The sequence below is a fragment of the Lampetra fluviatilis genome, chromosome 35 (genome assembly GCF_964198595.1).
Source record: "Lampetra fluviatilis chromosome 35, kcLamFluv1.1, whole genome shotgun sequence".
Lineage (NCBI taxonomy): Eukaryota > Metazoa > Chordata > Hyperoartia > Petromyzontiformes > Petromyzontidae > Lampetra > Lampetra fluviatilis.
In genome coordinates this window covers 8,502,743-8,632,561 of record NC_136309.1, presented here as the reverse complement: position 1 = coordinate 8,632,561, position 129,819 = coordinate 8,502,743, and the positions used below count along the sequence as shown (strand labels likewise).

Genomic DNA, 129,819 nt, shown 5'->3' with positions numbered 1-129,819 from the left:
TTCACCAAACCACATTGGCCAGCGTGGGTGAAGTATGGTCAAATGTATTCCTTAACGGCCACGCAAGGCGCGTGGGAGGCTCTCGTCTGGCAGTGGAAAGTGGATTGGACAAATTTGGCTGTGTCCAGTGAGTTATAAAGGGACTGCATGAATGTAAATGGTTATAATGACTTAAACCAGGGGTCCTCAAACTTTTTAAACAGGGGGCCAGTTCACTGTCCCTCAGACCGTTGGAGGGCCGGACTATAGTTAAAAAAACTATGAACAAATTCCTATGCACACTGCATATATCTTATTTTGAAGTGAAGAAACAAAACGGGAACAAATACAATATTTTAAATGAAGAACAAGTAAAGTTAAATCAACAAACTTGCCAGTATTTCAATGGGAACTATGGGCCTGCTTTTGGCTAATGAGATGGTCAATGTCCGGTTCCATATTTGTCACTGCTAGTCGTAACAAGTGATGCAAGTGTGCATCCGTTAGTCTAGATCTGGTTGGAGATTTCAAATGTTTCATTCTGGAAAAAGTCTGTTCACAGACATAAGTGCTGCCAAAGATGGTTGCCATTTTGAGTGCATGGTTCCTGAGATGAGGATATGTCTCAGAGGGGAGAGATGCATAGAAATTATGAAGGCTGCTTGACTTGAATGCGTCTTTCAGAGAGTCACAATTATGCAGTTCAGCCAGTTCCATTTGGTAAATTGTATCCACATTTTCAATGTCAATAGAAAATGGGTTACGGAAAAGCTGTATGTCCTGTTCATGGAGATGAAGCTCTATAAATCTAAATTGGAACTCCTTTTGCAATTTTTCCAGTGAATCCACACATGTTTTGTTTGGGAATTGCAACCAATGGTTTTTCCGCTAACAGATTTTGAGTTGTGGGGAGATGGCAGAAGTTTTCCTCCTTAACTTGTTTGATGAGGAGGCCTAATTTTACTTCAAATGCTTTGACATGTGATTGCATATCACAGAGGAGCTTCCCCTTTCCTTGAAGTTGCACATTGAAACTGTTGAGTAGCTCTGTTACATCTGTCAGAAAGGCAAGGTGCCATTTCCATTCTGCATCATTGAGCTCTGGTACTTCTTTGTTTTTTGAAAGCAGAAAAGCTGTAATCTGTGGAAGTAAGTCATAGAAACGTTTCAAAACTCTCCCTCGACTCAGCCAACTGACTTCTGTGTGGTACAGAACATCTTCATAGTCAACATTTAGTTCAGACAAATTCCTGAAATTGTCTGTGGTTTAGTGCATGAGCTATAATGAAGTTAACACAAGATACCACAATTTTCATAACAGAGTTCCACTTCAGTGATTTACTACACAGCGCTTGTTGGTGGATGAGGCAGTGTATGGCTATTGGATGAGAATGGTTATGTTTGTCCATCTCTTGGTTAATGCGAGCAATTACTCCTTTCTTAGACCCCACCATGCTAGGGGCACCATCAGTTGTCACACTGGCTAGTTTAGCCCAATTCAGCTCCAAACCATTCACAGTTTGGCAAACCTTTTCATAGATATCCTCTCCTGTAGTTGTTCCTTTGATGCTTTGCAGTGCAGCAAGCTCTTCTGTGACTTCGAAATAGTCATTCATCCCACGAATAAAAATTAGAAGTTGTGCAGAATCACGAACATCATTGCTTTCGTCGAGTGCCAAGGAAAAATAGGAAAGTTTTTTTGTGGAGTTTTGCAAATGCTGATGCAAATTGTCTCCCATTTCTTCAATCCTCCGTGTAATTGTAGGTCCTGAAAGACTCACTGTACTAAATAAATCGGCCTTCTCTGGACACATATCTTTGGCAACAGAAAGAAGGTATTCTTTAACAAATTCTCCCTCCACGAATGGTCTGCCAGTGCACGCTATTAGCTTGGCAACTTGAAAACTTGCTCGCAGTGATGACATATTTAGCTGCTTCTGCTTCACAAAAGTATTTTGCTGAGTTGTTAATGTATTTTTCAGTTTTTATATTTTATCTATTCTCATTTCTCCGACCAAACAATCATATTTATCTTTATGTTGAGTTTCATAGTGTCGACGTAAATTGTATTCTTTGAACACAGACACTATATTCTGGCATATCAGACACACAGCTCTTTCCTTGTACTGCATGAAAAAGTAATCATAAGTTCACTGTTCTTTGAATATCCTACACTCCGAGTCAATTTTTCTCTTTCTTGACATCAGTTTCCTAGGGAGTCAAAATTGCTATTAGTAAGATACCAATATATATATACAGCGCTACAAAACAATATAGCAGCAATAACTTTGCCCACACAGAGACATACAGACTGCACTGCCCATCAATGCAGTCTGATTGGGGGAACTCCGCTTTTACCCCAGGCTCACACTGGTGCGGGTGCCATTAAAAAGTTAATTACACCTGCAGTTTTGTTCACAGATCGCAGTACATCCCCAGCACACAGGAATATCACTGGGAGTGGAGCCGAGGGGCAAGTGAGGGAGCTGAGGGAGGGAGAGCCAGTCAAGCGCAGCCAGGGGAGGGCTGGCAGCCTTAGGCCTGGGGGGCAAGTCCAGTCAATTGGCCCATTGAACCATTCACCAGCGCAGCCCAATGAGTGCCCACGGCCGCAGCTCAATCAGTGCCCACCGCCGCAGCTCAATCAGTGCTCGCCACCGCAGCCCAATCAGTGTCCACCACCGCAGCCCAATGAGTGCTCACCAGCGCAGCCCAATTAGTGCTCACCAGCGCAGCCCAATTAGTGCTCAAGCGTAGCCCAATTAGTGACCATGGGCCGGATAAATGTCCTCGGCGGGCCGCATGTGGCCCGCGGGCCGTAGTTTGAGGACCCCTGACTTAAACCTATCGTGACTGCAGGAATTCATATTCTTGGTTCTTTCGGTAAAGTCACGTAGATAGAAAACAGAAATCAAAAGTGGACCAGCCTACAATAGATTATATCGTCCGTCCGTTTGTCCGTCCGTCCGTCCGTCCGTCCGTGTAGCAACATCGCCCCCTACTGCAAACGCTTGGCATGACCCTACAAAAAACCTTTAGACTCTGTGAGGATTTATTGGCTAAACAAGTGTAACATTCCCTTATAATTCCCTCAGATAGCTTTTAATTAAAACATTTAAATTAATTAGGCTTTCCTGGCTAAACACGTGTAACATTCCCTTATAATTCCCTGTGATAGCTTTTAATTAAAACTTTGAAATTAAATAAAAAACTCACAGCGCCCTAAAGCCTACAGCTAGGCCTCAAGCCTCGAACAACGCCTCAAACTCTCCTTTCGTATCGTTCCCCCGCGTGTGTGCAAGGGAGTTAATGTTTAACAATGTTACATTCCCTGATGTTTTTTTAATAGAAACATTTACATTTAAAGATTTTACATTCAAAACAACTCCCTACCCCCTCCTCTTCGGCGGCTTTCCAGCCTAGAGCCAGGCCTGGGAATCTCACCCCCGCTAGGGGTGTATTGGGCGGGGCTACAGCGGCAGGGGGCGGGGCTACGCGGGGCTGGGCGGGGCAACGGCGGCAAGGGGCGTGGGCACGAGGTGGAGGGCGGGGCTACGCGGGGTTGGGGCGGGTTACGGCGGTAAGGGGCGGGGCAACGAGCTGGGGCCGGGGACACCGAGATGGGGCGGGGCCACGGGTGGCCGGGGCGGGGTTACGCGGGTGGAGGGCGGGGCCACGGGGCATCCACTTATTGGCGGCCATTTTTTGCCATTTCATTTTATTATAGCCATTCAATTGTTCGTTCCTACCAGCCCACCCCGCAGGGTCCTGTTTATTCTTAATGTGATCTCAAGACGCCGTAAAACCGAGAGAACGCGCGCGCACGCGTTGAAAGTTTGAAAAGTAAAGCGTGAACGGTTTATTTTAACGACCTGTTGGGGAAAGGGGGTCGTTAGAATAATTGAATGCCGAGTCGAGGCCCTTCAGACAATTGTTTTGTAGAATATCTTGATTTGAAGCTTTCGTGACTGCAGGAATCCATACTCTTTGGTTCTTTCAGTAAAGTCACGTAGGTATAGAATAAAATCAATCACGACGTTTCGATCGCAACACAAGCGGTCGTCCTCAGGCGGAAAAAAATATAATCCAACAGTGGAACTGCTGAACCAGCGAGAGAGCTGTTACACCAAGATTATATTTGTAGGAACCACCTGGTTACACCAGCCCACATGGGATTATTGTGTCCGTCCGTCCGTCGTGCATCCAAAAATGGGAGGGGTGGGGCTGGGTGGAGAGGGGAGGGTGGGGAGGGGCTGGGTGGGGAGGGTGGGGAGGGGCTAGGTGGGGAGGGTGGGGAGGGGCTGGGTGGAGAGGTTGGGGCTGGGTGGGGGGTGAGAGGAGTGGGGCTGGGTGGGGAGGGGCTGGTCACCCCGTGGTGCCCTCATAAAACTCAACGTTTAACCTACTCACGCCGGCTTGTGCCCGTCCTCACAGTCGGCCATATTTGCGGAATACACCACGCCGCCGTTGACCCTGGCCATTGACCGAGCAACCCAACGTTCCTACCAGCTCCCTCCGCAGCAATGTATTATATGTAGCGATGGTAATGGAATTCTTTTCCAGCTCAGATCCCGCTTGCTTGCCCATCGCCACATATATAACCTCTTGTTGTAACAGCTCTCTCGCTGGTTCAGTAGTTCCACTGCTGGATGATATTCTTTCCACCTGAGGACGACGACCGCTCGTGTTGCGATCGAAACGTTGTGATTTATTTTATTTTATACATACGCGACTTTACCGAAGGAACCAAAGAGTTTGTAGCATATGTTGCAGAAGTAATAACAAACTTCCAATTCAAGCTGCGGGGGTGGGGGGGGGGGCGCATTTCACCAGCCGCCAGGATATGCGTGTGTAGGCCACACACAAGTGATCGTATGAGCACAGAATGAAACGTTCACCATCAAAAACGTTACCATGATTTCCCAGACATCATTGCATGTCAAAATGACACCACGTGTTCTTGCACAAATTATAATAATACTACATAGAAAACCCGTATCTCTCTCGATGTTCTTTTTCAAACACTTCGGCGACCCATGAATGTCCTTCCATTTAGTTCTGTGCATGATATTGCTCGAGAACATTGCATTATATACCCCTCCCAATTGCATCCAATTGTTCAAATTGCTTAGGTACGTAATTTGCTGTTTTACCAGCTTTTTTTGTGGTACGTATATTTCTCAGTAAAAAAACATTATATACAGTCTCTTGTTTTCCCATTACATGTCCAGACCAAAAAAAACTAACTTGTCTCTCTCTAACTCTTCTTCTTCCACGCGTTTGTCCCACTCATGTGGGGTGTCCGCTGTCCTTGCCAACCTTCTCCACGCTGCCCTGTCCTGCGCCATCTCTCTATTCCTATCCTCGGGCCACTGTGGTCGGACCGCACCGCATCGCCTCCCCCCACCTCTTTTTCTGCCTTCCTCTTCATCTCTTTCCTTCCACTTGCATCACTTGCACCTTCTGACCCACATAATGTTCCTATTGTCTCTCCACATGACCGAACCACACGCAGAGTCTTTTCTCTCTCTCATCTTCTCAGTGAATTCTACCACCATGAGTCGTCCTCTCACTTCTTCATTTCTCACCCTGCCCTTCCTTGTTAAACCAAACATCCACCGCAAAATCATCATCTCTGTGACTGCCATAGCTTGGTCCTCCCTCTTTCTTGTGCCCCAGCACTCGGCCCCATACAACAGCACCGGACTCACCACCGTCTTGTACGATACACTACACTATACACTACACTATACACTACTTTACACTACTTTACACTACACTATATACTACACTATACACTACACACACTACACTATATACTACACTATGCACTACACTATACACTACACTATATACTACACTATACACTACACTATACACTACACTATACACTACACACTTTTCCCTTCAACCAAACTGGGACCCTCTTATCGCACACCACACCAGTCATCTCTCGCCATTTCAGCCATCCAGCCCTTTCTCTGACTATTCTTATTAATGTTCTTGTTGTGTACCTTGCTGCTATCCGCAACAGAGTTGTCACTCATCTTGTGTGTCCGTGACATTTTTAAACATAATAATTGCCACAAAATACATACGCCACAAAGCAATGTACAATCAAAAACAATATCAATGACACAATTCTGCACACACCACTCATATTTACACGTGTATATCATCCAGACCAATGCGCATATTCGACCATCGTTTAGCGCTGTGCATATTACATCCTCTGAGAGGGGTCAGATAGCCACCACTCAGCGGTTTGACCCCATTAGCCACTGGGTAATTTTTATGGGGAGTGGTGATGAACGCCACTGGGTTTTTGGCGGCTGCACTGTGCAGCTCTCCGACATGTTGTCGAGTTGTTAGCCAGCGTATCGTTTGGCGTTGTACGTCATACCGAAACGTCGAACGTCAATACCCGAACGAATACGCGGTGGGTGCAACCCAAGAACACACATCAGAGCGCTGTTACAGTTTGAATTCCATGAGCTACCGGGCAATTCCTGCGGTGATTTCAGCCACAGAAAATAGCAAGTGACGAGCACGCCAAAGACTTCTGGAAATGTGCTCACAATTGTTTTCGTGGAGTCAGGTCGAGTTCGTAAAATCTGTGTTGTGCACCCTCCTCCACCCGACACAGCCAAATAAATAAAGTTGTCACGTGATGAATAAGCGCATCGATGTATGACTGCTTCAGCACAGCAGTGTGTTGGAGACCAAATCCACACCACATTTAACAATTGGGTAACGACGTTTCGCTGGTAATTACAATCAGCATCACATCAGGCAGTTGCCAGAATTGTGATCTGACCGAAATATTAACTTATGACACCATAATATCAGTTGCGAAAGCCTACGAGTTCAATTAACTTTTTTATTTCACTCAGTTAATGTTCCTAGAGTGCATGCTCTACAATTGTATTTAGGGGGGGTGTGGGGGAGTTACCTAAACTATGAAACAACAACCGTTTATTCATAATAAAGGTTTTTAGGTTAGATCACGAAAGTATAGATGTATCGTAACCCTCCACCACCCGACACATCCGATTAGTAAGGGATTTGTCACGTAAACAAAACGCCAATTATTTACTACTGCAGCCCACCAAAGGTGCATGGTTTAGAAAACATGCGGTACTGAGTTCACGGAGATGGGCGACGCATTTGCAGTCAACTGCGCATTATTTGCAGTGCCAAACACATCGACAGGCGCCCGCTGTCCTTGGAGCCACGTGCTTGCATTGCTACGGCTGAACGTAGAAAGCAGCGTGATCACTCCAACATCTCGCTGTGTTGTGCGATGGAAAAGTATTGGGCAAATATTGTGCAACCGCACGTGATTTGTTCAGATTGTGCAATGAAAGGAAATCAATGAAATTGTCAGCGTCGTCTGTCCAGTGTGCCGAGCGTGCCTACTGGGTAGACATGTGTTGCACCCGCATGTATTGTTTAATATGGCCTTACGACGCGGTTAAAATTGGGCACTTATGTAAAACTTTTGTGGGCTTCTTTTTTTGGTATGCAAATAGTTTAATGCAATTTCCGCGGTTGCGTTCCTAGAGATCACATTTGCATAATCTGCAGATGTTGGAGACCCAGCAGGAATATTCAAATGCAGTACATTTTATTTTCCCCGAGCGAGGAAGTCAACGTCTCGCCACCGTGGCACCCCTTTTTAAAAATCTTATTTTATTCTATGGTTCTTTCGGTAAAGTCACGTATAAAGATAAAATAATAAATTAAATAATAGCATACTACGACGTTTCGATTGCAAAACAAGCAATCATCAGGTATAACAAAAATAGCAACAAAAATCTAACCAGAAAACTATAGACAGACATATAAGAAGGCAGATATCACAAAGATACATAGAGAGAGAACACACATCGGCACACAGAGAGAGAACGTCTCTGTGCCGAGGCCTTAAATAGAGAGAGGGGGCGGGGGCGGAGAGAGGGAGGGGTTAGAGAAAAATTAGCGTGTCAATGAGTAGGACGACGCGTGGTAAGGTACGCAAGCTTGAAAATTAGGAGAACGGGAGAGATACACACTAAATTAAATAACCTAGCAAAATATCGAAATGTAATGTTTTGCAACACAGAGAGTCGGTCAACACACAATTAACGCATAGCCTGGTTGATTACGTATTTCAAAGATCTGCTCTGTCTGTGTGTCTCCGTTCCTCGTGTTTGTGTTTTGCCTCTCTTTGGAATTTTCACACTTAAATTCTAACTTAGCAATCTTTGAAATACGTAATCAACCAGGCTATGCGTTAATTGTGTGTTGACCGACTCTCTGTGTTGCATTACATTACATTTCGATATTTTGCTAGGTTATTTAATTTAGTGTGTATCTCTCCCGTTCTCCTAATTTTCAAGCTTGCGTACCTTACCACGCGTCGTCCTACTCATTGACATGCTAATTTTTCTCTAACCCCTCCCTCTCTCCGCCCCCGCCCCCTCTCTATTTAAGGCCTCGTCACAGAGACGTTCTCTATCTGTGTGCCGATGTGTGTTCTCTATGTATCTTTGTGATATCTGCCTGCTTATATGTCTGTCTATAGTTTTCTGGTTAGATTTTTGTTGCTATTTCTTTTATATCTGATGATTGTATGTGTTGCAATCGAAACGTCGTAGTATGCTATTATTTAATTTATTATTTTATCTTTATACGTGACTTTACCGAAAGAACCAAAGAGTAATTCCTGCAGTCACGAAAGCTCCAAATTAAGATCTTATTTTATATTTATTGTGCCTTAGCTCAGGGCGCATTAGATGTTTTTAAAGCGGTACAAAATAGAGTGATGTAGATGGCAGGGGTGTGTATGGGCTGAGGGATGAATGACTCTAACAGCAGAGGACACGTGGGGAGGTTACGAAATGGCTATTTGGGAAGTACGGGATGGAGTGGAGGGGCGAGGGGAAGAAAGAGGAAGGGAATGGGCGATGGAGAAGAGGCGAGTTGGAGGAACGAAGGGAGGATAAGAAGAGGGACTGCTTAATGTACAGGGGGAAGTTTATGTCAGTGATCTGGCGCAAGGAGGGAGGAAGATCGAAAACGAGATTGGGCACAGGGAGGAGAGACAGAGAGAGAGACAGAGAATCCGACACACTCCGCCACTCCTGATGCAATGAAGAACCTGGGTTCAACCGCGCCGATGTAAAACTATAGTTGCTACCCGGCTTAGTCATCAACCGTACGGAGAGGAGTTAATTTGTTACCCGAGTCTTGTGTCTCGATGAGCGCATTTTAAGATTATCTAGAAATTGTAATATCATGTTGCAATATCATAGGGACACGTGTTTATTCTATCTTTATTTGTTTTTTTGAGCCAGCTGGCCAGGATCGGGCAAGGGGCATCGTCCACTTTGGACCGAGGCAACTGGAGATCCGAGAAAGTTCTTAACCCATCGCGATAACAACAACAACAGCAATAAACGAGCACATATATTGAAGAACGCACAATTAAAATAAAATAAGAAATACATAAATATACAACTAAGAAGATTTTTTTCAAATGTAAAAAATCTTAACGACGATTCTCACCCTTGTCTGGGAATCACTGAGAATGATCGAGCTATAATTACAGTGCTAAGAGCGCAACGATTGCGATCACGTGATTTTTATTCGTTCACGAGCGAATAATCTCGCTGTCCGATTTGTTTCCAGGAGGTAGGGTGGGGTAAGAGGCCCTGCGGTGGGGTAAAAACGGCATTGTCCTGGTGCTGACATAAGTGATGCCATCATCCACGATCAGGAGGAGGGTGTAAATTGGCACCCTCCTCTAACTGGTATCCATAATAAAGGGTATTTTGGGGGTGGGGGGGTTGGGGGGTTAGGGTTAGATCGCGTGAATATAAATGTGTCGTTAAACCCGCCACCACCCGACACAGCCAATGAGTAAGGGTTAATTCTAGATTTGAAGTTTTCGTGACTGCAAGGCTCCTTACTCTTTGGTTCTTTCGGTAAAGTCACGTAGGTGTAAGGGTTAGTAAGGGTTGTCGCGTAAACAAGGTGTGCCAATTAGTGACTACTTCAGCACACCGGTGTGTTGGAGAGTAAACCCACAACATCTTACAATTCGAGTAATGTATGCACGTGTGTTGGACTTCGTTCGCACCATACGCAACCCGACCGTGTTAAATCGGAGGTGCGGACAAACCACGCAGCTCAACAGACCAAACCACGTGTGAGCACCCTTCACCCTTTGACATTGCGTGCTGGGTTTTTTTTTTGCTTCATGTGCTCGGAGCTTTTTGCGGGGAACTAAATTCCTGGAACTATGCACCTGTACTCAATTTCGGGGCAAATATCACCCAGCAATAACCGCAAAAAAGGCTATGCGGTCGTACACGAGAAAAGTCGTTAATTCTGCAAAATAATGCGATGAATTAACGTGTATTCGATTGCAATTGTGTCTATCCTGTACGTGATTATGTGCTCGATTTCATATTAATAGCGTCCAGCACTCTCCACACATACGTGTTTAAACTTGCAATGATCTACATCGCAAAACTATGAATCGTTATTTTGAACAAGTTTTCAAAAGGACAAAGAGTATCATTGCATTCCTGAAGTCATTTTAACGACGGCTGATGTGCAGACCTGGAGGGTGAGTTGTAATTGCGAGAGTAACGCTGACTGAAATTGCAATTGCGTTGTGATTGCAATGAATCTGCCTCCTGCACAATTGCAATTGCGACTCTCTGCTCTGGCGTAGAACGTCGCCACCACGCGAACGCAAAGCGATCCACCACGCACGTGGCGGCGATTTCGTTTGCTCGATGTGCAACTGTAAAATGTCTCTGGCAAGGGGTGATCTTAAAAAAAAGAATTTCATTTAATCATAAATGAAATGCGAGTGAAGTGGCGGGGGGGGGGGGTTAAAGGGTGCAGTTTAGAGTAGCGAATGCCACTGCTTGTGTGCGCATGATAGTTGGCAAGTCAGGTTTGCGAACCAAACGTCTCCGGTTCGATGCGATCCCGCTCCGCGTTGTTTGACGCAACGGTGCAAGGTTTATTAAATTCCCTCAAACCGCTTTACACCCATATACATACACAGTGGATAGATTTGACCACTTCCCATAGGCGGCTTGAGTGTGGTGCGGCGAAGTGTGGGTATTCCCACCTCTTTCTAAATAAATCCTCACCAGGATAGGAAGAGTAGGCCAAACCTACCAGCAGTGGCATGAGCAAGCAATTGCGGGGTTGGACCTTTACATGTTTTTGATATATTCAGAGCCGAAGTCAACCGAGTTCGCCGGTGTCTATTCCTTAGAGCCTATGATGAAGTGCTTAGTCTTAACAACAAGTGTTATAAAAAAAAAATGTTTATAACACCTGCCATATGCTGCACAGAATTGTGATGTGTTTAGAGACGCACAGAGGTCGTGATTATAAAAGCGCCACTAATTGTTGACTCTGATACGGTTTTCCACAGATAATACCCGCTTTTAGAGATAATAGCCGCAAGTCAAAGGAAAATAAAAGGTTTGTGCAAAATAGAGGTACCCAGATGCCAGCAGCAATTATCCACATTGCGTATGCACTTTCGTTACCAGAATTGCACGGTGTTTTTTCCCTCTTCCGACATAAACATGAAAAAGGCAAACGTTGAAAATACACGAACCGTTTTCATGGTGACACTTTTATTCAACAGCTCTCTATTGATACAGCACGATAACTTACGATTCACTTACAAAGGCAAACGCAGTACTTTTATATTTACCATAATTGCCCAGCAGTCGAGCGAGCGGGCTCACTGTTGGAAGGTTTTTGCGAGTTCAAAATCCTGGTTGGGGGGCTTGAGTCGGCCCATCATCCCTCTCTCTCCGGGGGTTGACAAAATTGGTACCACTATGTGGGAAAGTCACCTCTGTTGAATTAAACACGACCGGCTCAGGACTGCTTCACAGAAATTTGTTTTTTTTTCTTCCTCCAAAAGTATTTTACTAACAAAACGATATCAGGTACAAACACAGAGGATATAAAAGGGGGTTGACACCAGCACAACCACACATTACGGATTACAGTACAATGGATACATTCCACAACCCCATGATAAATAAAAGGGAGAGGGGGGACGAAGTTGGGGGGGGGGTGCCTCAATGCCCTCACGAATGCTCTAAAGAATCAATGTCCACTGGAGAAGAGATCGTGAAGGGGCTCCATTTTTGGTGGTAAGCTTCATCCTTGCCTCTTAGTTTTGCACTCAGAGGAGATATTTATTTGAGCAGGAATTGAAATCACTTCGACTTTTGTTATCGGGCCAAATGAATCAGCTTCCTGTCACGTTACTCAAAAACACACCATTTGTTTATATATTTATTCGTATTATAGACTGACTTATCTTGTTCGCCCAGCAAAGCTTAATTGAACCTCGTGACTTTTTTTCAGGAGGGCCCTGTGAACTCTTCGCTGTCGGCGGACGATGCTTGCTCTATATATTCCCACTCGAGTAATCGCCGGTCAATTTTTTTTATTCTTCAAATTTAGAACCTTCACGCCAGCACTCGATGGGACCGTTGTGTGGATTTGGGGGGGTGCTGCCACGAATTCCTCGAGGTAAACCCGAGTGACGCGTTGGAACCGGTCCCGGGTACAATTACTCAGCACGAATAGATAACGTGCAACTGATAACTTGGTGGAGGCCTTCGCCCAGCAGTGGAGTGATCATGGCTGCTGCTGCTGATGATAATGGTGATAGTCACAACACCATGGCAATTGTAGGACACAGATTAACTTTTAGCGCATTGGGATCTGCGGATGAAATGCGCCTTACAAATGTAAATCGTCAAAATTATCTTAGGGGGCCACCAGCAGATGCAATAGATACGACGGTAGGGGGGAAAGTGTCATATTCACACCCGAAATGTTACTCGATGAGGCCAACACTCCTGTTGGGGCAGTAATAAACACAAGGTCAGCGTTAGTGATAAAGTAACTAGGACAATAATATTCAGGCCTTACGTAAAGTGAGGTGCAAGGACAGGATGCAATGCATTTCGATAGGGAAAGCGACATTATTGCAGATGTGATGCGGAAAGAGGAAATTGTACAGTACAAAAAAAACTATTTAATTCATTTTACCAGCTAATGCCCACTGCGCTATATAGCTCTTTTTCCAGAAGCGACCTGGCCGCAAATGATATCTCAACGAAGTGGCTTTTCACGTCGAAATTTGCATCAGTCAAATACTCTAAACGCATGCTTATTTTAAATGTAGAGGGGGACACCCGGAGGACGCGGAGAAAATCCACGCAACCAAGGGGAGAGAGGGAGAGATAGAAATTCAAACTCCAAACATACAGCAGACTTCAGGGTCGGGAAGGAACCCACGACCTCGTGCATACCAGGCGAGGTAGTTAACATCTCGCCACCGTGGTGGGTGCCGAGACGTGCGTGCAAGAACGCAGAAGGACGGAGGAGGGCAGTTAACCGAGACGGGCGTTTGGGTGTCAGCCAGAGTTTGGCGACCAAGGGCAAGAGGCCCGAAGCCAGATTGTGACAATCTGCACCGCGTTGTGTAGGAGCAGATCCTAGAGTTCGGCTGTCAACTTTAAACAGCTGAGGAGGAATCGTCAAGCAGAAGAAAGTGACGGTGAGGCGCTGCAACAACGCCTAGAACTTGAACGAGAGTCGCTCCCCAAACTCACTGGGGATACGCGTTGTCTCTTAAAAAGGGGGGGGGGCATGGACCGCCAGCATTGACACACCGTACATTATTCGCCCCTGTGGGAACACAGAAGTGGGAGGGGGGGGGATAGGCCTCGTGCTGCCAACGCAATGAGGCGCGCCCTTCGCCGTACGGGAAACTCGTAGGCAGAAATAAACGCACGATCTAGGCGATAGCTCAAGCTGACTCACCGCGTTAGGCTGCTGCTGTACTCGACAGCAGTGCGGCTACCGTGTCGTGTCCTCGTTTTAATAATGATACATTTTAGCCAGAGTCGACCAGAAGGCCCAGTGGCGGATTATCGTAGGAGCAAAAGTATCTACATATGCTGCGGGCCCCGCACTTTCAAGTGCCCCGCGCTAAATGCGTTCAAGCTATTAATTCCGTTTCAGTGATTATGCACTTGCTCGATTACTATAGCACGATACCGCCTTCAACTTTTATGAGCGACTGGGTGTTTAAGGTTAGCGATTTGTCATATTATCTGGCTGTATAGCAAATGAAAAAATACAATTACTGTACTTGTCTATGCAAGTCAAAAATGTGTGTTTTAATATTTGTGATTTTTTTAGGGCCCCTTTATAACAATGCTACAGGCCCCGCACTAGCTTAATCCGGCCCTGGCAGGGCCGAGCTCCATTCCAGAGGGTTTGGTGGAGCTCTAGAAAATGTTCCACGAGAAATGAAGTCTTCGTCATGCCCATTAGCTCTCGTCTCTTTTGATGGGACGGCGGCGAGGGGAGCAGTACAAGTTCAAATATCACTTCACCGCTGATGTTGACCGTGACCGGCATTGGAACCAAGGTCACCACCGTGTTCGTAGCGCGAATCGTTCTGCTATCGCTCCACGATTGCATTTACGCTCACGATACCCACGCATCTATTTTGACGTGCAATGTTTGGATCATCATCCATCATCCATGACAATCAGCAACCCATGGTTTATCCACTGCTGCATGAAGGCCTCTGTATGCTGTCACCACACCTCACGATCCTTGTCTTAGAGTTGCATGCGTTTATAAAAAAAAAGAGTATGGTTCCTGCAGTCACGAAAGCTTCAAATCAAGATTGTGTGGAATGTCTACGCATTGGTTATACACTTTGCTGCATTGAGGCGCTTCTTAGGTAAATTGCATCACAATATATTAAAGTGTTGTCCTATTGATTGTCAATACCGATCCAGCTTTTGCGCTTACTCTTTTTCAATTAGACCTACGTCTCTGCTCCACGTGCCTTTTGTCAAGGTCTACAATTCCTATTGGGAGGTCATAGCTCTCGGATTGTTATTTGTGCATTCAGAGTCCCTGACTCTCTCTGCTCGCGATCAAGGACCGTCACAAGTGACGGCAGGCCCCAGGTAAATCGGCAAGGACAGGATTAAGATGCATGCCCTGTTCACCTTGGGGTCTGACACAAATATCCTCTGGCTCCTAGGCTATTTAATAGGGATGTGCGGTTCAGGGTAATTTTTTGCAAATACATTGATGTCTCAGAGTACGTGGCGGGGGTTAGGTTCTGTGTACCCCCGCGTAAGCGCGATTTCGTGTAAGTTGGGGTTCGCCTGTACGAGTCTATACACTATATACACACTACTACATACGACTATCTTACTATATACTGCTATACACTACTAGATACTACTATATTACTATGCACTACTATATACTACTATACACTACACTATATAATATTATATTACTATACGAGTGTAGATATTAAATGTAAGTGTATATACAATGTATATGAATGTACATAAATGTTTAATACAGTACGGTACTGCACGGCAAATGATTCACTAATCATCAGCAGCATACAGGTCAGGTGGAACACCATTTTAATATTAACACTATATATTATTAACGCTAGATTAGAACACGATCGTTTTTTGGAATCGTTTCTTGTGTGTCAGGATGAATTGGGGTCGGTCGGTGGCGTATGAGCGGTTCAGCGTAATCTGAGCCTGCGTACCGTGCGATCACTTTGTCCGTGTCGTTTTTAAAAATCCCATTCAGAATCGGTCGAACAATTCTTGAACTAGAATCAGCTCATCAGACTTTTGGTTGTGGGAATTAAATGACAGTATTTCAGTAACTTAGCAAACTACGTGTAAATGTTACGTGATGGACAATTACAATGAGAAGCAAATTGACATAAACAAATCAGATGGCGAAAACCAAACCAAACAGAACCCAATTCCCGAGTCCAGTCACGTGATGCTGAATATATGAAAAGTCAAAATCATCGTTGAGGAAGACACAACCATTAGATGTTGCAATGACACTCAAGTATCACACAAATAATAATTTATTGATGAGAATATCCCTCGACATAATAGATTATTCATTTTGTGGACGATTACTGAGGAGACAAACATTAATCAACAAGCGTGACAACTGCTGCCCCCCCCCTCCCCAAAATACCAATTGCGTCACTGACTGTGACAAGACGATGCTATTTATAGTCTTGCGAATGATGGCAATATGTTCTGGATCTAAATGTCAATGTCGATGTCTGCTAGCCATGACGAGAGGGCTTCAGGAGAGAGTTCGTGTAGATTTGCTGTTCCTCCTCTGTTGAAGGGACGGCGGTGGTTTACTCTGTGGTCCATAGTTTGGGTTGCATGGCCGCAATCATACTGCTGTGGCTCGTCTTCAATGTATCCCTATGGGTCTCTATGGGTCTCTATGTATCCCTATGTATCTCAATGCATTTAAATGGGTCCATAGCGACAGTTGCACTTCTTTGGCTTGTGGTTTTAATTTTGCATTTATCAGAATCACAATATGTATTTATACTGGAGGAATCCGATGAGCTATAAAGCTATTTTTTCACAGATGTCCAGGAAGAGCAGGTTAGAACGTTACAACAACAAACAGTACAAAAACACGATATGAGTGCAAAGTACAATAAAGGTAAACAGATCACCCAAACACATACAAATACAGATAGTCCCCGACTTACGACGGTCCGACTTACGATATTTCGATCTTAGGATGGCGATAGCGATATGACAAAATTGTAAAATATTTAACATTTCGCGCGGCAGGCAAACGCAGCAGCGTACGAGGTAGGATACTGTACGTTGGGACGCTGCCAGGATGTACTGTACGCATATAGTTTATACAGTACGGTACTGTAAATTGCTCTGTTTTGCTAAATTATCACCATTCTTTAAGACTCCTGGGTAGGCTAGGCCATTTTCGACTTAAGATATTTTCAACTTACGATGGGGTCGTCGTAACGCATCTCCATCGTAAGTCGGGGACTACCTGTACAACACTAAACCATCCCCATCCTAACAGGCAAAGCCCACTGGGTATTAACTTATTTTCAAAAGCGAACCTGGCCACAAATGATAGCTCAACAGAGTGGCTTATCATTTGGACATTTTCTAGCAGCAAAATAATCTGAAGTTTAAATGTATGTTTCTAAATGTGGAGGGGAAACCCGTAGGACCCGGAGAAAAAATCCACACAACCACAGGGACATGCAAACCCCAAATATACAGCAGGCATCAGGGTCGGGATCGAACCCCCATCATCCCCGAAGCCCCCTGCATATCAGGTTTCGGGGAGGTAATATCCAACCAAATCTTGAAAAAGGCAGTAAAATAATATCAAAAACAGTCCCAGACCACACCAAGACAACACATAGTCCCTCAATAAAAGTTATACATTAAATCTTGACTTAAAGCTTTTGTGACTGCAGGAATTAATATTCTTTGGGTCTTTTGGTAAAGCCACGTAGATAGAAAAATAATAAAGATATACGTTTCGATCGCAACACAAGCAATCGTCATCAGGTGAAAAAAAAATAGCGGGAGAGCTACTGAGGCAGGATGTTATAAAGGTTTGAGATGGGTGTAGCCCAAGGGTCATAAGCAAAGTGGGCGGGGCTAGAGATGAAATTTGCATGTAAATGTAAGATCGAAGAGATGAGCTACCTCCACGACGACGAAGCTGTGGAGGTGGCCATTGTATTGTGAGAGATTAGCATGTCAACAATGTAAGGAAAACGAAAACCACCATCGAGGAAAACGAGCAACGGTGGCTGTGTTAGTTAGACATTTAGCCTGTTAAGGTAAGATTAGCATCTCAAACCTTTATAACATCCTGCCTCAGCAGCTCTCCCGCTATGTTTTCACCTGATGACAATTGCTTTTGTTACGATCGAAACGTCGTGATATTTTTTCTATTTTTCTATCTACGTGGCTTTACCGAACGACCCAACGAATATTATACATTAAAGTTGAACTACATTTACGAATCACATTGGCAAATGTGGCTGTATCCAACAACAAGTGTTCCGCTTGAGAATATTTTTGAAGTAAGATGTATGCTGCGAAGCGAGGAAACAAAGGCTGTTTCGTTTATGAATGAGACGTGCACATCGGGGCCTGTGGATGTTCTGATGCGGCTGATGGTTGGTGACACAGGCGGTGTCTTCGCAGCGGGAATGTGAAACGCCAGGAGGTGCAATGTTTGGGCCTCAAATGAGGTGTTCGTTCTGGACATCGAGATGAGACTCAGGAGGCTGAATGAAGACGCATGGCGAGAGTACGTCCGTGGCATTTCTAGAGACTGCGGTGCCCTGAGGAAGTCCATATAGGGTTTAATCGGCAATGCTGCATATGCAGATAAACATTTTTTACTCACCTCATCGGTGGGCCGTACCGATAATGTTAAAGGGTGGAAACATTTCGTGCAACTCATACGGGCATCTAATACTGTAGCTAAGAGCACACTACATGTGACTGATTTCCTGTACAGTGCTCGACAAAGACTAAAATAACGAGCCAAATGTCCTCGAGGATACCTCGCCAAGGACTGTGTACAGCCGAGCTTTTGAAAAAAACAATATATGCTTACATATGTAAAAAGAGCCAAAGGAAATCCACAGGTTAGGACACTTAACGGACATAGTACGGGTTGTCATCAATTAAAGCGGGGGCGGGACTCGAAATGTAATAAATCTATGAGCAAACTTGGAAAAGCAGTTGCGAGTAGCAACATCATCAATACCAGTTAACATCACACGCCTCAACAAAGGGAAGCAGTTCCAGCCATCACATTAGGGGTGAGTTAATTAAATGTTTGACCAAATATAATAACAGGCAATTTTTTTAAGTTGATAATTTGTATGGCCCGCGAATGATGTTATAAATAGCCAAATGGCCCTTGGCAGAAAAAAGGTTCCCCACCCCTGTACTACACGTACATCAGCCATACGAAGAAGATGAGTGGGCTTGCATGCATGTGTTCGTGTGCTGTTTTGTGCTTTTGTGTGTGCACTTGCCGTTATGTGTGCACTTACGTGCGGTCTTTTAAGGCTATACGAAGATATATTTTGTCTTTGTTACGCGTGCGTCTGCATTCATGCATGCGTTCATTTGTGTTTGCCTTTGTGCATATGCATTGCATATGTATGTCTGTTTTTATCAGTTTGTTTTGCTCCAGCATTAAGCAAGCAAAATATTTGCTTCCGTTGTAGCAGACAAAAATCCTGCCTCAGTGCAACAACGCTTTTATGATCAATGTTTATTGTCCTTTAAAAGGTGTTTCAAGACGTATAATAAGAATACACAATTTCTAACAACATGCTGTTATGGTATTGGAAACACGCACATAATTGCCTGGCTTGCATTAGTGCGAAAAGGTGGCAATTCGGGGGAAGTCATTAAGGTTTACAACAATATACTTTATATAGTGCTCCATGTCTTAAAACGTTATCTCAGTGCTTGAGCATGTGTGTTTTGACGTTCTTCAAATATAGATATTAAAACGCAACTTTCAATTAGCAAGCTAATTTGAACAACAATGTCGAATCAATGTCAATTTACGCAAAAAAAAATAACAACATCTCCAGCATACCTAAAAATGAAGAAAAGATACCTTGTTTTTAGTCTTCGTTCATTCAGAATAAGTTCCACGGATGTCCTCTGCTTGTCGTATATGTTGAACTTCTTTCGCACCGTATGTAGCCAACCGTGCTAATCGAAGGTGCGGGCTAAGGACAATAAACTAAACACAAAAAGCAGTTATAAAGAACTGCTGTTGTCGGTGACAATTGGCTTCTCTGTTCCTAACAGTAGCACGTTGTCTCGGAAAGTGTAGAATATATGCCAGGCGTCTGACAATTCAAAAACTAAAATGAACAAAAACTTAACGGGGGAACAATTTGAGTTTAAACCAGATCACGTTTGCCTCTGCAGCACACGTACGCAGGTCATAGCCGCTTATTCTGGACGCTGTGCAGAACACGTGTGGTGGTTGGCGGTAGTGTTGTTTTGTGAAGGCTCATGTGGCGTTTCCTCTTCAGCGCTCGCAACTATTGGCCAAACTCGAGAGCGCGTGCAACCCCAGTTTCCTCTTAGCACATCGACGTGAACGCTCGCTGCGCATACTCCATGCATGCACTGGACGAATGTTCTGTTCGAAGCGACGGCAATAATAACTGCGTCATGAAGAAGGCTGTTGTTCCCGTTGTCTTATGGGCCGGTTTCATCATCGGAATTGTCGTAAATTTCAACGCCCATTTGGTGTCAAGCCACTGCTGGAAGAATTCCCCCCTTTGTGCCATGTCAATCTTTAGGGGGTTTGGATATCTTGAACTTCACCACAGTGGCCGTTGTGTATTGGTGATTGTGTGGGGAGTAAGGACCGATTCAGATAACACTCGCCACTGATGCTAGCCGTGGATAGCAATTTAACTCGGGTATCTTGAGCGCAGAGTGCAGTGTGTGTGAATAAACGCCCCTTTCCACTTCTCCACTCCTGGCAAGGTGTTATATAACAAACACTTCTTCTCAATCCTATAGCTGACAATCTTGAAAAAATAGAAGACAATATTAAATTGTTAGCAACATGATTGGAGAAACAGATGCGTTTCACGCTCATAAGGGCCCATCAGCAAGCCACACCCCAGCTACTAATGTCAGTGCCTGGTGGCAACTTAGATGATGCGACCCCACACATAACCCGAGGATGAGTTGTGAAGCAACATTGCTTCAGCTCTTTCATCAAGGAAGCGAATCCAACCGTACATGTACAACAATAATACCATAAGTGCTGTGTGACAATTTACCTGCTGGCTAGAGAAGTTCACTGAGCTTTCAAGTTTATTTTTCAAAAGTAATTTGTAGTTTGTGAAAGTTACGTTGGGAGCAGACATCACAGTGCCCAGAGATTAAAAAAACCCTCATAACAACAGCCGGTGAGCATTCAGACGATGCAGATATAGGCCACGTGCTTAATTTATTTATTACCGTGAATAGGCGAGGCACTCGGAGCCAGAAAGAGGAGCATACGGATTGGAGAACATACCCAAGTTGGAGACGTATTGACAACTGCTTGATGATGTTGGTTGTAACAATTGTCAAACATTTCGTACCCAATTGTTAAATGTGGCTTTGGGTTGCTCTCCAACACACTGGGTGGTGCTGAAGCAGGAATAAACTGGCACATTTGTTCATCACGAGACAATGTCATTAATTGGCTGTGTTGGGTGGCGGATGGAAAACGACACACATTTTGCTTACGCGATCGCACCCACAACTCAATAATGAATCAAGACGGATTCTTTGTTTCTTGTACAATAGCCTGCAAACTTAGCAGATGATGGCCATACCCTTCCCTGCTCCCCTCTGCCGTTGGACAGAGAAACAGCAGTGCATGAGGCAGGGCCCCATTTGCATTATCATACCAACAAGCATGCAAAGGGGGAACTCATGCGATAACAAACAAGAGTTGGAAACTCCAACTTCTCTCCCATGAGCCAGAAAGACACAGTTTAGAAATCTTGCCTTGTCTTCCCTGCACGGTAACACCGCCCAATCAGATCACACCATCCAAGCATTTTTGACGGCGACAACAAAGACCAATTTTCCACAAAAGCCACCCTCTCTCTGTATTGCGCAGGGACACCACAACTGGGCACTTTAACTCGAGGAGACGCAGCTCTCGCGCCTTCGTCATAGCCGACGCACAATTCAGATAAGTTAAAATAATTCAAACCGTCCACTACAACGTCGCATGGTACACACACAATCCACGGGGAGGGTGGTGAATGCTGGAGGGTTAGTGCAGAATGACAATGGATTTCGCTGCACTGCCCTCTACTGCCCACGACACCTATTGCAACCGTCTCTTGCCACGTGGTTTGTGACCCAAACACAAGTGCTGCGCTAACCAGGCTCAAATTTTACTCAGCTTCTGAAAATCTGACGATAGAGGAGGAGCATTCCAAAGGGATCAGGGTCAGACGTCGCGGGGCTCCGGTTACAGTTGGGAGATTGGCAGATGCCACGGTGACGGATTTGTTGAACATAATAAAGCAAAATCCTATCTTGGAGACGTGTTCAAGCGAGTGGCTCGTCACCAAGCCTAACCAGTAATAGTCACGATCCAGATGATATGTGGCTATCCAGATGACACGTCAGTGTGTGTGGCGTCAATCCGGTGTCTGTCAAAAGTGAGGCTAGACGAGGATTACACATATTTCAATAATTTAAAAGCCACTAATATGCAACGAGCAACAAACCATATTTTTTGCTCTTTAATTATGTATTGTTTACTCATTAATTAGTATGAGCAAGAGTGTAAAATGGGGAACTCGTGTTGGAAATTCCACCCCTTCCCATGAGCAGGCAAAACGCAATTTACAAATCTTGCCTTGTCTTCCCTGGCACACTACCCTTGTCCAACTCTTGCCTCACCCTCCAGAGAATGACTTCATATTTACATATGTTAAATACTTGAAAATGTATATTAAACAGCATTCAACAGCTTTAAAGCTTATTAAAACTATTGAAAAACTTGAAACTATTTTTATTATTTATTTTACCAGGTAAAGCCCACTGAGCTATGTAGCTCTTTTTTTATAAGCGACCTGGCCACAAATGATAGCTCAACGAAGTCGCTTATATAGCTGACAAATACTCTAAACGTGTGTTGATTCTAAATGTGGAGGGAAAAACCGGAGGACCCGGAGCAAAATCCACGCGACCACGGGGAGAGACACAGACACTCCAAATATATAGGCATCAGGGTCGGGATCGAATCCACAACCTCTTGTATACTAGGCAAGGTAGTTAAAATCTCGCCACTGTGGCCTTAAAAGTAAAAAAAATACAAAATAAACGACGTTTTAGGCAATGGCCCTTCTTCATAGCACAAATTCTGTTTCGTTGTTGTTGCTTTCTCTTTGCTTCATTGCCTTACTGTATTTGATTCCTTTCGTCATTTTTGGTGACCCAGGTAACTCTAGAAATGAGACTATCCGCGTCTCTTGAATTCTCCCGTTTATACAAATGCAATTGAATCTTAATCGAATTGATTTTTGCATATTATGTTCTGCCCTTTTGCGTCTGTAATGCCGGAGCATATTTCACACCGGTGTTAGTGACATCCAAAAAATAGACGTGTGGTGGTGTATTTCATCAAGTGAACATCTTAAATGGCTTCTTTGCAATGGTGTTCTCAATAAATATTGAGTATAGTAACAAATAGTAACAAATACAACCTGCTCATTACTTCGTAATTCTAGCAATGGGCTGACTTGCTGGCATCACATATCAAAATTGCTTGCGAGGTCATGCCCAAGTTTCACTCGTGAGCGAATCACCAAATCCCACTTCCGATTAGAAAACTTGTGTGGGTACTCTCCATCATTGATGGAATGTGTAAATTATGCAATGATTGGGTTTCAATCGGATACAAATCACATTGCGATGAAGGATAACCTTGGTTCACATGCGCGCACACCATAGCCCCACAGACGATGCATCATGCACCTCAATGTATTTGCTCTTTGAGTCAGTGGATGGCACATTGGTGTGCAAGTAGAGGTAATAGGTGAAACTAATGTTATTTGACCGTAGATTTGCAACACAAATTACGTGTAAACTTCCACATGGAAATACCCTTTGCACATTAATTTGCCATTGATTGGGTGACATTAGACCATTGAGAAACAAAATGTTTGCAAATGCTCATAGTTAACACATCGTTCAAACAAAATCTCTTGGGCTCCTTACATTGTAATTAAAGTCGATCAGCATTCTTACATACTTTTATGGACTTTTTTTCACTATCCTGGGACAGCATCCTTACTCAATTTTGTTATGGAACATGCAAAGGAAATAGTTTATAACTAAAACTTGACTTTGCAAGTGCTCAGTTGTAGCCAGTAGTATATCAATAACAATGATACAAACAGATGACATTAATCAACATGTTCCTTTATGATTTGTTTAGTGTTTGAATGGGCACTTTAAAATATATATATAAATATATAACTGCCTCCCTTAAACCTGTTGAGGTCATTGTTTTTTTTACATCCTTCACATTGCTCAGTGCGGATTAGTGAAGGGGGTGGGGTAGAGGGGGCGCAATGTGTGTGGGGGGGGGTTATGACAGCACCAATTCTGCTATCACTCATCACTGATGTTAGCCCTGGCCGGAAATCAAACTTGAGTCACTGGGTTCAGAGCACAGCACGCTAACCACTGTGTCACTGTCCACTCCCCCACCCCTAAAGGGTGTCTATACTGACACTGGAATCACGGAGCACAGTGGAGAATCAAAACACAAGCTTTTAGACAATGGTGTGGACGTTGAACTTCTTTTGCACCGTACGTAGGCAACCGTGCGAATCGGAGGTGCGGGGGAAGGGCAACACACCGATCACTCACTCACCCACTCCCATTCTCACTCACCCACTCACCTCCTCACACACTTACCCACTCAACCACCCATCCACTTACCCACCCAATGTATGTATGTACGTTGAACTTCTTTTGTATCGTATGTACCCAACCGTGCTAATCGGAAGTGGACAATAAGTGCGTCGACTGGGCGAGCGCCGTTACTTTGTTGCAGGTGTCCCTACGCTTTCCTACTGGAGAAGACACCAGAGCGATGGAATTTTTAGTTGTCCATCTGAGCAGGAAGTGACATGCCTGCGTTTCACAAACAGCAGTGTAAATGCAGAAGTACGTGTGGGTGGAAGTGGTCGCTGTGGCTTGTGATGCCAATTCTGAGAAATGCAAGACAGGGCTTCCAACAGTTATAGGAAAATTCAGGGTCGCTTTTTTTTACCAAGAGCGGAAACTTCTGGTTTGTAAGTGGATTTTTTTTTCTATAAAGGAAATAAAAATAAAATCGAACTACGAGTAAGTGTAAAAACATAACTAGATATGTGCTGGAACTAGATTGCATGGGGTAGAAATCATTGCTTTTAGCGTCAGCATTGATTTTTGGATGAAAATGCAATGAGATGTTTTAAAACATGCTCCGTGATTGCACATAGTGTGTCTTTGTGCTTGTGAAATGCTAGTAAAAACAACGGAGAGCCAGTATAGTATTGGCAGGATTTTGCACGGGTTTCAAACCAACACAATAAAAAAAACACATTGTAATCTCATTTTCAAAGTATGGTGCAAAATTTTCACGTAAAAATAAACCTTTTCAGGAGTTGTCCTCAACTCTGCTTCTCATGGAAGGCCTCCCCAATTAGAGCAGGCATCAAAGAAGAGAATGCTTGATTAATGGTTAGCCGAACCACAGAGGCCTCAATTACTCAATATGAAAGCCATTGCCATGGCTCACAAGTCCATGTGTGATAATGGACAATGCAAGTTGTGCCGTCATTGATCTAAAGGCGCCATCCACATCAGGTGCGCAACTACATCCCTCCCGAAAATGCGCAACTTCATCATTGCCAGCTGATATAGCCAGGTGGTGGTGGCTATGCACGTGGCCTGTAATCCAGCACTGTGGAGACTAGGGTTGGTGGATAGCACAAATGCAAACTTCCTTCCCGTCGGCGTCAATGTGTCATATACCCTTTTACACCATTGGAACCTCATTTGCCAGTAAAAATATGATAATTGGTTTTTTACCCTTCTATCTGGCAACAAAACTGACACCTTTTTTACAAGGAGTCATGTTTACATAGACCACAATACCTGCAGTCATAATGCAAACAAAAACATAACTCATTATCAGAGTTATGTTTTTGTTTGCATTATGACTGCAGGTATTATCAGAGTTATGTTTTTGTTTGCATTATGACTGCAGGTATTGTGGTCTATGTAACCATGATTCCTTGTAAAAAAGGTGTCAGTTTTGTTGCCAGATGGAAGGGTAAAAAAAACAATTATCGTGTCATACCCTGTTAGAGGTTTTTTGGATTAAATTGCATAAGTATCAATGTGTCATTAAACCCGCCACCACCCGACACATCCAATTAGCAATGTTGTGGGTTTGCTCTCCCAACACACCGGTGTGCTGAACTAGTAACTAGTAACTAATGGGCATGTTTTGTTTAGGTGTCAAACCTTGCTAATTGGCCGTTACGGTTAATGACCCATCATATTTATGTTATGTAAACCAAAAAACCTCTATTATAGATATTAGTCGCAAAAGCCTACGTGTTAAGCCACACCCTGGCATTCGAGAATTCAGGACAGCAAACATGTGGACTCCACCTGTTTCCGTCTGTATGGGATAGAGTGTTTCCCCCTCACACACGTGGATTTTCTCTGGGTGCTCCGGTTTCCACCCACATGTAAGCACTCATTAATTGGGCAATAACACCTTAATACGTAGAGGACCACAGAGCTTGGGCAATTGTTGGCGCCGGCTCACCGCGTGGCTGTCTCGTTGTTTGGCTGCGGCTTCTAGCAGCCCTGAGTTGTTGTCTTTTTGTGAGAGCGATTCGTCCCAGAACTATTTATCCCAGTTGCATGTAATCAAATTGTGCAACTGATCGCTCAGGTGGGGGCCGACCTTCAGACAAAAAAAAACAATACACACGAGGGGTGTAACGAATGCACCAATTAATATCTATTCTTAAGCTTACGATGCATGCTTCGAATCGTGATTATGTGAATTAAATTAATCTTTGTTGTCAATGGGTTCACATACACCCACAGGGGAGATAATATTCACCACAAAGTAAAAATATAATAGATTCCTGGATTTAATTGTGATGCCAAGTCACAAAATTCACTAATTTGCCATGGGATGAATTAGTTACATCACTATTACAAACACGTGTATGTGCACAAAGGAACATATCCCCCATGTAGCATTAACAGACTGTTGGGGCAAGTGCTGATAGCGAGCACCTACAAAGGACAGAAGGGCACACGATGGGGTGGTGTCGTTAGAACCATGCCCAACTGCCTTTGTCCCCCGCATGCTGATGTTTACACATCACAACAAGTATTCATTTGAGGCTGAGCCGACCTAGGTGAGGCCCGGCGACCGGCTCAGATATTCATCACTGTTGTTAGTCGAGAGCGGGAATCGAATTCGGGCCGCCGTGTTCATAGTGCATTGCGCCAACCAGTGCACAGAAAACACACATCCACAAAAGACGGCACAATAATTGTGCATTGTAGGCCGTAGAGTGTGCATATCAATCGAGCTGCGTGTAGCTCCATGTGAGACACCTGCCCGAAAAAAAGGGAATAAATCTATGAATGTAACAAATGAAGGAACTTAAATGGACTGATTTGCCCAGTTAATCATATTAAACGTTTCCATAGGTATTTTTTTTTACCACTCGTAATTTAGATTTATGTCAAGCACTGTCAAGTGGGATATTAACATTTATATAGATTCTTCACTTTCAATGTGGCGGAGTGATGTCTAACGAAAGCGTAGACGGGAACAGGATATATGCAAATACACGAAGGGAAAGAAGTTTGTAGGTACACGGAAACACTGTCCCTTTCTGTGGGTTTTCCAAGAATACTTTATTGAATCTAACAATTTACTCTGCACTACACACTCCACAAGTACTGTATAGCGCCTTTAAAATTTGCACTTTTTCACGGATTAGTTGCTTAAAAGCATATTTTCAAATGTCAACTTAAAATTCTATGTGTTGGGTTATCATTGTTTATACATTCACGTATCTTCCCTTTTGAATCATAAAGGTTAAATATGCAATACTTTTAACCAAATGCCATTGATTAAAAAGGCAATTTTTAAATGTTTAAAGTATTTGTAAATTTCACTTGTACGTGTGCAATTCCCTTTTCGATGTTATTTTGCATATTCGAATAACAAACACGTCCTGAATGCAACTCACAACCCGCGAACCAAATAAAAGATAATTGAAAACTTGTTAGCTGTTAGGGACGTATATACCACAGTTAAATATGTGCGTTATTCTTTATTCCTATTGGTATTTTACTACAAGCAAGTGTGGAAATGAGGTTGTACTTTGCATCATCACAAATCCAACAGGAGGTGTGGTACAGTGGTGTCACGGTAAAGTGAACCTCGAAGGCAAGTAACTTGTGAACGGTTAAACTGTGTTACGGCGGGACTTGCAAAACATCGTACATTCTGAGTGAATGTGCATTCTGCTGCTATGCACTAAGACTGTGGAATGCAATCCCTACCTATATCAAGAAATTGTGAAGATTATTACTTTTAAATCTATCTTGAAAACCTTTGTTTTACTGATAGGCTCTTCCTGTAGCTTGATTTTAACTTGGACTACGATAGTGTAATTATTATTATTGGCTTAATCACAGTTTCTTCTTTAACGTATCTTTATTATTATTATAATATTTTAAAAATTATTTCCATTGGATTGTATCTGCTTGTGAGTGTATTTTTTTACGTACAGTGCTTTGAGATATTCCGATATGAAAGGTGCTTTATAAAATAAAGACTGCAATTATAAAGACAACCCTCGTGTTAGTGTGAAGCAATACTCCAACAAATATGTTGCTTATAACTTAAGGAGTACTTCACGGATGGGATCAAAGTCACAGGGCAGGCATTGGCTTATTTTTTGTGGAGAAATTATCAAACGACCGAATTTCACTGACTTATCAGCTGGAAAATATGGCGTTTCTCTGAATTTTGGGCCACTATTCCACCTTAACTTCATACAACTTTTTTACACTGAGTGGAAGATTATTTTGTACATATGTACGTACAACATATGTATGTACAACACAGAGAACTGCAAAATAAAACAACTTAATTAAAACCTGGAAATATGGGTCATTTAACTTTTTCCCATGACCACCATTATTTGCAGTTAGACCTTATGGATGATTACACTTTTCTGAGCCAAGTATATAATTTCATGAATCTTGTGTAGGAGTCAAAATGTTAAAGCCAATTGTCAATCGCGTGCTGGATGAAAGACTCCACATGCCAGGCCAGTCATAAAGGGCTCTTTGACTACACTTCAGTGCGGGTTGGTGAAATGCTGTTAGTCATGGCCGAGGATTGAGCTCAAGTCTCTGGGTACATTAGGTCAGGGCGAAAACCAAAGAACCACCGCTTCACCCACAATCTTACGTAATATATTTTTTGAGCTGATATTTAACAAAATGAATTATAATGAAAAACGCGTCCAGGAATATCACTATTTTGATCGAACCCAAATGTAAACTATGTGTAAATGATCTTGTACGTTTTTTGAGCATGTAAACTGTCCTGCTTCAAATTATGCACTCACAATAACCCGTTGTTATGCCTACAATGGTCTTGCCATATCTTCTTGGTTTTTTCGGTAAAGTCACGTAGAAGGGAAATAATAAAATAATAAAAATAAAACATAATAAAATAATTCTCACGACGTTTCGGCCACAACTGTTCTTCACCTGAGGACGGCTGCTTGCGTTGTGGCCGAAACGTCGTGACAATTATTTTATTATGTTTTATTTTTATTATTTTATTTTTTCCCTTCTACGTGACTTTACCGAAAGAACCAAGAAGATGAATCCCTGCAGTCACGAAAGCTTTAAATCGGTCTTGCCATAGCTAATGTAGAGGACTCTTCATACATGGTTGGGGACACTTTAAAAAAACGTATCAAAGGGACAGGGGCGAGGAGAGTGGTGACTTCCTAGAAGTTAGTCGATTAACTCTATTAATATAACTAAGCTGTTACGGGGAGGATAAAGTGTTTCAGGCCATATGGAGCAATCAGTAATTACTATCCAGGGTTATCCTTTGTATAGGAGCCTCACTGATTTCTGACCCTCTTACTTCATTTTCAATAGGTGATTGAAATTTTGTGAGCAACCGCTCTGTATTGGTGGGAAATATGCAGAGGATTTGAAATAAAAAGTTGCTATAATTCCTCCTCATTATTTTAGTGGCCTATTTATGGCTATACCTCTTGGGTCAGACCAAATGAACGTGATCAGCATTCGTGTGGCCCCTAACACAGGGGTTCTCAACCGGGAGTTTCTGTTGGAAGTCCCAGAGATACATATATTTTTGTAGTGCCAAATGCTCCCAAATGTTCCTGGACAGGTGGACAACATGTATACAGGTGTCAATAGAGAGGCATTCCACACTGGCCATGCGTCGTTAACGTCTCTGAACAGGTCAAGGGACAGTGTCCCCAACAGCCCTTAATTCAACAGGAAAAATCTTGTGTTCCATTGTTCACTGCAACTAAATGAGAGACTAAACATGTTCTTGGTATACTGAGATATATATAGATTATTGCCAAACATTTTCCAACACTATCACAATCAATGAATGATGTGCATTTCTACTAGCAGAAATTACGTTTTTATTCCTGAATTTTTGGTGGCCACTGCAGAGTGCAGACTTCTTACCAAGTGTGAATCACCACACGGGCTGCTTATACCACTGACAATGGAGGGATGAGCTACATTAACGTGAACCAGAACTTGAATTCCTGCCCACGTGGAAAAAATTATTCTGCTATGATATGAGACATCAAATCCATCTTATATGAATAGGTTATGCTAGAATGGCAAATATTTGTTTTATTTTTGTTACAACTCTTCCATTCTGCCATTCCAAGTGTGTTGTATGGCTTCTTCATTAACACAGTAAATACCTCAAGAGAATCATCAGCACTTAATTTACGTAACGGAGTACTTGACTCGCCTTCATTTGTAAGTGTGTGAAGTTGGCTGCTCAGTGTGTTCATGTGCGGAGGATGGGAGCGCATCAGGCGGACGAGTGTGGGTAGCGCCAGCGCAGGATGGCGCCATCGGTACTGACACTCAAGATGTGCCAGCGGTTGGGGCAGATGCACAGACGAGTCACGTTGCCGCTATGCCCCTTGCCAACGAACGTCACGTCCCCATCGTTGTAGCTCCACACTTTGATGAGCTTGTCATCACCACCTTTGGGTACAAAATCGTCGTGTTAAGATGAGTTGACACTTATTTACATATTCAGCCCTACGGCCAATAAATGTTATTTTGCTCTGACCAATTGTCGCACATTTTTTGCTTTTGGCATCTGGACAGTTATTTTTTTGCCCATTCGAGACTAAAAAGCGACGTGTCTTGTTCCGTTAATGATCTATCAGTGATGCGAATATACTAAGAAAAAAACTTTACAAAATTCCGAGCAGGACATGTATGATAGTTTCAGATAATATTGAGGTTTTTCTAGGTAAATAGAGCATTTAAAACAGTCTGCATCAGCAGCAGGCCATGCTTTCCCACCTGATGACGGACGCTTGTGTTGCGCCCGAAACGTCGTGATTTTTTTTATTTTTTATACCTACGTGAGTTTATCAAAAGAACCAAAGGGTAAGCATTATTATAATAATTATTACTTAATCTGGCCAGGTGGCACAGTGACTATAATGCATGGCTCAAAATGGGAAATCCTAATTAGGCTCTCATACATCTTGACTTAAAGCTTTCGTGACTGCAGGAATTCATATTCTTTGGGTCTTTCGGTAAAGTCACGTAGGTCAAAAAATAATGAAATAAACGAAAAACCTACGACGTTTCGATCACAACACAAGCGATCGTCATCAGGTGGAAAAAAAACTAAGCTGTGTCTGCGGCAGTAGTTACATTAGGGAAACTAAGCGACATGTTTCGGACCGTGTTCGTGAGCAAAAGGCTATCACCAAAGATTCGTTCATGAAGCCATCCATATATACAGACACAAACACAATTTCAACCGAGAGCATGGGTACAAACTCAGAAATCATTGGAAGGACGTCATCAACCAGTTTAAATCATAACTGGCTGTGATGGTTCCATCTTGTCACATTCCGATGTTAGTTTTATCTTACCAAGATGGGACAAGCAATCCCAGTTCCTGCCGTGTCGCCCCTGCATACAACAAGTGGTTAATTTCTCCACGTCTCATGTGACGCCCCCTCTCCTGTTTCCGATTTCACATTAACATAACCATTGCGGTTGCGCAGGCTCCAGGGCACTTGTGCCCCACCCACTTCGTTCTGATACCAGAACGCCGGGGATACGCCCTTTTTAAACCTTTAAAACAGCTTGTTTTTTAGTGTTTCCCCCCCATTTTTTCGACCTGATGACGATTGCTTGTGTTGCGATCGAAACGTCGTTGTTTTTTTCTCATACCTTTTGGGGTCAATAAAATGAGCACCATTTTGTGGGAAGTAAACAATGTTTGTCCTTTGCATGAGATCTACCTCCCACAACGGAGATGTGGAATTCCATCTGCTGGCTCAGAGATGTAAACAAGAGATGAGTACCACCCCAATTTCTCTTTTTTAAATCCTTTATTAAATCCTTTATATTAAGTTCGCTTGCGTGCTTGCGTGCTTGCTTGCTTGTTTACGACCGTGCAAATCTTTCAGTCGTTTTTTAACCCACTTCCCGTGATCCAATCGAGTTGACATTTTGCACACAGACTCGTTGTGCGTGACAATTAATTTTCGTAAAAAAATTTTCCCAAAATTTTACACTGTTTAGGGCATTTTTTTAAAATATTTAATTACCAATTGCTTAATGCTGCCAGACAATCATCTGCCCCATAGGTGGCAGCCATCTCAAGCCAGAGGACGAGAGGACTCTAGCCGCCACGCATATAAAGGATTTATAGTGAAAAACTATGTTTTTACGGGTTAATTTTTATTAAGTTCACTTGCGCGCTTGCTTGCTTGCTTACGACCGTGCAAATCTTTCGGTCGTTTTTTAACCCACTTCCCGTGATCCAATCGAGCTGACATTTTCCACACAGACTCGTTGTGCGTGACAATTAATGTTCGTGAACATTTTTTTCCAAAATTTTACACTTTTTAGGACAAAAATATTATATTTAATTACCAATTGCTTAATGGTGCCATGCAATCATCTGACCCATAGGTGGCAGCCATCTCAAGCCAGAGGACGAGAGGACTCTAGCCGCCACGCATATAAAGGATTTATAGTGAAAAACTTTGTTTTTACGGGTTATACTTGTTTCTGCTGTCCTCACACTCTGGAACCTTCTTCCCTGGACCATCTGTGCTCTTGACTTCCTCTTTTGCTCTGCCTATGACTCATTCTCTGTGCAAAGTAAGTAAATAAATAGGCCTCGTATCTGCAGGGTGCCCATCTACCACTGTTCCGAACAGCACCTCATGGGATGGTCACATTTAGTTGCTATATACATCCAAATGTTATCTTATTGGATTGTATGTTTTGTATATGTTGAACTTCTTTTGCATCATACTAACCACTTTGCTTCATCACGATCTTTGGTCTCTGTTACACAATTTCCAGAATGTACTCTTGTCAACTTCCACAGCAATTGTTAACCCTGCACATAACTAATTACATAAGCTCCCAGTGCTGGGCAAGAGAGACTAGTGGTTGTGTTGTTGCACTTCTTGGTTGCTGGAGTAACATCACCACATTGCTACAGGAAATTACGTATTTAGTTCACAAGAATTCACAAGATTGAAACCTATGACTCCGTACTTTGTTACACAAATGACATCAATGACCTGGCTAAGTCAGTTACTTTAATAATTTAGTTTGTAAATTGCATATTGGAGAAAAATAATAAAGTCTGTGCCGAGAGTCATTCCACCAAAGTTATCATAACCTCAGTGCATGAAAAGTTTGCAGTAATCTACAAAATATGATTTTATGAAGGCCACATGACCTTGTTTATTTTTGTGAGGGTTTGTTAAAAAGCCATTTTAAATTAATCACAACCTATTTGTCCATTTTAGATTTGAAGCTGCAAGGATCCATACTCTTTAGTTTTTTCGGTAAAGTCACGTAAGTTAAAAAAGGAAAACGAAAACAAATCAATTAAATCACGACGTCTCGGAGGCAACACAAGCCCCCGTCTTCAGGTGGAACAGACACAGCAAAATTACTGTATCAAGTGAAGTGAAGATACACGACCTTATATACTGGTTAAGGGGAGGGGGGAGGAGCCAGGATGGGCTCCCCTTAACCAGTATATAAGGTCGTGTATCTTAGAGTTCACTTCACTTGATACAGTAATTTTGCTGTAACTGTTCCACCTGAAGACGGGGGGAATGAAAAGTGTTTATTGGATTTATGATGGCGGTCGTGGTCATAGCCAAACATGTAGTGGAAATAGAGTTGGTATGTGTAAATATTATAGCCGTAACAGCATTAGTTGATATAAATTATTGTTACTATTTATATTTTTTTACAAGGCACACAGACCCAAAAAAGGGCTTCAATAAATAAGCATTGTTTTCCTAATATTCCCCTATAATCAATATTTTGTAGCTTATATAAATATATAAACATGTACAATATAACCAGTGGCATGCGCAATGGTCTACGTTTAAGCATGTGTCTGCTGCTCCAGAGAGTGGATGCGATGTAGTGCTTGTAGTACTAGAGCAGGACACATTCTACCTGTTACAAAGTACTCTCCGTCAGGTGACACATCCATGCCGTTGATGGATCCAGACTGCGAGGCCTCCAGCTCGCGGATGGGGGATCCATCAAACACCTCCCAGAACCCGATCTATGAAGCGCGCACACCAGACACAAAGGGCGACGCATTACAGACCAAAAACTTTCCCCGAGGCACTTGCAAACCCATTTCACGCCCCCCTATATTCCCTCCATGAGAGCGGAGTTGTTATCATTGGATGGAGATGTTCTGAATAGTTTACGTGATCATAGTAGACATGTTGTGCAGTAAAGGTTTAATGAACACCTACTGATGGAAATTAAGAGATGAAAAGCAATATCAATCTCGAGGTGCCCCACATTTCCTTGCTCAAGCAACCGCTGGCAGTCTAGACCCTATTCTTAGGTTTTTTGGTAAAGTTACGTAGGTAAAAAATTAAAATTAATGAAATAAAAATAAAATAAAAAATCACGACGTTTCGGAGGCAACACAAGCCTCCGTCTTCAGGTGGAACCGTCACAGCACGATAGCTGTATCAAGTAAGAGAAATTCCAAGAAAACAGTCTTTGTATATATACTGGTTGAGGGTGGATGGAGCCAAGGTAGGCCCTGGATATTATTATTGTGAGGCTGAAGCACGCTGTTAGGAATGAGCCTTTGTTGTGTAGACTGGTTGAAAAGAGTTGTTAAGGTGAGGCTGATGTAAAGGTGTGTGTAAATGGGACTGAGCCTTTTGTTATGTAGAGGTGGTGAGGCTGAAACCGCTGCCAGGAATGAGTCTTTGTTGTGTAGACTGGTTGAACTGGGAGGTTCTAAGAGTTGTTAAGGTGCGGCTGATGTAAAGGTGCGGCTGCTGTGAATGGGACTGAGCCTTTGTTATGTAGATGAAAAAGCACTTTTGCAACGTTGCTGGGATTAATTCTAGATTTGCCAAATATGTGTGGTAAAACTTAAAGTAGGAAAACCAGTGTGTGAAAAAAGAAGAAGAAACTATACGGTAACTGAAGAATAGTGCCTGTCAAATAAGATGGTCCAAATATGTGTAGTTAAATATTTTTTGCATGGTTAATATCCCCTCCCTTTGATGCTGCTAATCCTGCATAATGCACGGGCATAAGTAGTACTAATCACATACCTGCATTTCCCATAAATATGCTAAATTCCTCTTGATATGCATATTCTTTTGTCAAGGCGCCCTTTTCCCCCCTTCCAAACCAGCTTATATATATGCTCCAAGCACGTGTGCTGTTTCATTCAGACGCTGTCGCCTCGACAGACCTGGTTTTCACCTGAGGACGGCTGCTTGGGTTGTGGCCGAAACGTCGTGAGAATAATTTTATTATGTTTTATTTTTATTATTTTATTACTTCCCTTCTACGTGACTTTACCGAAAGAACCAAGAAGATAATAACATCTTTCCAATGATTACTAAGTTTGTACCCATCATCACGGTTGAAATTATGTCTGTGTTTGTATATTTGGATGGCTTCGTGTACCAAGGTGTGTACCAAGGTGCTCTGCAAACCAGGAGGTTTGCAGAGCACCTTGGTCTCGGAAAAGACAATTTCATGAGAGCCCACAGCGTTGTAGCAATAATCGGCAACGGCGGAAGAATCAGTTTTGCCGTGTTTCAGATCTGACTTGTGCTCGCGGACACGATCAGAGATATGTCGTGATTTTTTATTTATTTTTTTATTTTACTTTTATTAATTAAATTTTTTTTACATACGTGACTTTACCGAAAAAACCTAAGAATATGAATCCTTGCAGTCACGAAAGCTTCAAATCTAGTCTAGACCCTACTAGAGTGAGCTCTCGAGCGCCTCTCTGCGACATCAATAAAATATTACAGCATTTTAGTTATTTGCAAAATGTAATGGTAATAATAATAGGTAGTAAATAAGTAATTTGTTAAATAATATGAGACTGAATAGCCTCGTGATCCAGTGGTAAGCATGCTTGTCATTGCAGTTTTCATTCATATGTTGTTCAATTCTTACGGATGCCCATACATTTCTATGAGGAATTACCAAAGTACAAAACCTGACGTTACATATATTTCACGAGTGAGTGAGTGTGATAAAATTCAATTCCAAATCCCAAATCTTTACATTGGTGTTATTTTTCGTTGAGTTTACAGGCCATTTAAATGGCTTGCCTACATCACTAAGCTGATCCAACAGTTACGGTTAGGACACGTGTGGGTTTGTGTGTGTGCTCTTTAACCTATTGGCCATGTGCCGTGTCGGCCTTCATAGGTTCTCGCTAACAGCATTTGCTCCAACAGTCTGTTAAGGCTAAGGGAATCTTTGCCTTTAATCTATGCATGGCTGGAGTTTGACACGTGACGGTGTGGTAATTCTATACGGTACTTCCTAATTTGTCTCACCAAGGAAGTTGGTGTCATCTTGGTCTATAGCCCACAATAAAGGCTGATGTCTGTACGTATACCCCCTACTATGGGTGTCCACTCATGGTTTGTTGGTGGCCCCCTACAGCAACACATCACCACCCACCTCCAGCGTGAAACGTGTCCTGGCTGTATGACACATAGTGGTGCATCGCCATAACTATTGCCACACTGTCTAACAGACATACGTGTGTGCAAGTGCACAATTAGTTACTCCTCTAATGCACATGAAGCACATTCACAGGTATATGTTTTCAATTGAACCAGGATGCCCCTCATGTGGAACAAGATTACTCTTGGCTTACATGTTATAACTATCCCTCCCCAGTTAATATACCAACGAATTAATTAACATGTTTTTGGGTAACACGTCATTTTCCAAATGATCAATTTGTAGCCTGATAGCGCCCGATTAACAGAGTTTATTATTCAGGCGTTTATAGAATTCTGTAAATAACTGGGAATACCGCAAATCACAAATATGAAAACAAATGCCATTTGGCTTTTTTTCAAGAACAATTATAGACTCAATTGGTCACGTTGTACATGGACATTTTAAGTCTTTAAAATTTCTGGGAAATATGACGAGGAGCTAAGAGGGTCACATGTTAAAAGCCAATCAGCTTACTGTGGTGAATTCCTTCCCTTGTGTTCAACACCCATCAAATTCAATGACACATTCCAGGATGTGCTCGTTTCACTGTAATGTTAAATGCTGCACAAGCGTGTTGCCACTTTTCGTTATAAGTTTAGTTTTTGCGGCATTCCAGGTTCATTGTTATCTTCACATCTGTATTGTTCACATTGTGATTACTACCATGGTTTAGCCATGAAGCCTCAATTAGTCTTGTTCGTTCGTTTCTCAATCCGCTTGTCCTGGTGAGGGTCCCAGCAGCAGCATGTTGAGTAGGGCGATCCAGACCTCCCTTTCCCTGGCGTTCCCAGGCCAGCCAAGCGATATTGTCCTGCCAGCGTATCCTGGGCCAGCCCCGGGGTCTTTGCCCAGTGGGACATGCCCGGGAGAGTTCCAGGGGGAGTCTATCGGGGGGCATCCTTACAAGGCACCTGAATCACCTCAACTGGCTCTTCTCGATCTGGAGGAGCAGCGGCTCGACTCTGAGACTTGTCCTGGATTACCGAGCTCCTCACTCGATCATGGAGAGGGAGCCCGGCAACTCTGCGGAGGAACCTCATTTCGGCCCCTTGTATCCGCGATCTCATCCTTTCAGCCATTACCCAAAGCTCATGACCATAGGCGAGGGTGTCTCAAGACTCTTTATCAGGAGGCTCCTGTCACGTTTTCACAGTTGGAAGCAATGGTCCCCATATATAAAATTGAGTAATTTCTGCATTGGGATGTTTGGGCAATACCAGTTGCATTGGATTTTTTTTGTCACCTATGGAAGTATTTTATCTCCCATTCCTGTGCTATCTTGTTTCTCAATTTGTCGTGTTGTTTTCCGACTGCGGTATTGGAACTAAAGCAGCGAGAAAAGCAATCGGACAACAGATCAATGTGTGGAATGCTGAAGGAATTGCCCCAATAATATGTTGTGTTCCATATGTTCAAGTGGCTCTGAATGCTCTGAAGGCAAGATGTTTATATAATCTTTCATGTTTAATCAACGGTTTGTTCTGTAATTATCAACTGATATAAAGCTGAGAGACAGAGTGCACTTAAAGTTGTTCTAAGCAAAAAACTAAGTTATTGTTGTGTTTGGCTTAGACCACTGGCTGGCCACCAGAGACTCAAACCCACAATGCCATTGGTGCTGACTCATAATTTTCTCACACATCTGTCCCTTGAGCCACCCAGTCACCATTTTCATTTACAGTTTCGATTTGGAACTGTATTATTGGTATTGGAGTTTCGTGGATAATATATATCGCCTTTTTAGAATGCGTGTTGTGCAAGTTTTGTGATGCTTTTGGAATAGAATGGAAATGCGAGGCTCTGTCCAGAGGGTTGGCAGTGTGTAGCTCCTCCCTCCACTTATCACTGTCCTCCAATAGTGTCACTGCATTGTGAATCTGCATTTTAATAATGATGATGATGTGGAATGATGATGGTGAAGAAGATGATGACATTTTGTCAAGTTTTTTTTGTAACGACGACCTTTTGTCAACTTTGTGTGAACACGAGCGATGTGCACACACCTTTCGGTCCGTGCCGCTGGTAATGATCTGGAATTCCTCTGGATGGTAGCATGCACACTTAAACAAAGTGTTGGCCATCACGATTTGCTTCCTTACAAATCGCCTGCAATACACACAGACAAATAATACATTTATGAAACATACCACCAATGTTGTCAGTTCTGAGAAATACCACAAAAAATGCCTCTAGTTGAAGTTACTTAAAACGTTTTAGATATCCACTTGTAGGAATGTCCTGAATTCCATGCACTTGTCAGGTGGCAAAAACCCATAGGCGGAGTTTCACTTATATATTTGGGGTGGGGGGGGATTCGCTTTGTCCCTCACATTAGGAATCGTGGGTGGATATAATTAATAAATTTGAGTTTTTTCTTCATTGTAAACTACCGAAAATAAATTATTAAAGGTGTCCCGTTTGGGTGGGGCGTCACCCCCCCGTGCCCCCTCACAAACTCCACCCAATATGACAATGCCATGCCAGATACAAGCCGGCGAACAAAGGATGCCAGTGCACAGCGTCGATGCACTGTGTTGCCTTTTGAGGGATTACCTCGGTGGGAATTTCTTTTGCAAATTAACAAAAAATGCGCACAGAATTTATGCAGCTAATAAATTATTATGGGCCCGCTTATTGAATCCCTTAACCATGATAGAATGCTGGCCCTCGTTCCACGTGGCAGCAGGTGTATTGAAAATAAGTGAAAATGAAAAATATCCCCAATGTACGTGACATTCTCATGAATATCAAACATTTTGTATCAGTGCACTAAAAAGTTACTGAGATGAAAACAAAATACAATGCATCATTTTGGAATTTTATATTCAAAGGTACAGTTTCAATTTATATCACTGTGTTCGCTCATCCATGTTCCCATCATACTGCCTGCAGCAGCTAAACACAACGTGACTTGTGCAACAACAACAAATTGACAATTTTCTAAAATAGCCAAAAAAGAAATACAAATTCAAAGAGTTCCCAAAAGAAATACAAATTCAAAGAGTTCCCAAAATAAATCTCTGAAATATTAATATTCATTTAATCATACCTTTGTTCATGAAAAATCGCAATTTCACATGAAAGTTTGAATTTAAATGTAAAAAAAATTACGTATTGCATTCATTGTAACTTTCTGTATCATATTATAATGCTGTAAAATGCTTGGGTGGGAGACCACCATAAACAGCAGGTCGTTATAGGTTGTGGGATTAGATGGTGAGTAGCAGAGGGCAGTGGAACAAATACATTGATGCACTTTCTTCGAAGCTGCCATGCTGTCTCCTTTACCAACTTGCACTCACCAGCATGGTAGTATGGCACATTAGGAATGGACCACTCTTTTAATAAGTCCGTATGTGCAATGCACGTGTGTACACCAGCATGTGATGACTGAGTTGGGCCTGTGGGGGGGAGGGGGGTCTGGCAGGGTTGATGATTAACCGGACGTGTACACCAGTCACGTGGTTAATGGTGACTCGGTGAAGATTACTGTGTGTGACACACGTGCTGTTGCATTCTACAGATTAACCACAATAAATGTATTTGCCCTCGATTTGGAGCACCTGCCCAACGTCCTTCATTTCGAGTGTGCAACAGTAAAGTAGGGTCACATAACCTCCACAACCTGCATGGCGTGGCGAGGCCCTCACCCATAAGCTGATTGACATGTGCATGATTGCCAAGTGGATTTACATCTAATAAACAACCCAGAGCTCTAGTCGTATACATTAAGGGAGCATAGGCTCCTATTGGGGTTTTTTCAGGCTATGCCGTTTATATATTAAGCTACATTCACACAATTGAGGGGCATAGGGCATTATTCAAAAATTATAAGTGTGTGCTAAATACTTAAATATGCCCTGCATATGCCCTTACTTACAATCCTAACAATACATGATGTATGTTGACTTCATGCATTTCCTGTGTTTTTTCTCTTGAAAATCATATTTACCAATGGACCTTTGACTCTGATTAATATATATGTCCTAAGTGTGTGCGCTTTCCTTAGAATGTATGTAAATGAAACATATGCACATACATTTGTAAAATATCTTTGCTCTAAGCATTTCTGAATCTTGTTATCTTTGAATTATTGTATAGACTAGAGCATATAAAAATGCTTGCTCGCACAAACATACATCGGCATGTCCATATCTGGAATGAAAGCTCAGCTATGAGAATTTCAGTGAAAACAGTCAAGTCAAAGTGAGTTCTTGATTAAATGAGAATTGAGCGACTGCTAATTTGTCATTTACAGCCCTGAGCCAATGGTGAACACTCCACTTTCCTTTGGCCGGGAGTGGGTCTGTACGTAGGACAGCCATTGTTGATATTCCCACACAAAGCGGCTGAGCCAACCCCCCAGCCCAATCGGGATTTCTACTGATTGTGAGCTGTTCGCTCTGCTGCTGAGCCACCAGGCCAGCGAGTGAAACCGTAAACAATAAAATTACGTAATTCTGATGTCCTTGGTTTATTTTGGCAAAAGGTTTGATTTAGAATTACAGTTTTTTCTAAAGAAACAAAAACATATAAATGTACAGTGAGCTAATGAGCTGAAGATACAATCTTCAATCATATCTAGCTAAATTCGTGTTTGTTGTTACATCAGGATATTTAAATAACACTACGTAAATCATTCATATAATTATGAATGTATATTGCTTTTGTTCATAAGAACAATTTTGTGTCTGGCAGTTGTGTTTCACAAGAACAACAAGGACTGAATCTGGATGTACCAAGTTTGAAAAGGCACTGCCTTACCAATACTTACTTCACCTGGAATGGTACATTCTACAAACAAAATGAAGGTACCCCAATGGGTTCTCCCTTATTGCCAGTGGTAGCAAATGTTTTCATGGATAAATTTGAGACAGATGCCATCCAGACATCCACCCTCCGTCCTTCCTTGAGGAAAAGATACGTAGATGACACGTTCGTCATCTGGCTACATGGCCAGACAGCACTGGACCAATGTTTTAACCACATCAATTCCATACACCCATCCATCAAATTCACCATGGAAGTAGAAAATTATGGCAAGCTACCATTCCTGGATGTTTTTATCGAGAAGAGACCTGATGACTCGTTGGGACATTCTGTCTACAGGACAGCCACCCACACATATTCCTATCTAAAGCCTGATTCCCACCACCATCCAGCCCAGAAGAACTCCCTCATCAAAACACTACACCATAGGGCACGTTGTATCACTAACATAGCCACTGCTGCTCCCTTTTGCCTCGATGGAATGGTAGCTCTCGCTGTTTAATAGGCTGTATGTCTCACTGGCACGGCCACCGTTACGGTGGTTCTCTTGCGTCGATACGCTGGCCTCTCACTGTGCAGCAGCCAATGCCGCAGCTTGTGTTGCCCATGAGGTGGCGCTATGCCCTGTCTCCTGACACACATGCTATCTTCCCATTAAACTCGTTTACATTGACATGCCAATCTCTTCCATTAACGCAGCTGCTGTGCGTGAGTGCGGTGACGGTGCTCATGTGCGACGGCGGGGCTCATTTTCCATTAAACTCGTTATACATTAACATGTCTCTGGTGTGGACCAATCAGCTTCAAAGACAATGCATATATTATCAGAGTATGAATCTTGACAAAGCTTTCGTGACTGCAGGAATTCATACTCTTTGGGTCTTTCGGTGAAGTCACGTAGATAGAAAAATAATCAAAAATCACGACGTTTCGATCGTAATATGAGCAATTGTCTTCAGGTGAAAAAATACAGCAGGCGGACTGCTGAGGCAGGAAGAAATATAGCGAGAGAGCGACTGCAGCCATAGGTTATAAAGGTTTGAGATGGGTACAACCCAAGGGTAAGTGGGCGGGGCTAGAGATGGAATTTGCAAGTAAATGTAAGATCGCAGAGCTAGGTATATCTCGGCCATTGTATTGTTAGAGATTAGCATGTCAATCTGTTAATGTAACCCCACGGTTACGGTGCTGAATAAGCCATTGTATTGCTCGAGATTAGAGATGAACATGTCAATGTGAGACGGCTCCCGCAGCAGCGGCTGTGTTGATGAGAAACATTCAGCCTATTAAATAACGAGAGCCACCGCCACATCGAGGAAAAGGGAGCAGCAGTTATGTTAGTGAGACATATTGTCTGTTAATGTAAATACATTTAACAAGGTAATGTAACTCAGAGAGTCGGAAATAACTGCGAACATAGGCAGGTAGGATGGAAGCATCACAGCCAGTTATGACTTTACCTGGCTAATAACATCCTTCCAACGATTGCTCAGTTTGTACCCATCTTCTCGGTTGAAATTGTGTCTGTGTTTATATATCTGGATGGCTTCATGAACAAATCTTTGCTGATAGCCAGTGAGTTTGCAGAGTACCTTCGTCTTGGAAAAATCTATTTCGTGTGCCCACAGCATTAAAACAATGATCAGCCACGGCCGAGGTATTGGTCTTCCCGTGTTTCAGATCTGCCTTATGTTCACGAACACGGTCCGAGACATGTCGCTTAGTTTCCCCAATGTAACTACTGCCGCAGACACAGCTTAGTTTGTAGACGCCGGGGTATTGCATGTCAGGGATCACATCCTTCACAGATGGGATCAGATCACGAATTTTACGTACGGTGATGAATCGGACCTGATTTTGGAAATCTTTGTGGTGACCCCTGCTATGTATGGCAAGGTGATGGTTTTGATTGGGTCCTCAGGTGGTTTTCTCCCAACGGATGGGTTGACAGCTTTACGGATTGTGCGATCCGAATATCCATTCATCTTGAGGGCTTGATGTACGTGCTCCAGTTCACTGGCTAGGTGGTGATGGTTGGAAATGCAACGAGCCCTATGGCGTAGAGTTTTGATGAGGGATTTTTTCTGGGCTGGCTGGTGGTAGGAGTCTGGTTTAGATAGGCATCCGTGTGGGTGGCTTTCCTGTAGACAGAGTGTCCCAATTAGCCATCTGGTCTCTTTTCGATAAAAACATTCAAGAATGGTAACTTGCCATCTTCTTGCACCTCCAAGGAGAAAACCTATTCTCGTCTCGTCTACTGTTCCTGGGAGGTTTAATAACTGGTTTCCCTGCATGCCTGTTCTAATGATGTTCTGGTATCTACTTAAGGACCTGCTTCAGGAAGCTCTCTCATGGAGAGCTAAGATTTTGTTAATACCTGGTGACATTGGGTGTAATCTCCAGCGAAATGGCATTAAAACTTGTGATCATTTTGCTTGATTTTCAACATTCCTCCGGTTTGCTGATAAACCAAAACAATCGGCATATTTGCCCACGTGACAACATGATTTGATTTTCTTTGTCAGATGGTGGAGGGATATAGTTAAAAAGAGTTACATTACACCGACGCAATATAACCAAAAATAACTCAATTATGATTGAAACAATATCTCATTGATATATCTGCCCCATCAAAGCTAGTATTTGTTCGGTGTGAGTTTGTCAAGTGACATTTTCTAACAAAGTACAGTCATACCTCGGTATACGACCGCTTTGGAATACGTCGAATTTGTTATACGTCCTGTTTTGACGAGAAAAAATGTCTTGGGATACGACGTCTTGCTTGGGATACGACGCACTTGCTAGAAGTTATATGGGTCGGGATGAGTCACCGCGTACAGTACCCATGTACACAATACTGTTACGGCTCTAACAAGCCATAACAGTATTGTGTGGAATGACCAGACAATGTCATACTTCAGTAACATTCTTAGAAGGCAAAAACAAACTTCAATGGACAGGTTTTTATCAAAACTCAAACCTGGTGAGCCTCAACCAGGTCCAAGTCAAGAAAAAAGACAGAAAAGAGAAAGAGAAAAAACCCCATAATTTCAGCTTCCTGAAGTTTTAATGGAAGGGGACTCTCCTTCCAAAAAATAACATCTCCTTCTCCCCTTCCTCACCACCATCCTCGTAGGCTATCAACTCCTCTCAGCAAGGTAAAGTGATGTCAAATTTTATTTTTATTTCCATTTATTTTAATGTATGCATTTATTTTAATTTATGTATGCATTTTAGTAATAAGTAGTTTCTAAATTATTTTATACAACCCCATTAATGTATAATATGCCATAAAAATATAATTTCTTATACTCTGGAACGGATTATTTCCTTTCCCTTTATTTCTTATGGGAAAAATTTGTATGGTATACGTCATTTTCGGTATAAGTCCTACCTTCTGGAACGAATTAACGACATATACCGAGGTACCACTGTATTGCAAGGCCTCTTAATTTGCTTTGCGTGAATGTTCAATTAAAAAAAGACTCCAACTAAATGGACATGACTCACATTTGTGTTAGAAACATCAGACACCCTTAGCCATCCTTCCTGGCTACCGCAAAACATCAGATTCAGATGTGCAAAATGCAGTGGGTGGTAATGAAATCTAAATAAAGTCGTACATTTAGTATTTTGCACCATTCTTTAAGCACGGGGCCATCAGGAAGGTTCTACGTTTCACAGAGGATGCAGTTGTCTCACAGTCGAGGACGATGATGCTATGTGGCCTACAGCAATTAGGTAATTTGCGAGTAATTAAAACAAATGCCCGTGATGCCATCATCCATGCGTCGTGAGGCCTTTAACGTCCACTGTGAAGCAGGAAAGTATATTTTTGGTGAATTCACCCACAACATTTACCAAGGTGGTCACTGGCCTTGAACGACAAACCTCTTGCAACAAGCTGTAAATATGCTACACCCGTTCAGCCATGTGCCCCGCCAAATTATTTGCATGGTTCCTTAAAATACCTGCCAGTCAATCACACACATGGGAGGAAATTGCCAGGTTCAACCACACTATGTATGTTAGTGTGTGATTCACCATGGCTGCAAAGCCCTTCCTGGTGGCACTCATCCCATTGATTGCAACGGTCACAGAGATAAGTGTGGGAATTGACCATTCAATCATCTATAACAACTGGCATTTCCTAACAATTCTGCCTGTTGAGTGCCTTAAATATTGAAGCAAAGAGGATTTTCATTTGTGACACCTTAGATGTTTTCTGTATGTTTTTGTGTGACCCGAGTTTCTCGACCGAAAGAGACTTTCAGTGTCAATGTGCACTCGCAATTCAATGATATTAAAAATGGTCAGGAGGTACGTAATAACTGCAATAGAATGACAGCCAGAAGAGAATGACAGGACAGGAGGTGGGCAATTGTTCAGAAAATGTAGAATAATCACTTGAACAAGGATATGAATTTGCACAGTGAATCAATATATCTTACTCTCATAATGTCGAGACTCTCTAAAAAAAGTAAAGAATCGTTTATGGAAGCATAAATTATAAAGCTATTAGCTTATATGGTGATAGTCAGAGTTTCAATCTAAATGGAGCTGTCCAGGGCTAAGTTCCTGATATATCGCCCCCCTGCCCCCCACCCTTGCACCTGGCACTGATGGATAAAGCGGGCTGGTATCTAGGGGGTTAGAGGGCCCCAGAAAATAGTCTGTGAGAAATTAAGTCCTGGAGATACGCCTGTAGCATATTTATTCATTTGGAGACACTTTAATGTTTTTTCTTATAATTCCCAGAAGAGAGCAGTTTGGCATTCAATAACGTTTCAGAGGATCTAGAAGCCTGAAACGGAATATATGCATGCTGGCACATGTGTGTTTGCATCCAGAGAGGGGAACGGTGGCCCAGTGGTTAGCGCTCTGCGCTACAAGCCTGCCAATCCGAGTTCGATTCCCGCTTACAGCTAAAACCAGTGAAGATTACCTGGGCCTCCCCTAGGTCGACTCAACCTCAAGTGAGTACAAAGGCAGCAGGGAGTAATGCTGGCCACCCACCGCGTGTGCTGTGCCAGCCTCCATAGGAGCTCCCTAACAAAACTTGCCCCAACATGCTGTTCAGGTCTTTGTCTTTGCATCCAGAGGCTACGAATCACAAAGGAACTAATTTTATTCGAGATTTCTTTCATATGGTTATAAACCATTAGGAATAATTATATTTTTAAGAAGAACATGGTAATAGTTTGCCTGCAAAATGGGTATTTATTTATTGATAATCCACAAATTTGTTGCTTTGAATTCTAACCAATTCGATCTACCATTCAATTTTCCCCCATATTATCAACAGTATCCACACAGCATTCATTACAGGAAAACAAGTTAGAAAATCATAGTGGTGATGTCATCAATTTGTAATAATGATAACTGGTTGGTTGTGGGTGTCCATGTGTGTCCATTTTCATGACTCACTCGAGATCCCATATGATGCAAGTGCCATCAGTACTGGCACTCACACACTCCTTGTCATTGTGCTTCAGGCGGATGCAGCTGATGGACGACTTGTGTTCCTTCATCGCCTCCACAAGCCGCTGACTCTGGGTCCCAAGCTCCCAAACACGAACCTAGGAGCATGAACCATCATGCAAACTCTGGTCATTCTCACAGCAGCGTGTGGCTAACCATCGAACAAAGATGGTTACGGCATCGTGCGCTTCCAGATGTGCTTCTGTGGCCGTCTGGAATGCTTGTCCTTCCAATATTAAGAAACCACTGCAGCTATGCACTTTTAAACCTAGATTGAAAACTGATTTCGTTAAAACTGTTGTCCCTCACCTGCACATTTGATTAACACGGTTGGCTAGTCTGAAATAAGTTCAACTTACATACATAACATTAATAGTTTATCCATAAAAGCTTCAATTGAATCACATTATCCTTATGGAGGGTCTCACATGGCACGTGATTAGTTCCTCTTTTCAGTGTTGCCACATATGGGAAGAAACAAGAGAGACCAGACCCACAAACCATCATCAGCCATGATCAAGCGACTGCTGGATGAAGGCATCCATAAGCTGATGCCATCTCTCACGGTCTTGCGATGAAACTATCCATCTAGCACCTGCGAATGATATTTTTTTCATCACTGATGTCCACTCATCTTCTTGGTTCTTTCGGTAAAGTCACGTGGACGGGAAGTAATGAAATAATAAAAATAAAACATAATAAAATAATTCTCATGACGTTTCGGCCACAATGCAAGCAGCCGTCCTCAGGTGAAAACCAGGTCTGTCGAGGCGACAGCGTCTGAATGAAACAGCACACGTGCTTGGAGCATATATATAAGCTTGGTTGGAAGGGGGGGAAAGGGCGCCTTGACAAAATAATTTGCATATCAAGAGGAATTTAGCATATTTATGGGAAATGCAGGTATGTGATTAGTACTACTTATGCCCGTGCATTAAGCAGGATTAACAGCATCAAAGGGAGGGGATATGGGAAATGCAGGTATGTGATTAGTACTACTTATGCCCGTGCATTATGCAGGATTAGCAGCATCAAAGGGAGGGGATATGGGAAATGCAGGTATGTGAATAGTACTACTTATGCCCGTGCATTATGCAGGATTAGCAGCATCAAAGGGAGGGGATAGGGGTAGCATTAATAAAGGGAAGGAGTGTTAATAGTATGTAGCTGCAGTAACTAAAACCACCACGTAAACAACTAAAGTATAAACTACATAGTATCATCAGTATACTAAATATACTCTACAATAAGCTGAGTTACTAACAGTAAGTAATACATTACAATTCTACGTCGTAAAAAAAAACATATATATATAATATGCTTCCATCTAAACTTTATTCTCTTACACGAGTCGACACCGTACTATATACTGCCATAGACAAAGCCAACATTTAATTATATACTGTATTGCTATAAACCACCTTATACATTGTAATATTACACTATGTATTATTCTACCCACCCTAATGTATATCACACTGCTGTATATTCACTATAATTACATTTGCACGACATGGAATAAAAAGAAGAATTAACTTTCGAAGCGTATATGCTGAAATGCCTAAAGTAGCCTTGTTTATCAACAACCAAGCAAACACATACCCTTCAAGGGATGACAGAAAAATTATAGATGGTGCCAAGTGCCTAATAATTTTAGGGAAAAAAAAGTGTTGCTGTGCCACTCATAGCTGTGATGATATGGTAGGTAAGAAACAGTATGTATTTTACAGTTTCAGTTCATACTATACATCTTCTATGTTCCTACAGGTTAAACCACACTCAGTTTAACACGTAGGCTTTCGCGACCAATATTATTCATAATCAACGTCCGCAGGAAAAAAACACTTTATTTCCCAACCTTTAGTGCATGATTGTTATTAACATCAGTATCATAATGAACAAAATACTATATATCACAATTGCACTATTAAAAGCTATTCTTGCATGTGGCTTTTTGCATAGCAACGCATACATTCACGTTCATGTCTGGTGGCCAAAAGCAAAGCCTTGCCAGAAGCTGAACGGATGTCTTCAATGCCTTTGCTGAATTTCAGGGATTCACAATGGTCCATGATACGGTCCAATGTGCCATTAAATTAATAAGCAAAGGATTCTTTCTAGAATTACATGCAGACACAGACGCTCACAGCACAACGGAGAAGGGCCAAGCAATGTTAGTCCTGCCTTTACAGGCTTCTCTTGTCAGGTATCACGATGTTGCGTGTCATCGTGTTTTATACTGTATGTATGTATGTAGGACTCAATTGATTACAATGAAAACTTTTTGGTGACCTGGTGGAAACCACCATATTTGCTACAAATGATAATCTTCATCCTTGGTTGATGCCCAAGAAAATAACTCGGTGGTGTTGACATAATGCTCTGCAGGCATGAAGTCAGTTCATGAAACAGATATTCTCATGTTTGTATCTAAAATCCACTCCAATGGTCAGCTTAATAAGAGGGACCTTTTCAGGTCCTTCAGACGTAAAGTGTCATTTGTGGGCTAGAAACAATTTGGAGAGAGGCTTTTGCCACTGCTTGTTGATGACAGAAAATGATCAGAGACGAAATAGCACAAAGAGGTCAATTAGAGCAACGGTCCTGACCTGGCCCTCTCCTCCACCGCTGATGATCCGTTTGCAGTCACCGGTCAGGGACACTGTGGTCACTCCCATCCCATGCGCGTTGTCGATGATGTACATCAACCGCCCACTTTCTGGTGTGAACGCTCGGATCTTACCATCGTTCCAGCCTGCAAGCACAAAGCATCCTTCGTGTGATTCGCTCAAAGCAGCTAATATAAATATACACGTGTTTTTGCCCTTCTGGGTCGTATCAGCATGGAGCGGCTGTACTTTGTGCCAACGTCAGGGCTTAATTTATCACTCGATATTTTCGGAAACACTGCTGCGCTGGCTAGAAGTGAAGATTTACGTGCGTAGGGCACTATCACTGGAGTACAATGTACGCCTATCCATAATAATCCTATATTATTGTAACCTGCATTCTGATAATCTTACGTACAAGTTTGGGACTAAATAAGGTGAGATGAAAATGGTGTCAATTTAATTCTATGAACAATATCCAGACTGGTCCAGATGGCATTAAGAACAGGCTAACATGAAAATCCTTGAGATATACAAGTACATGTAGTAAAACATTGTGTTGGTTTTAGAGGTCAGTATCGAAAAAATTAAGCATGACCACAAAGGTACACATCCTTTGCTCTTCGTTCGGTTAATGTGCAGTCACTTGTTTTTCTTAAGGATAGCAGAGACTATAAAATGGGTCAACGATACTCCTGGCAGCATCTGTTAACCCATCACTGGTGGTTGTTGGCACACGGTGATAATTTTAATCCAGAGTGGACCTAGGTAAATACCACAGCTGGTTCAATTACATCACTGAGCATTGCTTGTCGCGCACATTGTAAGATATTGCTGCAACGAGACTGTTGGCCACAGTAGCAGGCAAAACATAAAATGCTTGAATTCAGTTGAAATTGACAATTATGTTGAAATGTTCCCAAAATTCTACTTTCACGATAGTAAGTGCAGGAGCCATGGTAAATGTCTTGTTCAGTGGTCGAAATTCAAGAAGTATCAATCAGTCCAAAATCACGCCAATTTTTTTTTAATTGCTCTGTCACATGGACCACTATAATAGCCATTGCGTTATATGACCGCAAATTATAAATGAGTAAGATGTTCAGTTGTTATAAATAAATACTCTGAGAAAGGAGAAAGGGGAGCTGTTTTGATCAAACTAATTCAAGTCGAGAAGTCCGTGCTATGTAATTGTGTCCCTGCAAAGCCCTTTCCTCATTTTCCAAAAGGAGGCATGTCAACATTTTCCAAGAGAAGTCCAAAACCTGGTATGGGGCTTTAGTGCTCCCTATTCTAAGTTGCTTTGAATAGCATTACAAGTACAAGCCATGATGTAAACATTTATGGGTATCCCCATATGGCCCTTTAATATGATCTGGGATCCCATAAAAGGGCCATATGAAGTGGACTTCAGATGGAAAAACAGCCAGAAGTCGAACTGAATGTGGGTGGTGATGGCTTTACAATGGCAGAATACTTCCAGAAGCATACATTTTATGAAGGTAACCATTTTGTGTTTTATCCGCATATACTATCACTTTCACAAGGCTGCAACTAGGTCGTGTTGTTGAGTAATTTTATGGGAAAATGTCAAAACTGGGTGGTTTTTAACTTTTGCCGACAAAACTGGATCCCAAATGTCAAAACTGGGTGCACCCTGGGTGGCCAAAAACTTGAGTTTTGGACACTCAGGGTGCACCCAGTTTTGACATTTGTCAAATACACTTGATACAGTTTTGTCGGCAAAAGTTAAAAACCACCCAGTTTTGACATTTTCCCTTATATATATGTAACAAACATGTTTTGTTTTAAGTGTGCAGCACCATACTTCTCGACGCAAACACTATCTACCGTTGTTCTACTGTAGTAGGTGTAGCATGCAAGCTGGCACACTGTACCAGTATACAAATGGCAAGTTCGTGTATGTTCGCGAGCTGAAAGTGTTACTGTAGTTGCAAGCTGGCACACTGTGCCAGTATACATATGGCAAGTAAGTGTTACTGTAGTAGCGAGCTGGCACACTGTGCCAGTATACAAACGGCAAGTAAGCGAGCTGGCACACTGTGCCAGTATACATATGGCAAGTAAGTGTTACTGTAGTAGCGAGCTGGCACACTGTGCCAGTATGCAAACGGCAAGTAAGCGAGCTGGCACACTGTGCCAGTATACAAATGGCAAGTTAGGGTATGTTCGCGAGCTGTAAGTGTTACTGTAGTTGCAAGCTGGCACACTGTGCCAGTATACATATGGCAAGTAAGTGTTACTGTAGTAGCGAGCTGGCACACTGTGCCAGTATGCAAACGGGAAGTTTGTGGTGCAAGGTATGGAACATGAGCCACGAGAAACATCATTTGGAACGCTCTAAATCTGTGGCGACATATGGATGAATAACGCAAGGACCTAAACGTGTACAAAATGATACATTAAATCGTACACCTTCTTCACCCAGTTTTGACATTTGTCCACATTGAACATCACCCAGTTTTGTCATATCAAAAAGCACCACCCTGTTTTGCCTGTCGTTTTCCAAGACCACCCAGTTTTGACATTTGGGATCCAGTTTTGTCGGCAAAAGTTAAAAACCACCCAGTTTTGACATTTTCCCGTAATTTTATTGTGAATTTTTTGTCATGTTTAATTCTATTGTTACAGCAATACTGTGCAAAGTTGTATACATTTGCATTGCTAAAACTTTAAATAACAGCTGATTATACCAAATATATTTTGGGCAAGAACCATCTGAGGACCCAATCAAAACCATCACCTTGCCATACATAGCAGGGGTCACCACAAAGATTTCCAAAAACAGGTCCGATTCATCACCGTACGTAAAATTCGTGATCTGATCCCATCTGTGAAGGATGTGATCCCTGACATGCAATACCCCGGTGTCTACAAACTAAGCTTTGCCTGCGGTAGTAATAACATTGGGGAAACTAAGCGACATGTCTCAGACCGTGTTTGTGAACACAAGGCGGATCTGAAACATGTGTAGTAACGCTTATGACTCGTTCACACCGGAGTTGGAGGCACACTTGTTTATTTAACACCACACGTTGTGACATACACACTGAGGGGGTATCGGCCCCCTCACCCGTCTATCTGAGGACACACCTCTAGGCTAACCCTAGCCTGCCTCTGAGTCCTCCTCTAATGGGCTAGGGGAGGCTATCTTGGCCCGACACTGGTCAGTCGGGCCCGGTACCCAGAGTCCAGACCAGCACTGGCTCTGGCTCTGGTACCACGCCACTGGCTCGAGCCTGCGCGGTCCTGATAAGGACGGCGTGCCAGGGGGAGACCAGGGCTCTATCTAGGACGTCTTCCGTCTCCCTTCTTAGCTAACACCACACTCCCGAGCCCTTCGATACATTCCCCTTTAATACCCAACCCCTCCCTGAGGGGTGGGGCCCCGGGGGATCATAATGACCAAATCGACCCCCCAGGGTGTCTGGCGCGGACGTCGCAGAGGGCACCTGCTCGTGCACACATGTAGCCCCGCCTACTGTGTTTGTTTACCATAGGCTGCCATGCATAACGGGCTCTCTCTCTAACACCCCTACATCACTCCCCCCCGCATAGCATGCAGCCGTCCCGGCTGCCAACATACAAAAATTTGACAATAAAGGTGCCTTCACCCCCTGACCGCGCGTGTGCCTCACTATTTTTGAACAATAACAGGAACCAGAACAAGAACGCAACAGCAAGATGAGAAAACAACCCGTCGCACCCCCCCCGAATAAATACGAATTCCGTAAAAAAAAACAGCCTATATACAATCAGCAGGGAACCCACCACGCACACACAACACACGGTGAAGCCAACATATGTACATCCGAGGAGTGGGGAACACACCACCCACACAACATCCAATGAACACAACAGCTATGTACACATTTTCCGGCCTCACAACAGTTTGCGCATTTTAGCGCGCGTCCTTGCAGCGGGCCCCTCACACGGGGTAACCGCGTGTGGCGGACCATCAGGTGGCAATTGTCCGTCTTGGGGTGAGCATTCATCCGACTCCGCGTGACCCTCGGTATCCACAGGAGGGGTGATTGGGCGTGAGCCCGTCACTCCTGATGCACCTGAAGGTGGCACAGCCGGCAAGGCATTAGGTGAGAGCGACGGAGACGGACCCAGCGAGTCGGCCGACCCCCCACATGCTTGGCCACGCGCGTGTGAAGTGTGATTGTGTACCGCAGAGAAGGGTTTTAACCTAGAGGGGTGCACGAACCATCGCCGCTTCCCCCACTTGATGCGCACGCACTGCGGTCGTAACACCTCCACCACTTCCACAGGGCCCCGCCACGGCCGCACCAGTTTAGAGGAGGTTGCCAGTGGCACCTGGGGGCAGTGCAGCCATGCCTTGTCCCCCGGCTTCCACTGCAGCATGTGCGCTCGACTCAATCTGAGGCGCTCATTTGCCTTCTGACGGAGGTCAGAGTTTTGCATTGCAGCATCCCGTGCCTCTGTCAATTTGTCCAGATTAAATTTAACGTGGTCAGCCAGATTAGTTTTTCCCTGCGGCACGGGGATCTGCAACTGGGCACGAACAGGCGGGTCTGGTTCTCGGCCGTACATGAGGTAAAAGGGAGAAAACCCCGTAGCTGCATGGGGTGCCATCCGGTACGCCGCCAAGACCCCCTGAATTTGTAGGTCCCAATCCGTTTGCGAGTCCGAAACTTGTTGTGATAACATGGACGTGATGGTGCGATGCAACCGTTCGACCATCCCGTCAGTTTGTGGGTGATATGGGGAGGTCCGAATTTTCTTTGTGCCCAGGAGATCACAGACTTGTCTGAGTAGTTTACCGGAAAAATTTCTGCCCTGGTCGGTCAGCAGCCTCTCCGGAGCACCTTTGTCCAGGACATAACCCTGAACAAAGGCCTCCACGATGGCTGCTGCCGACTGGTTGGCCAGAGGCCAGGCCATAGGCCAGCGTGTAAAATACTCGACACCAGTCAACAAATATCTATTCCCCCTGGGGGTGGCGGGGAATGGTCCCAAAATGTCCAGAGCGACCAGCTCGTTTATCCTGGACACTTTGATCGATTGCAAGGGCGGGTTAGACTCCCGTGCCGGCGGTTTGCGTTGTGCACATCGAGGGCATGATCCCAACAAATCCCCAACATCCCTCGTCATGCCAGGCCAATAAAAATCAAGTTGCAGCAAGGCGAGAGTCTTTTGGGTCCCCAGGTGTAGGAGGCGCTCATGAGCGGCCCATACCACCCTGCCCCGCAACCCAGTAGGGACCACCAGCCGATGTCGACGCGACTTCCCGTCCCAATGCATCAGCAGGCCTTGGCACATTTCCCATGCGTCGGAACCACCTCTTTTTCCCCCCGCCGCACCGCCAACGCGACGTCGCCACCCGAGGAGGGACACATCCTCCATCTGGAGGCGCCCCCAGTCAATGACGGGCAACCCCAACAGGGAATCTTTGCCCTGTTGTTCGATCGAATTAGTAACTACTGTATCGTCGTCGTTGGCGGCCGCCAAGACAGGAACCGATGTGTCCCCTGGAGGTCTGCAACGTCCAGACCCCAGGAGGCATGCACACTCGGAGGTGGTTGGCAAGCGCGACAGAGCGTCCGCGTTGGTGTGGCGAACGCCCTTACGGTATGTGGTTTGGAAATCGTAATCCTGGAGGACCTCCAACCATCGGGACAATTGTCCCGATGGCTGTTGAACCCTCAGGGCGTACTGCAGTGCCGCATGATCTGTGCGGACGGTGAAATGCCGACCGTACAGATATGGGCGATACTGTTGGATGAAATGGACAATTGCCAACAGTTCCCTACGGGTGACACAATATCGTTGCTCCGCTGGAGACAACACCCGACTGCCGTACGCAACCACACGTTCCACGCCGTCAACCACCTGGGAGAGCACGCCCCCAATACCCGTGTTGCTCGCATCGGTGTCGAGCAAGAATGGTTTTGAAAAATCAGGGTAAATCAGGGGAGGAGCGTTTACCAAAGCGTCCCGAAGGGAGCAAAAAGCAGCTTCCTCCTCCTGACCCCAGCAGAACCGAACCCCTTTTGATGTTAAAGCGTGTAGGGGTTTTGCTATAGTCGCAAAATTAGCGACGAAGCGTCTATAATACGACGCAAACCCAATAAAACTCCTAACCTCTCCCACTGAGGTGGGAGTCGGCCAGGAGCTTACACACTGCGTTTTGGCGGGATCGGTAGAAATACCTGAGCGTCCCACGATGTGCCCCAAATAACGCACCGACTCGCGTAACAAATGGCATTTTTGGGGCTTAAATTTCAAATTAGCAGCCCGCATCTTTAGGAAAACCGCCCGCAACCTCTGGAGATGTTCATCAAAAGTTTTGCCAAAGACAATAACGTCATCCAAATAAATCAGGCACGACTCCCATTGCAATCCAGCCAAAACCAATTCCATCAACCGCTGGAAAGTTGCCGGCGCTGAGTGTAAGCCCATCGGCAACCGGTTGAATTGAAACAGGCCGTGCGGAGTACGGAAAGCAGTTTTAGGCTTTGAATCATCGTCCAGAGGAAGCTGCCAGAATCCCGAAAGTAAGTCCAATGTGGAGAAGAATCGCGCTCCCGCCAAGGCGTCAAGCGATTCGTCCATCCGTGGGAGCGGGTATGCGTCGGCAACCGTAATTTTGTTAAGGCGCCGAAAGTCAACGCAAAACCGCAACGAACCGTCCTGCTTCTTAACCAGGACGATCGGCGCTCCCCAAGGGCTGTTGGAGGGAGAAATGATGTCGGCGGCTAGCATGTCATCAACAGCCGATTTGACATGGTCCTTTTCGGCGGGACTCAACCGAAAAGGATTCTGGCGTATTGGCGCGCTGTCACCCGTATCAATATGGTGACGCAGCAGATTAGTGCAGCCCAAATCGTATTTATCCCGACTGAAAACGTCGGAAAATTCCCTTAGTAGTGTCTTAAGACGTTGACGCTCTAAATTTGACAGGTCCGTCGATCCCGCACAAAGCGCCTCGAGCCACCCTTCATCGCTGTCCGAATGAGGTCGCGGTGCAGGGACAGCGCCGACATGACTCGCGACGGGTTCCTCACAGGGCACCGGCGTTGCGTGAGCAAGCACGGTCCCCTGTGGGACCACCACCGTCTGCGAGCCCACATTGAGGACCGCGATGAAGGGTTCTCCTTCCCCTCTCACTATGGTCTGGGCCGGGAGTAAATCAGGTCCACTGACCCCGGCCCTAGACGGTCCCAACAGAACCCCTTGAGCCCCAATGCCCTTAGCGAAGGGCCGCCGAAGTTTCAAAGGAATCAACATTTGCGCCCCCGGAGGAACGCGCACCGTTCTATCTACGAACGCCGGCACCGTCGCGAACGCCGTCCGGCTCGTAGCGGGGGATGGCAGAAACGCCATGCGTCGGCCCGATGGGAGCTCAATGCATCCCTGGTCGATTAATATCCTAATCGGCATTTTGGCCAGGAAGTCCGTCCCCAGCAGGCACGGAACCGCCAGCGAGGAGGAAACAAAAATCGGCCCAGACAATTTAATATCCCCGACACAAATTTGGGCACGAATTTGTCCGATGATGCCAAGTGAACCCCCGTTAGCAGCAAAGAATGGCACGTTAACAGGCATCAAAGGACGGCTTTGGGCAGGGAGAATGTTATAAATCAACTCCGAAATAATGGTCGCCGATGCTCCTGTATCGACCAGGATGCGCACCTCGACCCCATCGATGTGGCCCACAACGGCCGACGACCCTGACGACGCGGCTACAACCCGATGGGCCAACACGGACCACTGGCTGGGTTCAATCTGAGTACCCAGAGCGGTGCGTGTTGGTGCCATGGTACGCGATATTGGCCCCCCCTTCGCTGCGGTGTTTGAGTGTGTGACGGGCGTGTGCGTGGGCCAAGCATGAGGGGTGCCGCGACTCGCCGGATTATGATGGTGGAGCTTGTGACGAGGGCCGGCGTCCCGTTGAGGTGTCGTCCTGCGCTGCCCAGGAGAGCGGCACCCCGAGGCGACGTGGCCCCGGATGCCGCAGTTGTAACAGCGTGGAAGCGCTGGTGACGACGATGGATGTTGTAGACGGCTTGAACCGGCCCGGTCCTCCCGTACTCCCGCTCCATGCTGCCGTTGATGGTCGATGGCGCAAACCTCTTCCGCCGGGAGGGTGGCTGCAGCGACGGCACGCCCGCTCGCCGCCTTGCTGGCCTTCCGTCGTTGAGAGGACAGGTTTGCGTGGAGAAGACGGGCCGCTTGGAGGGAGCACATCTCTGCATCGTCCTGTGCGACAATGACGATGTCTAAGTCGTCCGCCAGCAAAAGTATCTTCTCTGTCACCATGGCGTCGACACCCTCGTCATCCATTCGTGGAAAGGCCTCCTTCGCCAGTGCCAGGAGGCTTGTGCGGTACGCCAGGGGCGACTCCTTCGTCCCCCGCTGGCGATCGTAAAAGAGTTGGCGACAGTCCGATGGTGGACCATATACCGCCGACAGCACCTGCATCGCCTTCCGCAGCGTGGAGCGCCTCTCCTTCGAAGCCGATGTTAGAGTGGCGAGGGCGTCGCTGTCGAGAAGTGCTGGCAGCGCGCGGAGAGCCTCGGCGTCTGTCCACTGTGCCATCTCCTGGTGAGCGAGGAAGCGCCGCTGGAAGCCGCCCCAGTCGCCATCCTCGCCCACAAATTCCTTGAGTGGAGGTAGCCGCTGATGTAAGGCAGCGGCTGCAGAGGAAGAACGCACTCCCTCGTCCGCCTCACTCAAGTCAGCGTCGGCACGAACCAGCGATGGCATCGCCGGTCGCACCCGTGGTGACGTTCCGCCCGTTGGTGGTGACGCGGCAGGTACTGTACTCCCGCCGTTGGACGCGATGCTTAGAGCGGCCACGCCCTCAACAGCAGCTGCGGCGATGGCGGGAGTTTCAAAATGTTGCTCCGTGGAAATGGCGGGAAGGCGCTGTGATCGTCGGCTGCCGTTGCCCCGTGGCGGTCCCGCAGCCCCCAGCTGCGTGATGGTGTCGAGCATGGCGGCTGCGGCGTACAGCAGCTCGGTCAGCTTCGCGTGCGCCTCCCTCAGCCCCTCCATCGACGGCTCCCCTTCCTCCAGCTGCTGTGGCGTGGATGCGCCCAGCCCCGGCTGGTCGATGGCATCTTCAGCCGTCTCGGGCCCTCCGACTGCAGTGGTGTCTTCTGCCTCTGGTACCCCGACTCGAGTCGTCCGGCGTGTATCCATGTTCGTATTTTGTTTCACTTCTGACGCCAGATGTAGTAACGCTTATGACTCGTTCACACCGGAGTTGGAGGCACACTTGTTTATTTAACACCACACGTTGTGACATACACACTGAGGGGGTATCGGCCCCCTCACCCGTCTATCTGAGGACACACCTCTAGGCTAACCCTAGCCTGCCTCTGAGTCCTCCTCTAATGGGCTAGGGGAGGCTATCTTGGCCCGACACTGGTCAGTCGGGCCCGGTACCCAGAGTCCAGACCAGCACTGGCTCTGGCTCTGGTACCACGCCACTGGCTCGAGCCTGCGCGGTCCTGATAAGGACGGCGTGCCAGGGGGAGACCAGGGCTCTATCTAGGACGTCTTCCGTCTCCCTTCTTAGCTAACACCACACTCCCGAGCCCTTCGATACATTCCCCTTTAATACCCAACCCCTCCCTGAGGGGTGGGGCCCCGGGGGATCATAATGACCAAATCGACCCCCCAGGGTGTCTGGCGCGGACGTCGCAGAGGGCACCTGCTCGTGCACACATGTAGCCCCGCCTACTGTGTTTGTTTACCATAGGCTGCCATGCATAACGGGCTCTCTCTCTAACACCCCTACACATGGTAGGATCAATACCTCAGCCGTGGCTGATCATTGTTTTAATGCTGTGGGCACACACGAAATAGATTTTTCCAAGACGAATGTACTCTGCAAACCCACTGGCTATCAGCAAAGATTAATTCATGAAGCAATCCAGATATATAAACACAGACACAATTTCAACCGAGAAGATGGGTACAAACTGAGCAATCATTGGAAGGACGTTACTAACCAGTTTAAGTCATAACTGGCTGTGATGTTTCCATCCTACCTGCCGATGTTAGTAGTTATTTTCGACTCTTTGGTGTTACATTACCAGGTTAAATGTCTCACTAACACAGCCACTGTTGCTCGTTTTGCTCGATGTGGTGGTGGCTTTACGATCTTACATTGACATGCTAATCTCTCACAATACAATGGCCACCTCCGCAGCTTCGTCGTCAAGGAGGTGACTCTCCGATTTACCCGATCTTACATTTACATGCAAATTTCATCACTAGCCCCGCCCACTTCGCTTACGACCCTTGGGTTACACCCATCTCAAACCTTTAGAACATCCTGCCTCAACAGCTCTCCCGCTATTTATTCACCTGATGACGATTGCTTGTGTTGCGATCGAAATGCCGTGATATTTTTATTATATTAAAATGTTTTCTATCTACGTGGCTTTTCCGAAAGACCCAAAGAATATGCATAGCACATAGATAGGTTCAAAGAAAATGTAAAAAATAACCTAAAACTATGACGTTTTGATCGCAACACAAGCGGTAGACCGTAATTTTTTTTTTTTTACAATCTACGTGACTTTACCGAAAGACCCAAATAATATGAATTCCTGCAGTCACGAAAGCTTTAAGTCCACATTGTACGTGTTTCAAAAACAAAGCAATGAAACAATGGACAACAACACCACTCTTCTATGTTAAGAGCAAGACTGTGTTTCGCATTATACCTCTCGTATAAGTGTCATGGTATTTTCGTTGGTATATATTTTCCAATTTACTCCCATTGTGCTACTGAATTTTTTTCTTCCAATCAGCCATAACCTATCCCCTGCCGGATGAAGGCCTCCCTAAGTAATGACAATTTCTTATGATCTTGAGATAGAAAAATCCACCTCGCCTCCTGCATATTAGCTGACCTCGTTGTTCCACCTCCACGGTGGACGAGCTCTCAGGTGTGTTCGCTCCTTTTGCTCTGCCACTCCATCATCAGTATTGATCACCAGCCATTATCCGTCCTCGGGACATATCAGGTCAAAGCCCACACGTTTTTTGTAAAGGTCAGTATGTTGTCTCCAACTGCCTTGTCCTCTCTGATCCACGTCTCTCCGTGGAGTTCCAAGCATGTCGCCATGTAGACTATAGATAATCTCGCAGTCTGTGGAATGGTATTACTCCACACGCCACTCTCACTCTAATGCTGCACTTACGACCTCACATCGTAGACATGTGTGCACCTCCCCACCCAAAACATGTTTTGTCCCGTTGCCCCTCGGACGCATTGCACTACTGATATTCGATAAGGCTCCATTTAAAATGTGAAATTGCTGATCTTAACTCGCGTGTGTTAAGGTAGATGTGTCTCTGTGTGTATAGACGTTCACATATCCCAAGATAACAAAAAAAGCCTTTAATAAGAGAGTGCTGCAAATTCTATTCAAGAATCGTGTACAAAAACATTCACAATTGCGGTTGGGATAGATACTTATATATCAACAAATGTAAACAAAGATCCTTACCTATAATTGGTTAGATATTAAGCTAAGAGTTATAGTACAGATTAAATGGTAGGCATGATTTAAATATTCATTTCAAAATTTATTTTCGAATTTCCACCGTGAATTGCTGTCCTGCATGCACACTTCTAGCTCTACTGATGTGCTCTACTGATGTGCCGCCAAAGTTAAGTGCCTGTCGCATACATTGCACGTTGCTTCTCCGATTTTCCATTACCAGGTATTACAGTTATTCGTGGTACAAAATCTAACGGTAAAGAATGAACATGTGTGACCTAGAAAGCAGTAAGCTTGTTTCAAAACACATGCTTAACTTGTACGCATGTCGCTACTCTGGATGTAAAGGAGGGCTTGGAATGCCCAACACATTCCCAATATTTGCACACTAATATCTGCTCAGCTCTTGATCTGTTTTGTTTATGATACATATGTCACTGCAGATAATACATGGTGATCAACACGTATTTTTGTTCAGGTACATTGGTACGCCCTTTTCATTCAGTTTAGTTCCGTTTCTCAGAATAACTCCGGCCTGCTCTTGCCAGCCTCTACAGTTCATAATTTTGACCCCGGTCAACCTTGAATAATAACTGCCCTAGGTACCTACAATCTGATATATTCCGTGTCTTGAATGGTTTAGTGAAGCTTGTTGTGCATGATGCCAAATATCGCATGGTTCAGTAATCTGCAAGCTCGCTGCTAATGCAAATTTAATTTGAAAAATATGATTGTAAACACCAGTTTTAGGAGTGGTGGACTGAAAAGTATCGGGAAGTAACTCCCAGCAACCTCTAAATCTGTCCATCTGTATGTTTTATTAATTATTTCTAACAATGCCTTTATGGTTATATTCATTGTTATAACATATTGCTTTTCTAATTTTACATGTGTGAACTGCTGCAAACAATTTGAAAGGTTTTTTTTTCCACCAGCAAATCCATTGTAATAATATTCAGCACTGCTCCCACCTTTTTTCCAATTCGGCACAATACGGATTAATGCTTTGACATGTTATGAAGGCCTCTGATTATAGCACTCCCTTGCCTGTGCTTTTTCCACTATAAAATAAAAAATCTACACTTTTCATACAATACCAATATATATATGAACACTTTGCCTGCTTTGAGCTTCTTCAACATCCCTATCCTTTTTTAGCAACCTAAGTTAATGCACACAGCCAAAACGCATTTGCCCAAAATGCACTTTATAGTCTGTTTATGCAAAGTATATTTAATGTTTAGTTGCGTGAATGAACTCACACCGATTGCACATTACTGCAAACAAAGAACATTGTATACTGTATTTAGCATACATTTCCTATACATGTGTAGTGACATCGCGGATGTTGTTGTGTGGTGCCGGCCCTAGAGAGGCACGGCGTGCGATGCACTTACATCGCGGACACCCCGTACATGTGGGTGTAGTACCAGCCCTAGAGGGGCTCGGTGAGCGATGATAGAGAGCGCTGAGTGGCACCACGCTCGGCGTGCAGTGCTGTCCACTTTCGGAGGGGGTGTGAGGGTGCCGGCCATGAATGGGGTTAATAAAGGCCATGGAACTCTGGTTGACTCTGGAAGGCACGTGACGGGTAAGATCTACACAGGGGCCCCAAGTGGGGGGCTAGTGGTGGTCACGTGTCGGGGCGAGATCCTGCTAGAGGGTTCGAGGTGGTCGTGGCCAAGGGTGGAGCCAGCCACGACCAGCGAGGATATAAACCGGGTCCCCAGAGGGACCGGGGTTCAGCGTTGCTGTTGTTAACCTGAAGATCTACGTTCGATGTTCTACGTCCGAGAAGAGTCACCAACACATGGATGTGGACCCAAGCTGGGGTCCTGTCCATTGTAGCTACTCCCAGTGTAATTAGTGTAGTTAGCCTGGTGGTCCACCACCATAGGTTGTTATCTGGTAAAGGGGCAGCTACCCCTTTGTGTTGGTATCAATAACTGTGTTGCCTCCAAAGAGTGCGTCTGCGACTCAGTTGAATCCACTACACATGTATGAGGGTCTATCTATTATTCCTTTGCAGAAAAATCAAGCGTGTCGTGGGGAACATGATTAACAAAAAAGATAATTATCTCAATTGGGGTGTGTCATTATAATCATACAATATTTGCTTTCTATATGGGATGTTGGCTATCAACATCAAGGCAACTCCTATGACTAATTGGGAATGGGACGCAAGCGTAGGATTGATCACCCTGTCGCTGGCCGCCTTTGGGGAGGGTGTATAGTGTAAAAGGCCGAAACACCCTAGGAACCAAAGGTACACTACTGACGATGCGCTCCCCAAATTTCACCAGGCTCACTGTTCATGAACTCTTGGAAGTGCTTGCACAAAGGATAGTAACATCTCATCCTGTGTTCTTGGAATCCATATACAATAATTAAAGTTTTTTTTTTGTACACGGCATTCTGGGAGTTAATAATTTCAGCAGCATTGATTCAGTGCAAGCAAACTCTAGACTGGTTTTAACATATATTGTTGCTGATATTATGCCTCTCAGAATACTGTGGGGGCAGATGGGTTGTGTAATCATACTTTTTACGCAGAAACATGAAGGAGACATTCTCTGATTGTCTATTTTGTATATTTGTAAGTATGCTTTTGTACATTCAGATACCTACGTGTTTGCACTTTAGAATACATACAAATACATACATTTACATACATACACGGCATTTTATTTAACAGATAATAGTTTTAGATGACACATGTGTAAATATAACCAATGTCCTGCACAATATGAATACAAGAGGAAGCTCCAGAACTAGATGGAATAGCTATGGACATCATTAAACAATCAGGACCAGCTGTTGTAACAAAATTAGCGTACCTATTTACTAAACGTTTCTACAGTCTGCCACTGCTGCCTGAGCCACTGCTGTCATTCAATAACTCACCTGAATCCCACCCCTTCAGGAGCCACGAGTGACACCACATTGATTTATCGCTGCAGTGGGCTCATGACAAATGTTTAATGGTTTTTTCAGTATTCCTGTAATAGCTTGCCATGCTACAGTGCTATAGATTTCGTCATTATTATCATCATAAAAAAACTATTTAGAAGTATAGAATAAGATTTCCGTGAACCTACGGATAATAGTAGATAAATGTAAGACAATTTCAATGAGTCGAACTAGCCTTCGTCAATGTTTGTGTAAAATCTTGAATTGAAGCTTTCGTGACTGCAGCAATCCATACTCTTTGGTTCTTTCGGTAAAGTCACGTAGGTAGAAAAAATAATAGATCACGACGTTTTGATCGCAACAACAAGTGACCATCTTCAGGTGAAAGAACCAAAGAGTATGTTTGTGTAAAGATAACACTGTGTGTGTGTTGAGCAAGGCACACTCTTTTAAATCACTAATCAATTGGAATGTGTAGAGCACTATCTTTCACCTTCAAAGTCCTTAACAAAATAAACAATAATGCTTTTATTGCTGTTTAAATGAAATACTGTCATGATTAAACAACAGAGATTAAATAACACGTTTCTTGGAGCTACTACACCAGCAATACACACTAACCATATAACTCAGTTGTCTTATCCAATATCCGCTGTCCACTTAATGTTGTCAGAATAAAAGGCTTCTTGTTGGAAATGCAACCGTGAAATGTTTCAGACTGAAAGACAGCCTTTCGTGTTGCTCAGAATTACACTTTTGACAATAGTCTCTTGCCTCATGACATAAATTAAATCTGTATTTTGAAGCTCACAGCATGTGGTAGTGTGTTATGTTTTATTCAGAGGACTGATGTGCAACCAGCCCAGTAATCAATTATTTGGGGTACGATGCAGTCAATGTGAATACAAAATGTCAAAGAAAACTTAAAAATGTATTACACGATAAACAGAATGAGTTATAATATAATCGTTATTCACGAACTTGCTATCCGTGACTTTGGCTATCAGCGAATGGCATCTGAAACTCTACGCGACTGCATCGAGAGAGAGAAAGTGATGAGAGAGAATGTGACGAGAAAGTGATGAGATAAAGTGATGATGTTGCGCGCAGCATCATCATAATTTAAGGTGAGTTAATTCATAAACTATTATAAAATATTGACTTAAAACTTTCGTAACTGCAGGCATTCATATTTTATGGTTCTTTCGGTAAAGTCACGTAGATAGGACCAATACTTCTGCCGTGGCTGATCATTATTTTAATGCAGCTGGCTCACACGAAATTGATTTCTCTAAGACGATGGTACTTTGCAAGCCTACTGGCTATCAACAAAGATTCGTTCATGAAGCCATTCGTATTTATAGACACAGACATAATTTCAACCGAGAGGATGGTTATAAGCTCAGAAATCATTGGAAAGATGTCATCAACCACTTTGGGTCATGACTTGATTCGTGTTTTCTTATCAACCTCCACCGTCAGCAGTGTGAGTGTGTAGCGAGATGCAATGCTTTGATTGGTGTAGACCTACTGCCCGTGTCGGAGCCCTCTCCCACATTAACATTAGCTGCCCCGCCCATCTCTAAACCTTTATTAAACAGCTTGCCCTCAGAGGTTAACCTCCCTTGTGTTGCGATCGAAACGTCGTGATATTTTTAATTACTTTAATTTTTCATTTTTGTTATATTTTTTTTGTTATTATCTATCTACGTGACTTTACCGAAAGAACCATAGAATATTATTAAATATATTTTTAACTTTGTATATCATCACCAATTTCTCGTGTTATTATGATACATTTGTATGTATTTAATAACTTACGTATGTGTAAAGGTGTAATTGGGCAAAGACACGCCCTTCCCATGCAGTTAGCCGGTAGTGACGGCCACATGCCGACAGGGGGCAGAAGAGGGGCTGAGCCCCAGTGCTAAGAGACTATGGCCCATGAGGGCCCAACGTTTACCCTATGGAACGGTATGTTGAAAGGGACAGACCCCAGACCCCAGGAGGGGGGCTGGGGGATGACATCACCCCCAGATCCTTCTGGAAGGTTCGGGAGGGAAGGTGTGGCCGGGGCGGGGCGAGCCACGGCACTGCATAAAAGCGGGATCCCTGAACGGTCCCGGCAGTTGTCGTCCAGCTGAAGACAAGAAGCCTCCTGAAGAGAAGAGCCCCAAGGGCAGAGCCGTACCCCTGGCTAGGGTCGGCTCAAGCTAACCAGTGAAGACTGAAGAGAAGAGCCCAAGGGCAGAGTCATACCCCTGGCTAGGGTTGAATCTAGCTATAACCAGTGAAGACCCAAGCTTCACTCAAGGAGGACTTGTAGATTAGCCAGTGAGAGGCTTATTAGTCCGGAGGGGCTACCTCCTTAGGGTATCGGGTGTGAGGGGCCGCTACCCTTCTGTGTTAGGGATTGCTGTTAAATAAAAACCGTGTTGCCTCAGATAAACTCTCTTCTAGTTATTCAATCCACTACATATTTATAATTTAAGGTAACTCATTCCAAAGTTATGTTTCTGTAGGCCAATATCATTAACCGCAAAATTTCTATTCACAAGCATCTCCGGAATGGATCCCTCGCGAATAACAAGGGAATATCGTATGTGAAGGCTGAATAAACACAGCAAATGCAGTTTGTTGTGTTTATATTGCACCACCAGCCTTGCTAGCTCAGTGTTTTAACTCCTAAACCACCGAGCCATTTTCATGTAACTGGTGCTTTACACCTTAATTGCCAAGCCATCCATCTGGGGATTGGTTTGGAAAAATATACAGAGCTACCTACTCTTTCAGTGCTTGTGTTATAATATGTGCTTTAAATATACCTATAAGAGATCTTCGTTCAGAATATATTACTGTAAATATATGGTTGCTCCATCCTTAGCTGTATAGCTTAATTGTCTGTCCGTAGCTTCAAATGATAAAAAATTAACCCGTAAAAACAAAGTTTTTCACTATAAATCCTTTATATGCGTGGCATCGGTTTTATTTTATTATTCATTTCTGTTTTTCTTGAGAAAGAGTTTCATTTTTATCACATTGGTATTTTAAATTAAATATGACATTTTTTTTCCTAAAAATTGGAAAATTTAGGAAAAATTTTTTCACGAAAATAAATTGTCACGCACAACGAGTCTGTGTGCAAAATGTCAGCTCGATTGGATCACGGGAAGTGGGTTAAAAAACGACCGAAAGATTTGCACGGTCGTAAGCGCGCAAGCAAGCAAGCAAGTGAACTTAATATAAAGGATTTAAAAAGACACCTTTGCTCTAACCCTTGGTGCTTGTCGCTTAATATAAATATAACGGGCAAAAATATTCAAAAACTAATTCGTAAAAAATTAACCCGTAAAAACAAAGTTTTTCACTATAAATCCTTTATATGCGTGGCGGCTAGAGTCCTCTCGTCCTCTGGCTTGAGATGGCTGCCACCTATGGGTCAGATGATTGCCTGCCACCAATAAGCAATTGGTAATTAAATATAATTTATTTTTTCCTAAAAAGTGTAAAATTTTGGGGAAAAAATTTCACGAAAATAAATTGTCACGCACAACGAGTCTGTGTGCAAAATGTCAGCTCGATTGGATCACGGGAAGTGGGTTAAAAAACGACCGAAAGATTTTCACGGTCGTAAGCGCGCAAGCAAGCAAGTGAACTTAATATAAAGGATTTAAAAATGTCAACTCAGATGAACTATTTAGGAATGCAGTAAGCAGAGAGGTGGTAGAATATGCATCATGCTGTTGCTTTTGAATGCAATTGCACAGCTATGTCTAAATAACACGACATCGCGTGTATGTGAGCTTATGCACGTAAGTATTGCCGTAAGTATGCTCACCGCTCACGATGCTCTTTCCATTGCGCGCAAACTGGATGGAGTGGCAGGTCATGTTGGGCACAGTGATCCGCAGCAGCTCTTTGCCCGACTGTGTGTGCCACACACGTATGTCCTGACTTGAGCAGGTGGCGAACAGCTCCGATGTGCCACTGGTTATACAACAAGAAAGAATCAGTCAACTTTTTTTTATACTACCGTAATATTCAAATTATAAGACGCAGTTATATCCGCTGTGGTGTACTAGTTATGAATACTGGACTTACAATCCAGAGGTCACTGATACGATGATCTCCCAGTACGGCAGTTAAATCATTGGCGCAAGTTTCTGAAATCTTCAGCCTCTGACCATTCCACGAGTATAAATAGGCATGCCACAGTAAGTTGATCGGCAGGTAATATGGTGTAGCACAGTATGTATACTCCCACCTCTTCCAAATGTATGGCCAGCATGGAAGCGTAAACCAAAATACCCTCTCTCAAACTCTCTCTAGTGGAGGGACTTCTGCCAGGAGTGGCGTGAGCAAGTATTTGCAAGGCCGCACCTATCCCATGATGTAATTGAAAGCAAAAGTTGGGGGTGCACCTGTAATCCACTAGTTGCTTGTACGTAACCAGATTAGTACAACGTTATTCAGATTCAGAACATTTATTTAGACTGGAGGAATCCTATAAGCTACAAAGCTCCTTTTCACAGATGTGCAGGAGGGGGCGGGCCAGAGAGTTACAACAACAAACAATACAAAAAACAATTTGAGTGCAAAGTATAGGAAGGCTCAGCAAGTCACTAAATATAAATGGAAACTTTAAACGCGCATGCCCCCTGCATCAGTCAGTTTGTGGAACTTTTGTACCAAACTGAAACAAGATATGGAGACCTCGTCTTGTACACTGAAGTGTGCAGGCTTCGCGGTAGTAAAATACTGGACCACTTCTTGGCACTACTACTGACAATCAAGTAGTTCCTTGCTCAGAAATCATTGATACTGGGAACAAGAGTGCACCTTACTGGAGAATACGTTTTTATCTTAAATCCCAGGACAAAACGAAACGTAGGCTGGATACATAATATTCTGGTTACTCACGTTTCCCTATAAAAGAGAGACAGCTACAATATGCCTTCTTATGGTAAATTGAATTAAGGTATCATTCATTTTCTTGATTATTCATTTAAAATCTTTAGACATCGCATCCCAACTGACGTATTGACATCGGAGCTCAGAACATAGGATTTCTTCACCGAGCTCTTTCCAGGGACGAGCACGACACACCATGCTGTGAAATGACCCACAAGAGAGATGCACAATCTCTTAAGGGTCATTTCAACAGGTCTCTCGTACTGCAACCACAAGAGCATTATGTAGACAAATGCTTCCGCTCTGTGAGAGTCTATTGACACATTAAGTCATTAAAACTGTAAAAAAAAAGGATGCGAGAATATTACTTTCACGATATCCAGGGATCAGTTTTAGCACAAATTAGGCTCAAGCCCATGATCTCAGCAGTTCTCACTCAGTGCTCCAATAAAGATCGCAGCCTTCCTAGCACCATGGTGGCGAGATGTTAACTACCTCGTCTGGTATACAAAAGGTCGTGGGTTCGATTCAGACTCTGACACATGTAAAGTATATTTGGAATTTGCATATTCTCCCTGTGGTCGCGTGGGCTTTTCTCCGGGTCCTCCAGTTTTTCCCTCCAGATTTATAATCAACGTGCGTTTAGAGTATTGGCTGCTAGAAATGTCCACGTGATAAGCCACTTCGTTGAGCTTTCATTTGTGATCAGGTCGTATCTGAAAAAAAACTGAAAAAGCTCAGTGGGCCTTACCTGGTAAAATAAAAAAAATGTTTGTAGTTTTTATAGAAACATCAAAACCTATATTATAATCTATAACGTTATGCCTAACATATCTTACAGGCCACAAGCTTCCATTAATAATTTGTACAATCTTGCCACGTTTTGTGTCATCCATGTGTAATGAGATGAAAGCATTTTCTTGGTTGGTATTCAGTATTTAAATAGATAGGCATTATTTTCCTGTAATAGGCTTCCTGTTTGCTTGCAAACAGACTGTAAACAATGCGGTCTGGCAGCCCAGGTCAAAACGTGTTTAGAATGTTGATATAATTTAGGTGACCGATGAATATGCCACAATGCCATCCATTAAATTTGGTTTTACACCAGTCACTTTATTCCCACGGAGAGATGATTTACATATACGTGGATAGACATGGGAATTACCCACTGATCTACACAAAAAAGTGCAGTAAGTAGCAAACTGAAAACATTGCAAGAGTAGTTAAAGATATTTTTCATCGTTTGAATGCTCCCTGATGGACACTACTTCAATCTGTTTTGACATAACTGGTGAAAAAACAGAACATGTACAGATTACACTGCTAGTAGTTTGTGGCTCGAGTTTGGAAAAAAGCAAACGCTGCCTTGAAATTCACAGTTTCCAATCAATTAGGCCCTAGAGCTCCTTCACCTCACTCACGTGAGCAAGTGCTCTAAAGCACGTGCTCCATATTTTCTGCTGTTCTGCCCACACTGAACCAAAACGGCACGAAATGTACCATCATCGCCCAGTTTCTAACGAGAACAAAAATTCCAGTGGATCATTGCAGATCACCTGCAGGTGTCCCACGATAAACATGACTCGATCCACACTTGAACCGCAAGCCGTAAAAACGTCTTCGGACCGACCTGACACCACCCTGCTTTACAGGTCAGCTGCAGGTAGCCGTATTGCTGGCCTATTGTTAAAAGGTGAAGCCGTGCAATTACTTGAAGCTCTATAGAGCTCTTCTAGGGTAGTTTGACCCACTCTTTCAAACTGGTCAGACTTTATCACACAGGATACAACATGTTGATCTACTGACTATGGTGTACCCATTTATACTGCAGGGTGGACAGAGGTGTGGTAAATTTTAATAAACTAGCAGCATTATTTCAGCTGCCGTGCCGGGAGATGAATTGAACTGCTGACTACGTGACTGCAAGGAACCATACTCTTTGTTTGTTTCGGTAAAGTCACGTAGGTTTCTAACGATCAATTAAATCACGACGTTTCGGAGGCAACACAAGCCTCTGTCTTCAGGTGGAACCGTCACAGCAAAAATTACTCTAACAGGAGAAGGGAGCTCCAAGAGACACGACCTTAAATACTGGTTAAGGAAAAGGGAGGAGGAGCCAGGATGGGCACAGCCCAGTATTTAAGGTCGTGTCTCTTGGAACTCCCTTCTCCTGTTACAGTAATTTTTGCTGTGACGGTTCCACCTGAAGACGGAGGCTTGTGTTGCCTCCGAAACGTCGTGATTTAATTTGTTTTCCTTTTTTAACCTACGTGACTTTACCGAAAAAACCAAAGAGTATGAACTGCTGACCTCTGGATTACAAGTCATGTGTGCTACCCATTACACTATGACAGCATCCCGTTATATTAGTATTGTAAAACAAAAAAACACACGATTGAAAGCAGCCTTACAATGGAAAGGCAACGTCGTTGACGGGCTCGCTGTGGCACGTGGCGATCATCTCATGAGTGAACTCGGGCAGGTTGAACTGATAGATCTGAGCCACTGCTGTTCCAGCAAAGAACTGGTGACCTTGACCACGCAGGGAAATGGATGTCACTGCACCCTCCAGTGCCACCTTTCTGAACACGAGAAGATAACATGCATCAGTGGGGAGCCAGAACAAAAAAATGAAAGGCACAGGTGCATTCTAAAATTATTACACTCAACTGCATTCAACAAATGTTTTGTATTAGCTTGCTTGGAATATATATGTATATAATTATGAATGCACCTGCACACGACTTCACACTGTGATACAATACAATTCTCAAGTGGATTCTACCCGCACAATAGATGCACATTTGTAGGTCCACTTAAAATACAAAAATACAAGGGATAATACATCAATTGTCAAATTATTTTGTTCACATGTTATATATTTTTGGCAAATGCATGTGACTGCCGTGATTTCTGCTCATTGATAAAACATTTATAGAACTGATACTGTCTACTTAATTGCTCATAACTAGAAAAACGAATAATAATACATAATATTAATTTAAAGCCTTTGTGACTGCACTCTTGGATGCAGGCCTCCCCATACAGTGTCAGCCATGAGGGGATTGTTTGACCACACTTCACTATTCTGGGCAAAAAAAAGGGGTTATTGTGAAAGACAGAAGTACAGAATTGATTAGACATCACTCACGAATGATGCCAGCTGTGGCTGGGTATCGAAGTCAGGTTACCTGATTTGTAGCGTAGTGTGCTAACCACTGTACCAGAACTTAATCCGTTAAAGTATAACAATTAGAATAATTTCATAAACTGTATGCTATCATTGCATTAAGAATCACAGTAACAATAAGTATTCATTCATAGTGGATTGTTGATTTAGGCCACAGAATAATCTGGCCAAATGTCTGTCATAAGGCCTACAATCACCTGACATTGCCAAACTATTTAAACTGCCATGTGTACAAGCATTTAATCGCCAACTATATCTTTTTTCAACTCGCCGGTAAGTTGAAGAACAATTTTCACAACCATATGTATACATATGATACTACATCTCAGTTATTGACATATGCCAATGGTGATTTGTCAATTAACCATTGTAAATGTTAACACGTCGCGTAATCTTAAGGTAACATGATACTGCTATCCCACTACAGGTGAGTAGATTCATAGGTAGCATATAATGCTCATCATTGGCGTGGGTAAATTACAATACTGCACAATTTGAATATATTAATTTGTAAATGTTGTTCCTCTGATGTCGTAAAGAAGTCAGATCAGGTGACACGGTTATTCTGACTTCCTGGATTTACTCTCGACTTCCTGGATTTTATCCTGAAGATGCCTGGTTGACATTTCAATTAAACTTTGTATCTAAATGCTAAGTTTGAGTGTGAAAATTGTTCTTCAATTCACAGGTCAGCTGAAACAAGAATAATTGGAAAAGTTAACACTTGTACAACAAGTTATAAAGTATTTTGTTTGGCTATATCAGGTGGTGAAATGTCTTACAGCAGAAATGTAGCCAGATCATTACGTAGCCTAGCCCAACAATCAATTATGAATCATATTGGCTGAGAAAACCTATGTGTCGGGTGTTAATTGTATAAATGTTAATATTTAGCTAATATTTAAAAATAAGTTCACAACATTCTATATCATTAAATAATACAACATTTAATGTTAAAATTGTATACCTACACACCAAAACAATGATAAAACATTATGACATCTACATAAAAGAGTGGTACTTGAACAGTGAACATGATAACAAATATTGGCAGCAATTTTAGTTTGATTCTGAATTCAGAAGATGATCCAGATGCATGTCACCAACATGTGAAACTCACTGCACTCTTAATGTAGTTATACACAAATTGAGCCTTGTGCTGCTTTGTTGTAAAGCTCAAGAAAAACAGTCCAATTATCCTGAACTGTTGCACAAAATAATATTGTTGTCCATGTTGCTCTTGATTAAGCATTGGCTTTCATATGGAGCAACTTTGAAAGCCGAATAATGTCAGACCTGCATCACGCACCTTTTTTTAAATGCCTTTCAAATGTTTTTGTTGGACAAGCAACAAGTGGTCTGATTGGCTGGCTGAGGTAAGGTGATCATCATGGCAATATGACACAACACATTAACAACATCTTGCGGACTCAATGAGTCGTTCTCAGTAACCTCGTTAACGTAAATCAGGCAAATATTGACAAGTATATTAAATTTCGATTTAAAGCTTTCGTGACTGCAGGGATTCATCTTCTTGGTTCTTTCGGTAAATATAGTATAGTAAAGGTGCACTTGACAAATGTCGTGCGTAATACTTGGCCGTTTCACTAATGCTGCTGAGAATGTGACTGAGTTGCTATGGCTTTTTCTGAAAAAATAACATTTTGTACAGGGGACAGCGATTCCGCTATAGACAATGTATAATGATGATAAATCACATGAGTGACACTTACTGCATTGTCTTGAAGTTGGCTTCCTTGCAAAGTGCAACCACACCATCTCCTGTACCAACCAAAAGCTCTCCAGACTTGAGGAGACTCAAGGCTGTTACTCCCTACCAGGGACAAACAGGAATTGGATTGTTTGTTAATGGAAATGCCCGTTAGATTTTTGCTTGAATCAAATACAGCTCTTTGGAACCATTCAGAACTACAATGACAATTAAGCACACGATGCAACATATAATTGGAGATGTAATGCTCACTAACAAGAACACTCTTTTATCAGGATACATTGCAGGATGATGAGCGATGAATAAAACTGGTGACAATGGCAGCCAAATAATGTGAATCTAATCTCTCTCTGTGTGTCCTCGTGTTGTTGCTCTATTATTTCCTGCAGTCACGAAATCTCCAAATCCCTCATTGACATGCTAATTTCTATACCCCCCCCCCTCTCTCTCTGCCCCCCTCTCTCTATTTAAGGCCTCGACACAGAGGCGTTGTTTCTCTGTGTGCCTATGTGTGTGTGTCTCTCTCTGTGTGTCTGTGTTATCTCTCTCTGCTTATGTGTCTGTCTATGTGTCTCCGTGTCTGTGTTTTGTCTCTCTCTCAAATTTAGCAATCTTTGGAAGAACGTAATCACCAAGTAGGGTGTTGACTGTTGTGTTAGCCGACTCACTGTGTTGTATTGCATTATATTTCTAAGTTTACTAGGTTTGTTTTCTCTTTCATTTGTACCTGATGATGGTTGCTTGTGTTGCAATCGAAACGTCGCATGCTATCATTTATTTCTTTTTTATTTCTCAAAATCAAGTTTGAACCACCTCTACGGGGAGGTTTTAAGTTTGTGTTCTCTCTCTCTGTGTCTCTGTGTTGTCTCTCTCTGCTTGTGTGTCTGTCTTTGTGTCTCCGTGTCTGGGTCTTGTCTCTCTCTCAAATTCCACACTTAACTTCTAATTTAGCAATCTTTGGAAGAATGTAATCAACTGTGTTGCATTGCATTACATTTCCAAATTTTATTAAGTTTATTTTTATTAAGTGTGTTTTCTCTCTCTGTGTGTCTTTGTGTTGTCTCTCTAGTATTTCCTGCAGTTTGGTTTCTCTCTCTCTGTGTGTCTCTGTTGTCTCTCTCTGCTTGTGTGTCGGTATTTGTGTCTGTGTTTTGTCTCTCTCTCACATTTAGAAATCTTTGGAAGAACGTAATCAACCAGGTAGAGTGTTGACTGTTATGTTAGCCGAATCTCTGTGTTGTATTGCATTATCTTTCTAAGTTTACTAGGGTTGTTTTAACTTTCATTTGTACCTGATGACGATCGCTTGTGTTGCAATCGAAACGTCGTATGCTATTATTTAATTTAAAAATATTTCTACGTGACTTTACCGAAAGAACCAAAGAGTAACCAAAAGGAAAGTGGAGTGATTCCATAACAGCCTGAATGTAAGAAATACATTGTATTCCAGTATATCAGCTGACATAAATGTGTACGACCTTATGTGGAAAAGCCACCAAATTGAGGCATTCTTAATGAAACACTGATATGATAATTTGCAATAGTGGAAACTGAATATTTCAATGTTATTTCTTAAATGACATTCAGTAGCTGTTACAAAGCCAAGTGAATAACAACCTCTTCAAGCAGAAACACACCTAGAACAATTGCCTTTGTTCAAGAGCCTCAACATTGTTTGGAAAGATCTTGCATTAGAATGCATGGGCAATTTATTTTAGTTAATCTAAATATGTTAACCAGATATAAACGTCTGTGATGTCTCACGAGAGAAATATATCATTTTTGGATAAACATTAAATTTTTAGCTAATACATTCTAAGTTTATTATATTTTTGTCATATATCTCTAAATTAGGTTGCAATGACAGAGCGTTTGACTCACACTTGGCCATCAAATCTCCAAAGCCTCTAAAATAAAATAAAAACACTTTGTTGGATGTCAACAGTAGTTGTCATGTGGAAATACTGGCCCCATCATGTTAATATGGAATTAATATTATTGACTCCGGTACATTAATGAAGATGAGAATTGCCCTATACTTGTATGGCACCTTGTTATTTATCCGAGTTATGCAGGCCTGCCGCCAATGATCGGAAACAACAACACTTTAGATCTGCTGCTCTTGGTAATCTTGTTGTTGTTAAACAAACCCCGCCTAAAGACGACTCATGAATGCGTTTCAGAAGGTGGGCCCTTTCACGTGGATTTTACTACCCGACAAACTCAAGAACACAAAACCTTGAGTTCAACCGCTTCAAGAGAGACCTTAAAATTAATTTTAAAAACACAGTGTGACGAGTCAGAAATGCGCATTAGAGATTCTATTAGCATGATTTTGCATTTGTTAAATGACTATTTACATTACGTTACATGAGCAGGGGAATGTATTTTCACGATCTAAATACAAAATCCAACAACAGATTATTAAAAAGTAACATTATACGAACCGAGTTAAATAAAAATAAATGTTAAGTGGTGTAATGTTCTGAAAAGAATATACACAATGCCATTGAGAATATTTGAACGGTCCCCGTCACACTGCTGAATTGGTTAAAAGAACTGCAGGAAATGTGGATGAATTATTCACCGTGAAGAGGATTATTGATGAGCGTGTCAAATCATGAGGAAAGAACTTCAACATTTGTAGCATGCCACATGATCGAATCCCAGGGGTCACAACACCAAACGGTGACATGAGGGCAGTCGGGAGCCCAACAATTTTACAATACCTATGGCTTGGAATAGATGCATTACCAAGGCGATGACATTTAAAAAAAAAAAATTTCGAACACGTGGATTGGAAAGTATTTTTTTCAAGTTTTAGAATATCAAATCGTTGTTTTTGCTATTACCTTCATTAAAAGTATATACATTTGCAACTTAATAACATGAACATGGAGTGGGATTGAGCATCATTGGCAGTCATGGTTAACATCAATTCAGCGTGATATCCAAACCAATCCTGGGCCCCTCATCTCACTGCACCTGCCCTACGAGCGTTACACAACCTCCATTACCAAGGGCGAGTAAACAGACTGTTATCAAACTGTGGCTTCAAAAAGAGCTGTAAAAAGATTTGTTTTAATCCATGTTGTTATTAATCATAACAATAAAAACAAGTAAAGCAAAGAATATAGTCAGTATACTATGTATTTTTGTGATTTTCAGGCGGTCTAAGGTTTTTGGTCATAAATATTACATTCAAGATGAAAAGGTCATCACAGCAAGTGCTGCGAATGGCACTGCACCTTGTCATCACTTTCTTCCTTTTGCAAGATCCGACAATTAATGTAGAGTTGACCCCCAACTTTTGAATTCAGCTCACACAATATCCCACCACCTTCCCTTTGTCACCAACTTATGTGTCCATGTATCACTGTAATGTCTCATTCTTATTTGTGGATCGAGCATTGCGTCAACACATAACGACGCAATGCCCGATCCACAAAAACGAAGGAGACATTACAGCAGTGGCGGCTCCTGCAAAATCTCTCAGGGGGGGCAAATGTCTGGATGATTGATAAGGATAAGGTCCACCCATGCAATGGATAAATTAACAGCTTAAGCATGTAAAGGCAACTTCACTTCTTTAATATTAATGAAAAATAAAGTGACTCTTACAATACATCTTGTTTGTTTCTATACTCACTATTAAAACAAATCACTCAAGTTTCTTTTATTAAAGATTCCACTAGGTGGCGACAAATTATATTGTTGGATGAAACGTGCTTACGTATGATGACGTAAGCACGTATGATGACGTAAGCACGTTAGGGCGAGCCCTCCCGGAAGCCATAGAGAATGCATTGCAGCGCCCCCGTTCGAAAAAAAACATCTTTGAATGTAAGTCTATGGGACCACTCGGGACGATTCTCAGCTGGAGGGAAATCGCCCAAAAAGAGGCGGTACTCCACAGAACGTAGCATGACGCTGATTGGACTATATCCAGAGGCACAGTGACGGCTAGTGTGACTCTGTGGTTGAATGACATTGGTGGTGCGTCGCCCAATCGCCCTAATGAAGAAACCGCCCCTGCATTACAGCGATACACTCCGCTGCTTCTAACGCGGTTATCTGGCTTGACCACTTCAATGTGAAATTGTAGTTGTTGCTCTGCATCTCCGTCAGCCATACGAAAGAAGATGTGTCCACTCCAATGTAAGTACATTCATAATCGCATAACAATTATAACCTAACTCAAACAAAGGTTTTCATAGCCAACACATTGATGCGTATATTCTATGGGTCTTTCGGTAAAGCCACGTAGATATAAAAATAATAAAAAATATCATGACGTTTCGATCGCAAAACAAGCAATCGTCTTCAGGTGAGAATACGATTGCTTAAAAAAAGCTTTAAGTCAATGATACGTATGTTTTTGGCTTTCACCACATTGTAGTTTTATGCTATTTTTTGTCAATAGCACCCATAAAATCGTCATATTTACAGATATCACTTATGCTTGCCAATGTATTGATCAAAATCTGACCAATATCAAGCAGTGTGCTTAAGCAGTGTGCTGCTTCAGATGAAACAGCACTCATAATATGCCCTGTTCCATGCTGCACACGTATCTCACCCACCGTGACATCTTTCCGATTAAATCTACAATGCCTTCCTATCATATTTTGTTGTGAACTTCACCATTGAATTACAAGGTGTAGGATTAGATTTACGAGTGTGGAATTTTCCTGTCAACATTTGTCTCCAAATAGAAATGTACGTATTAATTACAGCATGAAAAACATGTTGAATTAACTGTAAAGCAATAAAGCATCATCAGCTAAATCAAGATTTGAATTTGTAAACTGGTAACTTAATAGGGTCACCATCAGTCTCTGAGCACCCTGAGTAATATCATTTATGCATTTTTTTGCCTGAATTTTTTGGTTATCTGTTACTGGCACGTTTTACATTTCTAAAGTCATGCAATTATGAGGTCCAGGATTACATTCATAACTGGGAAATGTAAGCTTTTTTCACCATAAAAATATATTTGTAAAATTTAGTCTGGTGAATATATAATATTTGTGTTAAGATATGTGTTTGGGTACTTGTTTTGTGTATTTATGTTACAGCTCAGTAATCTTTTAATGTTTCCTTTGAAAGAGCCTTATTACTGTAAAGGCTCGAGGTGATTTTCAATTTCATATGCGAGTGGTTCATCTACTGGCCCTTTGATTACAATCCCCATTCACGTGGCAGAGGTATGGGCAGAACAACCACCACTGACTTCCCACAAATTGCTTTTCATTTATCAAGCCTGTAGGGTAGAAAGGTTGTCTACGCTTGACTGCAATATAAACTTGCACCTTCCAATTGTGAGAAGCATATTCTAACTACTATTCCCCCTGGGGCCTTCATATATATACAACAACCGCCATTCGCTACTAAGTGGCGGTGACATCACCACGACGTTTGTGCCAAGCTATTTGCACGTTGAGGCCAAGTGAAGTGTCAAACGCCCTCTGGCAGGAGGTCACGAGGCAGACCCAGGTGCCACGGGTCGACTGACTGAGATGACTGGCTGATGCACCACCTGTGCCCTCTACTGTGCCAACTTCCTGTGCTTTAGCCACCTGGCACTCCGCTCGTTGTTTTGAGCGTCACTCCTCCCGCCTCCGTTGTTGTTGGAGGGCGACTGCCTCCAACTGCCCAGTAGCGTCCTTCACGAGCCTCCTCTACAGAGGCCAATCTTGACACTGCTGGTACCAGTCATCGACAAGTCCACTCAGCTCCACATCCTCCTGTACCACATCACTCCATCTCTTCTCTAGCCTGTGCTGCGCTTGTTTAGCCCCCTCTATCTGGCCGAACAAAAGCTGTTTAGGCATGCAGCGGCTGGGCATGCGGGCTATATGACCCAGTCAATGCAGCCTTGCCTGCCGGAGGAGCTCACCGATGGGACTTTGTCCAGATATTTCAAGGATATGTGAGCTCCTCATACAATCCAGCCTGGTTAAACCCAGGATGGATCGTAGGCAGGCAAGCCTACATGTTTCTAACCGGCGAAGATGTTCCATTAGGGGGGTCCACGTTTCGCAAGCGTAGAGAAGGGAGGGAATGACTGTGGCCGAGAAGACCTGAAGCTTCGTGCGGGGCGACAGACCAGGTAGCTTCCACACAGCTTTACACAACCGATGAAAAGATAATGCCGCTCTACTGATTCGGAGTGAGACCTCTGCTGTCAAAGCGGAGCCGGTCATGAGCACACTGGCCAGGTATGGGAAACTCTCCACTCTCTTCACAACTGCCCTATCACCAATTGGGAGTTGTGGGGGTGGAGTGTCCAATGCTACAAAATACCCAGGCAGGTGCTTAGTTTTGGTGGGGCTGATGATAAGTCCCCACCTCTTAGTGGCAAGCTCCAGGTTCAGCAGCAGCGTCTCCATCTCCTCCTCTGAGTGAGCAGCAATTACCAGATCATCGGCATACATAACATGGTTGAGCAATAGGGAGCTATCCCTTTTCCGCACCCAGGCATCAGTCTCCCATTGTATCTGTACCAGATGGAAATTCCTCCGGTACAGCTATTGAAGGCTTCACGAACGTGGTCGAAATAGATGTTAAATAATTAATGTGGGAGCCAGAGGACATCCCCGTCGCACCCCAAGGTGAACAGGGAATGGCTCCGACTCTTAGCCACGCAGTTTTACCCGGGCCCGCTCACCAGCAGCGGGTCAAGGACTCCGAAAGTACGAAGAACCCAGAGCCCAAGCCTACTGATGGCATCATAGGCCTTGACCAGGTTAATAAAACAGAGATGTAGGTCTTGTTGGAATTTCTTACACCTCTGCTGGTGGCCCCCCTTCTTAAATAGGGGGACCACCAGGGCATCCTTCCAATTCTGCGGAACCCGTCCAGTGGTCCAGACTGTTGTTATGATGTCATGTAGGGCAGTCTGTGCACAAATGCCACCCTCCCTCAGCATTTCGCTTGGGAGATCATCTCTGCCTGGTGCCTTTCTCTGGTCTCAGGCTCTGGATCGCCTTCAGTACTTCCTCAACAGATGGCACCTCAGCCAGCCACTCATAGGGGGTGACATCTTCCAATGTTTGAGGCACCGCAGCCTCAGCAGGGTCATCCCCACTTTGTCCCATGATGTTTTCCAGGCTGAGGGATTTCCCCTCCCCCAGGACCTCACAAAAATGCCCAGCAAATCTGCAAACCTGTTCCTGGGGGTCGGAGATTGGATCACCGTTCTTTCCCCTAATAATGACAATAGGTGTGGCACTGCAGGTTACTTTTTTGATAGAGTTAAGGAGCAATTTGTGATCGCAGGCCATTGAGGCAGACTCCATCTCCTCAGCAACCCGCGACCACCAACTATCCTTGCAGCACCTCACGGCTCTCCGAAACTCTGAGCGAAGGCTGCGGTAAGCCTCCTCATTTTCTGACGTGGGATGCTGTACACGATGAGAGTGGGCCTGTCGCTTTTTCTCAGCCAGCCTGAACACCTCCTCTGTCAGCCAGGGTCTCTGGGGAGGTCTGGACCGTGTACCCAAAGCAGCCATTGCAGCTGCATGAGCCACAGTCCTAAACCTGGCCCATTTCCCCTCGACATCAGGAGGAGTGGGGAACGATGCCAACCCCAGCAGAAAGTGATGATGAAATTCTCGCTTGGAACTTTCATCACCTAGCTGAGACCATGCCACTATGGGTTTGAATGGTGTCCTGGGTGTACACCCACCGGAGTGGAAAAATGGCAGGCACATTTTATAGATGACAAGTCGATGGTCAGTGGACATATCAGCTCCATGGTAGGTCCTGGTGTCAAGGACATGGGCCCGCATCTGCTGTTCCGTCACTATGTAGTCCAGCAGATGTTCTTGCTTGGACCCGGCATGCATCCAAGATGTTGTGTGGATATGCCGATGCCGGAACAGCGTGTTGGTAATTACAAGCCTATGTGCTGCACAAAAATCAAGCAGCCTCCTACCATTGTTATTGAGCTGATCTGGCCCATGCCTTCCAATCACTCCAGACCAGGTGCTAGCATCATGACCAACTCGGGAATTGAAGTCACCCAACAAGATGGCTCTATCCCGAGGGGCCGCTTTGGCCAGCACCTGTGACAGGAGTTCATAGAAGGAATCTGACTCATCGGCCTTGCTGCATCCCTCCACGGATGCTCGTCTTCGGTGGGGGCATAAGTAACCATAACCACCACTCCTCACCTCTGGTTGATGGGAAGGCGAGCCCAAAGTAGTCTGGGGCTTACATCTTCCCACACCTCACCGCCACGCGCCCACGCCCCCTTCACTCCCTGTTGTTTATCAGTCTCCTGCCCCGAGTCAAGGACTGTCCACCCCTCGTGGTAGCAGGAGCCAGAGCCGGTCCACCGGACCTCCTGAATACCAGAGATCTAGGTGGTACCGGTCCAGCTCCTGACAGAGGAGTGGCAGCCTCTCCTCCGCAGTGAGCGTTTGAACATTCCACGTGGCCATATGTAGTGGCTTTTTGTTACTTCTGGAGGAGCCCCAAGGGTAAGGATTCAGTCTCCTGGCTCTGCCAAATGGGGTTTGGCCAGGAGACATCATAGTCACCTGCCACCCCGGGGCCTCCGGCACAAGCTTAATACATTTTTTTTGTCCAGCAAAAACAACCTCCTCCCTCTTCGTGGTGCCAGACGGCAACGCTGTGGTGGGCAGTGCCGTGGGGGGAGGGCCAATTTAGATTGGCCTTTTCCTTCATGGCCATTGTAACCACGACAGCAGCCAAATGGGAGCTCTGGACGGGTGCGAGGGGCTGGTAACCCCTCCACCTTCAATTAATTACCACCAAACCACGATTAACAGGACCCTGCGGGGTGGGCTGGTAGGAACGAACAATTGAATGGCTATAATAAAATGAAATGGCAAAAAATGGCCGCCAATAAGTGGATGCCCCGTGGCCCCGCCCTCCACCCGCGTAACCCCGCCCCGGCCACCCGTGGCCCCGCCCCATCTCGGTGTCTCCGGCCCCAGCTCGTTGCCCCGCCCCTTACCGCCGTAACCCCGCCCCAACCCCGCGTAGCCCCGCCCTCCACCTCGTGCCCACGCCCCCTGCCGCCGTTGCCCCGCCCAGCCCCACGTAGCCCCGCCCCCTGCCGCTGTAGCCCCGCCCAATACACCCCTAGCGGGGGAGAGATTCCCAGGCCTGGCTCTAGGCTGGAAAGCCGCCGACGAGGAGGGGGTAGGGAGTTGTTTTTTTAATGTAAAAGCTTTAAATCTAAATGTTTCTACTAAAAAACATCAGGGAATGTAACATTTTTAAACATTAACTCCCTTTCACACATGCGGGGGTACGATACGAAGGGAGAGTTTGAGGCCTAGGTCTAGGCTTTAGGCCTAGCTATAGGCTTTAGGGCACCGTGAGTTAATTTTTAATTTATCTGTTTTAATTATTTATGTAAAAGCTTTAAATTTAAATGTTTCTATTTAAAAGCATCAGGGAATGTAACATTGTTAAACATTAACTCTCTTGCACACACGATGGGGGAACGATATGAAGGGAGAGTTTAAGGCGTTGTTCAAGGCTTGAGGCCTAGCTGTAGGCTTTAGGCCGCCGTGAGTTAATTTTTAATTTAAATGTTTTTATTATTTATGTAAAAGCTTTAAATTTAAATGTTTCTATTTAAAAGCATCAAGGAATGTAACATTGTTAAACATTAACTCCCTTGCACACACGCGGGGGTACGATACGAAGGGAGACTTTGAGGCCTAGTTCTAGGCTTTAGGCCTAGCTGTAGGCTTTAGGGCGCTGTGAGTTTTTTATTTATTTTCAAAGTTTTTATTAAAAGCTATCTCAGGGAATTATAAGGGAATGTTACACGTGTTTAGCCAGGAAAGCCTCATTAATTTAAATGTTTTAATTAAAAGCTATCTGAGGGAATTATAAGGGAATGTTACACTTGTTTAGCCAGGAAAGCCTCACAGAGTCTAAAGGTTTTTGTAGGGTCATGCCAAGTGTTTGCAGTAGGGGGCGATGTTGCTACACGGACGGACGGACAAACGGACGGAAGATATAATCTATTGTAGGCTGGTCCACTTCGTTCCTACCAGTAAAATATATATGTACATATACAGTATATAACATGCATGCGTCGGTGTCTTGAATAACCTGTTTTATTATGCGGTCTACTATAGACTGCATATGTTTTTACGATTGTGCTGAAGGGCTCTCCGATGTGTTTCTGGGTTGTACTATATTTGTTGTTCGGCATTTAGGTCCGACGTTTGCTCCTGAAGGAGCTCCCAGCAAGTGGAGTGAAACATTGGACATCGTGCCAAACAACACACGGTACAACCCAGAAACACATTGGAGAGGTGTAAAATAGAATACAATTGTAGATTTGTGTATTTTAAAACGAGGTTAGAGCCCAACTGCTATATATATGATCTAATATATTATATAAAGGTCATATTTATGCACTCGTATTTCCATGAGTCCAGACCAGATATTTAACTCATCAATACCACCCGGGGTGACATCACTTTCGTGGTTTCAATGTCTTTAAATGACCAGCAACAGTGAATAATGTGATAACCATTTGAAATGAGTGTGGTTATCAAATAATGTATTTGTATTACACATTGGTATCGCTAACGTTTTACTACCTTAGGTGATACCAATTTCTGCTCTGGTTCACGGACAAAATCCATACTTGATTTGAAGCTTTCGTGACTGCAGAAATTACTCTTTAGTTCTTTCGGTAAAGTCACATTTTCTACGCTACTATACCAACAAGTGGACTATGTCCACTTATGCAAGCCATGACTGAAAACCAAACTCAGATCATTGGGATCATAGCACAGTGCACTAACCAGAATGCCACCACTCCACCCAAGTTTCACCAGTATGACAATACAAATTCCATCTCAAGCATTACAATAATAAAAAATATAGTAGGTTAATATTTTTGGCCAGTGTTGTTTAATGCAGAGTTGTAAATAATTTAGATGGAATGACTCATAGCTGGAGACTCCACTTAAAATACATTTGAATGCGTCAGGGGACCACGTGTCAAAGTGACATGCATCTATGAATCAAGATAGTGAGATCTTATGTCATAAAGAGGCTGGAAAGATCATTTATGTAGTTCAGAGCCAAAGTTGTTTCATCACCATTTATTTTTGAAAACATAAAGTCAGTTAAGACTATATTACCTATTGTCCACGATCTGCAACATCATCCAGTGATTTCCACTGAAACTGTGTATAGTGAAATATCTCTGATACGTGACACTCTTTTCCATGATTTTATAATGTCCCAGTTCTTTTGGCTGAACCGTTATTCTTCAATATTATCAATTGATCAGCACTCCTATTGATTCACACATATTCCAGATGAGGAGTTAAAGATAGGCAATATTTTTCCTGTTTTCCACAGCAAGATGATAAAGATGATGCTGATAAGATTATGATGACAATGCTAATGAAGTTCACACGGTCACCCATGGATAACAGGATCAAGCATGGAGAGGAAGAAAGATAATAAATTGACTATGGAGATGATATACATGTTGAGCTTCTTTTGCACCGTACGATGCTAATCGTGCAAATCAGGGGTGCGGGGGAAGGACAATACACTAAACACACAAAATTATGATGAATATGCAGGAAAACATGAGATAATCATGATAACAGGATGATGATAATGATGAAGAGGATGGATAATGATAAGACAATAATGGATGTTGGAGATGCAGATAAAAAAAATGAAGGTGATAATGATGTATGATGATCCGTTCAAAGATGAAGGGGTCACAGCAGAAGGGTAGAGCCGTAGTTTCAGCAGTTTCATGCATGTGTGTAACAATGTTAGTGGAAAAGTGGATTGCACTTGGTTTCTGAGGTCAAGACCAGTCGATACGGTAAACATTTTACTTTGCTTTTCAGTAGCTTTATATTTTATTTAAAAACAAAGACATGTTACCAGTGTGAACTTGTTCTTCTCCGGACCATAGCTGTTGAGCAGCTTCGTTTTGAGATTAACCTTCAAGATGTCTCCACTTGTGGTGCCACAGTAAAAGAAGCTGTCATCTGGTGCCACCTAGACTCGGACAACAAGCACCACCACCACCATGACCGTTGAGGTTTTTCACAAATAACGGTTTATCCAAATGTAATATTTGCATCCAAGAACAAACGGGCGACAATCCTCCATTCTGGATCCCTCCACACATCCCAAAGTTCATTGACCCAGAGAGGACATTACAGCTATGAACCATTTTAAAGATCTTTTTTTTTTTACATAAGCCATTGACAATTGTGCTGAGGCCATCACACTTCTAATGCCTAAAATCCAGGAAAGGTGTCACAAGGGAAGGTGGAGGCTTCAAGTTATTGGAAAAATCTGACAGTTAAATTTCATATATCTGGCTTCTGACCCACTCTGTAGGAATGTTTGAGTAATGCCTGAACATAACAAGGCTGGATTGGCAATGTTAACATATTCACATGCAGAGCACAGTATTAAGCAAATGTTTGTTGTGGAGGAATTAAAACTATTCCTAATTCATCATATAAATTTGAGTTTATTCATTACCAGCTGAATAAATCCGTAAAACAGATAATTGACATCAAGGCAAGCCCACACAAAACAAAAAAAGGTTTAATTACTTTTCCATAACTGTTTATCGTAAATAAGTGACATCGCAACTGATCTGAGGCACCCTGCCATCCAATGCGGTGAAGTAAGACAATAAAAAATAAAACCATACAAACTTACATGGAAAACCTGAATCCAATCGTGGATGAAAAATGGCTGTAATTATTATTAATTTCAAAGGAACATCATATCATGCATATACCTGTGGTTGAACATATACATGATTTGTTCTGCCACAAATGCAAGAAGGAATGAGTACAAGGATGGAGGATATCTACTTACTGCCACACACTTGATTATCCTCTTAAGTTGACCTGTCTGGCAGTCTGTAGGTCGAATTTTACGGTTGGGGACGTCCAGTTGCCATACCCGAATGGTGTCACTGAGGAATATTATAAGAAGCACATAAAAGTTGATGAGAAAAGTGCAGTTTCCAAAATATGAAGAATGTTTGTGTTGCATGTTGTGTTTCACTCTCACGACAACATATCAAATGTTACTCGATGAGAAAATTAAGCAATTTCTCTTTTAGTACCTCGATATTGTTATTCAGAAAAGTGTTTTTTACAATAATATCATAACTGTAAATATGAGAACACTTTCTAGCAAAGACTGTAGTATCAGTATAAAGTTTGGAGCACATAAAAGACAAAATGTTTCACACACCTCATGAGATACTAAGTAACCAAATAAATTTAAAGGGGGAAAATTGATGGTGCATGCTAACGCACACGTACTCGTGAACCGCTGTGCCAGTGCATCAGTGGTGTTCACTTGAATCTGCCACAGTGCACATGGCAGTAGTGGCCAAACAACCCATCACTAGGTGCAGCTCAATAATACAATTTCAGGAACAACGTAATTTTGAAGTGGGAGCAGTTCCGGTAACTCGGCCCTGGCAGCGGAGCCAGACACGAGTACTCCAGGGCTGCTCTTACAGAATGCTACATTTTAAACTCCACAGCCAATTAGGGTGAGTGAACCATAACCACCCGAGATGACCATCGTGCGTGACCCACTCAGCGCATGTCTTGTGGCTCTCAGCCCTGTGAATGCGATGTCGCTCATAGCATCTGAATGTTTGACAACCACTGGTAGATATATAGCGAATGAGTCATGAGTCATACTGTCAATTGAAAACATATTTTACAGTTAATATGTCGTAATTTACATTGAAAAAACGTAAAGTTTATACATTCTTGCTTAGGCACAACATACTTCGGGTTATCAGAACTGTGTTGAATTATGTTGTTTGAATGTGTTTTTAAAAGCAATTGAATCAATTAAAATTTTACTTTGAACAGATTTTTTTTGGAATGTATTGTATTTTTATAGAATTACGATAGTAATACACAAATATTCTTTGGGTCTTTCGGTAAAGCCACGTAGATATAAAAATATTAAAAATATCACGACGTTTCGATCGCAACACAAGCAATCGTCATCAGGTGAAAAAATATAGCAGGAGAGCTGCTGAGTCAAGATGTTATAAAGGTTTGAGATGGGTGTAGCCCAAGGGTCATAAGCGAAGTGGGCGGGGCTAGAGATCAAATTTGCATGTAAATGTAAGATCGGAGAGCTGAGCTACCTCCACGACGACGAAGCTGTGGAAGTGGCAATTGTATTGTGAGAGATTAGCATGTCAACAATCTAAGGAAAACGAAAACCACCGCCGCATCAAGGAAAACGTGCAATGGTGGTTGTGTTAGTGAGACATTTAGCCTGTTAATATAAAATTAGCATGTCAATGTAAGAAAAACGAGAGCCACCGCCACATCAAGGAAAACGAGCAACGTTGGCTCACTTCGTTTATGACCCTTGGGCTACACCCATCTGAAACCTTTATAACATCCTGCCTCAGCAGCTCTCCTGCTATATTTTTTTCTGCCTCAGTAGCTCTCTCGCTATATTTTTTCACCTGATGACGATTGCTTGTGTTGCAATCTAAACGTCATATTTTTATTATTTTTCTATCTACTTGGCTTTACCGAAATACCTAAATAATATGAATTCCTGCAGTCACGGGGAGGGTTTCCACACAACTATTAGATCTTTTAATATACTTCGAGACAAGAAGGCTCATCTGATCGAGTCGCTCACTATTCTGAAGAGATGCCGCGACACTAAGGTCTATACCGATCTCCTTTACACTGACATCTGCTGCTGTCACTTCTCCAATTGCTAAACGGATTTTTTTCAGGGCCAACCTAGCCCTGATCTCAGAGAGAATAAGATTGCACCGATTTGAACTAAACAATTTAGACAAGACTCTCTTGCAATCACACTTAACATTGACAGAAAAAATGTCTACATCTGATTGGGACCATGTAGATAACATGACAGCCTCTTCAGCCGCCTCAATGTCAGCTTAATGCAAAGATAACCTGATTTCCAAGTTCAACCTCCTTTCTAAGAAGAAGTCAGATCCACACATTAAAAAGTTAGACGGTGACAATCAATCAGAGTAACAGCCCAATTTCCAGCAGCCTAAAATCGGTTCGAGTTAAAGGGTTGAATTTCGCAGTCACCCCTAAACTCATCCCAGTTGATGATATAATTGCCCAGGTTGACATAGCCCTTAAGGGTTTCGGACACATGCCTGCAGACGTGGCAAGATCGGATATCGCTGCAATCCTCAAAAACGCTGACACCTATTAGCAACATTAGCAATGATAAGCGTTTTGAGCTTTCTCAACTAAAAAAGAGAGATTAAATAGTCATCCTCTCAGCCGACAAGGGCAATGCCACTATCATCATGGACAAAACCACATGCTATAACAAAATTCAGGACCTATTTAATGATGGCAGCTATACCAAAATCAATAGAGATCCTACCAACCGCCTGATTCGACATTTTTAATCGAACCAACCAAGCGGCTTTCCTTAACCCCCTCTGCTGCTAGACCACCCATATTTTATGGCTTACCAAAATTTATAAAGAAGGTACACCACTCCGTCCTATCATCTCCACCATTGACTCACCCACCTACAAGCTGGCCCGATTTCTGACTGAGACCTTACAACCATTCACTGGTAAGACCACCTCAGTTGTACTTAACTCAGCTAACTTGGTATCTTTAGTAGTAGGGTTTTACCCTTTAAACTGGTACAAAACTGACACCTTTATACAAGGCATCATGTTTGCAATAACCACAACACAATCAGTCAAAATGCAAACAAAAAGAAACAACTCTGATAATGATATGCACTGTCCTTGAAGTTGATTGGTCCACACCCGAGACAGCTTTTCTTAGAGCCTAGTCTCCATAGGTGTTGGACCAGATGACACCAAAAGGCGTACAACTCAAAAACAGCGCACTATCAGAGTATTGAGAGCTCGGGGTAAACATTTACACTATGAGACCTCCTTTACCAGTGGCAAAATATAGTAGTGGGTTTTTACCCTTTAAACTGGTACAAAACTGACACTTTTATCCAAGGCATCATGTTTGCAATAACCACAACACAAGCAGTGAAAATGCAAACAAAAAGAAACAACTCTGATAATAATAATGATATGCACTGTCCTTCAAGTTGATTGATCCACACCCGAGACAGCTTTTGTTAAAGCTGTCTCGGGTGTGGACCAGATGACGCCAAAAGGTGTACAACTCAAAAACAGCGCACTATCAGAGTATTGAGAGCTCGGGGTAAGCATTCACCATGGAGGTGAAAAAGGATGGAAAGTTACCATTCTTGGAGGTTTTAATCGAAAAGAGACAAGATGGCTCAATGGGATACTGTCTACAGGAAAGCCACCCATACAGATGCCTACCTAAAACCTGACTCCCACCACCATCCATCCCAGAAGAATTTCCTCATCAAAACTCTACACCATAGAGCTCATTATACTTCCGACCATCACCACCTAGCCAGTGAACTGGAGCACGTACACCAAGCCCTCAAGATGAATGGATATTAAGACTACACAATCCGTAGAGCTATCATCCAATCGTTGGGAAAGAACCGTCTGAGGACCCAATCAAAACTATCATCTTGCCATACATAACAGGGGTTACCAAAAAGATTTCCAAAATCATGAGCAAACACAAGACCCAGGTTCGATTCAACACAGTACATAAAATTCGTGATCTGATCAGATCTGTGAAGGATTTGATCCCTGACATGCAATACCCTGGTGTCTACAAACTAAACTGTGTCTGCGGCAGTAGTCACATTGGGGAAACTAAGCGGTATGTCTCGGACCGTGTTCGTGAACATTGTTTTAACGCTGTGGGCACACACAAAATATATTTTTCCAAGACGAAGGTACTCTGCAATCCAACTGGCTATCAGCAAAGATTCGTTCATGAAGCCATCCAGATATATAAACACAGACACAATTTCAACCGAGAAGATGGGTACAAACTGAGCAATCATTGGAAGGATGTTATTAACCAGTTTAAGTCATATCTGGCTGTGATGTTTCCATCCTACCTGCCGATGTTAGCAGTTATATTCGACTCTCTGAGTTACATTACCAGGTCAAATGTCTTTACATTAACAGGCTAAATGTCTCACGAACACAGCCACCATTGCTTGTTTTCCTTGATGTGCGGTGGTTTTCGTTTTTCCTACATTGACATGCTAATCTCTCACAATACAATGGCCACCTCCACAGCTTCGTCATCGTGGTAGTAGCGCAGCTCTCCGATCTTACATTTGTATGCAAATTTCATCTCTAGCCCCGCCCATTTTGCTTACGCAGTTATTTTCGACTCTCTGAATTACATTAACAGGTTAAATGTCTGTATATTAACAGGCTAAATGTCTCACTAACACAGCCACCGTTGCTCGTTTTCCTTGATGTGGTGGTGGTTTTCGATTTTCTTACATTGACATACTAATCTCTCACAATAAAATGGCCACCTCCACAGCTTCGTCATCGTGGAGGTAGCTCAGCTCTCCGATTTTACATTTACATGCAAATTTCATCTCTAACCCCGCCCACTTCGCTTATGACCCTTGGGCGACACCCATCTCAAACCTTTATAACGTCCTGCCTCAGCAGCTCTCCTGCTATATTTTTTCCTGCCTCAGTAGCTCTCCCGCTATATTTTTCACCTGATGACGATTGCTTGTGTTGCGATCGAAACGTCGTGATATGTTATTATTTATTTATTTATCTACGTGGCTCTACCGAAACACCTAAAGAATATGAATTCCTGCAGTCACGAAAGCTTTAATTCAAGTAATAAACAAATTTAAAATATACAATTTTATTACATTTTCAACACAAATTTTTGTTATTTTGGTAACTAGCCAAGTCTTTATATTCTTAAAAAAATATGTTATGCCTTCACATATTGTAATTTCTTCCAAACAATACAAAATGTTTATTATACACTTCGTCTTTGGAAAACAAGCATGTCTGAATCGACTCTAAACTGAAAAAATGCATATTTATGGATACCATTCTGTGCAGATATACAATGATACATATACTGCATTCAAAAGTTAAAGGGGGCCCAATCCATATATTTAGAGATGGATTGGGCCCCCCAATTCTTTGGGGAATGACAGCCAAAGGAAGAGGGGTTAGTGTGATTTGGTGGATTGGGGGTTGGTGGATCATTAGCGATTGTAACAGCAACATCATCGCGAGTCATCATCAATCAACAGTGTTTAAATCCGAATCATGTAAAAGTTTGCTTCCACACTTTTGCAAAATTTCGGTGTTATGTGGAAATTCCCAAAAAAATTATTACAACAAATTCACACAGCAGTTGTTGGCCTGATTCTCCATGAGGAATGGGTGGTCCCATTACAAAAAACATCCGGCAGCCAATCAGGAACCGGCGGATTGCCCAGCAACCAAGACCACCGTCCCCCCCCACCCCCCATGCAGCCAACACCATCATCAGCACCCTCTGGACGAGCAGGCCAACTCCCACCACACCCCTCATTACAGACCTGGTCAAAGAGACTCAGCATCCCCGGGTTTGGAAGGATTAACTAATATTTGTTCCTGCTGTGTTTTGTATGTTGGCTTCAGATATGCCTGTTTAGATGAATGTTTTGCACATTGCTAATTTTAGTCATTGTTTGCATTCAGGCATTTTTTTGTTCCAAAAAAACCCATCATTTTTATATTTGTACCAGGACTGCAATTTCAGTGCCATGTTTGTTCAGGTGTGTATCCCCACATCAACACAAATTATCTTCAGACCCATGGGTGCACATACATCATCACCAGCTATCAGTACCACCACCATCATCATCACATTCATCGCTACATCTTTCTGCACGTGCACCGTGCATGCCATTCACACAGCAGCACAGAGGTTGCCCCCTGTAGCCCAGCTGGTGTCTATGAGGGTTACAACTGCAAGTGTGCATGCGCTGTGTGGTATACTGGGGTGGCAGTGAGAATGGGCATTGGCAAGTATAAAAGGTCATATAGACAAGCATGCGGAGGACACTGTACTCGTTGGTTCTTTCGATAAAGTCACTTTACCGAAAGAACCAAAGGGTATGGATCCTTGCAATCATGAAAACTTCAAATTCAGAATGGAGGACACTGTGTTGATCAATGCAAGGCAAGAAAGATTGGCCAGCCAATAACTGCCCGGCATGCCTTGTGACCTTCAAAAATAGTCATGGCTGGTACATGCACCTCCTGCCTCGCTGCATTGTGATGCATGGTGCAATGGATGTTATTTCCCTGGAGCAGGGGATTCTATTCACAATGTGGAACACAGCACGCAATGATAATGCCATTGATGTACTGCTGGGCCTAGATTAAGCTGCCCTCAGATCTGACAAGCTTGAACTAGCGTGCCTTTAAAATGACAATTGTATGCTCAATCACATAGGATGTGTGGCGATATCATTGTAATGCTTCTGTGGGCACAGCTGCACGGAATAGGTTCCGTGACCAAAGGGCCTTTCACTCCCTCCATATTGAGCAGTGAAGTCTATTATATGAGCCACGATTGATTAGGCTAAAATGAAAGTGGAATGTTTACATGTTATTGAGGTGAGCATAAAAACACAAGTGGTACATTTACAGAATGGGACCCTTTGCACTTCACGAAGCTGTCACCTAGGAGTGTGGTATGATTGGCACTTGTGTCTACCTCTCCAAGGAAGTCAGCAATAGCATGGAAATAATGCCGGGTTATGGCCTTCTGCTGCTGTGTGACTGGCAGCCTGATGCAATGGTCTGCAGCAGTCACCAATGCACAAGTGACTTTCCAAATTTGTGACAAGCAGATAAGTGTTGATTATGATGATGATTGATGACAATAAATGATGATCATAACGACATTGCTGCTGCAGGTGATGATGATCAAATTAACTCCCAATCCATAATCGCACACCAACCTTCATCTTGCGGTGATCCATCAAGAATTGCTTCCTAAGCTCTTTACTACTAGTGCACACACTGAAATTGGCTGCAACTTAAATATATTTCTCAGAATATATCCGATTTTTGTGGAATTGGCAGTCATTCCACCAAGGAATGGCAGAATGACAGTGAAACTAGCTCGACAAATCGAGCTCTTAATCTCATTTGACCAATGTCAGTCAGCTGTGTAACCAGATTCTGCTGTTTACTTCATACAATGCAGAACTCAGTCAGATAATGGTTTAACCGCTGTAGGGATTTAATTGTTAGGCAATAACTCTGCCATAGAACCACACACCTAGATTCTATACATAAACACACAAAGTATACGGTATCTTTAGTGCAGTGTATGCGCTACATGAGTTCAGATCCAGTTGGGCGACAATCTTGAAGAGCACTCAATTCCAAGGTCATAAGTGAACATATCACTTGTGAGTGTACTCAGCCCGTTGTCTCCCTCAGAATGCTAAACATGTATCATTTGTGGGAAGTAAACAATGGTTGTCTCATGGGTGGACTTACTTCTGCTGAAGAACTGTGTAATTTTCACAACTGGCCCACAGTCATCATTGGAGATGATCAGCTGACCAAGCCAATATACTTATCCATTTAATATTTTATTCACGCGTGAAGTACATGTTCACACACAAAACATTTCAAGGCTTGTAGTATGCATTGCTACTGTGATACTCACTTTCCAGCTGTAATGAAGGAGAGGTCGCTGGTGTTGGTGAAGCGGACGGTGTTTGTGGTGCCAGCCGTTGGCAGTGAAACAGCATTGCCACACACAGCTTCCTTCTTAGTCACGTTCCAGATCACCACACTTTAAAGAGATACACATTTTTGCTTGGCTTGGATTACATGGTTATCTACCATTCTTTTTCTTTTGAAGTAAATTGAATGATGCAGGCCAATGTCATTGATTAATTGGGAGATATAACAGCTGAACAGTCGGTCTCATTTGCAACACTTATTTGGTATATCTGGTTCCAATGTCAGTATCTAGCGATAAAAGCTAACCCGACTTCACAACCTGTCACATCACATTGTTCCAAAGGGGTAATTTAATTATTCAAGCCATTTCAATTTTGATTAATACTGTGTCTTGTCTATTTTAGAGTTAACATATTCAATGTTTGGTTGTAATTTTTCTCAGTTTTAGGTGACAAGATCATTGATTATTTTTGGGGATTTAAATGTAAGTAAAAATGAACACCAAATAACAAAAATACCTGCCATCATCCTGGCCTCCCAAGGACGCCAAGTAGAGGTCATTCGGTGAGAAGGCCAATGCTTCCACCTTCACCTTGTGCAAAGTGAGCCGGGCATGTAGCTCACGCTTCTCAAAATTCCACAAAATAACGTCCGCCTGCATTCAAAAGACAATTCAAGTACAAGGAACTGTGTGCATGTGGAATGCAAATGAGATTTCTCAATTCTATTTTCCGTTACTATGGCTCTAAAGAAAGCTGTCTCTGGTGTGGACCAATCAGTTTCAAGGACAATGCATGAATTATCAGTGTTTTTTTGTTTGCATTCTGACTGCAAGTATTGTGGTTAATGTAAACATGATTCCTTGCAAAAGGTTTCAGTTTTGTCACCAGAAAAAAGGGGGAAAACCCTATTATTACAATTACGCACGTTAATGTTGAGAAGGCTTTTTGTAGATATTAAGAGACTTCCTTTTTTTGTTGACAAATAAAAAAGAATTCTGGAGAGACACAACTGCTCCTTTTACTAATTAACACAAAGCAGCATATGTATATATCAGGAAATTAATAAAGGTGGACCAAGATGAAAATTATGAAATTACAGTGTGTGTGTGAGTTATTAAGTGTAACAAGCTAAAATTTGAGTTTATGGGTTTTAACATTAAGTTCGACTTGATTTAATCTCGGTCCGCCTTCACTAAATGGCATAGGAATTCAAATTTTTGACAGTGAACTAAAATTAGAAATAATAATGGAAATGTTCAGCAACAAAAAAAATAATACTGTATGTATGAAGATAACAGATTTCAATCAGAATATATTAATTTTTCAATCAGAGTATGTTGGTGAAGGAGGGGACCAGAACAAGTTCAGATATCATTTGCCATAATATTAGCCATGGTTGGTAATAATCTTAGGTCGCCAGGTTTGTACTTCAGTGCAATAACTAATTTACCAGCACTCCGCCCCAATGATTTATATTTCGTACCTTAAAGCCCATGTAGGTAACTTGACCGGATGCAACATAGCGGCCACTGTTAGACACAGCCAGACAAGACACGTTGTTGGTATGTCCATGCAGAAATGACTGACGGGCCCCCTTGAGGCTCCGGATGACCACAGTACAGCCCAGTGGATAGAGCAAGTGCTCACAATCGGGATGGGAAACCAGACCGGATGGCACCTGCCCTGCTCAACAAAAATACACACACACACATCCAAAATACAGATGCACATACCATCTATATAAATCTTAATTAGTGAATAGAGTACCGCTAATATTAACAAATACCGTTTTATACCAAAATTTCGTGTTGTGGAATACCAATACCTAAAGCCAGCTTGGAAACATTTGTTTTCACACAATCACCTAGTACTCGCTATGGTTATCAAGTAGAATTGCTCAAAGATAATAGGTAGACCGATAGACATTTTCGGAATTTATATAATCGGTTCCAAAAGTCAGTAACCGGTAATTGTTTCCAGTGGATTTTTAGTCATGCACTGATTGGCACGTGCATACGTACAATGGTACTGAGACCTAAGCCATCACGTTGTACATTTGCCTTCGCTTCTTAGTTAATAGGTAATGGCCAACCCTGCAATTTATTTTCTTATTCAAGCCATTGCTGACAGAAGGGCCTCCACTAGAGAGAGCTTTAGATGGTATACGATCTACTACTCTTCTACCCTGACCAGACCCCTTGAAATGTGGGCTTGTCCCATACTTCACCCCACCACTTACAACATGTCATTCAACTGTGGGTGTACCAATGGTTAGTGCTCGGTAGCCAGAGACAGATGAATTCAAGACACTTTCCCAACCAATTATTTCAACTGTTGCGCCGGGATATGGAGTCGAAACGCAACCTCTGCATTGCAAGTCCAGTGTACTAACCATTACACTGCAGCAGCTCCCTTCATTTCTCAGTTGAAAATGGAATGTTTTGTTTATTAATAGACATCGTTTATCTGCAGCAAACCAGTAACTGTTATTTAACTATTTTATTTCATGCGGTTACGGGTAATGAAAAAAAAGATTGAAACACCTTCTCCCAGCTTTCCTTTGCAATTGCAATAAATGTAAAAAAAAATCTGTAACCTGGTTCATCCAAATTAGTGTTTGAAAACGTAGTACAGCAAAGATGAGTGAATGTTAAGATTTGATAAATCAGTAAGATATTACATTTCGATTTAAAGCTTTCGTGACTGCAGGGATTCATCTTCTTGGTTCATTCGGTAAAGTCTGAATTCAGACGCTGTCTCCCCGACAGACCTGGTCTTTACCTGAGGATGGCTGCTTGCGTTGTGGCCGAAACGTCGTGAGAATTATTTTATTATGTTTTATTTTTATTATTTTATTACTTCCCTTCTACGTGACTTTACCGAAAGAACCAAGAAGACAGTAAGACATTGTATCGTGTCAATAAAATATTTATGTAATGTTATTCAATATTTAGTCTCTGAATTATATTTTCACTAGCTTAACTACCCGGCTTCGCCCGGGACTTGGATTCTCGACGCCCGGCCGTCTTTGTCTCCCCAGTGGCGATGTTCACACCACGGTTACTCGTTTGAGGCTGAGTCGACCTAGGGGAGTCCCAGGACCGGTTCAAATGATCGTCACAGGTGGTGGTAGTAAGTGGGAATCGAACTCGGGTCGCCGAGTTCATAGCGCAGCGCACTAACCACTACACTACCGCTCGCCCCACACACGCGCCACGTCCATAGGTACACATACACGCGCTTGCTACAGACACACATCTTTAACGGTGCGTACGGCAGTAAACGACAGGAATAATAAAGCAATGCTGCGCGAACAACGTCTTAGACCTGCAAAACATTTGTATGGCACTTTACTCACGGAGGGTTGGGGGGGGATGCGTGATGAGCAGGCACACTGCGTTACGCTTCCGCACGCGCGGGTCACATGACAGATGTGACGTCACAGCTCACTTGCCGTGCAAAATATATGCATTATTGCGCCCCCCCCCCAAAAGAATACAAAAGTAATGTTTTTATAAGTTTTGCATGGTGTACATTCTGGAAAGTACCCACATGGCAAATTTTACGTTTTTTGCATGTCGGGAAGTACGCTAAACATTTTCAACAGACACACATTGACAAATTTCCCTTTTTTATATATATAAATAGTAAAACCCGGCGTTGCACGGGTCTTCACGTGTTGTCTGAGTTGGAGGCTTTGTATTTTGTGGTTTGCATGTGGACGCGTTCGTAAAAACAAAGTTTTTCACTATAAATTCTTTATATGCGTGGCAGCGAACTTAATATAAAGGATTTAAAAATATATTCGCCTGTGAAGGACGCGGGGATCGATCCCGCGACCTTTGGCATGGGAAGCGAGGGCGCTACCAACTGCGCTACTCCGCCACGGCCTCAATGAACGGGCCAATCGCAGCGCTAGGAAAACCAAACGGACCAATCGTGTCTCGCAAATCCCTCACATTTCGTCCAATGAAACTGCGTATGGTCCGGCGACACAGACACACACACAGACAGACAGATTAGCTATTTTATATATATAGACTCGCTTAAGTAATCGGTGTTGCCCGGGTGAAAAATATATTTCTTAATAACCTTACATATATACACACCCTCACCACTCACCCTCACCATTGACCCTCACCACTCTCCCTCACCAATCACACCCTCACCAATCACCACTCACCCTCAACACTCACCCTCACCACTCACCCTCACCATTCACCCTCACCACTCTCCCTCACCACTCATCCTCACCAATCACACCCTCACCACTCTCCCTCACCACTCTCCCTCACCACTCACACCCTCACCAATCACCACTCACCACTCACCCTCAACACTCACCCTCACCACTCACCCTCACCATTCACCCTCACCACTCTCCCTCACCACTCTCCCTCACCACTCATCCTCACCAATCACACCCTCACCAATCACCACTCACCACTCACCCTCACCACTCACCCTCACCATTCACCCTCACCACTCTCCCTCAGCACTCATCCTCACCAATGACACGCTCACCAATCACCACTCACCCTCAACACTCACCCTCACCACTCACCCTCACCACTCTCCCTCACCACTCATCCTCACCAATCACACCCTTACCAATCACCACTCACCACTCACCCTCAACACTCACCCTCACCACTCACCCTCACCAGTCACCCTCACCACTCAACCTCCCCTCACCACTCACTAATCACCACTCACAATCGCCACTCACAACCGCCCTCACCATTATATTTTTGCCCCAGTCAACGCCGGATATTTCCCATTCGTAGCAGTTCATATCAACTCTATAAGCAACTTATATTAAACAGGAAGCGCGATCCTAAAGCAATTTACAACCTTCGATTAGTCCTTTGTGCGATTCAAAGAATCGATTCCTGGCATGTTGGGGGTTTACATTTTGAATGATAGAGTTTCATTTTCATTTTTATTTTATTTTTTTATTTTTTCTGGAGTTTTTAATTACATTTTTGCCCCGGTCAACGCCGGATATTTCCCGTTCGTAGCAGTTTATATCGACTTTAAGCAACTTATAGTAAACGGGAATCGTCGGAATCTAAAGGAATCTACAACATTCGATTCGTTTGCGCGATTCAGAGAATCGATTCTTGGCGCATCGGGTTTAAAAGTAATTACACAGTTGTTTTTTCATTGGTATGTAATGTTTGAAAGTTTTCATAAGATTTTAAATGTATTTTCCCCCCGGGCAACGCTGGGTATATCGAGTTTATACGACAAATGCGTGCGCATATTTTGAACGGGAATTAAAAATGGCGTCCACCCGGCAGCGAATGCGTCGCTACTCGTTGCCAGGGGCAACCGCCGTCCAATGAAACTGCGTATGGTCCGGCGACACACAGACACACACACAGACAGACAGACAGATTTGCGATTTTATATATATATAGATTACGGCTCTGTATAATGTAATGGTTTGCCTGAATTTGCTATTAAATTCCTCTCTGTTTTGTACAATGTAATTTTCGATAGAAGAATAAGATAATAGTGGCGCTCAGGATACATTATTCATTGACACTCCATGCCATGCACTAGTCCTTTTATGGAAATGTAGCTGTGGAGAATTCTGATGAATTGGACAGGAAAAGTCAATGATTGCTGAACATATAATACGGCTATTTTAAATAGCGATGATCATGCTTGACAAGTCATCATGACAACCAGTAGCATTAGCTCATTAGGTGATAGCCTATGGGCATCTCAAACCGGTACCTAACCCTAATCTGCTCTTCGATTGTCACTCAACAGAAATAATTATTTTGGCAGCTCTACCTTTCCTTACTATAACACAAGTAACCTTGTTTATCTTTCCACATTATTTTTTTTTTTTTAAAACACACTCTTGGGGATCTTTGTATGTGAAATCCTATCCGTACATGTTAAATACCATGGACAGGCAAATTATGGATTGAGGTCAGTACCACCCTTAACATTTAATTTCAGCATTAAATAAAGGAGATGGGAAACATAAATTAGCTTTTCGTCAGCTTAGTGGCGCATTAATATGTAATGACCAACGCGATTTATCAAGGACAACTTGCAGTCTTCTCTTTCAATGTAGGGCAGTTTTATTCTAACCTCACGAACAATGTATGTTGAACTTCTTTCACACCGTTCGTAGCCAACCGTGCTAATCGGAGGTGCAGGGGAAGGACAACAACTAAAGACACAAAACATTGCCGGTGACAGCGCCAATGGAGGTGTCCATTCCTGCACAATTCTTTAAATCTAAGACAGAATTAACTCGTTTTGCACCCGTTTAACTATCGAAAAGAGAAGAATTAAAAATATATAAAGTCAATTCATTTGTCTGACTTAGCGAGTAGCTCAGGAAAGACTTTCACTTTGCTTTATTTAATAGAGCATAGCTGAATTATCTCTTGGGAATGAGACATTCTGGAAAATACAATCTGTGGAATACAAACTAAACACAAAAAGCAGTTTGAAACAAATTCGTTTTCAATCTGGAGACGATAACTTCAGCAAAGGAATATAGTGTATCACGGCTAATTCGGTGATGCGTAAATCCTCATCCACACTCGACCGCTCTCTTGTACTCTTCACTTCATCCCCCTGGCACCACAGGGCACTATGATTATTCACTACTCGTCTGCTCTCCATCCACCTGCCACCCGGCAACTCCAAATCTTCCGCACTTATCATGCTGTCGCGCCCACTCCGTCGGCCCGCGCCAACCTCCTCCGTTCGGTATCTCTCTCACGCGGCGCCGTCACTGCGGCTTGACACCGCTCACCCGGGGCCTCCTCCCTCACGGACTCTCCTTCTACTTTAATCCTTGACTTACAACTTTCGTGACTGCAGGAATTCATATTATATGGTTCTTTCGGTAAAGTCACGGAGATAAAAAAAAAAGGAATACCAATAAAATAATAAAAATTTAAATGAAAATAAAGTGAATATTATTTTATTGTTATTCTTTTTTCTATCTATGTGACTTTACCGAAAGAACCATAGAATACTTTAATCCTGTTACCCGAGCCACACCCTCCATGATATCACCCATTATCTCCCACACCACCCCCTGTCCCCACCATGTTTTCATCCCCATTGGCAAATCGGGCCATACGACCCCTGGGGCATCCCATTGTCCACCTTGCCACGACCTATTCATCAAAGCTTGGTGCCTTGACAACTCTGGTCAGTTTCCTCGTCCCTCCCAAGCTGTCCTCGAAGACCCCAACTCCCCTTGGCTGGCTCTATAACACTTTGTCCTCAGTTGCCCTTGCTCCCTCCATGCTGTCCCCCGTCTGATTACGTAATCTCCATACTGTGTGTGCGGGTGCCCCAAGCCCCTGGTAGTGTGGGTCATTGCACATACGACAGATTGGTAGGTCACTGCGCAGGTAGGGGATTAATTTCCCGCAATCATAACTGGCAGAGAAATAACATACATAACACACTCACCATAGTTATTTTGCTAATTTTCCTAATTTAAATGCTCACATTTATAAAATGACGATTATTTAACGATATGCCAAGCTTTCTAAGATATCTTGAAGAAATCCATGGGCCTTGGACTTCAGGTTAGACGGAAGCGGAAAGGGTTAGACCATGACCTATTCTGTGATACTCATGATCAGGAGAACACAATGCTCATTACTTAAAACAAAACAAACATAATAAAAAAACAATACCGCACTCTTGTTATTAAAAAAACAGCAATGGAATGCATGCACATGTACTGTGTTCGGGATGTACGTGTCAATCAACTGCTGGACGAAGGCCTCCCTAAAGCGTGCGCGTCGCGCGGGTTATTTGACCATACTTCACCCTTGTAGGATAATGGATTTTTGCTGCACTGCCCTCTGCTGCCCACAACGTACCGCGGATTACCTATAACACCTGTTATGCATGCTCTCCCATTCGAGCACTCCCAGGGCTCATGCCCGCTTAGCTTCCAAGGTCGGGTGCATTTGGGATGATTTAGTCATTGGCATTGCTGTGATTACAATAGAGTACTGTATTATTATTCACGACAATACATAATTGTGAATCATTACTGTAACAGTGCAATGAGCTATTCGTGCGAATATTGTTACTGCATTACTTGTGACTTTAAAATGTTGCACAGAGTGCAAGAGTTCAGGCGTTCCTACTATTATCATCTATTTGACTACACGAAGTCTTGCATTCTTGATTCATTCATATTCAGCCACGAATAATCCACTGATGTGTGAAAGTCTCCTGAAGTCACTATCTTGTACGGTCCCCATCATCATCAGCCATGGCCCATCCACTGCCGGATGGTCTCCCCAAAGTTGTCGCCATCTCCCATGATCCTCATCAACAGTAGCCATGGTCAATCCACTGCTCGATGAAAACCACCCCAAAGCCTTTGCCACCTCTCAATCCACCTTTAGCACCTGCACACATCATCACCCGATTCCATCACTCCATCTTCTCGGCGGAGGTCCTCTCGAACGCGTCCTTCTCTTTTGGCTCACACCTCCGTTATGATTCTTGCCCATCGTCCATCAACTCTTAATGTAGCCAAGAACACGTTCTGCCCAAGACCCATATATATATTTACTAACAATTTAAATGGTGCCATTAACCTGTGTAAGTTGTCTTATCCGCAATGGGTTCCTTCTCTGGCTTCGGTGCAATCCCAAACGTGCACCTCACTATTATCAGTATCACGATCTCTCCACCGCCGGATGAAAAGGCCAATGAGAACGTCAACTTTGCTGGCATGTCTCAACTTTGCTGGCACGTCTCAACTTTGTTGGCACGTCCAACTAAAAGCCTCTCTCCAGCACCGATCATGCGCCAATCTCATTCGCCACGTGGGCTTGACCGCCCCCAATGTGACATTGCAGCCGCTGCGACCTCTTCATCGAGTCTCCGTCGAACGCAAAGAAGGTACACCCCCCGCCACCACCGGCTGAACAACGGGTATCGATCGCCGCTCATATCGGTGACCGAGAATCGATCTCCTTACCGTTGAAACCAATCACCGACTCCAGCTCCAGTCGCGTCCCTTGCCCGTCAGTCATGGTCCGCCTCTCTCACGCGACAGCTTAAGCGCGGCCCACGGTATGTCTCGTACAATCTTGATCTCTTGTCGTCTGAGGGACGCCACCGACTAATTGTTAATGTATCGCTCGGCTAAAACCAACAAAAAACCCAGACAAAAACTATTAAATGAAGTGGAGAGATTTGAACTCCCGTTTCGGTTCGTTCGCTGACCGGGGATTGTTTACGTGTCTCGTTGCCATGGAGTCGCTAGGGGCAACCGCCCCCTCCTCACCCCCCCCCTTTCAAGCCTCCACCCCCGCCCCTACCCCGCCCCTACCCCGCCCGCCCTCCCGCACCCTCCCCTCCACCCCCCTTTTAACCCCCACCCCCTCAGCCTCACACCTTTAAAGGGGCAGTGTCGTCTCACGAGTGCCATTCATAAAAACACAACAGTCGTGCCAGTATTGCGTATGGCTGCAATGTTAAATCATAGCTGTCAATCCCTTATCAGTGTCCTACCTTATTACAGGCTAATTCAGTCCTTATTGGTCACCCCGTATCCTTATAAATCTCAACGTTCATCCTACAATTTAAGTCCCATCACAAGGAAAAAATATAAATAGACACTCATCACTAGTACACTCACCAACACTATTACTCTCAACCAATACACTCACCACTACATACCTGTCACCCCCTTATCAGTGTCCTACCTTATTACAGACAAATTAAGACCTTAATGGTCCTTATAAATTTCGACGTTCATCATACAAAGTCCCATCACAAGGGAGAAACACAAACAGACACGTCTTTTGCCCGTATTGAAACGGCTGTACGCCGTATGGACCTGAAAACTCAATTTCCCTGTACAAGAATACGGGTAAACCGTATGGGTTGGCAGGCATGTAAACTAAACGATACTTTTTTAAATTTTATTTCACCAGAGGTGATGTCCACTGAGCTGTACAGCTCTTTCTCAGTAGCGACCAGGCCACAGATGATTTCTGAAACAAATTGGCTTATCGCGTGGAAATGTATAGCAGCGCAAATTCTCTAAACGCGTGATGTTGATTCTAAATGCCGATGTGGAAAACCCGGAGGACCCGGAGAAAAATCCACGCGACCACGGGGGGCGGGGGGGAAGAGAGAGATAGACATGCGAACTCCAAATATACACGCAAGCGTCAGGATTGGGTTCGAACCCACGACCTCCTGTATACCAGGCAAGGAAGTGAACATCTCCTAGCCACCGTGTGCTCAGGAGTTAAATGCCGGACGTCGAGGTTAGCTGCTAGCCACGACGAGAGAGGCTTCAGGAGAGAGTCCTTGTAATGTTATCGTTCCTCCTAAATGCCCGTTGTGTAAAAATGTAAAAACTAACATTGAATTAAAAAGTTTGATTGAGAATCTTAAGGAGGAAGTAATTGCATTGCTCCATCTGATTTTTACGAACTGGATATTTTTTTCAGAGTTTTGCCGCCCCCCCCCTCGCAAAGTTAATTGATTTAGTTATAAAAAAAAACCTGTCGTGTGTAGTTTTTAGCGGCTGCGCTGTACGGCTCTCAGATCTGTTTTCGCTTTGTCGTAATGTGTACCCCGTGTTGTTCGGCACGGTGCGCGCTTTGGCTGGAAGATTTGCCAGAAAGGCGCCCGACGTGCTGAACCAAACATAAACTGACTTGTCCGACGTGTTTGCCCCACGTGCTTTGTGTCATCATGGTGCAGAGGGAAACATCAACCGTCATACTGGACAGCATGCGGTAACAACCCGACACAGATCGGGAGACCGTGTTTATTTGATTTGAATATCGAAGATGGCATTCTCTTTCTCCTGGACAGAAATGCTGCTGCACAAACATTCTATAGTGTGTTTATAAAAAAAGAGACACCTCAGGGAGTCCTCCATGATAATTAGTTGTATTTAAATTGCCACTTGTGTAATGAATGTATCCCTTTATTGCTGCTGCTTTTTGTTCCTCCCGAAATACACAAGGTTTTGAATTGTTTAACAGCCTGGTCATTAAAGACCGTGTTATATCATTAATAGTGTGTGCAAGGGCAGTCTGATGTATATTGCCGCTCTCACTCCCGCTAATATTTTCCCTCGTCTGATTTTATTACTCTTCGTCACTCTTTAAGCGATTTATTTCCCCATACATTTGCAATTAAAACACTTGTTATCGCTTCAGTGGAGGTTATCAACGTGTTAAGTCCCTTAAGTTCCAAGTGCACCTAGTTTTAGTGGCCTCTACCTTAATGTGTTGCCACCACATGTAACCCGGTCTTGAGGCACATAGATACGTACATATGCCTTCAGAAAAAAGGACACTCACATTTTTAATCGCATGTAAAAAAAAATCTCCCCAAATAATACACATAACGACTTGAAATCATAGCTGACAAAATGCAAGAAGGGTGGGAGTATTTAAATTATGTAAAACACATCCTCAATATGGGAGCATCCGCAATCACCGTTTCACCATAACCACACGATGTTTCATCATGGGACCTCCTTTGCCAGTACCAAAATATACTAATAGGGTTTTTCCCCTTTTTTCTGGCAACAAAACTGACACCTTTTGCAAGGAATCATGCTTACATTAACCACAATACTTGCAGCCAAATGCAAACAAAAAACAATACTCTGATAATTTATGCATTGACAATGCAAACAAAAAACAATACTCTGATAATTTATGCATTGACAATGCATAAATAGTTTTTTGTTTTCATTGACTGCAAGTATTGTGGTTAATGTAAGCATGATTCCTTGCAAAAGGTGCCAGTTTTGTTGCCAGAAAAAAGGGGAAAACCCTTATTAGTAACCACACGATGCTCGGTGCTATACACCCACTTTGTTAACGACTGTTTCTCGTGCGAAATATAAAATTGCATTACTTAACCTGGTGAATTTTTTTTACGAACAATGGATTGAAGAACTAAAGGGCATCAAGATAAATGGTGAACGTATTTACAGATTTACTGTGGAGATAAATCTCAGCAAAATTATTGAATCGTTTATAAAGAAGACTTCAATGCTTAGCTCAAGATACAATGTGAGCAAAACAAAAGTCACATCCAACAAGTTAGCGAAATAAATGAATATGCCTGTTGGACACAGGTACAAATGGAAACACAATTTTAGTATGCAAAATTATAAAATGAAGAGGCAGACGACACGGTGGCGCGATGTTAGCTACCTCCCCCGGTATGCATGAGGTCGTTGGTTCGATGCTAACCTTTATCCCTGTATATTTGGAGTTTCCATCTTCTCCCCGTGGCCGTGTGGATTTTTCTCTGGGTCCTTCGGGTTTCCCTTCACATTTAGAAACATGCCTTTAGAGTTATTTGGCTGTGATACATTTCTCATAAGCCACTCCGTTGAGCTATCATTTGCGGCCAGGGCGCTTCTGAAATAAAACAAATGTCTAAAGCTCAGTGGGCTTTGCCTGGTAAATAAAAAAGATAATTAGTTTTGAGTTTAGTTTAGAAAGCAGGTTGGAGTGCTTTTGAACATTTTTGTTTATTTGATCGTGAAAAGAAACACATCAGTGCCAACAAAGTAAGGTTTTCAATCAGTGCACATTACCGGGTATGCCATTCAGATTTGAAGCATATACACCGACAAAGAAAGTGGAATAAAGGCACGGAGATGTGCCTCTTTCTGTCTCTATTTTTACATCTAGCATGGATCAGAGAACCAATGCAGATTACAGACATCATATTGACTAGTAATAGAAGTAAGTAGTCATCAGTGGTCGAGACTGATGATGGAGTGGTAGCCAAATGAGAAGACATATCCGAGAGGACATCCAGTGCGGAGATGGAGCGACAAGATCAGTTCTAGCAGCGTGTGGAGAGGCCTTCAACTAGCAGTGGATAGATCATGGCTGCTGATGATGAACGTTATATTGGAATTAATTAGCTTGTCGATTTTTTCTTATTTTACCAGGTAAGGCCCCACTGAACTATATATCTCTTCTTCAGAAGTGACCTGGCTATCACAAATGATAGCTCAAAGAAATGGCTTATCACGTGGAAATATATAGCAGCTAAAAATTCTAAACGCAAGTTGATTCTAAATGTGGAGGGAAAAACCGGAGGACCTCGAAAAAAATCCACACGACCACGGGGGAGAACATGCAAATTCCAAATATACAGGCGTCACGGTCGGATCGAACCCACGACCTCCTGCATACCAGGCGAGGTAATTAACATCTCGCCACCGTGCAATGTAATATTTGTAGTTCTTACCTCGTATTCTTTAGCGTGTGCGTTTTGTGCTGAAACCAGGTGCGCAGTTTCAGAATTTGAACCTTTTGGCGGGACCCCCGGGTCCCGAATAAATGGAAATAAAAATCGTGATAAATGTATTTTTGGTGACTCCGTCCCACTGCGCACAAAAACGCCGCGACCCCCCTGGCGCGGATCATTCTGTTGTCATGTCGTCCAAGCGCAGCAGCGAGGACGAATGCGCAGAAGAGCTGAACAAGCGAATGCTGCACTCCATGCTCGGGTATGGGCAGGATCATAAGTCTTATCCAAAGCTGCTCAAACTGCCTACACGACTTAAGTCGTATATTTGTGTAATGCGAGCAAGGATTGAGGGGGGGCGGAGTCTGGGTCACGTGGGGAGTGGGTGGAGTTAGGGTCACGTGGGGGAGAGGATTTAGGGAGAGAACCGGAAGGGGAAGGGGGAGTTGAGACGGAGTGAAACACGAGGAGGCCACGCTGGGCAAGACGGAGAGAGTGGCGCGGTCGCCACGCGGTGGGAGACGTCGACACCGACAGCCATCGGTGTCAGACGAAGAGAGCTAACGGGGCAGTGAGAGGCTAGCTGTGTAAGGGGCAGCAGTGACGCTAGACAGCGGGCAGCGGTGTGGCTGCAAGGATTGCCTGACGGAGCAGCAGGGAGACTGCATAACGGAGCAGCCGAGGGCTGTGGAGAGGTCGTGGAGCGGGACGCGGGCCTGAGCGAGACGCCGTGGTATCGAGATTCAACGAACCCAATAAAGGACAACGGAGATCGACATCTGAGAGAGAGTCTTTTATTACATTGGTGTCAGAAGTGAAACGGCATGTCAAAACAGCTCAGGAGGAAGACCGTCCCTGCACCATCTTCGGCAAAATCTTCCGACGACGACCTCCCTCCAGCGGTGGCGCTACCCACAATGGAGGAGGAAAGCGGAGCGGAGACGAGCGGGGTTCCAGCCGTGCAGGACGTGGCCGCCTCGGTGGGCCCATCCGCGCGACTGGACGCTGACGACGGATGGCGACAGGTGGCGGCGCAACTGGAGGCGCTGAAGACGTTGTTGGCGCAATTGTGCGTCCTCGTGACGCCGGCGACGGCTTCGGGGAGGCCCGGCGAGGAACAACGGGCCGGGCCTTGCTGTCGCCATCAGCCCTCTCGAGCACGCGGCACGAAGACGCCATCTTGGGCGTGCCCAAGGAAGAACGGCGGGAAGCCGCCATCTTGCGCCCTCCGCCGCGGGAAGCCGCCATCTTGCACACGTTGCGGAGTGACGCCATCTTGTCGCTGCCGCGCGTGTCACCATCGGAGGAGGACGGAGGAGCAAGAACCCGCAGCTGTCATTTAACAACGGTCAAAGAATTCCCAATCGGCGGCGATTGGAGCGCATTCACCTGCCATTTTCAAGCGGCCGTACGCTCCGCCAAATGGACGGACGCGGAGGCCCTGGAAGTCTTACCAACACTTCTCGATGACGAGTCCGTCCGGTTCTTCCGCTCCATCAAGGCCGACAAAAAGAAGACGTTGTAGGGTGTCTTCGAGGAGATGGCGGATGCGTACGAGCCTCCGGACGACGCCCATCGGAGATTTGTTCAGCGCCAACGGGCGCCTGATGAATCGCCGGTGGCCTTCAGAGGCGCAGTTCTGGAACTGGCGATGGCGGCATACCCCGAGACGGAGCCCGATTTGTTGGAGCCCCTCGTGTTGGGCAAAATGCTCGAATTATCTAGAGACCTGGGGATCCCCATGCCAGTGTGCAGCCATGATAAATTGACGTCCCGTGCTGTGGCTAAGTGCTTGGACGCTCAATTTAATCTCCGACGCTGGAAGCAGGTGTCAGCTTGGACGGGGGGGCGCGTCGTTGAAGGCGGTGCTACGGGGTGGGATCCTACGAAGGCGATCTACGTTCCTGACGACAAGGGTCCACAGGAGTTGACGGCCGCCTCCGCCCAGTGGCCTGCTCGGGGGGGGACGGGGCCGAGGTCCGGGCCGCCGGCGCGGGAGCGTCGGGACAGGGGGGGTGCCGCGCGTCGGAACGACGTGGAGTGTTTCCGCTGCGGCCGTAAGGGCCACTTCGCCAGGGACTGTTGGGCTCGCATCCCGGGGCCGCCCCAGCAGGAGGCCTCGACCACAGACGTCGCGCGAAAAGACCCACCAGGACAGGCAAGTCGGTGCTCACCAAACACCTGGCAAGGCCTGTCACCTCATGCATCACCATCGCCGCGCGGTCCGTGTGTCGTTAACAACAAGGTGCCTCCGGTTGACCCGTGTCGCTCGCTGACGCAATGGCGCCGATTGGCACGGAGGGTAGTTGCGGCCGCTACGGGGTCGTCCACAATACCGGGTTCCATTCAGGGGGTCGACGTGCGTATTTTGGTGGACTCCGGTGCGTCCGCGACCATTATTTCGGATGTCATTTTCCATCTTTTGGGCATTCCGCTAGGGAGAGTGCGAGCGGTTTATGATTCATGCATAGCGGCGAACGGGGGAAGTATGGGCATTGTGGGCCAGGTGGACGCCAACATATCCATTGGGGGGGTGTCGGCTACAGGGACCGTGTTGATCTCTAGGTCCCTCGTGGTACCCTGTTTGTTGGGGACTGATTTCCTGGCAAAAATGCCCATTCAAATAAGGATTGATCAAAACTGCATTGAATTACCAGGGGGGCGCAAAATTTTGTTCCTACCGTCGCCATGGGGCCGGCCTGCCCCTGTTTGCCAGGTGCAGGCGCTGTCTGAGGTATCTGTTGACATTCCACCTGGTTCGCAGATGCTTATCCCGTTGAGATATCGGAAGCCAGTACTTGGCGTTGAGGGAGCGGCGGGGGTTCTGTTATCGCCGTCCACGGCTATAACGGGCGGCTCGGCGCTGGTTGGAGCACAAACAATTGTCCGGCCGGGCCAGCCCCCGTTCTTACAGGTGCTAAATGGGAGTGCAGAGAATGTCAGTGTCCCGGCCGGAATGGTTGTGGCTCACGCCACGACCGCGTTCACGACTCATGACAACCGGGTCCGCCGGGATATGGTAGGGGGGGTTTCGGGGCCAACGGGGCAGGATGACCGTTGGGTTGCCGAGTTATGCGGGGAGAATTCATCCCTGACCAGAGAGCAACGGTCCGCGCTTCACGCGCTGTTGCTAAATTATTCCGACGTGTTCAGCTCGGATGATTTTGACTTGGAACGCACCTCCCTGCTTTCTCACCACATTGATACGGGGGATGCCGCTCCGATTCGGTTGAACTCGCATCGGTTGAGCCCGATGGAGCGGGATCAGGTTCGCGGGGCAGTGGAGGACATGCTAGCCGCTGACATTATATCCCCGTCTAACAGTCCATGGGGCGCGCCGGTAGTCCTTGTGAAGAAGAAGGATGGGAAACTGCGATTTTGCGTCGATTTTCGGAAATTGAATAAGGTGTCCATCGCAGACGCGTACCCACTTCCGCGTATGGATGATTCCCTCGATGCCTTGTCTGGGGCGAAGTTTTTTTCAACATTGGATCTCTCTTCGGGATTCTGGCAGCTTCCCCTTGACGAGTCCTCGAGGTAAAAGACGGCTTTTCGCACGCCGCAGGGACTGTTTCAGTTTAATTGCCTTCCGATGGGCTTGAATGCGGCTCCCGCCACTTTTCAGCGGTTGATGGAGCTGGTGTTAACGGGTCTGCAGTGGGAGACATGTTTGATTTATTTAGACGATGTCATCGTCTTTAGCCGCACATTTGACGAACATTTGCAGAGATTGGAGATGGTTTTTGCTAGGATGCGCTCCGAAAATTTAAAATTCAAACCGAAAAAGTGTCACCTACTGCAACGGTCCGTGCGTTATTTGGGACACATAGTCAGTGCGGACGGGGTGGCCACGGACCCGGAGAAGACGGCGTGCGTCCGCAACTTGCCAACCCCGGCCTCGGTTGGGGACGTACGTCGCTTCTTGGAGTTCGCCTCATACTATCGCAGGTTCGTCCCGAACTTTGCTATGATCGCTAGGCCCTTGCACCTCCTTATGGGTCAGGGTCGGAGGTTCAGTTGGGGTCTACCGGAGGAAGCGGCGTTTCAGGGCCTACGCGATCGGTTGACGACGGCGCCGACATTGGACTATCCGGATTTTGATCGACCTTTTATTCTGGATACGGACGCTAGTGACACTGGGATAGGGGCCATTCTGTCACAGTCCAAGGGCGACGTGGAGCGCGTGGTAGCCTACGGTAGCCGTGTACTGTCCCCGGCAGAAACCCGCTACTGCGTTACTCGCCGCGAATTATTGTCTATTGTCTATTTTCTCCGCCAATATTGGCCGTATCTTTACGGCCGGTCATTTATTGTGTGCACGGACCATGCAGCTCTGCAATATGCCCTGAGGGTTGACCAACCATCTTGCCAACTGGCATGATGGTTGGAGACCCTGCAGGAATTTTCCTTCGACATACAATATCGGAAGGGGTCGCGTCACGCGAATGCGGACGCACTCTCCAGATTACCGCAGGGGTCCCCTTGCGCTTGCGCGTCGGGTACGAATAGGTGTACGCCGGTTCAGCTACCCCCTCGGCCTGTCATGTCAGCTGTCAAGGTGCCTGGGGCTCCGGTGTGCCCAGGACCGGCCGATGGGGTTCTGAACCTGCCGCGCTCGGTATGGATTCGCGAACAATTGCTTGACGACTCGTTGGGGGCTTTACGGAGTCAGGCTGCGAAGGGAGCGGGGAGATTGCTGTCCGGTGGGACGCCGGGGGCCGCTCTCTGGGATGGGTTGCTCATGTGGAGAGTGGGATTGCATGACCGCTGGCATCTGGTAGTACCGTCGTCGCTACGGTACGAATTGATTCGGACTCTGCACGGCGACACTTTATTACATCTCGGGGTGCAGAAGACTTTGTTAACATTACAGCGAGACTACTTCTGGCACGGCATGACAACGGATGTCGTCGGACACATTCGGGCGTGTCCCGAGTGTGCCCGGCGGAAGCCGCCTAAAAACCCTTACGTGCCGCCGGTGCAGTCTATACAAGTGTCTCGAATCAACAAGTTGGTGGCGCTGGATATTTTGGGACCTTTCCCGCCATCCGCTAGGGGTAATAAATATTTGCTGGTCGGGGTGGAATATCTTTCCCGCTGGCCGATGGCTTGGCCATTACCCGACCAGTCAGCGGCGTCTATCACGGACGCCTTCCTATTTGGATATGTGATGGACAAAGGGGCGCCGGAGAGGCTACTCACGGATGAGGGGCGAAATTCTTCTTCCAAATTGTTGGCGGAAGTGTGCGCTGCTCTGGGAACCAAGAAGGTTCGTACGTCTCCTTACCACCCGCAGACGGATGGCATGGTGGAACGCCTTAATCGGATGCTGTCGGCCATGCTATGTCACACGGTTGACGAGAAACAAGCTGATTGGGACTTGCATATACCTGGGGTACTCTCCGCGTATCGGATGACGCCTCATGCGGCCACTGGGTATTCTCCATTTTTTCTCATGTACGGCCGCGAGAATGTGCCGCCGGTGGAAGTACAGCTGAGTACGGGGGCGAAGGGTCCTGTTAAACCTCTCCCCGAATACATTCAGGACACGGTTCAATGCGTCGCCGAGGCACGGGAGGGGGCCCGGTTGGCTACTGCCAAGACTCAGGCACGAAACGAGCGTTGCTCCCGGCGCTCGACCGGTACATGCCCCTGGCGAGTGGGGGACATGGCATGGCTGCACTGCCCGCAGGTGCGGCCGGGGACCTCCCCTAAGCTTCACAAACCATGGCAGGGGCCGGTTAAGCTTATTGAAGTCCCTAACCCGCAATTCGCACGGGTTCAGTTCGGATCGCGGCGTTGGTACGTTCATAATTCTAGGCTGAAGCCCTACGTGGCCCCGCGGACGGATGCGTCATCCCCTGATGTTGCCTTGCTGGTGTCTGTTGCGCCCGACGCACCTCTGCCCTTGCCTGTTGACTCTGCAAGCGCGCCTGTTGTGCCTTCTACAGACGAACCAGCCGTGACGCCGGCGGATGTGGCGAATCCTGCTTTGGGTGGGCCTACCACGGCGATGGGGCCACTTGGCCCCGCTGCCCTTCCAACCCCACCACAGACACGGTTGCCAAAGACCCCGGACTTGGGTCTTCCTGGGGAACGGGACCTTGGCGTTGACGGGCCTCCAACAGCGGCGGGCGGTTTTACTCCCGTCGATCTTAAGACCCCGTCGCGTTCTCGGTCCGTGGGGGGACCGCCGCCCGTTCGGGACGGGCCGGCGACCCGCACGCGTTCCAAATCCCTTTCCTTTCGTTGATTGTTATTGTTCTTGTTGTTCTTGTTATCGTTCTTATATTCTCCGTTGTCCAGTGATGCCAGATAGTTCCAATATTGTTCGCATTATTTTCTTGTAATTATTGCAGCCAAGGACGGCTGGGTTTTCATTAGGGGGGGGGGTCATGTAATGCGAGCAAGAATTGAGGGGGGGCGGAGACTGGGTCACGTGGGGAGTGGGTGGAGTTAGGGTCACGTGGGGGAGAGGATTTAGGGAGAGAACCGGAAGGGGAAGGGGGAGTTGAGACGGAGTGAAACACGAGGAGGCCACGCTGGGCAAGACGGAGAGAGTGGCGCGGTCGCCACGCGGTGGGAGACGTCGACACCGACAGCCATCGGTGTCAGACGAAGAGAGCTAACGGGGCAGTGAGAAGCTAGCTGTGTAAGGGGCAGCAGTGACGCTAGACAGCGGGGCAGCGGTGTGGCTGCAAGGATTGCCTGACGGAGCAGCAGGGAGACTGCATATTGGAGCAGCAGGGAGACTGCATAACGGAGCAGCCGAGGGCTGTGGAGAGGTCGTCAAGCGGGACGCGGGCCTGAGCGAGACGCCGTGGTATCGAGATTCTACTAACCCAATAAAGGACAACGGAGATCGACATCTGAGAGAGTCCTTTATTACATTTGTCATCACGGTATGCCTAATACAGTGAAACTGCTCTCTTATCTTCATTTTTATTTGCCACCTACCAATGTCTGCAGCCACGATCAATCGATTACAATCCTATTACCTGCAGATATTTAACAGATGAGCTGCGTTGCACCGTTAATTCCTCCTGTTTGATAATACTTCTCTTGTCCGTATGCATCTGTGCAGATAGTTTTTTTTTGCGGTTAAGCCATAGTCCCCACATATCAATGCGGATAAGAGGAGTGGCGACCCACTCACCTGTAAAGTAACATTGGTATAAACGCTTGTTACAATTAGAACAGTGCATTGAAAACGCGTCCTATTTTATGCACTGTTTACAAAGGGTGTTCACAAATCCACACTGAGAAACACGATGATCGACAGAGGGGTGTAAACAATTTTTTCGATAGTGTATTTAAATAGAGGTACTGCAGGTAAGTAGCTTTCAGTTTTAAAGGCATAGTTTAACAAGACAACACTTGCCACCATCCTTCAAACCCATTGGTAAAAAAGAGCAAAGTTTTTGTTTACATACCTACTACAATCACCCAGGAATGTCTGTCTTAAACGCTCGTGACGTCACTCCACATCGACCAGCCCCCCTCATTAATATTCAAAAGCAGGTGACGTCCTCCAAATGGACACCCCCCCACCCCTCCTCATTAAAAATCATGAGCGGGTCACATCACTCAATATCGAGTATTCCACCCCCCCTCACTAATAATCATGCGCAAGTGACGTCCCTCCACATGGACCAGACCCCCTCATTAATATTCATGAGCAGGTGACGTCCTCCAAATGGACACCCCCCCCCCCCCCATTATTACCTACTTTAATGAGCCAAGAATGTGTGTAACGCTCGTGACGTCACTCCACGTCGACCAGCCCCCATCATTAATAATCATGACCAGGTGACGTCACTCCACATGGGGGGCCGAGGCGCCTACTCCCCCCTCCTCGGTGTCAACTCACGACAAAGGCAGAACCCTCACGTCACGCGATCTCCGCCACGCTATTGAGACATACAGTGAGGGAAAAAAGTATTTGATCCCCTGCTGATTTTTTTACGTTTGCCCACTGACAAAGAAATGATCAGTCTATAATTTTAATGGTAAGTTTATTTGAACAGTGAGAGACAGAATAACAACAACAACATCCAGAAAAACCAATGTTAAAAATGTTATGAATTTATTTGCATTTTAATGAGGGAAATAAGTATTTGACCCCACTGCAAAACGTGACTTAGTACTTGGTGGCAAAACCCTTGTTGGCAATCACAGAGGTCAGACGTTTCTTGTAGTTGGCCACCAGGTTTGCACACATCTCAGGAGGGATTTGTCCCACTCCTCTTTGCAGATCTTCTCCAAGTCATTAAGGTTTCGAGGCTGACTTTTAGCAACTCGAACCTTCAGCTCCCTCCACAGATTTTCTATGGGACTAAGGTCTGGAGACTGGCTAGGCCACTCCAGGACCTTAATGTGCTTCTTCTTGAGCCACTCCTTTGTTGCCTTGGCCGTGTGTTTTGGGTCATTGTCATGCTGGAATATCCATTCACGACCCATTTTCAATGCCCTGGCTGAGGGAAGGAGGTTCTCACCCAAGATATGACGGTACATGGCTCCGTCCATCGTCCCTTTGATGCGGTGAAGTTGTCCTGTCCCCTTAGCAGAAAAACACCCCCAAAGCATAATGTTTCCACCTCCATGTTTGACAGTGGGGATGGTGTTCTTGGGGTCATAGGCAGCATTCCTCCTCCTCCAAACACGGTGAGTTGATTTGATGCCAAAGAGCTCCATTTTGGTCTCATCTGACCACGACACTTTCACCCAGTTGTCCTCTGAATCATTCAGATATTCATTGCCAAACTTCAGACGGGCATGTATATGTGCTTTCTTGAGCAGGGGACCTTGCGGGCGCTGCAGGATTTCAGTCCTTCGCGGCGTAGTGTGTTACCAACTGTTTTCTTGGTGACTATGGTCCCAGCTGCCTTGAGATCATTGGCAAGATCCTCCCGTGAACTTCTGGGCTGATTCCTCACCGTTCTCATGATCATTGCCACTCCACGAGGTGAGATCTGCATGGAGCCCCAGGCCGAGGGAGATTGACAGTTCTTTTGTGTTTCTTCCATTTGCGAATAATCGCACCAACTGTTATCACCTTCTCACCAAGCTCCTTGGCGATGGTCTTGAAGCCCATTCCAGCCTTGTATAGGTCTACAATCTTGCCCCTGACATCCTTGGAGAGCTCTTTGGTCTTGGCCATGGTGGAGAGTTTGGAATCTGATTGATTGATTGCTTCTGTGAACAGGTGTCTTTTATACAGGTAACAAGCTGAGATTAGGAGCACTCCCTTTAAGATTGTGCTCCTGATCTCAGCTCGTTACCTGTATAAAAGACACCTGGCAGCCAGAAATCTTTCTGATTGAGAGGGGGTCAAACAGTGGCGGCTCCTGCAAAATCTCTCAGGGGGGGCAAATGTCAGGATGATTGATAAGGTCCACCCATGCAATGAATAAATTAACAGCTTAAGCATGTAAAGGCAACTTCACTTCTTTAATATTAATGAAAAATAAAGTGACTCTTACAATACATCTTGTTTGTTTATATACTCACTATTAAAACAACCCACTCAAGTTTATTTTATTAAAGATTCCACTAGGTGGCGATAAATTATATTGTTGGATGAAACGTGCTTACGTATGATGACGTTAGCACGTATGATGACGTAAGCACGTTAGTGCATGCCCTCCCGGAAGCCATAGAGAATGCATTGCAGCGCCCCCGTTCGAAAAAAAACATCTTTGAATGTAAGTCTATGGGGCAACTCGGGGCGATTCTCAGCCGTAGTGAAATCGCCCAAAAAGAGGCGGTACTCCACAGAACGTGACATGACGCTGATTGGACTATATCCAGAGGCTGACAGTGACGGCTAGCGTGACTCTGTGGTTGAATGACATTGGTGGTGCGTCGCCCAATCGCCCTAATGAAGAAACCGCCCCTGAGGTCAAATACTTATTTCCCTCATTAAAATGCAAATCAATTTATAACATTTTTTACGTGCGTTTTTTTTGGATTTTGTTGTTGTTATTCTGTCTCTCACTATTGAAATAAAACTACTATTAAAATTATAGACTGATCATTTCTTTGTCAGTGGGCAAACATACAAAATCAGCAGGGAATCAAATACTTTTTTCCCTCACTGTATGTGGATTCTTTTTTCACACCGTACGTAGCCAACTGTGCTAATCGGAGGTGCGAAAGGACAACAAAACTAAAAACCGCTGAGCAGTGCCCAGTGAGGGCGTCGAAGATCAAACCCAGGCACGCAAATCGCGGGGTCGCTCACAAGGAAGAGGTTCGTTGTTGATGATGAGAGGAGTGATTGCCATACCACCTGGTGAAATTATTATTATTCTTGTCAGCTACATGGATCTATTTTGTGTAAGCCTTAACAGTAAGAATGTACAGTTAATGATTTACTGAATGAGAATCACTTGTAAAAAAGTGCATGTATATGCAAATCACGTACAAATCGCAGATTAGTAGATATTCAATGCATTTTTTTTCCTTTTAACCTAAAAGCCTTTGGTTTTAATCGCTTTGAGTATCTTCAGGAGCCAGGCATAGCCAGTTGTTGAAATGTCAGGTATCTGCATTGAAGTGGGAAACTGTTGGCAAATAAGGCAATGATAATTATATTGTACTCTGCAGTATATTATAAACGATTCTATGATTGATTTGCCATGCCACCTCACTTATTTATGAAAAATCACAGATAATAGTATATGCCGGTTATCTTACTATACAGTATACAGTTATTTCCTTGCATTGAGATGCGCAATTGGTGTGGTGCAGTGGTTTAGTGCAGTGAAGTGGTCTAGTGCAATATGTATGTTGAACTTCTTTCGCACCGTACGTAGCCAACCATGCCAATCGGAGGCGCTGGGGAAGGAAACAAACTAAACACAAAAGTCAGTTCTAAAAAAATAGCTTTCAAAAATATGACATGGCCAGAGAAGCCAACAACAGTAACTGGTTTTTGTACCAGTTGAAAGGGTAAAAACCTATTACTATATTTTGCCACTGGTAAAGGAGGTCTCATAGTGAACAGTAACTGGAGTTTTGGCAACAATATAACCATTCATATACTCATCCATCATCATTTAGTCATTCACTATCATCTTCATCCTCCTACTCCATCATCATCATATCCTCTTCATATAATCGTCAGTCATGGTCTCTTCACTGCTGGATGAATGCCTCCCCCACGTGAGTCACCATTACTCGCGGTCCAGCGATGGCACAATCTATTCGTACTCGCGAAATCGATCTCATCACTCCCATCTCCGCAGGTGATTTCTCTCTCTCTCCTTTCGGCTGCCATTCCGTTGTCCGTCTCAGCTGCGTGCGTTTGCTGTAAAAGCAATCAAAATGAGCACACGTGCGCGACCACGTGTGCTCGCACGTGCTCGACCACGTGTGCTCACACGTGCGAGACCACGCGTGCGGGGTGGCAAGGGACAGTGGTGGCGGATGACAAACGTTTGGGCTGCCGAGATGGCGAGGAAGATGGCAGGTCGGGGACATTACGTTCGCGAATGCTGTTTGCGATGACCTTTTTGACGGTTGCTTCGTATGCAACATGGTTTGTTATTCACGCACTCCTGTAACCTACGTGCAATAACAACAACAAAAAACACCACCCATTCAAATGGAATTGGTTAAGCATTCAAATGCACGACCTCTTCTGAAATGGGACACTCGCTCCGAAGATTTCCTTGCGTAAATAGATGACATCGTCATTGTCATCAGAAAAAAGCAGCAGCAATGGCACGATGATGGAGATGATCACTCTTGTCGTCAGCATCATCAGCATCAGCAAACAGCGTGACAACGACATGCCTGTCAACCCATACAGTTTACCCGTATTCTTGTACAGGGAAATTTAGTTTTCAGGTCCATACGGCCTACAGCCGTTTCAGTATGGGCAAAAAAATATCATATTTTTGTCTATTTGTTTGTGTTTTTTTTTCCCCACGGGGTGACCAACAAGGTCTGAATTGGTCTGTAATAAGGTAGGCACTGATGAGGGGTTGACAGGTATGCAATGATGATGATGTCATCAGTGTCAGCATGATCGACATCAGCAACACTTTGCCTGGAACATAACTGGTTATCCTCTTAACCTTCAAATATGTGATATTATTGTATATACTGTACCACGTTCATCCTGGTCGTCCAATGGTGGGTTGTCCGAATGTGGGGAGCGGTAGTGTAGCGGTTATCGCGCTGCACTACGAAACTGATTCCTGCTCATGACGATTATCTGAGCCGGTCCTGGGCCTCCCCTAGGTCGACTCAGCCTCAAATAATTACCTGGTGCGGTGTGTAAACATCACCACTGGGGAGACAAAGGCGGCCGGGCGTGGTCCTGACCACCCACCCCCTCGTGTGCTGTGCTGACCTTCATAGGTGCTCGCTAACAGCACTTGCTTCTCCAGTCTGTTGAGGCTATACGGGGGATCTTTGTACTATTGTAACCTAAAAACACAATTGACAGCTGCGCACGAGATAAGACAAAAAAACAAGCAGTAGGGTGCCCCCCCCCCCTTTCCTCTAATCTTGCCCCCCTACATTGAGAAAAGGATTGCATCTCCCATTGGGGATGTTTCCTACCCCCCCCCCTTCTCCCCACTTCACTCCACCAGTGTATAAAACCAACTCCTCTAATCCATAAGCCCGGTGGATAATATGGATTCATTTATTGCCAGGTGCAACCAATTGTTGGCGGGAAAAAAAATAATTAAGTATACCGCAGAGGGATGATGGCTGTGTTTTTTGTTGTCGTTGCATAACGGTTCAGACCCACGGATAACGGGGAGTGGCAAGTGATTGGTAGGAGGAATTTCAACGTGCTGTCCATATAATGCACGTCAAAGGCCAGTTAAAGGCACGAGTACACACCGCATGACCTTTTCACGCACGTTCGGGGATTGAACCTTTTCTCCAGAGCGACACACGAAAAAAAAGACCCCGTTGGCAGAATTGACAAAATGCCACCCCATACCTCTTCCCAGAGTCAACAGCACATGTCATCACAAGTGTAAATACTTCGTGCAAACTATGTGTGGAAGTCTAAACGTGAATGATGTTTTTACAACCCTTGCACATATCATCATCATTAATCCACATGCAATGGAGAGTTACGCTGTTATTTCTGATTTAATTAGATATCCAGTTGTGTAAAAAAAACTCCTGATAGCTAATCTTATCAGCCACATACTTGCATTACCATACATCCCAGTGACGTAATGGGTTATACATTGTGAGCTGAGTTTGATTCCTGCCTCACATCAGTGGCGTCGCTGCAATTCAAAACGGCGTCTACTGCTGCCTCCTTGGATTGGTTGAAGAAACTTGCCATTCAACTGTAACACGTTTAAAAACGGTGGCTTTTCCCTTCCTGCCATGTGAGAGTGAGAGGGAGCGTGGTGCGTGATGTCTGATCCAGCTCAGGGTCACCAACCCGCACTGATCAACGTGGCCAAAGTGAGATCAAACAATCCGGTAAAGTCACAAGCGTCCGTCATCAGGTGGGAAAGCTTTCCCACCTGATGACGGACGCTTGTGTTGCGTCCGAAACGTCGTGATTTATTTTATTTTCTATCTACGTGACTTTACCGAAAGAACCAAAGAGTATGGATTCCTGCAGTCACGAAAGCTTCAAATCAAGATCAAACAATCCGCCAAGACTGACAAGGCATGTGGAGGTATTCATCCAGGATTGGATGGACAAATTATTTTGAAGCCAAATTCTTGCCTTTGAGCACGCAGATAACGCAACACTTGAAACACTGTATAACAATAAATATTTGTAAAAATGTAATTTCGACTTGCGTCTGAGCTCAGAGCCAAACATATTCAGATTCCAAAGAACACAGGATGAGATGTTACTATCCTTTGTGCAAGCACTTCCAAGAGTTCATGAACAGTGAGCCTGGTGAAATTTGGGGAGCGCATCGTCAGTAGTGAACCTTTGGATCCTAGGGTGTTTCGGCCTTTCATACTATACACCCTCCCCAAAGGCGGCCAGCGACAGGGTGATCAATCCTACGCTTGCGTCCCATTCCCAATTAGTCATAGGAGTTGCCTTGTTGTTGATAGCCAACATCCCATGGGACTATGCATGGCAGGGGTGTCCTCCTCCCTGAGTCAAGCATTGTTGACTGCATACCTCCTGGCCCTCTCACTTTGGGGCCCAGCTGGGGTCTTTCCTCTTCATCCAGAGCCACTGACTGCTGCCTTCTGCCGCCTCCGATACAGCTCTGATTGCCGAACGCTGGCTCTGGCCCTTAATCCCCAGGTCTCTAAGCAGTCTGGTTGTAGATGTTGCCACAAAACCTCTGCAGCCCACCTCCACTGGTCGGACTTCTGTGTTCCAGCCATGATGCCGTGCTTCGGCAGCTAGATCGGAATAGCGCAGATGTTTTCGCTCATAAGCCTCATCTACTGAGTCCTCCCAGGGTACTGTGAGCTCAATGATGAAGACCTTCTTGAGCGAACGGGACCAGAGCACCATGTCAGGTCTTAGGGTGGTGGTTGCGATCTCCGGAGGAAACACAAGTTGCCGGCCAATGTCAGCTAGCATTTTCCAGTCGCGGGCCAAGCGCAGCTGGTCTCGCTCTATTGGTGTAGAGCCGCTCTTCGGTGGTTTAGCCCCTTCGCGGAAAAAGGTCGTCCGTAAGGGGTGTGATGCTGCTGGGGGTGGTAGAGAGTTGGTGGCAGCTCGCTTGTCCTCCAGGGCGGACGCAAGGTTTTAAAGGACTTGGTTGTGACGCCAAGTGTAGCGTCCTTGGGTGAGGCTTGTTTTACACCCTGTGAGAATGTGCCTGAGGTTGGCTGGCATGGAACAGAGGGCACAGTCCGGATCTTCACCATACCATTGGTGAAGATTAACTGGTGTTGGAAGGATGTCATATGTTGCTCTGATGGAAAAGCTCAACCGCCAGAGCAAAATGTACTTGTTTTTTACAGCCTTCCTTTATCTTGTGTTTTCCCCAAAGAGGATGTAATGCTATGAGCTAGGACTTTCATAGGGGCCTTCAACTACGAGCTCCAAAGTACACACAGAGTTCAACACGGTTCAAGTTTAATTTCGTTTAACCAGGCAAGAACCCAAGAGGCAAGGATATCGTTTTAATTTCCAAGAGTGACCTGGGGCGATTACAGTTGATCATCGAGTATCAGGCTGCTTCCAACATTATCCGGCAGTCCCTGGCCGATCCGGTGAAACTGCTCCAAAGGCTGTAACCAGTCCGGCAATCGGAACCATGTTCGTGACAAAAAAGTAGCTATGCTTGATTTCAGTGTGAAACATTATATACACGACATTATACACTACACACAACTTAAACAATGAGAATACTGCACGTATATACATCACCCCATGCAGTCTTCGAGATTGGAGTGGTAAGCACGGTACAGTAAATAAAGTAACTTTATCAAGTAGGATATTTAGTTTGTGTATTTGTATTTAAAACACAAAAAAAATAATGATTAGTGATTATTCGGCGTTGTTAAAAAAAATCCGGCGCCCCCTCCTCCCTGAATAATCAATGGTTCTACTCTATCTGCCAGTCCGTGGCAATGATTGCCATATATATATAATCCCAATTGAGTGATTATTAGCGGACAAGTACGGATTTGGACAAAAATTTGGACCCTTGATGGCCAGCTTTTGCGAATGACGTCAGGATTTTTGTTGTTGTTGTTTTAACATCCACTTTAAAGCAGACGGCACATATCATTATTTTTACGATGATTATTACACAGCACGGTACTAATCAGGGCGGCCACCCAGATTCGAACCGTGCACCTCTGCAACAACAACCGGCGAATGCCCTACAGCAACAGTGGCGTGCAACAATTATAAATACATTATAAATGAATTCTGTTAAATGTTTAAGTGGATGCTTACACGGTTTAATAAAAAAAAAGTCGATGACTGTTCGTGACTGAAGATGATGGTGATTTATTTTAATTTGATATTAGTGTTCGAATACAAAATGTAATTTGCTTTAATAAACACTGCGGAATGAGCCTGGAATTCAACACAAGCTTCAATAGAGACACCTGCTTCAGTTCTGAGAATCAAAACGAGCCACAAGAAGCAATGAAATTAATCAAAAGGGGAAAACAAATCCATAAACGAGTACTAATCAGTAATTACACATTCATTAAAAGCCAATTCTTCTTGAATCAATGTGTGGTTATGTGCACTGTGTTGGGAATTGGAAAGCAAAACACGTGAAGGTGAATCGACAAATGTGTAATCTGTGTGCATACGTGTATGTATGTAGGGAGTGGTGGAGCAGTGGTTAGCGCTCCGCGCCTCAAACCAGGCCACCTGAGTCGAATTCCCACTCACGACCAACAACAGTGGCGAATATTTGAAGTGGTCCAAGGTCTTCGACTTGATCGACTCAGCCATAAATGTGTACCTGGTGCGGTGTGTACACATCAAGGACTGGGGGGACAACGGCTGCCGAGCGTGGTGTTGGCCACCCACCGACCCCCTCGTGTGCTGTGCCAACCTTTATAGGTGTTCGCTAAAAGCACTTGCACAAACAAACAGTCTGTTAAAGGCTAAAAGGGGGATTTTTGTCTTATAAGTGCATCTGCTAAATACGTACAGCTTTAAACGTTGATATAATACATCAACAAAGTCCCTAGGCAAAGCAGTGATGATGACAACCGTATTAATTGTAACCTGTATTTTCCTATTAAATGCAGCATATGCTGGCACACAGGAGTGCTTATTGATAAAAAAAAAACCTTCTCATTTATTTTACCACCATTAAATGCTGCCTTGGGAGACCTGCCATAGAAGAAATACAATAAAAAAAGAATAATTAGGATTACACTTTCGATAAGAATAAACTTGCATTATCCTCTACTGCTGGCTGTTCATTTGTGTTGACATTTTATTTTTTGTTCCACAAGAAACGATATAAAAAATTTAATATATATTTTTACAAAACCCATCCCTCTTCCCGCAGACCCACTCGCTCTCTAAACCCGCTTTTACTGCATCATATACGTGTGGGGGTTAAGTGTGAAGTTCACAACAGGCGTGGGTGGAATGCGTTGCAGTGAGCATGGGAGGAGGGGGGGGTTTATATAGCACCTCGGCCGCAAGTGCATTTAACACGCGTGCAGTGACGCACATTTGACACAGAATTTGATATAACAATAACTGATACGACTATTAAGCCCTCCCCGTGCTGTGCGCTCACAAGCCCCGTTGCTTCCCCGCGACCCGGTGTTCAATCCTCTCTCCCTCCCTCCTGCCTGCCTCACAAATCGCCGGTTTCCGAGAGCGCCTTGCGGCTCTCTCTACAACAGCTTCGCTATCATCCGTGCGTCGTTCCCCTCTGCACACAATTCAATGCAGGTAGAGTTTTAACCGAAGGAGGAGGAGCAGAAGCAGCGCTCGTTGGAACATGGCTCTTCAGAACGCAACAAGCATGGTGAATTCTACAGACGAGCAACGTACGTTGGCGAACTGGTCTGGAAATGCATCGCAAGAAGGTAGGCGATTCGTCAATTACACAGCATCCATCATCACGTGCTTTATTTGGTCGATAGTTTAAACCAATGTCGTGTTTATTGAACCAGAGCCAGAATTACACCGAGGCATATTTCCGCTTTTGCAAGGGCTTTCATAACAGACGTACGTACAGCTTCGTTCAAATGTATTTGTGAAAGGAAATAAAAGATTGTGATAGACCACTGCGCTGTAACCACGCTCAGAATGATTGGTTACGACCCTTAAGAAAGGGCACACAATTGTTTACATTGCTGAATGTATTGTGGTCTGCTCGTTAAGGACACGACGATAATTTGTTATTCGGGTGCAAATTACTCACCTGTTTGACTCAAAAATCGAACATCTGTACTTTAAAAAAAATATCCAAATGGGAAGAGGACATTTTAGTGGCAGTGGAGAAAGAAATGTTGATTGTGCAATAAACTGAAATGAGCCAGATAATGCAGTCAATGGTTCAGTTCCCATAGCCGGGGTGTTAAAGGCGTCGAGGGTTAAACATTGCCATGAAAGGTGTAAGTGGACGTTAGGTTTGTCCACTTCACAGCAGGCGACGTGGGTCAACACCCAATACATCTACGATGCAGGGGTCATTGAATTAGTCCAAAATAAATGGTAAGAGAAATGTATTACTGGGTGTTACCTACACATCATGAAACTTTAATGGGTTCCAGGCAAGTTAAATAAAAAAACAGAGGGGTAATGTTTACAGAATACAGCTACGTTGTTTTTAAACATTGGTTATGATGCAGGGTGCAGGTGACGTAGCGTGGGTGTTAGCATGCTGCGCGATGGACAGAGCACAAGACCCTATTCAATCTCACGGCCACAGTGGGATGTGATATCAGATATCAGAACCAGTTCTGAGCCCCCCTTGACCATACTTCGCAATGCCGACAGCATTGCGAAATATGGTCAAGCAATCCCCATGACAGGCACAGAGTGGGGAAACCTTTCATCCAAAAGTTGGTGACGAAAGGCTATTTAAGAATTTTGCACGTATTAGGTGCCTTTCACAACAACTCAAGGTGCCACAACAGCGCAAGTGTTTATTTCAATCGCATGCTGTTACCACAATGGTATTATGCGATGCTTGCAATGCATTGATGCGAGGTTTTTTGGATCACATCAGTTTCCAAATTGGTTCAACTTCAGGGTGGCAGGGTTGGCGCATTGGTAACACTTGGGCAAGAAAGTTGCGGGTTCGATTCCCGACTAGGGCACTTCTCTATGTGGGGTTTGTATGTTCTCCCTGTTCTTTATGGGTTTCCTCCAGGTCCTCAGGCTTTCTCCGATAGTAAAAAAAAAATCATACAATGTTACTGGTGAAAAAAATGAGAATAGTTTTTTTACCCTTTCTGGCAATAAAACAGGTTTCAAGATCTTCTTGGTTCTTTCGGTAAAGTCACGTAGAAGGGAAATAATAAAATAATAAAAATAAAACATAATTAAACACAATTCTCACGACGTTTCGGCCACAATGCAAGCAGCCGTCCCCTGCTTGCGTTGTGGCCGAAACGTCGTGAAAATTGTATTTTATTATGTTTTTTTTTATTTCCCTTCTACGTGACTTTACCGAAAGAACCAAGAAGATGAATCCCTGCAGTCACGAAGCTTTAAATCGAGGTTTTAAGATGTTGAAACACCAAATAGATACCTTTGTAAGGAATTAAAGCTGCATTAACCACGCGTATTTGGTGCAAAACAAACAAAACAAACATGTCCTGGTAATATATGCATTGTCTTTGAAACTGATTGGCCTCCACTCGAGACACTGACTTCAAAGGCAATGCATATAATTATCAGAGCATGTTTTTCCAAAAGTACGTGTCGTTAGTGCAGAGTTGATGCCTTGAAAAAGGAATCTCTTTGTTGTTTGAATATCTTAACGCCTGTTTTATTGCCAGAAAAGGTAAAACCTATTCTTATTAAATCCTTTATATTAAGTTCACTTGCGCGCTTGCTTGCTTGCTTACCACCGTGCAAATCTTTCGGTCGTTTTTTAACCCACTTCCCGTGATCCAATCGAGCCGACATTTTCCACACAGACTCGTTGTGCGTGACAATTAATGTTCGTGAAAATGTTTTTCCAAAATTTTACACTTCTTAGGACAAAAATATTATATTTAATTACCAATTGCTTAATGGTGCCATGCAATCATCTGACCCATAGGTGGCAGCCATCTCAAGCCAGAGGACGAGAGGACTCTAGCCGCCACGCATATAAAGGATTTATAGTGAAAAACTTAGTTTTTACGGGTTATATTTTTTTAAATCCTTTATGTTAAGTTCACTTGCTTGCTTGCTTGCGCGCTTACGACCGTGCAAATCTTTCGGTCGTTTTTAACCCACTTCCCGTGATCCAATCGAGCTGACATTTGGCACACAGACTCGTTGTGCGTGACAATTTATTTTCGTGAAAATTTTTTTCCAAAATGTTACACTTTTTAGGAAATTTTTTATATATTTAATTACTAATTGCTTAATGGTGGCAGGCAATCATCTGACCCATAGGTGGCAGCCATCTCAAGCCAGAGGACGAGATGACTCTAGCCGCCACGCATATAAAGGATTTATAGTGAAAAACTTTGTTTTTACGGGTTAATTTTTTTTCCATCATTTTTGATACTGCCAAAAAAAGGTCCCATAGATGAATGTGACTGGTATTGACCAAACCCATCCCAACGCTGAAATTTACCCACAAATGACTCAATTGTGATTACGCGCAGTCACGTGGCCACCAACTGAGACAACGTCGCAGGACCCTCCTGAAATAGTCTTGAGAGGCAGTGAGGCTTTCCTAGGTAAACAAGCACAATAATAATCATCATCATCATCGTCATAGAAAATACCTACACAGCATTGTGATGTATTTGTATGTAGCTTGTTGAGAATGTGAATAAAAGTGGAACAAAATTCATCAAAAAATGTAGGCTGAATCACTTTTCAATCATCAAACCCAAGTTTCTTTTTGCTGACGCAGATGGGCATGCAAACAAACGTTCAATTTTGGAACGCGGCTAAATGAGATTCTGTTCTCGCGTACATCGCAACACATGAAGGAGCTGTGGCAGTGCAGGGGTGGGCAACCTGCAGCTTCGAAGCAGCACGCGGCTCTTTAACGACTGCCGTCTCGTATTCACCACAGTGCATTGTGGCTCTATAAATATTGAGGGGGTTGTTTTTTTTACCGAATTTGATAAAAATGGCAGTCTTGTTATTTTGGTTGCCGACCTCTGACCTCGGGGGATGCTCAGGACTGGTTGAGAAACTCTCCGTCGCCGTTGTCACCAATGTTGGCCATGGGTGGGAATCAAAGTCTGGCTGCTGGAGCACTCATGTACAAAGACAAAGATCCCCCCCTATAGCCTGAACAGACTGTTGGGGCAAGTGCTGTTAGCAAGGACCTTTGAAGACCTGGACGGCACACGAGGGGGTGGGTGGCCAGCACCACGCCCGGCCGCCTTTGTCTCATTGTGGCGATATTTACACACCACACCAGGTACTCATTTAAGGCTGAGTCGACCTAGGGGAGGTCCAGGACCAGTTCAGATATTCGTCACTGGTGTTGGCCGTGAGCGGGAATCAAACTCGGGTAGCCGGATTCGTAGTGCAGCACACTAACCGGTACGCTATCGCTCTCACATACACATGCATGTGCAAATTAGCGATACTAACACACACATGTGAGGTAAGCGCATTTACTGAACACTTGTCACAGCTGTGCATATGACAAAGTATCCGGAACCCGATCTTGGGGACTAAGCAGCGTTGAGCCTGCAGTGCTTGGAAAGGTGACCAGCATGAGTGACAGGTGATATAGGCTGTGTGCTAGATGGTGGGCAGCAAACAGTAGTACGGTAAATAACGTTATTATAATGTATTTCTATGCTCCCCCTACAGTGACCAACCAGCATGGTGCATTGTGGTCCAACCACAATAACCCCTCCCATGACCCCTTAGGGGCCGTCCATAAATGACGTCACGCGATTTTGGATGATTTTTTTATCCCCCCCCCCCCTTATTCACACGGTGTCACAAAAAGTCAGACCCCCCCCCTCAAATATGACGTCACAAAGCTCTGCCCCCCCCTCCCAGAAAAAATAAAACATGCTTCAAATCGCGTTAAACTATTGTCATTGTAGTGCAATTTAATGTGGCGCGGCACTCTGATGTTGTAGGAGAAAACATTTGTAATGTGAGGATATATCCGGCTCACTGACATATCACAACTCGTCATGATGATTGGCTCTGCCGGTCCTGGTCCATAGCCAATGGGGGGAAGCCTAGGGGCATGGCCCTGACGTAATGGAAAGGTGACAGCTGTAAGTAGAGGATTGGTTGTGCTGGCTTTGGCCACAGCCAATGGGGAGATGAGTCAGGGGCGTGGTCCCGGGAGCCTACGAGGGAGTCTGGAATATTCCA

At 44.3% G+C, this 129,819-nt stretch overlaps 1 protein-coding gene across 1 annotated transcript; it reads right to left on the bottom strand.

Annotated features, from left to right (window-relative positions):
- Positions 1–27,408: 27,408 nt before the first annotated feature.
- Positions 27,409–103,925, bottom strand: CFAP52 (cilia and flagella associated protein 52). The gene is made up of 14 exons (XM_078872898.1): positions 103,621–103,925; positions 96,109–96,308; positions 95,142–95,278; positions 94,604–94,732; positions 86,841–86,940; positions 85,884–86,000; positions 73,969–74,069; positions 71,457–71,627; positions 67,973–68,121; positions 49,712–49,857; positions 47,049–47,200; positions 38,855–38,957; positions 34,287–34,398; positions 27,409–30,803 (listed from the first exon to the last, which is right to left on the bottom strand). The coding sequence occupies exons 1-14, from the start codon at positions 103,673–103,675 to the stop codon at positions 30,625–30,627; spliced, it is 1,851 nt and encodes a 616-aa protein (XP_078729024.1). The 5' UTR covers positions 103,676–103,925; the 3' UTR covers positions 27,409–30,624.
- Positions 103,926–129,819: the final 25,894 nt, after the last annotated feature.

What these genes read in the sequence shown, in the direction of transcription:
- CFAP52 (XM_078872898.1), bottom strand. Translation starts at nt 103,675, where the DNA reads ATGACTGACGGGCAAGGGACGCGACTGGAGCTGGAGTCGGTGATTGGT. An exon ending in TGGAAAGAGCATCGTGAGCG is followed by an intron (nt 49,858 to 67,972) that starts GTGAGCATACTT and finishes TTGTGCTTGCAG; the next exon opens with GCTGGAACGATGGTAAGATC. An exon ending in CGGAGAGTACTTTGTAACAG is followed by an intron (nt 30,804 to 34,286) that starts GTAGAATGTGTC and finishes TTGTACCCAAAG; the next exon opens with GTGGTGATGACAAGCTCATC.